Raw genomic sequence first — 144,179 nt, 5'->3', positions numbered from 1 at the left:
ACCGGCGTGTATTCTTCTTTGCTACTGTGTCTGTCCCCTCGAGGAAATGTCACGCGGTGTAATGGAGTCCTTGTAGCTTGCTACGACTCATCTACACACGCTGTTGATCGACACCTGCCTTGCTTGGTTATGTATGCCTGTCCCTGTACGGATGTACCGCTTGGGTTTATAACTAGTCATGTCGACCCGGGTTCTTTGTCGTTTGAACGCTAGCAACATATTCATATACAAGAGCCAAAAGACGCAAACGGTCCCGGCAAAGGTAAGGTGGCAGCCGTGGAGTTTACCGTGCGTGAGGCTGTGATGTCAACTGTTCTTCCCCTTGCAAGGGCACCAAAAGAATGCTGCTAGCATTCTCCGGCAATCGAAACTAGAAGAATGTTGTTGACGGCCCACCAGCGCGTGGGATCGTAGCAGTTTTCGAGGGTAGAGTATTCGACCCAAATTTATTGATCACCAAAACAGGAGGTGAGAGAATACTCTCGAGTATTAGCACCTGAATTTGTCAGATTCAACCACACCTAAAAGATTAGTATCTGCAAGCAAAGTAGTAACAACAAAGTAGTATGATAACAACGGTGTCAGAAACGGTCTGTTGATAGGGCAGATTATTTCTAACGATTGTATCAATGGCGCCAAGTTGCGTCGTTGACAGAAATTGTCAGTTCCCGTCAACGACCAGCGAACCAAAATTGTAGCAGGTAGCAGCAGTGTAATGAGCAATAGCAGTGGCAAGGAAAAGCAGTAGTGACAGCAGTAGCAAATAGCAACAGTAGCAAGCGACAGTGGTAGTAACAGCAGCAGAGCAAGACAAGTAAAAGTAGCAAGCGACAACAGTAGCAACAGTAGTAACAGGAGCAGTAGGACAAACTCGTAGGCAATGGGTCGGTGATTTGTTTGGATGATATTCATCATGCAACAGCTATAACACGGAGAGATATGTGGCTAGCTCCCGTTCGTCAATGTGATGTAGGCATGCATTCCGTGTGTCGTCATACGTGCTTAGGGAAAAGAACTTGCATGACATCTATTGTCCATCCCTCCCGTGGCAGCGGGGTCAAAAAGGAAACTGCAGGATATTAAGGTTCTCCTTTTAATAAAGAACTGGACCAATGCATTAGAACTTGGTGAACACATGAACTCCTCAAACTATGGCTATCACCGGGAGTGGTTCCGGTTATTGTCACTCCGGGGTTGCCGGATCATAACACATAGTAGGTAACTACAACTTGCAAGATCGGATCTAAAACACACATATATTGGTGACAACATAATAATTTCAAATCTGAAATCATGCCACTCGGGCCCTAGTGACAAGCATTAAGCATGGCAAAGTAGTAGCAACATCAATCTCAGAACATAGTGGATACTAGGGATCAATCCCCATCAAAACTAACTCGATTACATGATAGATCTCATCCTACTCATCACCGCCCAGCGAGCCTACGAATAGATTACTCATGAACTGTCGGGACCCCGATCCTGAGTCATAAGAACCCAGCCTGTAACACATCACATCACTTAGCGGCCTCACGCACGGTAAACTCCATGGCTGCCACCTTACCTTGGCCCGGACCGTTTGCGTCTTTTGGCTCACGTATATGAATATGTTGCTAGCGTTCAAACGACAAAGAACCCGGGTTGACATGACTAGTTATAAACCCAAGCGGTACATCCGTACACGGACAGGCATACATAACCCAGCAAAGCAGGTGTCGATCAACAGCATGTGTAGACGAGTCGTAGCAAGCTACAAGGACTCCATTACACCGAGTGACATTTCCCCGAGGGGACAGACACAACACCAAAGAAGGATACACGCCGGTCAATCAATGTGTCTAGAGCAGTAGCAAGCTACCAAGGCTCGATAGAAGCACAAAGAGGCATTTCCCTGTAAAGAGTACTACTAAAGGCTGACAACTAGGTGTCGAATCCCACACATGTAATGCATTTCATAACATACACACAATATGCACGATATGTGTAGATACAACATGGCATCACAACATAACTCTATGACTCAAGCTTTTATTAAGGACTCATAAGAATCATCATAGTGTGTTATTACAAACAGGGGTCCCGTGACCCGACACTCAAGTTATACAAACAACAAGCGGAAGCAAATCATGTCTGGGTACAAACATCTACTAAAAGTGGCTGGAAGAGCCTGAAAAGCTACTACGACCCTACCAAAGGAGCCAGACCTCTGTCTGGGATTCCCAAGCTATTCCGGTCAAGATCGAACACATTGCGTAGAAACCTTTAATGAGACTAAATCTTCTCTGCAAAACATAAATAAAGCAACCGTGAGTACAAAGGTACACAACAAGACTTACATCAGAACTATCTACATATGCATCATGTTTCAATGGAAGATTCGTGTGGTTTGATTGCAGCAAGCCAGCTTTGACTCTTGGCTAACCTGTACTACGACTACAAGTTCTTTCTTTGAGGTGGGATAGCGCACACGATTCCACATATTCACCAATGCAATACACCACTATGGATCCACTCTCGTCTCCCTACGAGAAAGCCTTCCATAGCACTCACACTTATCTTGCATGTTTTAGTGTATCCATTTAAGTTGTCTATGTACCACGTAATGTTTCCAACTAGTCCATATCCGAGGACGCGACTATTCGAATAGATTAAATCACCCTGTAGGGGTATACTTCTTCACACATGCTCCCACCACTTATCACCATGTGCACATCATGCATCTCGACAACTTTCAAGCAGAAGCACTGGCGTGGGTGTCGGCCACGATCGTTAACCACACAAGACCCTAGTCGAGGTTTATCGCCTATTTGAGACTGAACCCGCAAGGAAGTCCGGCCGAGGTTTCCTCTACGGCCCCAAACGATGTGCGTAGGGTTCCCAAGCCCACCATCCGGGTGCCACTTGGTACACCGTGCCACTGTGTATCTACCGTAGAGAAGCCTACCCCGTCGGGCAGATCTAAACACGGCCGCCAACACTTTTCCTACAAACACCAGAAACTAATTGGAACTCCTGGACAGAGATCTAGGCGATTAATAAGACGAGAGGGTCAATTAAGTATCCCAATGTGTGGTAGTATCTTGTCTTGGATAACACACACAGAACTCAGTTCTTAAGGACGGTCCCAATGAGACAACCCGCCATGTACTCCTACATGTCCTCTCATCGCTACCTTTACCAAATCAGATTCACACCTTTACTCTCACACTGTAGGACATGAATACAACCATTCCGATTCATCATCCAAACGGATCAGACCCGACACAACTCTAGGCATAGCAGTCATTGTACTCAAGCATGGATGAGTAAGCACAACAAAGGCTCAAACAGTTGCTACTCATGCTAAGTGGTTTCAACTATTTACTGTGGCAAAATCAGGTCATGCAGAGGAATGGTTCAACTGCCGAGAATAAGTAACAGTTGAATCGATGTTGTCCTAATGCAGCAAAAGAGAGCAGGAACGAGAGAGTGGGTTTATTTCAATATGCTCAAGGGGGTTTGCTTTTCTGACACGTCTGAAGATAGCCATGAGTCTTCATCAATGTCAACGATCACATCGTCGGAAACATCGTCTACCGAGAGGGAACAACACTGGCAAACAAGAAAGAACAAAATTTACTTCACGCAAATGCAACACTATGATGCATGCTCAAGGCTTGAAATGAAAGGTAGCAGGGCTAATGTGGCTATCATTTCTTAAGTTGAAGTTGGTTTGAATTAGGATTCAAACATCACCTCAAGCCGGGTATTTTTCCAAGTATCCAATTCCATCTCCAAACTAAATATGAAATTTATCCTATTCACCATTTTGCCTATTTGGTGATGTTAACTTTTTCAAACATGCATGAAAATGCCATAATCAGATTCTTTGGATTTTTCTGTTCATTTTTCATATATAAATTATTTCCATCTGAGTTACATTTTATTTTCTATGACTTTTTGAAGTTTTGCTATTATTCTGGAATTTTACTGAATTGTTTTAATCTAGAAAATCAAATACTGCATCATGCAGACGTCATCCAGTCAACCGCGACTGGTCCAGGTCAAACTTGACCGTTGGACTCATGTGTCATTGACTCAACCTTTAAACGAAGTTAATTAGTTAACCTGCGGTTATTAAGGGCTCTAGGCCCACCTGTCATGGACCCAGGAGGTGGTTAGGCTTATCAGGAGGGGTGATGGCCGGCGGCTCATCGCCGGCGACCACCTGAGGCGGTGGAGACTCGCCGGAATGGCCATCCGGCATTGGTTGAAGGTGCTGAAAGCACCATGGCAAAGCCCATGCTCAGCCGCATCCATCCCGATCGGTTTGGGGCGCTTGGGTGGCCGGAGCTGGCGGCAGCGACGGCAGAGGCAGCGGCCGGAGCTCGGCCAGGTGGGGCTCGTCTTCACAGGGTGCAAGAGGAGGAGCTGGGGGACGGGGAGGCATCTACGTGCCCCCATGAACACGCGAGCGTGCTCGGCCGGGCGAGGAAGAGCCCCTGGCCTCGGCGGACATTGCCGGAGTAGGGAACTCAGGCTTCGCGATGGAAGGGAAAAGAGGAGGGGAACGGTGTCGGGAAGGAGGAAAATGGAACGTGGGGGTCATGCTGAAGCTCCTGGGGCTGACGGCAGGGTCGGGGAGGACCTGGAGGCGGCAAATCGGCGGCGACGGCTCCGCTAGATCTCAGCCACGGTGAGGAGTAAGGACAGGGAGCGAGGAGGAAGAGATAAGGGAGAGAGAGGGGGAGGGGCTCAGGGAGGAAGAAAAGAGAGGCACGGGGGGGGGGGGGGGGGGTTTGCTGGCGCGGAAGAGGCGAGGAGAAGCTTCCACGGCGAGCAGCAGGTGGCAAGGCCAGCCCCGTGCTCATCTGCTCCTCTGCCTACTGGCAGAAGGAGGAAGATGACAAGGGAGCCCCTGGTGGGCTGGGCCTGCACGGGGCGACAGGTAAATTCTCTCTCTCTCTTTTCCTTTTCTGTTTTTATTTCTTTCTCGCATTTAGATTTAGGTTTTAAAATAAATTGTTTGACCAACAATAAAACCCTAAAATGTTATTATGTGACAGAGATAATAATATCCAATGCCACATAAAAGTTTCAACATTTTTCAAACTTTTAGTTTAAAAGAAAACAAAATAACTCCATTCCAAACAATTATTTGATCAAATCAAAAATCCTTTTCAACAAGTTCCAGTGACTTAAAATTTTGGTTTGACAAATTTATTCCCTGTCACTATTTTCCCAATTATTTGGAACATTTTCCTGGTCCCTTTTAAGGTAATATTTTTATTGCCCTTTTGTCAAATTTCAGTTCATTTGGGCTTGATCACTTCCCTTTTGTAAATCATCCCCATTCGAATGAGTTGATTTGAATGCATGCATGAATGCCTGGCAAATAGAGCTATGCTAGGGTTGTGACATGAACGACGAAGAGCTTCATGGAATTGGAGAGGGAAGAAGGTTGATGATGACGATGGCGACGATTTCCCCTCTCCGGACTCCAGATCTGCCCTCCAGATGAAGAACAGGTGGTGGCGGCAGCTCCGTGTCGCAAACGCGACGAAAACTTCTCTCTCTATTTTTTCTGGGACGAAAGTGAAATTATAGAGCTGGAATTGGGGGAGGCAGGGCTGTGTGGGCCCCACAAGCCTACCCACCGCCACCAGGGGGGTGGTGGCGGAGCCAGGGCTTGTGGCCCACTGGCCCACCCCCTCAGGTGGAACTTGGCGCAGATATTTTTCATATTTTCCATCAATGATCTCCGTAGATTTTCAGGACGTTTGGAGAACTTTGATTTCTGCACAAAAATAACACCAAGGCAATTCTGCTGAAAACAACGCCAGTCCAGGTTAGTTCCATTCAAATCATGCAAATTAGAGTCCAAAACAAGGGCAAAAGAGTTTGGAAAAGTAGATACGATGGAGACGTATCAACTCCCCCGAGCTTAAAACCTTGCTTGTCCTCAAGCAACTCAGTTGACAAACTGAGAGAGAAAGAAAAACTCTGACAAACTCTGTTTGATCTTGTTATTGCAACTATGTCTAACTCATAACCAGAATTTCAGCAAGATCACAAGTTAACCACATAAGCAAATGACACAAAGGTCTCACGGTAAACTAATATCAATGGCATAATCAGCTAGCGAGCAAATAATAATGAGTTTCAAATACCAACACTTCAATCAAAACAAGCATGAAGCAATATGAATAGGTGGTATCTCGCTAGCTCTTTGTGAGATCGCAAAACAAAAACGGAGAGCACTTTCAAAGATCAAGGGCTGACTAAACATTGTAATTCATAGCAACAAAGATCCTGTCATAGTCATACTCAATATCAATCAAAAGCAAAGCATAAAAATGACAGAGGTGCTCTCTAATTGGTGCTTATATAAGAGGAGGATGACTCGACAGGAAAATAAATAGACATGCCCTTCGCAGAGGGATGCATTGATTTGCAGAGGTGCCAGAGCTCAAGCTTTGAAAACAAAGATAATAATTTTGGGCGGCATGCTTTCATTGTCAACACAATGACCAAGAGTTCTCAATATCTTCCATGCTACTAATTCTATAGGCGGTTCCCAAACAGAAAAGTAAAGTTTTAACTCCCCCACCACCAATCAATCACACTCCACAGCGAGCCGAATCCTCGGGTACCGTCCATACTAACATCAATTCACGGGGAGTCTTGTTTTACAGTTATGTTTTCGATTTAAGCGTGGAACTAGGCATTCCAATTACCGGCCCCTTTCTCGTGAATGGCAGTGAATAAACACATGTCGAGGATAACACTCCTAGCATGGAAGATACCAATATCCCCCTGTCACCACATGAGCAGTTCGGGCAGGCAAAACAGATTATTTCTTGAAGGTTTAGAGAGTGGCACATGCAAATTTACTTGGAACGGCAGGTAGATACCGCAAATAGGTAGGTATGGTGGACTCTCATGGAAAAACTTTTGGGTTTATGGAGGTGGATGCACAAGCAGTATTCCGCTTAATACAAGTGAAGGCTAGCAAAAGACTGGAAAGCGACCAACTAGAGAGCGACAACAGTCATCAAGATGCAATGAGTTTGACTAACATTGAATGCAAGCATGAACATGATATAAATCACCATGAACACGAATATCATAGAGGCTATATTTATTTTTTTCAACTACATGCATGAACATGCGCCAAGTCAAGCCACTTGAAACATTCAAAGGAGAATACCATCCTATCATACTACATCATAGTCATCTCAAAATCTCAGCTAAATAAGCATGGCATCAGAAACTATGATCTCTAAGTTGTCAGTGCAAACATGGTTCTGTCACAACAAAGCTAAATTTGGGTCGATAAGCTAGTCATATTTACAAAAACAAAATAGATAGAGTTCATACCAGCTTTTCAGTCTCAGTCACTTCATCATATATCATCATTATTGCCTTTCATTTGCACGATCGAACGATGTGAACGGTAATAAGAGTGCTCGTGCATTGGACTAAGCTAAATCTGCAGGCAAACACAAAGGAGAAGACAAAGTAATATGGCTCTTTGAAACCTAAACAGGAAAGCATGCAAGAACCACTAAACATTGTAACCAATATCTTCTACCTTGACCCAAAGAAAAATAAAACTATTTACACGGGAAAGCTCCCAACAAACAAAAAAAGAAATAAAAATCTTTTTGGGTTTTCTTAAAAGGACACAAAACAAGAAAACAAGAAAACGAAAATAAACTAGCATGGATAATACAGTGGCAAAGTGTGAAGACCGGCTAACAAAGTGAAAGCATAAGCATGAATGTAAAGTCGGTGAGAAAACGTACTCCCCCAAGCTTAGGCTTTTGGCCTATCTTGGTCTACTCCCATGGATGGTCCTGGCGAAACCCAAAATCATAATGGGTGTTATACGGGAGTGCTGCAGCCCCTTCCTGAATAGCTGCCTCACGAAGTCGAGCAGCCGTCGCCTCCCTCTCATACTCCTCTGCCTCTCCTACAACAATAGAACCAATGAAATCCTCCAAGTCCCATGGACGAAGGTCACGGATATCCCCAACAAAAGGTAATTTGCATACATTGCAAAAATCATGTAGTGTTATGCACTGGGAACATCGTATATAATGAATTCAACCATGGGAGGATTCTTCCTCGGATAAAAGTTGAAGCTTTGAACGAAAATATTGGTGAGGAGGAGGTACTGTGAGCACTTATCTGCAACGAATGCAGTAAGACCTGCGTTCTCCACCAAGTAATAAAAGTCTTCATAAAGTACGACGGCGCTAAAAAATTCATCACTTGGCCACTCGCATGCTCGAACTTCTGTGACTCGAGGGACTACGTACGTGGGGTGGTTCTTTTCATCCTCCTTGGGGTTACGGCTTGAGGAGCCTCTCAAGAACCTCCTCATCTTTTCCTCTTTATAACTCTGAAAAATTCTGAAAATTTTAGAGACTTCGAAAGAAAAGTGAATAAATATTAACCCAACTTGTAGCAACTACTCCTACTAGTGCCTAGAGACCGTATCACGCGCTAAAACTACTTGGGACCAGCTAAAATCAACATTTCTAGCTCAAGAACAGGGTCACCAAGGTAGCAAGAATACGGGAAGGATAAAGCACTAGAGCAAAAACTAATTGGACGAATGGAGGAGTCACTTACCAAGGAGTAATTTCCCCAAAACGGTTCGGAGAATGGTGCTTTGAGCAAGGAGATCGAAAATCACAGCCAAATGAGCAAGAACACGGGTTTGAGCTGCGAAACAATTTTTTCTGGAGGTGGAAGAAGAGGCTGGGAGCTGGAATGAGTGGAGGGGGTGCCTGTGGGCCCCACAAGTTTGCACTCCGCCACCAGGGGGGTGGGTGGCGGTGGCAGGGCTTGTGGCCCACTGATCTGGCCCCCAGGCCAGCTCTTAGGCCGAGTAATTTTGAAAAATTCCAGAAAAAATCATACTAAATTTTCAAGACCATCGGAGAACTTTTATTTTCGAGGTATTTTTCTCCGGGATGCTAAAACAGAAAACAGGAAAACTAAACTAATTCTATCATTTTTCTTCTAAGCAAAAGAAAATGAAAACTTAAAACAGAGGTATATGACTCCTTGATTCATCCGTTTCATGATCATCGAAAGAAATCCGCCAATGGGGTTGATCAAGTCCTCATGACAAAACCTTCTCGAATCGCAAGAGAGAACGGAGAATTTTCAAATAGCCACTAAGTCACCTCAATGGGGATATGTATCTCCCCAACAAGAAAATCGTACTTCATCTTGACACGAGGAATAGGGCATTGAAAGCTCCCAATGAGAATCGATGAAGTCTTTTCGATAGCATTGATGCAATGTACTTGATATCGTTTCTTTGGAAAGTGCATTGTGTGCTCATTACCGTTGACATGGAAAGTGACATTGCCTTTGTTGCAATCTATAACAGCCCCTGCAGTGTTTAAAAAGGGTCTTCCGAGGATGACAGCCATGGCATCGTCCTCGAGAATATCCAAGATAACAAAGTCTGTTAAGATAGTGGTGTTAGCAACCACAACAGGCACATCCTCGCAAATGCCAATAGGGAAAGCAGTTGATTTGTCGGTCACTTGCAGAGAAATTTCAGTGGGTGTCAACTTGTCCAATTCAAGTCTACGATAAAGAGAGAGCGGCATAACACTAACACCAGCTCCAAGGTCACATAAGGCAGTTCTTACGTAGTTTCCTTTAATGGAGCAAGGTATAGTGGGCACTCGGGGATCACCAAGTTTCTTAGGAGTTCCACCTTTGAAAGTGTAGTTGGCAAGCATGGTGGAGATCTCAAGATCTGGTATTTTCCGTTTATTAGTCACGATATCTTTCATGTACTTGGCATAAAGAGACATCTTGAGCATATCAGTTAACCGCATCTGCAGAAGGATGGGTCTTATCATCTCAACGAAACGCTCAAAATCCTCATCATCCTTTTTCTTGGATGGCTTAGGAGGAAAGGGCATAGATTTCTGAACCCATGGCTCCCTTTCTTTACCATGCTTCCTACCAGTGAAGTTATTCTTATCGTATCTCTTAGGTTGTGGGTTATCAGGATTAACCGAAGGTTCAATCTCCACATCCTCATCATTGCTAGGTTGAGCATTATTATGAACATCACTGTCCATGTTGTCACGAGGTTCATGTTCATCACCAGATTGTGTTTCTGCATCAGACGCAGAAATATCATTAGGTTCTTCCGGTGTGACAGTATTTGGTGAACAGGCATGTAGGTTTCTATCATCCTTCTTCTTCTCCTTAGGATGACCTTCAAGATAAAAAGGTTCCTGAGTCATTTTTCCTCCTCTAGTAATGACTCTGACAGAGTTTTCATTTAATTCATTGAGCAAGTCATTCTGAGCTTTAAGTACTTGTTCTACCCGAGTAGTAATCATAGAGGCATGTTTACTCAGAAGCTTCAGATCATTGACATTTCTGTCTACGCAAGCACTTCAATGGCTAAGCATACGAGTACTTTGTTCCAAATGTCTGCTAACATAATCATTGAAACTCTGTTGTTTGGCAACAAAGTTGTCAAATTCATCAAAGCATAGGCTAGCAGGTTTATCAAAAGGAATATCACTCTCATTAAACCTACGCAGAGAATTCACTTCTACTACGTGTATCGGGCTATCGAGACCATGGATCTCTTTGATAGGTGGTAGATTTTTGACATCTTCAGATCTAATGCCTTTCTCTTGCATAGATTTCTTGGCTTCTTGCATATCTTCGGGACTGAGCAATAGAATACCTCTTTTCTTTGGAGTTGGCTTAGGAGGTGGTTCGAGAATAGTAAAAGCATTATAGTTGATCAAGATGTTATTCAGTAGGGTCTTAGCTTGTTCTACAGTTCGTTCCCTAAAAACACAACGGGCACAACTATCTAGGTGGTCTCTAGAGGCATCGGTAAGTCCCTTATAGACGATATCAAGTATCTCGTTCTTCTTAAGAGGGTGATCAGGCAAAGCAGTTTGTAGCTGGATGAGCCTCCCCCAAGCTTGTGGAAGACTCTCTTCTTGGAGTTGAGCAAAGTTGTATATTTCCTACAAGGCAGCTTGCTTCTTATGGGCAGGGAAATGTTTCTCACAGAAGTAATAGACCATATCCTGGGGACTACTCACACATCCAGGAGCAAGAGAGGTGAACCAGGCTTTAGCGTCATCCTTTAGAGAGAAAGGAAACAGCTTAAGGATATAGTAGTGGCAGATCTTCTCCTCATTAGTGAAAAGGGTGGCTATATCGTGTAGTTTGGCAAGATGGGCTACGACCGTCTCAGACTCATAACCGTGAAAAGGATCAGATTCGACTAGAGAGATTATCTCAGGATCGACAGAGAATTCATAATCCTTATTCGTGATAAAGATAGGTGAAGTGGCAAACTTCGGGTCGTATTTCATCCTAGATTCCAGAGATTTTTCCTTCCACTTGACAAGTAATTTCTCAGCGTCATAGGCATCCTTATACGCAAGAAAATCCTCAGCTATCTCTCCCTCCATAACGTAACCCTTAGGTATATCATGCAATTCATATCTAGGAGAGCTAGATCTAACAGGAGCAAAAGCAGGTTCTATCTCAATAGTATCGGCAGTTTCAGAAGCATCACGAGCATTGGCAGTAACTCTAGCAATATGAGCATCAAGAAATACCCCTAGTGGAACATCAGTCAAAGTAGTATCTCTAGCAGTATCAAGCATACCATCATCAAGCAAAATAGCATCTCTAGCATCATCAGGCAAAGCGGTATCAGGCATAGCAGTTCTAGCAGTATCAGGCATAGTATCAAGCATAGCATCGTCAGGCATAATATCAAGCATAGCATCTCTAGCAGTAGCATCATCAAGCACAGGCGACATATCAAAATTTCTAGCATGAGGTGATGTCGCAAACTTACTCATAACTGAAGGTGAATCAAGTGTAGAGCTAGATGTCAATTCCTTACCTCCCCTCGTAGTTGAGGTCAAGACTTTGGTCTTAGGATCCTTTAGATTCTTCATAGTGATTAGCAGATATAAATCCCAAGTAACTCAGAGAATATAGCAATACCTCCCTGGCAACGGCGCCAGAAAAATGCTTGATGTCAACTATTCTTCCCCTTGCAACGACACCAGAAGAATGATGCTAGCACTCTCCGGCAAACGAAACTAGAAGAATATTGTTGACGGCCCAACAGCGCGTGGGATCGTAGCAGTTTTCGAGGGTAGAGTATTCGACCCAAATTTGTTGAACGCCAAAACAGGAGGTCAGAGAATACTCTCGAGTATTAGCAGCTAAATTTGTCAGATTCAACCACACCTGAAAGATTAGTATCTGCAAGCAAAGTAGTAACAGCAAAGTAGTATGATAACAACGGTGTCAGAAATGATCTGTTGACAAGTCAGACTATTTCTAACGATTGTATCAATGGTGCCAAGTTGCCTCATTGACGAAAATTGTCAGTTCCCGTCAACGACTAGTGAACCAACATTGTAACAGGTAGCAGCAGTGTAACGAGCAATAGCAGCCGCAAGGAAAAGCAGTAGTGACAGCAGTAGCAAATAGCAACCGTAGCAAGTGACAGTAGTAGTAATAGCAGCAGAGCAAGACAAGTAACAGTAGCAAGCGACAGCAGTAGCAACAATAGTAACAACAGCAGTAGGACAAACTCGTAGGCAATGGGTCGGTGATTTGTTTGGATGATATTCATCATGCAACAGCTATAACACGAAGAGATATGTTGCTAGCTCCCGTTTGTCAATGTGATGTAGGCATGCATTCGGTGTGTCGTCCTACGTGCTTAGGGAAAGAACATGCATGACATCTATTGTCCATCCCTCCCGTGGCAGCGGGGTCCAAAAGGAAACTACGGGATATTAAGGTTCTCTTTTTAATAAAGAACCGGACCAACGCATTAGCACTTGGTGAACACACGAACTCCTCAAACTATGGTCATCACCGGGAGTGGTTCCGGTTATTGTCACTCCGGGATTGCCGGATCATAACACATAGTAGGTAACTACAACTTGCAAGATCGGATCTAAAACACACATATATTGGTGACAACATAATAATTTCAGATCTTAAATCATGGCACTCACGCCCTAGTGACAAGCATTAAGCATGCCAAAGTAGTAGCAACATCAATCTCAAAACATAGTGGATACTAGAGATCAATCCCCATCAAAACTAACTCGATTACATGATAGATGTCATCCTAGTCATCACCGCCCAGCGAGCCTACGAATAGATTACTCAGGAACGACGAAGAGCTTCATGGAATTGGAAAGGGAAGAAGGTTGATGATGATGATGGCAACGATTTCCCCTCTCCGGAGCCCAAGACGGACTCCAGATCTGTCCTCCAGATGAAGAACAGGTGGTGGCGGCAAACTCCGTGTCGCAAACGTGACGATAACTTCTCTCTCTATTTTTTCTGGGACGAAAGTGAACTTATAGAGTTGGAATTGGCGGCGGCAGGGCTGTGTGGGCCCCACAAGCCTGCCCACCGCCACCAGGGGGGTGGTGGCGGAGCCAGGTCTTGTGGCCCACTGGCCCACCCCCTTAGGTGGAACTTGGTGTAGATATTTTTCATATTTTCCATAAATGATCTTCGTAGATTTTCAGGACGTTTGGAGAACTTTGATTTCTGCACAAAAATAACACCGAGGCAATTCTGCTGAAAACATCATCAGTCCAGGTTAGTTCCATTCAAATCATGCAAATTAGAGTCCAAAACAAGGGCAAAAGAGTTTGAAAAAGTAGATACGATGGAGACGTATCAGGCCGCAAAGTGATGTGATGTGTTACAGGCTGGGTTCTTATGACTCGGGATTGGGGTCCCGACAGCTTTGGTATCAGAGCTTGACTGCCTGTAGGATAACCAAGCCAAACTGGTCGATGTTGAGTGTAGCAACTCTTTATTTATATAAGGGAATTGTTTGTGGAAGGGAACGTAAGGCTCTTTTTACTCCTTTCCTTGTGTCATTCTTATTCTGAGTCATCCTCTTCCTTATTCTACGGGGTTTAAAAATTAGGCTTTCTCATATAATCATTAGGATAACGAGTTGCTATGCTGGAGACCTATAGGAAAGTTGTTGTCTTCAAGGATCAGTGTCTCCAGAAGAATTCAATTGTTATGATGTCAGTTTTCTTGCAGGTTGCCTCATATTTCATACCCGTATAGCCATTATCCTGTCCGAGTTTTCCAAAGTTCCCAAATAATGTGATGCAAATGCAAATTCCTTCCTCTTATTTCCAATGTCTTTTTGGCCAGACAAAGCACACTAATCATTGTGATGAGGTACTTTATTACCTCGACCTATTGTTGAAGTATTAGGAAACCATGTTACCTCGAAAACTACCTAATAGCCTAGATGTGCTCTATGTTTCCAGTGTGATAATTCTGGCCGTCATTTTTGAAAACATCTCGTGATGTTATTTAGTTAGGTATTCTATTTCTGGGTCTTTGAATCCAAGGATCATTCTGCTCAATTCTGTTGATAGTGTTGCTAGTTCCTTTAGAGTGATTAGTAACCTTGTTGTAGCTCCCAAGGTTCGTGGTATATCATTCTTCCAACACCATGGATCATCTTTGGCAGAAGTTCTTCATGAACTAAAGATCATAATAAGAATGCTTGTGATGAGTTCTCTACCCCGTATTGTGATTCTGCCAACTTTGCCCTTCTGCATGGGTTATCTGGAAGAATTATGTTGAACTCGTTCAACATCCTAATCTATGCATCCACAACTCAGAAAAATCATGTGCTCTTAAGTTGGCCCTATCTAGTCGTATTCTGACCTTCATCCATGAGAGAATAGTCAAGAGTAGTTGTGCATTCATGTCATCGATGTCTTCTATTCCGTGGTCTGTCAAGTTGTTCTATTTTCGAATGACTGGGAGAAGCAAACTACAGTACCTCATCCATTTCTTGGATTGGGTCAAAGTAGTTGTAATCCCCAGATCAAAATGCCAATCTGGTTTTTGTTATGTTCTATCTTGGAGTATTATCTTCTTTTGTCAAGAATATTTTGAGACTCGCACCATCTCTTATGAACTCTTGTTGTAGTGATACTTCTCAACATCATTATTCATCCCTCGGTTTCCGTGTTGGTTGTAACTGGAATATCGACAAGTGAACCAAGATGTGAGAAATCAATACTCCTAGCAATGTTATTGCTTGGTAGTTAATGGACAATAATTTCACTCTTATGGTGATGGTGACTAAATCGTCATCCTAAGATTGACCGTGCTACCTAGTCCATGTTTCATGGTGCACTTTTCGATCAATGGGTTAAGATTGTGTTAATCCTTCGCTCTTTGATCATGTCATCTTGCCATGAAAAGCAAGATTGTTCCTGAGCTTAATAACATAACGGTGGTTCGTGATTTTCTGAATATCTTCTCGGAAGTATTACCAGGTTGTTTCCTGACTGTTATGATAGAGCTTGTGATCAAGTTGGTTTCCCTATAAGCCACCCTTCTCCAAGAATCCGTGTTGGATACCCCGAGCTAGTTGGTTAAGCTAAACAACAACTTGGAGAGTTGGAAGATAAAAGCTTCGCCTAAACTTAGCTCATTTAAAAAGAATATTTTTCCTGTTGTGTGAGTCTGAAGAAGTTGATATTGTCATCGGGTGATTCGTGTGATCAATTGTTGCATATATTATCTTGTCCAATTTTGATTTGAGTATGGGCTACTGTCAAATCAAACTCAGAGCCAAAGATTTTCGTAACGGTGTCCTACTCATGGATTTCCTTGAGCCTACACCATTGTATTCTTTGATCTGAGCAATGCTATTATCTTGCTCACATAGTTGTGGAAATCCATTTATATGGGTATCTTGATGAATTGTTGTTGAGCCCATCGGCAACATTTTGATTTGTTCCATGATTTATGTTGGACATTAAGCTAGTGCTGGAAACTTTGTATACTTTGTCTTCGTGTCTCGAGCACGAGGTATATGTTAGGTGTAAGAAGTGACTTCCTCTAATTCATGTGCATCTGATACAAGTTTCCGCCGTTAATTTGAGAAAAGTTAATTTGCTTCTTCGGAATCATCCCAAGTCAATCATGCACGTGCGAAGTATTCTATGGTTTGATAGACTGATCATCTTCACTCCATATGTATCTCCTAGCACACCAAGCCACTGATTGATTTGTTTAAGAAAAGGAGTTCCCTCCCAAGAGGTAATCATATGACTTGTGTAAGGACTTTGGTATTCTTAATGATGGTTCCCATCCAGAAATTGGTAGTGTTTTGTTGTAAGACTTTTCATGTGGTCATGATTGTCTTGGGCAGTGTGTTCACGTGGGTCTTGCAATCCAGCTCATGTTTTGGAGCTGTCTTGCGTAGTTCATTTCTTGAGAATCTTGCAACGTTATCTCGTCGATTTGTGTTGCAAACTTTCTTTTCGGACATGCTGAGTCTGAAGCATCGTGTCACCAACCAGAGCTGAATCTCAGGCAGTTATAATGGTTGGAACTTTCCCAAGAATTATAATATTGGTCTCTATGTAACCCGATAAAGTGATGTAATGGCTAACACACCTAGCCAGAAGACTTGATATTATAATATCTTGCATCAGCAACCTTAGCCATCTTCCATGAGGTTTTTGTATGACTTATTTTGGAAGTTGTTCCTCATCGACTCTATTTAAGCCCCGAAGTCCGACCTATATTTGATGTGCTAGATATAAAGCATGACCTATAATTGGGTTGTGCTAGTACATCAAGGAGAACATTAGAAGCAGAGTGCTAAATGTCTCTCGGTCGATCAACCAGATTTCGTTCCCTTGGCAGAGCTAAGGTGAAATCTAAGGAAGTGTTGTCTTCCTTTGCATCTGGATCCTCCATCACTGTTCATCATAGTAGTAAGATGTGTCACCAAGATCTTGGCATGGATGTTGGTAAACCTTGATGAATATGGAATTTCTCAAGTTCTTGAGAGCACGCTTAGGCACTAGGTTATATCCTCGGTAGTAACTGGAATGTGCTTTCCGTTCGCCGAGTTATTCTATAACCCTAGTTTCTCTCCAACCTGAGTATGCCCTTCTTTCAAATTCCTTCAAACAATCATTTGTGAATTGCCTTCCTTGGTATGAAGAGTTTCATTGATCTCTGTATCAAAAGTAATTCTCTTTGCCACTTAAGGGAATAACTCTACGAGTCACCCTCCTAAGGTGCCCCGTTACGGTATGAAGTGTAACTTAATCCTCGCTACTTTGAAACCTCGTCATCATCTATTTTTAGCGTGGAATTGTTTCCTACCAATTGAACTTTTGTAATATGCCTCATTTCCTCATCCCTGTTATGTGTATAGTGTCTCAGCTCAAGGGACGTTTCCACGTCTCATTCTATAAGTTGATCTTGAGTTTCTCGATCTTGGGGAAATCGAATTTGGTAGAGTCCTCCTTTTCTTGTTGTCGTGTTAGATAAAGACCTTGAAGACAAAGATGTCAAGACCAGCATGATGCAATGATTCAATATCTCCGAGAAGGGCAATTGGATCGTGAAGATTGCGATAGCTTAGTGTCCGCTCTTCCTGTTCCCGACTACGCTTGAATCTCGGGACGAGATTCTTGTTTAGTGGGGGTGAGCTGTCACAGCCCAAGTTTGCCTTGCTTGCCATTGCATTACATGCATGCATTCAAATCTCATTGAATCTGAAAATGGGAAGTGATCATGCCCAAATGAGTTGAAATTTGAAAAAAGGGCAGTGAAAATATTACCTTAAAAGGAACCAGGAAAATGTTCCAAATATTTGGAGAAGTAGTGACACGGAATAAATTTGTCAAACCAAAATTTTAAGTCACATGAACATTTTGAAAAGAATTTTTGATTTGATCAAATAATTGTTTGGAATGGAGTTATTTTGTTTTTTTTAAAATAAAAGTTTCAAAAATGTTGAAACTATTATGTGGCATTGATTATCTTTATCTGTGTCACATAACACTAATTTAGGGTTTTATAAAATATTTAAACATTTTGTTTTAAACCTAAATATAAATGCTAGAAAGAAATAAAACAGAGAAAGAAAAAGGGAGAGAGAGACCTACCTGTCGCTCACCTGGTCGGCCCAGCCCACCAGGGCCTCCCCGTGCTCGTTGTCTTCCCCGAGCAGCTGCATGGCAGCAGCGCGTGTGTCGGCCTCCACCTCCTGCTTGCCACCTCCTGCTCGTCCCCGCGCTTATCCCCTCGCCTGGAGATGCCCTAGAGCCCCCTCTGTCTGCTCCACCCCTCTCGGGCTCCCCTCCTTCTCTCTCTCGCTCTTTCCTCGCCATGGCCGAGCTCAGCTTGAGCAGGCCGTCGCCGTCCGCGTAGTCTCCGGCCAACCCTCGCTTCCCTGACGTGCTCTTCACCTCCGCCTCTACGAGCAACTCCTCACCACCAAGAGAATCGAGCCGAAGCCCGTGAATCAAGCTGCCACCGCCGTCTTCCCCATCTCCGGTCACCGAGATCCGCCGCCGTTGATCTGCTGCCACCGGGCCTCTCGACCTCCCCAATGCCAAAAATGGAACCCCCGTGAGCCGCTGACTCTTGCCCCTCTCCTCCCATGCTCTTCTGTGCCCCGTAGCCTCGATCCCCACCATGGCTGAGATCCCCTCGCCGCCGTTACCGTCGTTGCCGTCGCTGTGGTCTGCCACCGACGCATTTGAGCCCTGGAACGAGCTCCTGGAGCTCTGTGGATGATGTCAAGCCCCTCACCTGCCCTTCCCGTGCCCTGCAGCCACCACCCGCACAAGGCCGAGCTCCGACCGCCGCCTCTGCCGTCATTGCCGTCAGCTCCGGCCACCCCAATGCCTCAAACCCGTCGGAATGGATGCGGCGCTCTGCCAGCTTCCCGTAGAACCGAACCGCATGCCAAATAGTGCCCCATAGCGCAATTTCGGCCAATTCCAACGAGCCCTCGCCGTGGTTTTGGTCGCCGCCGGCCACATTCCGGTGAGTGTCGACGTGGCGTGGTGATTAGCGCCTAATTAGCCCCCCATTCAATGCCATAGGGCCCCACGGGTGAGTCAAACCACCATTAGGGTGGGTCAACACGGGATTAAGCCCTGGGTCACTGACCAGTGGACCCCACTGGTCAGGTTTGACCTGGGACGGCTCCTGTTGACTGATGACGCCAGTCTGACGTTGAAGTGACGCAATAAAGCTTTTCTGATTTTAATTAATTCCAGAAAATGCCTAAAACTTCTAAAAATCATAGAAAATAATCTGTAAGTCCAATGAGAATAGTTTATATATGAAAAATGATCAGAAAATCCAAAGAATCTGATTATGGCATTTTCATGCTCGTTTGATAAAGTTAACATCACCAAATAGGCAAAATGATGATTAGGATAAATTTAATAAATACCTTGGAGTTGGAATTTGATACCTATTTGAATTCCACTTCAATTACTATGACCAAACAATAATCTAGGAAACTCAGCACCCCAATATGCCATCTTCATGCATGTTAAAACAAGTTTACTTGAGCATCACGTCGAATCAATTGAAAGGGTATCCGGAAAATACCTTGCTTGAAGTGGTATTTGAATCCTGATTCAAATCAAGCTTCAACCTAAGAAATGGTAGCTATATTGGCCCTGTCACATTTCATCTCCATTTCTTGATCATGCATCATAGTGTTGCATTTCCATGAAGTAATTGTTGTTCCTTTCTTGTTTGCCAGTGATGTTCCCTCTCGGTAGACGATGGTTCCGACGATGTGATCTTTGACATTGATGAAGACTCATTGCTATCTTCAGACGTGTCACGCAAGCAAACCCCCTTGAGCATACTGATATAAAACCAATCTCTCACTCCTGATCACTATTATTGCATTAGGACAAACACGATTCAACTGTTACATGTTCTCGGTAGTTGAACCCATTCCTCTGCATGACCTGATTTTGCCACAGTAAATAGTTGAAACCACTTAGCATGAATATCAACTGCTTGAGCCTTGTTGTGCTTACTCATCCATGCTTGTTTACTATGCCCGCTATGCTTAGAGTTGTGTCGGGTGTGATTCATCAGGGTGATGAATCGTAATGGTGGTGTTCATGTTCTACCATGCGAGAGTAAAGGTGTGAATCTGATTTGGTAAAGGTAGCGATGAGAGGCCATGTAGGAGTACATGGTGGGTTGTCTCATTGGGACCGTCCTTAAGAACTGAGTTCTGTGTATGTTATCCAAGACAAGATACTACCACACATTGGGATACTTAATTGACCCTCTTGGCTTATTAATCGCGTTGGCGGCCGTGTATGTTATCCAACTAGTTTTTGGTGTTTGTAGGTAAAGTGTTGGCGGCCGTGTTTAGCTCTGCCCGACGGGGTAGGCTTCTCTACGGTAGATACACAGTGGCATGGTGTACCAAGTGGCACCGGATGGTGGGCTTGGGAACCATGCACACATCGTTTGGGGCCGTAGAGGAAACCTCGGCCGGACTTCCTTGCGGGTTCAGTCTCAAATAGGCGATAAACCTGGACTAGGGTCTTGTGTGGTTAACGATCGTGGCCGACACCCATGCCAGTGCTTCCGCTTGAAGGTTGCCGAGATGCATGACGTGCATATGGTGCTAAGTGGTGAGAGCATGTGTGAAGAAGTATACCCCTGCAGGGTGAATCAATCTGTTGGAATAGCCGCGTCCTCGGATATGGACTACTTGGAAGCATTATGTGGTACATAGACAACTTAAATGGATACTCTAAAACATGCAAGATAAGTGTGAGTGCTATGGAAGGCCTTCTCGTAGGGAGTCGAGAGTGGATCCATAGTGGTGTATTGATTAGTGAATATGTGAACTCGTGTGTGCTATCCCACCTCAAATAAATAACTTTTAGTCGTAGTACAGGTTAGCCAAGAGTCAAAGCTGGCTTGCTGCAATCAAACCACACAATCCTTTCATTGAAACATGATGCCTATGTAGATAGTTCTGATGTAAGTCTTGCTGAGTACCTTTGTACTCACGGTTGCTTTATTTATGTTTTTGAAGAGAAGATTTAGTCTCTTTAAAAGGTTCTACGCGACGTGTTCGATGTTGACCGGAATAGTTTGGGAATCCCAGACAGAGGTCTGGCTCCTTTCGTAGGGTCGTGGTAGCTTTTCAGTCTCTTCCAGCCACTTTTAGTAGATGTATGTACCCAGACATGTTGTGCTTCCTCTTGTTGTTTGTATGACTTGAGTGACGGGTCACGAGACCCCTGTTTGTAATATCATACTATGTGATTCTTATGAGTCCTTAATAAAAGCTTGAGTCATAGAGTTATGTTGTGATGCCATGTTGTTTCTACACATATCGTGCATAGTGTGTGTATGTTATGGAATGCATTATATGTGTGGGATTCGACACCTAGTTGTGTGCCTTCAGTAGTACTCTTTACAGGGAAATGCCTCTTTGTGCTTCTATGGAGCCTTGGTAGCTTGCTACTGCTCTAGACACATTGATTGACCGGCGTGTATCCTTCTTTGCTGCTATGTATGTCCCCTCGGGGAAATGTCACGCGGTGTAATGGAGTCCTTGTAGCTTGCTAAGACTCATCTACACACGCTGTTGATCGACACCTGCCTTGCTAGGTTATGTATGCCTGTCCCTGTACGGATGTACCGCTTGGGTTTATAACTAGTCATGTCGACCCGGGTTCTTTGTTGTTTGAATTCTAGCAACATATTCATATATGTGAGCCAAAAGACGCAAACGGTCCCGGTCAAGGTAAGGTGGTAGCCGTGGAGTTTACCGTGCGTGAGGCCGCAAAGTGATGTGATGTGTTACACGCTGGGTTCTTATGACTCAGGATCGGGGTCTCGACATCCATTCTTTTTAAGATTGTCATTTCAGCTTTGTGTTATCATCTTGAATTGTTCTCGATCATGAGAAATTCCTTCCATATTTATCCGGTGCATTTTAGTATTGTTTTCTTTTCTTGATCCTCCAAAGGCCATCATGTCAGAATATTTGTTCGTTCTCAACTTTCAGTTTTCATTCTCAAATTCTTCTCATTTGTTGTCTCTTCGTTCGTCTCTCAATTATTCTGGTGCGTTGTTGAAGTTTTCTTCTAGGTGGATCATGGTCTCTTCATTCTCATGTGTCTCCATGCATTCTTGGTATCCCTTTCATTTGAAATTCTTACCGGTGGTTTGTTCAAGACTTTTTTTGACCGAACACTGCAAGGGCAAAGCCCCTCACAACTACAAATGTTTATTAATAGGAGATTACAATATGTACATGGTTACCTTGCTAACCGAAAGTAAAGTAGAAGGGAAAGGAGTCTAACCTAAAAAGCTATCAAAATTTAAGGTGGTAATAAAGAGACCCATTTCAGTAGGTCCTCTTTGAACTTAGGCTTGATCCTATGTTCCATAAGGGACATGTTAGTTATAAATCCTGACTTCGAGGCCGCAAATGTAGGCAGAACATTCTGGAATACCTTGGCATTTCTGACTAGCCAAATATGCCAACATGCAATGAACACCATCTCAGAGAAAAAAGGGTGTTGGAAGGAATTTTTAACATGGGAGACAGTAGCTACCATATCATTTTTATCACCCCAGTCAATTTGCAAAGAATTCCAAATTTTGCTGCTGAAGAGGCAGGTGAAGAATAGATGATCCCTATCTTCTCTGACTTGTGCATGACAAATTCTGCAATTGACCCCATCATCCCTGTGCAATGCCTTCTTTCTACCATGTCCCTGGTATTCAACTTGTCCATGATCAACATCCAGGCAAAGAACTTGATCTTCAGTGTGTAAGAACTAGCCCATATCATATTTAGGAGAGGGTTAAAAGTTTGGTCCCTATGAACATGGGAGTAGAAAGCCTTTGGGGTATAAGGTTTAGATGTTTCCATCAAAGCCCAGACATCATTCTGACTAGAACTGGGTTAAAAATCGTGTAGGGAAGCTTGAAGTGTGGACAGCTCCAAGTAAGCCTGCTCTGAGAGAGGCAAATTGAACTAGGGGACAAATCCTCAGTGTTTAGTCCATATTTGACGATCGTCCAAGGATCCTTGACATATGAAAATAGTCTAGGAAATCTATCTTTGAGAGGATTAATTGAGTTGCCAATGTTCCATTTATCATGCCAAAAGAGGACAATATCTCCCTATTTGACTTGCACCCAAGTGACCTCCCTAAAGTTGTCCAATAACTTAAGAATACTCTTCCACCAGTATGATCCACATGGCCTAGTTCCTTGTGGTACTCGATCATGGTAGTAAGTGTTCCAGATCAGCTGAACCCAAGGCAGGCCCATTCTATTCAGAAATTGTTGGCATGTTTCAAGAGCAGAGCTCCATTTTGTAGACCCAGGTTTAGAATACTCAATCCAACCTTGTTCTTTGGTGTGCAGATCAATTCCCAAGCAGCCAGAGATGGCGAATGCTCCTTTGTATTCCTTCTCCAGAAACATTGTCTGTGAATCCTCTCCAACTGTTTGAGGATTCCAGGAGGGATAGAGAGATTGCAATGGAAAAAAGATTGACAAAGGGGATAGAGAAGAGTTTAGGTGTTGCAGCCGTCCTCCTTGAGCCAGGAAGGAGGAACTAGAGGACATCCTCTGTTCCATGCATGAAACAAGAGGCATCAGGTGCTCCATCTTGGGCCTGTGATGTACCAACCGACAATCCAAAATATGTAAAAGGCATAGAACCAACTTTACAACCAAAACCCTGAGCAAGTCTCGCAGTTTCCTCTAAGGAGACATTTATTGGCACCATTGATGATTTCTCAAAGTTAATGTGCAGGCCTATTGATCTAGTGAAAGTCTGAAGCATCTCTTTCAGAGCCTTTAACTGCCCTTCCTCAGCAGGGAACGCGATCAAAGTGTCATCGGCATATTGGACAATAGGAAAATCCTTGTCATGACATGAGATTGGTAACTGAATGTGACCCTTGGCTAACATATCATTAATAGCCGATTGTAGCAAATCTGCTGCAAGAACAAAGAGTAAAGGGGAGATGGAATCTCCCTGTCTGACACCAACCCTGAAGTGAAAGTGCTTTCTAGGAACACCATTAATAAGAATGGAAGATGACCGAGAGGTGAGGAATAGATGAATCCATCCTCTCCATTTTCTGTTGAACCCTTTATACTTAAGGATATCCAAGATGATCTCATGTTCAATAGAGTCAAAAGCTTTCTCAAATCCAGTTTAAGGATGAGAATTGGTCTTTTGGACTGATGGCACTGATGCAAATATTCTAGTGTCCAACCAATGCAATCCTGAATGGTTCTGGTCTTGATAAGTCCATACTGATTTTTATGAACGCAGTCAAGAATGACAGCGTGCAATCTTTTCGCATCCATCTTGGTTAGAAATTTGATACCCACACTTGTCCAGGATATGGGCCTGTAATCCCCAACAAACTCTTTTGGGGCTTTCTTTGGAATCAGTGTGATAAATGAGTTGTTCAAACTTTCGAGATTTGCTTTTCCTTGAAAGAGGTGGTGTGCAAGTGCATAAATTTCGGGTTTAACAACGTGCCAGCAATTTTTAAGGAACAACCCATTAAACCATCTGGACCTGGCGCCTTGTCCACAGGCATGCATTTGACAACCTGGTCCATTTCCTCATTGGTGAATGATACAGTCAACACATCTAATCCCTGCACCGGCTTGATAAGATTGGGAAAATCAAAGCCCATATTGATACCTTTAGCTATGCCCATTCGTCCTTTATATGAAGACCATAGGATCCCCTCCATTTTGACTATGCTCTAAAATCACTGTGCCATCAGCCAGGGTCAGGTTCACAATAGAGTATGGCATGAAAGAACTTAGTATTCTCTTCCCCTACTTTGATTGATCTGATTGTACACCTCTTTTTCTAGTAGAGAAACTGCAGATGTAATAAATGTTGCAGGTGTGCCTTGACAATCTTTCTGAAATTGAATTCCCGCCTAAAGACGGATCTGAGCTCCTCCAAACTGTCAGTCCATTCACTCACCTTATTACATTTGTCAATGACAATTTTCATCTTTGAGATGCCCAATTTCCAATGCTTAAGAACTTGTCTCAGGGTTTTCATCTCGTGAGTGAGAATAGCTTCAGGATTTCTCTTATAAGAAGGGTTATTCCAGGATTTGGCAACACATTCCAAGAAACCCTCCACCTTGGTACAATAATTCTCAAATCTAAAGATAGTGGTTTTGGGGATTGATGTGGTGATGACCACCACACAGGGCACATGATCACATGCAGTTCTGGCCAATGGCAAAACTTTAGTCAAGGGGTAACATGAGATCTAATTAGTGGAAGTAAAGAACCATTCTAGTTGTTCTAGAAGAGGATTATCCCGCATATTAGACCAAGTGAATGATCTACCTTTAATAGGTAATTCAACTAGACCAATGTGCCCAATGATTTCATTGAAAATGAACATATCATTCATATCCCCACGAGGGAGATTTCTGTTATCATGGGATCGAATAAAATTAAAATCTCCCAACACAAGCCAATTCTCCTCAAAAGCAATCTACAGATTATATGGCCACTCAACAAAAATGTCTCTTAATTCCCCCTGACATGGTCCATAAACATTAACTAATGTCCAAATGCCTGCACTCACTTTGGAGGTGAACTTAATTACCATTCCAAATGGTTGTATCTCCATTAAATCACCATGAAGAATTGCAGAATTCCAAACCACCAAAAGACCCCCCGAAGCACCATTAGAAGGGGCAAACGCAAAATGATCATATTGTCTTGGGAAAAAAGACCTAATCTCCTTAAGTGTGTATGAGCCATACTTAGTTTCGAAGCATGCGACAACACATTGACTTTCCTCCATTTTTGTCGCAGTGCACTCTTCCTAGCCGAAGAGTTTAGCCCTCGGACATTCCAACATAGTACATTCCAGTTTCTATGCTTGTGACTATTCATTAATAGCTCATGTAAGTAGTACCCATCAGCCAGTTACATAGTAACAAGAGACATACAGGTAGGCAAAAAGATACCATGTCACGACACAGTACTGACATAAACTTACAGGAAATCACAATAACACATAGTTTTGGACGACATAGATAGAACATGCATAGACGGGTAGACTTATGGGCGCGCCAGACCCGTTGGAGAGTAGCCTTGTAAATCTTTGCAACCACATCTGGCTTGGTTACAGGGGCAACCATAAGCTGTTCCTCCGAGAGCTTGCCTTCCTCAATTCCAAGATGATGCCCGATCACTTGAAGTGCCTTGATCGCGGTGGGTGGTGGGACATCTGCTTTGTTATGCTCCAACCTTGAAGTGTTGGCCTCCTGGATAGGCCTAATTCAAGGCATCTTATTCTTCAGCTCTGATGTTAACTCAAAGAATACAAGCTTGAAGCCGTCTCGCCGAGTTGACTCTCTTGTGCATCTGTAGACCTGTGTTTCCACTAGAGGAGTTTTAGCCTTTGATTTACCTTTCATAGTTCAGACAACCACGAAGTGCATAGTGCTGTCTTCCAGAGGTACAACAACAACATCCTCCTCCACAGGTCATCAAAAGAGGCATCCAACTGAGGCAGAAAAGACTAGTAGTGGGCCTGCTAGAAGAATCTTCCCTCCATTGTATCCGGGATAGAACCTCGACGTCATCAAAAGCAAGGGCCCAGTTCCTTTTGGAGAAGATGACTGGACATAGGTTTGACACACAAAGGCTTTGGGACTTCAAAAAACATCTCTCCATGTAGCAGAGTCTCAAAAGTTCTCTTCCAAGCCATCTGTGGAGGTAGGGGAGGCCCATAGACCATCCTGATAGCTCCAACAAATATTTTCTGATCATTTACCAAGGGTGGGTGGTATGGAAAAATTTCCCACTATGGATCATTCTACATATGATCAGCATGTTGTTGCTCCTCTTGCACTGGCTCCTCCTGGTCCTGATCATTGTGCATATGATCCTCCTGTAGATGAGACTGCTGATCTTACTGATGTTTTTCATTGATGTTGTTCTGTGACAGAGTAGCAGATGGCCGATCAATTACAATGGATTCTTGATCCTGAAGTGGATAGTCTTCAACCTGATAGTGTGGAGGTTCTTCTACTTCAGCATCACCCCAGTGACCACGACCCCAGTTGTCAGGATCAACCTGATGGTTCATAGGTTGTGGGACTGGGGAAACATCGTTCCATCCCAGAGTAGGATATGGTGGGAGAGCAAAGTTGTGGGGCTCTGGAAACGATGCTCCTGGCAGAGCATGTGGGTTACCATTCACTGGCATTGGGTCTTCATCTTCAGGCATATGATTGGCAAAAGTTCCCCCAATATATAATAGGGGACAATCCAAGAGACCCTGGCTCCTCCTCTGGTGGCATAGTCACTGGAGACCACATCCCTAGGGACCAAAATATCATCAGGGAACGAAGCAAACACAATAGTTCTTGCCATGTAGGGGTCAGCATTAATCCAGTAGTGAAACTTCCCAAAGGTGTTAACTGCCGCACGAAGATGTTCAGTTGTGCGCAGATCCAGAGGAACACCAAGGAACATCAGACAACCATCACAAAAACCCTGAGGCCCTCGATATCCTTCTCCCTCGTCATGCTTCATGAATCTGACGAACCTATCACCCCCCATAGAAATAGGAGGAAGTTGAAGCAGAGCAAAGCGCACTCCCGCATCATGCAAGCGAAACAGAATGACACAAAAAATCCAAGGCTGCACCGACATGATCCGCACCCCCCTCTGTTCGAGCAACTGGACCACCGCTTCCCTTAAGAAACCTATCTCATTGGGTGCAGGAAGCGACATTAGCTCTGCAATGACGAACTCTTCATGGCGACGCTGGACTCCAGTGGGGAGAGTGATGAAGGTTCGAGGAAGTTTGAGATCACCACCGTCAATGATCTCATGACCTGTCGGCAAAAATTGCTATGGGTTCAATCGGAAGTTGTCCATTTGCTGTGGGTTTTTTTCTGGCAATGAAGGAGGGGGAGGGGGTCTTCGGCCGAGGGAAAGATGGTGGTTGCGGCAGGCCAGCGATGGGACTAGACGGGGAAGAGAATGAAGCGTCGTGGAGATGTCTTGTTGGATTAATGGTAGTGGGTCCCGCAAAATCCGGCTCCGGCGGTTTTTCCCTCCAAACCAGACCCATGTCCCTAGCACGCGCCGCGCAAGCCTTCCAGTGATGCCCCACCATCGAGCATGCCATGCAAATCAATACTGAAAGGCAGTTACTCACGAAAGTGTCCTTCCTTGGAGCAGACCCGACACGTTAATATTTTTTTAGCCATATTAGAAATCAGATTATTAAAAGAATCATCTGCATCTTGGGTGGAAGGAATAAAAACATCATCAAGATTAGATATTTGGGCTGATTCAGAAGACTCTGGCTCATTCCGAGGCCCATTACCCAGCCGAGGATTTGAAAATCATGTATTCCCACCGTTGAAGTCGGACGTGACAGGTGCCACTATATCCGGACCTACCAAAAAAGGGGAGATAGATCTGGTCAACAAGTCACTCACCGGAGAAGCTACCCTCGCCGGAGTTTCCATCGGTGATGGAGAAGACCTCGGAGAGCAATAAATAGACACAAACACAATATGTGAGCGAGATATTGTCCAATTGATAGCTGGTGGTGGAGGAGGACGAATAATCACCCGCTCATTTGCAGACAAAGCACAACCCACATCCTTAGAGACTTCGTCAGCTTGTGCTCTAACTATCTCTCTCTTTTCAAGAAGAATAAGTGGTATGCAAAATCCATGATTGTCACCAATTTAACTTGATGAAGGATAAACATAACATATTTCTTATTATTGTTCCCTCAAAGTTATTTCAATTCTTCTCCCGGAGTGGCTCATGACATCAAATTCTTTTTATCAAGTGTTCTTCAAGATTCTTGTTGGAGTACCTCAAGTATTCTTTATCTTGCATTTCAAAATTCAACTCTTCATCCGTTATCCTTGAGGTGGTATTATAGCATTCTTGTTAGTGGAGGAGTCTCGAAGAGAAGTTGTTTCAAGAATGAAATATTTAAATCCACCAATTCCTTCAATCATGGGATATTTTCAACCCATGGTTTCTTCGTTAAGTTATCTTGGATTAGATTTCACCTAAGGTTGTTTCTATGGATTGTTGCTATTACGGTGATTATTGTTGATCCAAGTTTTCAATGTTTCCTCTTGGTGTAAGAAGTTTTCAAATCTTGTTTCTCTCAATCACTCCTCGTTTCTGTTAGTGGCTGGTTGTCACCTCATTATTTTGGGATGGTTTCCATAAGCCCACAACACGCTCGTTCTTTTCGTTGTTGTTTTTCCAACAACTCTGTTCTATTCTTCTTGAAAGGATGCTTGCCAAATTCAATTGTAATGGAAATTGTCATTTTCTTCTTCATTCTATTCTTCTCAAAGATCTAGTTTCTATTCTCTTGTTCCGGAGTTGTGGTGATGTTTCTCTCTTCAATCTATCATCTTGTTCCATCAAGATCATGTTCTCTCCTTGCTTATTGGTACGTCCCAAATGTATCTATAATTTCTACTTGTTCCATGATCTTTTGGTGACATTGTTATATGTTTTGCTACACTTTTATATCTTTTTAAACATATTTGGACTAACCTACTAACTCAGTGCACCCAGTGCCAGTTTGTGTGTGCTGATGTCTATTTTGCAGGGGATTTTACCCAATTTTCCGAAGCCCGAAAAATCTAGAGAAAAATATATAAAAATATCAACATATCGGAAGCTTCCAAATCACCGAAGATGGGCCAAAGGGGGGCTAGGGGCCGCCCAGGCGACCTGTGAGCCCGGCCTACCACCTGGCCGCACCAAGAGGCAGCCTGGGTGGGTCCCACCGCCTCCGGTGCCCTCGTTTGGCCTATATTTACTCCTCCACGAGAAAACCCTTCCATCACATCCAGAATCGCGAATTTCTCCATCATTCCGCTGCCAGAGCGCTTCCGAGATTAGGAGCGTCACGAGACCTCTTCCCGGCACCCTGCCAGAGAGAGGATTGACCTGTGGGAGCTTCTCCACCGCCATGGAGCTTCCCGGACCTGCTGCGAGTAGTCCTCCATGGACCATGGGTCCATGACCAGTAGCTATGTGATGTCTTCTCTCCAATCTTGTGTTTCAATGGTCAATCCTTGTGAGCTGCCCTACATGATCAAGGCATCTATGTAATTCTCTTGCTATTGCTATGCTCGGTTTGTTGGGATCCGATGGATTATGAGATTATGTTCAGATTGTTATGAGTTATATATTTGATTATCCTTTTATATTATGTTCCTTAGTAATTCATGCATGTTCTCCATTGCTAGTTATTGCTTTGGCCGAGTAGTAGATTGTAACTCCAAGAGGGAGCATTATGCATGATTGTGGGTTCATGCCCCTCGATGTCTAGCTTGAGTGACAGAAACATGAGACTAGGGGATGTGTTGTTACCACGAGGGAGAAAACAACGGTGCTTGTGACCACGGTTGCAAGGATTGTTTACCTTACGCATAGTTCGTTAATGCAGTTGTCCGTTACTTTGAGTTTACACTTTGGGTGGGGCTCGCAACTTAATACCCGCGAGATGTTCTGGATAGATATCTCAAGGTGGATGATTAGTAACTAGATGCTGATGAATAAACGGTCTACTTGTCTTGGCGTACCACCCATTACTATTGAACCTCTAACTATCAAGTAGCATAATTAGCATTGCGGTGCGTTCATAATTCTATCAATTTCCCAACTGTAATTTCTTTACCCAAGCATAGTTGTTTATCATCTTTACGAGAGATACATCACCAGCGAACATCATGTGACTCCGGTCCATATCACCATCATTGTTTACACCTCCACTATTTACCATTTTCATTTACTTTTCCATTGCAATCACTATTGCTTTTCCCGCTTGTGTTATAATCCTTTGCAAACTACAAGGCCGAAGAGATTGACAACCTCTCTGTACTCATTGGGAGCAAAGTTATTTGTGTGTGTGTGTGCAGGTCCACGCCTTCTTCTATCGCCATGGTGGAAGACACCTACTTGTTGAGCCTAGGAGTCCTCCTGGTTCGATAAAACTTACAGTCTGTGTGTGAGGGAAACCTTCCACTTGGGGTAACCAACGAGGTGCGAGAAGTATATACATCATCTTGTCATCACTTATTCAATTTAGTTAGTTCGTTGTGAATCTACTCAAGATCTTTCCATTTTATCAAAGTTTTCCCTCTTTCCTACCGAAGTGTCGTCGAATTTTTGTTTGAATTCTTGCTTGTTTCTCATATCATTCTTCATCTCTTTGCAACCTTCAAGTATCGTTGGTTTCACTCGTTTGTCAAGCGACTAAGTTTTACCTCTTGCTCTTTCTACTTCTCTTCCCTTTTCTTTCTTAGATCTCGGGGCGAGAACTCTTGTTAGTGTAGGAGAGTTGTGACAGCCCGAGACCGACGCTCTAAAAGATTTCCCTTTTATTCCTTTGTCATCGTGTGATTTATTTGATTGTCGCATTCATCATCGCATCTTTCGCATCATCCGCATTGCATCGATACTATGTTGCCATCTGTTTTCAAAAGTTGCATCCGTTATTAGTTGCCAGTTCTCTCTCTTTCGTCGTTGACCGTTTCAACACCAACCACACACGCACGCGCCCGCGGCATCGTTAAAATCTTGTTTTCAAAAGTGTAAGTAAAACTTTCTCGGATTGGGTTGAAACTTGGCACGCGGTCTTATTTCAATGTAGGTGGACAGTTTGCCAAATTTTGTCGCAATAAGAGTTTGTTTGATACCCGAACCGTTGAACCTATAGCGACACTATAGCCGGTCAATTGTCGGACGTTTAGGTATTTTAAAGTTTGTCGCCCGGTTGCCCGTTTTACCTCTCTTCCCCACCTAGCCCTGCTGCACAGTGCACCGACCTGCGCGCATCTAGCCCGAAACTTCCCGGGACCCGAACCGGGCGATCATGACCGTTGGATCCGGATCAACCCCGTTTTATCGCAAACCGTCTTTGGTTTATCCATTGGTATTCCTAACCTAGTTATTCTTAGCCATCCGATTAAATCAGAGGATCGAGGTGATCCAAAACCTAGCCCACTAGCTATATTTACTACTTAGTCCTAGTCTAACCCTAATATTTAGGAGCCATGTCACATCCATCCATCCCTAGCGCTGCCACCCTCTCTCTCTCGGGATCGCCCCGATCCAAATCCCCCGAGCCGCCGTTCTCCTTGTTTGCACCGCACCAACCAGAGCAGCCCCGCTGGCCCCAGTGAACTGCTCGAGCTCCTCCTTGCTCCAGCTCACTCGCGGCCCGAGCGCCTCGAGAAACCACACCCGTGCAGCAAGAGCGCTCGCGCCCAAGGCCCGCCAGAACCCCCCTCGCCTGAGCGCAGCTGTGCAGGTGCTCCCTTCCTCCTCCTTCCTTCGGTTTCCTTCCCCTCTTCTCATCTCTCTCTGTTCCTCCCGTTTTTCTGCAGGAAGAGTGAGGACCACCATGTCCATGGCCTCGAGCTCGCCCCGGATCCGCCCGTCCCTGACTCCGATCGCGTGTACTTCCACGACCTCGCCGGAGGATGGCGCAGCCGTAGCACCGGAACTGAGCAGGTCCCGGTCGCGCCTCTCTCCCCTGCTTTGTTCCCCCCGTAGCTCACCCTCTCAGAGCTCTTCCTTTGTTTATCCCTCTCCAGGAGACCCCGCATCATGTGACACTGCCATGGCGTCCAAGCACACGACTTGGGGAGCTTCGCTCGACGCCTCCAGCACCTGGGAATGGGACCGCCTCACTAGATCCGTCGCTGCTCGTCTCATTCCCGCCGTTCCCCTTGGGATCCACGTCGGAGGACCCAACAAGCCGTGCCACCGCGTCTGCAAGCTGCATTCCCCGTCACGGCAACACAGAAAGCCGTATGTGTTTGCACTTTGGTTCAGTCAGCGTTCCGATATGATTCATGTTCATCCATCCCTGTTTGAACCACGACAATATTGTTCATGTATGTCCCGGGCTGGAACCTGAAAAGTGGAAAAGCACGAAGAAAACAACAACTAGCACTGGTCATTGGGTCAATAGGTTAGTGCTCGAAAATAATAGAAATTGGTAGATAAGTTCATGAAAAGTGTTCGAAAATGATAACATGATATCATGGAACAATAAAAAATTAGAGATACGTTGGGGATGTATCATGTATCACGGTTCCTTTTAATATCGTTGAATCATATGGCATCACAACAGGAAGGTCCTAAGACAACACATCAATGAGAGACCCTTCGACCAAACTGTGTGCGATGCATGAATCACGAACGATATAGTTTGAGGTCCATCGCCAATAACACGAACCGTGTGCCATGGCGGATCCATCAAATATGATTCAAAAAATAGTTGCCTGTGCGATATGTGGCAAATAGTTGACCGAGATAAATTCTGTGTGATGGGCCAAAATAAGAAAAAAAAACATAACTAAATACAAGTGTGTGCGATATACGACATATAGTTCACTATGATAAACTGTTTGCGGTGGTCTAACATAATACAAACGATTATCCAGATGATTGTGTGTGTGATAAACGACATACATGTCAGCCAGATGAACTGTTTGGGATGACATAAAATAAAACAAACGATTACCCAGATCAAGATGTGTGAGACAGACGACAAACACATTGTATCGATGAACTGTTTGCGATGAGCCAAAATAACACAAACTGTTGCTTATATCAAGATGTGTGTAATGTACAACAGACATGTCACTAAAATGTGTTGTGGGCAAACGGTTCCCGGTAAAGAATTGTCAGCGATTAATGAAATCATCACCGACAGATTCGGTAGGTTAGCCCATATGCAATGTGATTTGCTCATTCTGCAGAAACATCTATGCTCCATGTAGAAGAACATGATTGCATAACTAAATTAAACATCCAAATACATAAGTGACTACTATAAGTGCATCTAGTGCCCCTTAGTGATTTTGGTGGTTTGAAGACTTATAGGTTAAGTATATAATGTGCTTATGAGTGTACACAAGATCTATAAGTCATTGAGGAGTTTGAGATATTTGAAGAATATCGACCCCTAAAAATATATGTCTTCAGTTGAAGAATTTGGTCTGAAGCTGAAGAAATGAACCGCGAGAAATCTGCGATGAAATTGATATTCCTCATGAAGATACTGATATTGAGGAATCCGGTGTGTCCTGAAGAAAATCACTCAGAAGAATTTGAAGCATGAAGATTTACACTTTCTGTTTTATTTTCTTCGCATTTGAGTAATAGGAACACCGTACTATTAAAGGGGGTCGAAGTTACACTTTGGAATGAATTTCCTCGTGATGCTCAACCCAAGCCTAATCCTACCAAAAGCCTCAAGTGAGGAATACGAGTGACATGAGGACTCTCACAGTTGAGAGTTCCGACCATTTTGATAGCCACGCCAAGTCATTGGTCTTATCCACTCCAACGGTCATATTATTTAAGGGCATTAGTGTCAAATCATGTCGGGAGGCTCCCAGGCTATAAATAGCCACCCCCACAACCACTAGCTGGTTGGTTGCTCCGTTAGAAACTGACACTTATCATAAGAGCAACCCAATTCCTCAGAGCTTTCGAGAGTAATTCATCAGTGAGGAAATACACCATGCACCGAAACCACAAACCAAACCTAGTGATTGAGCATCACTGAAGAAGTTGTTCCTGTGTGGGACTGAAGCCTTTTACCTTTGAGGACTGTGCATCCTCCAGACGGTAAGGCGTCATGGTCTAGAGCTTTCCAGCAGTCAATTGTGGATCGCCGGGTGACCAAGTTTGTGAGGGTTTGGAAGTCTGCCCTGAAGACTTACCACGAGTGTTGGGCGAGGACTGTGTGTCTTTAGCTCAAGGATAATACGGTATGGACTGTGTGTCCTTTGGTTTCAATACCAAGCCGCTCCAAACCAGATGTACGACTATCACAGCAGTTGGAACTGGGTCATCAACGATTGTCTTCACTGAGAAACGGGTTCTAATTCCTCAACTCCTTACTCTTCTCGTATTATGTGTTGATGACTTTCACTGCAACTGTTTGAAGAATTTGCTGAAGACTTTCTCTGAATTTCCTCAACCCCAAATTCTTCACTTCAGTTAATCCACATCTGTATTCTGCGTGCCTGCTCACTGTGCAATCTGTTTTCACATTCTTCACTCTGAAAAACTGCTGTTGTGAAGCTTTGCACTTCTGATCCTTTACTGTTTCCGCTGTAAGTTAGCGATTAGTGAGGAATTTCCTCACAAGGAATTTCCTCAGTGATGAAATTCTAAAAATCTCCTGTTCACCCCCTCTAGTCGATATAACGCACTTTCAACTACACACATAACATTGGCGCACCTCAATAAAAAATTACACACATAACAACATGATTGGATAACCTAATTAAGCATCCAAATACATACGTGATTACACACATAACATTGGCGCACACCTCAATAAACTATTACCTGCATAATAAACTAGTAGGAGAAATGATCATCAAATCATCTACTTCGTGTGACGCTTGCCGCCACTGCTATGCCTGTGGCTCGATCCCTCATCGTCTTCAGGTAGGAGGCACTTCCTCATGTCAATCCGCCTGAACATCTCATAACATGTGTATGATTTCTTGGTTGCGCTCTGGAGGTGATATTCATCCACTCTCTTCACCTAGGTCTTGCGCCAGAGAAGCTTGTTCTTGTCACACTCAGCCTTCATGTCACTGCAGTAGTGGTCGATGATGGCCACGACGAGGTCAACATGGTTCGATGAGGAAAGAAGTTGGTCGATATTTATGTGATCATGAGAGGATCAAAGTGGTATCATGGATACAGAGGTTGGTTCATGTTTTGGATACATGTGGTGGTTACGAGTTGACCTCCAAAGAGAGTAAGTTGGTACATGATACTTTAAACATGGTGCATTCTAGTATCATCTTTGTTCATGCCTCGAGTAACATGTTCATGCCATGTGATGACTGTGATCCGCGTTGGGTTTTCCATGACGAGTAACAGGTAATCGTAGCACAATGCAGGTAAATATTTCCCTCAGTTATGAAACCAAGGTTTATCGAACCAATAGGAATAGCAATCCTCAACCGTCTTCAGCGTCTGCACACAAAGAAACAAACAACTTGCACCCAACACGGGCAAGAGGGTTGTCAATCCCCTTATCTCGTTATTTGCAAGCAAATGAGGAGTGTAGATAATTTTTGATAATTGCAAATTGCAAAATAAAATAAAACACAAATAATGTCAGCAAGGTAATAGTGGCGTTTGTAAATATATAAGTGAATAGACCCCGGGGCCGTAGTGTTCCCTAATGGAATCTCTCATGGCAAAGACATATGGTGGGTAAACAAATTATTGTTGGGCAATTGATAGAACAACGAATAATTGTGCGATTTTCATGGTAACGATCAAGTGTACATAGGCATCACATCCGTAAGCAAATAGGCCGACTCCCGCCTGCATCTATTACTGTTACTCCACTTCCAGAGCGCTTATATGCTTGCCTCTCTATGTATTAAGAAAAAATAGAGTAATGCTTGGAGAACAATGGCATGATGTAGACAAAATAAACTCAATTAATATGAATAAACCCCATCGTTTGATCCTTTGTAGGAGCAACACAAAGATGCATCTTGTCCCCTTCTGTCACTGAATATAGAAATTCGCCACGTTGAACCTACTACAATGCACCACTCCCACTGGAGAAATATTAATCTAGTTGGCCAAACTATCTCAACAGATCGAAGAGCATTACAAAGCTATGATGATCATGCAATTAAGAATGATAATAATCAAAGGTGACTCAAATACTTTTCATGAATAATCTGAACATAAACCCACAATTCATCGGATCCCAATAAACACACCTTACATAGTGATTACATCATATAGATCAAAGCGAAGATGCGATGAACATGGTATTTAAGATCATAAGAGAGAGAGGTTGCCATCTAGGTACTGCCTACGGAGCCGTAAGTCTATGGTGAACTACTGATGACGAGTTGATGTATACTTCTCGCACCACGTTGGTTACCCCAAGTGGAAGGTTGAGATATAGTCAGCAGCAAGTTTTCCCTCACACGGTAACTGTATGGTTTATCGAACCAGGAGGACTCCTAGGATCAACAAGTAGGTGTCTTCCACCCTGGCGCTAGAAGAAGACGTGGACCTTCACATACAACAAATAACTTTGCTCCCAACGAGTACAACGAGTTTGTCAATCTCTCCGGCCTTGTAGTTTGCAAAGGCTCAAAACACAAGCGGTAAAGTAATAGTGATTGCAACGGAAAATTAAATGAAAACAGTAAATGATGGAGGTGTAAACAATGACGGTGATATGGACCAGAGTCACATGATGTTCACTAGTGATGTCTCTCTCCCAAAAGACGATAAACAACTATGCTTGGGTAAACAAATCATAGTGGGGAAATTGACAGAATTATGAACGCAACGAATGCTAATTATGCTACTTGATAGTTAGAGGTTCAATAGTAATGGGCAGTACCCTAAGACAAGTAGACCGTTTCTTCATCAGCATCTACTTACTAATCATCAACCTTGAGATATCTATCCAGAACATCTCTTCGGTATTAAGTTGCGAGCCCCACCCAAAGTGTAAAATCAAAGCAACGGACAACTACATTAACGAACTATGCGTAAGGTAAACAATCCTTGCAACCGTGGTCACAAGCACCGTTGTTTTCTCCTTGGTGGTAACAGCACATCCCCTAGTCTCATGTTTCTGTAACTCAAGCTAGACATCGAGGGGCATGAACCCACAATCATGCATAACGCTCCCTCTTGGAGTTACAATCTACTACTCGGCCAAAGCAATAAATAGCAACGGAGAACATGCATGAATTACTAAGGAACGTAGTATAAAAGGATAATCAAATATATAAATCATAATAATCTGAACATAATCTCATAATCCATCGGATCCGAACAAACCGTGCATAGCAATAGCAAGAGAATTACATAGATGCCTTGATAATGTAGGGCAGCTCACAAGGACTAACCATTGAAGCACAAGATTGGAGAGAAGACATCACATAGCTACTGGTCATGGACCCATGGTCCAAGGAGGACTACTCACGACACGTCCGGGAAGCGTCCATGGCGGTGGAGAAGCTCCCGGAGGTCAATCGTCCCTCCGGCAGGGTGCCTGGAAGAGGTCTCCTAAAACTCCCGATCTCGGAAACGCTGCGGCGGTGGAACGATGGAGAAATTCGCGATTCTGGAAGTTGTGGAAGGGTTTCCTCACGGAGAACTAAATATAGTCCAAAGGAGGGCACTGGAGGAGGTGGGGCCCCCCTCTGGCCCATCTTCGATGATCTAGAAGCTTCGGTTACGCTAATTTTTTATATATTTTTCTTGGAATTTTTCGGGTTTCAGAAAATTGGGTAAAAGCCCCTTCAAATTAGACATCAGCACACATAAACTGGCACTGGGTGCACTGAGTTAGTAGGTTAGTCCAAATATGTGTAAAATGATATAAAAGTGTAGCAAAACATATAACAATGTCACCCAAAAGATCATGGAACAAGCAGAAGTTGTAGATATGTTTGGGACGTATCAACATCCCCAAGCTTAATATCTGCTCGTCCTCGAGTAGATAAATGATAACACAATAATTTCTGTGGTAACATGCTAACACACATATAAGAACTTCAAAGTAAAGCAAGTTAGATATGCAATTAAAGTCAAGACAATAACAAGCAAGAGTTTATGACTAGTATTGAAATTAGCAAAGTAAGAACAAAAAGGTGCAAGAGCTCTCGCTGTTCGTGATTCAAATGTCTCCAAATGGTGTTTGCGTGGAAGAAGTGGGAGATGGGTTGAGATCATAATTTTTTTTTAATTGAGAACTCAATCTACTAAAATGTCACACTTGGTCTCCTTCGAAATCTTATTTTGACTCATCCCAAGACCACTAGTCAGGCACATGTCAAAATGATCCTCTCCCTTTCGTCTTTGAGCACTCATGCAATGGATGAGCATAAGCAAGATATGTTGGAACTTAGAATGGCAAATAGAATAATGATGGGGAAGGAAGACAAAAAGGTGTGAAAGGCTCACATCAATGAGGACAACCATAGGCGAGACAAAGCCAAATGATAGATATGATGTGAGGAGTAGGGATTGCCATGTAACGGATGCACATATGAGCTAAGGTAAGCTCTCTAATGGAACTAGTGGGGGTGCATCCAACTTGTTTGCTCATGAAGACCCATAGCTCATTTGAGGAGGCTCATCATTGGAATATGCAAACCAAGTTCTATAGTGTAAGGGTCCCCACATAGTTATGCATAAATGATAATCTCTATGTAGTACAAATATAGCAATGGAGTACGAGTGCAGATCTTTCAAAGGAGTAGTAGTGTTGCCCCCTTCTCTCTTTTTATTTATTTTTCTTTTTTCTTTTTCTTTTTCTTTTTATTTTTCTTTTTTTGTGGCCTCTTTGGTTCTTTCTGTCTATCTCTCATTTGTGCTCTTTGGGATCTTTTGTTTGTCCTCTTTGGGATCATTTCCTCTCTTAAGGGCAACACTCTATGTTTTACATGAATAAAAAGAATATCATCACACTTTATAGGGAGTACTCAACATAAAGACAAGTGAAAACTATCATGATGTATGAAAATGTATGCCTCTGCCAGTGTAGCATGATATGCAATGATACTAGCGCGTCATGTAGCAATAATTTGGGCAAGGCCCAACTATCATGCGGCTCTACGATCAAGAAAAAGCATGTATGACATGAAGATCAAGTCATGAGATGGTGGATGTTGCATGGTAATGTATATGGGAAAGGCTATGGAAATGCCTTAATAGGTAGGTATGGTGGTTGTTTTTAGGAAAGATATAATGAGGCCTATGTATGACAGAGCCTATCATGTCATAAGTTTGGATGCACCGACGGAGTTTTCACCAACTCTCAAGATAAGAAACGGCAATGCACGGTACCGAAGAGGCTAGCAAAATATGGATGGTGGAAGTGCCAACAATCAAATACTCACATTATTCCGAAGAACTCATATACTTATCATTGGTAACTCTCTATATAGTTAGGAGGTTCACAAAGATACAAGTACCCTGAGGAGGAGCGTTTGGGGGTTTGGTTATCCTTGCACATCCTCGACTCATGGTAACGTGAGGGTACTCTATATATTCCAACCCCTCTAAAGGATAGCGACCAATTTAGTAGTTAGAGTTCTCAACTAATTTTTAGTTTTTGAAAAACACGCGGATTTCTCAAAATATGACACCTATCACTAATAGGCTCAAGCTCTTGGCACCAATAGTAGCTATTGCAAGTTACTACTATACTTAAATCAATACCTCAAAACTATTGCAAGTTACTACTATACTTAAATAGCAACCTTAATTACCTACTCATGCAAGACACACAAATCAGTGCAACGAGCCAACTATCTAAACGAGATAGGCATAATAACTCAAGAGAGTTCCAAAATCAACCTAAATAAAAGCTCTTAAAAATATAAGCATGAAAACTAAGCATGATAGTAGCTATGGAAAGATGAAGAACACACAAAAAGGATAAGCATGAAAACCTATGTTTTGTTCTAGAGTGGAATGGAGTGTGTCTCTCTCCCAAACAAGGTAGGCTAGGTTCCGACTTGTTATGTACAACAAGAAAAACTAAAACAAACTAAAAAGTAAATAGCAAGACGCTCCAAGCATAGCACATAACATATGAAGTGATAAAAATATAGCATGTAGATGGACAAACTGATGATTGTTGATAGAGAAGGGTATGCACGGGGGCATCCCCAAGCTTAGACGCTTGAGTCTCCTTGAATATTTCTTGGGGTGCATGGGGGCATCCCCAAGCTTGAGCGCTTGACACTCCTGTATCTTCTTTCATCATCTCCCATTCCATACTTGAAAACTCCCTTCATACGAAACTCATCATAAGCTGATTAGAGTGGTTAGTAGCCTTAATAAGATAATTCATTACCTGCTGGAAATAAAGATTTTCATGAATAACTACTGCTTCTAGTGATTGCCAAAAGGTTTTTGCAAATAAAAAGTAAGCTTAGGATTTGAAAAACAATGAAAACGTAAAACATGGCAGAATCTGTGAAAAACAGAACAACAGGTAGTAAATAATTTATTCGGGGCACTTGTGCAACTCAAATAAAAAATTCAGAACAAATGACAGAAAGGCAATTATATAGAGCATGCTGTCAATAAATTCAGATAAAAAACATGATCTGGTGATGTTTGGCGAATTTCTCCGTCAAGCAGACAAAATCTGTTTCTGGAGAGCATGTCACAATTCTTGAACTTTCTTGCAATAGAAGGTTATAACTTGGCACAATGCTTAAAAATAAAGATACAATGATGTTGCCACTGTAGTAACAAGCATCAAGACCACTAAAACTAAAAGTAAAAACAAATTGGGTTGCCTCCCAACAAGCACTTTCTTTTATGCTATTCAGCTAGGCATAATGCAAGAATATCAAGTGTTATCAACTCCAAAAGAATAACTTGCCCGAGTAACAGACTCATAAGGTAACTTAATATTCTTTCTCGGGAAGTGTTACATTCCCTTTTTAAGAGGAAATTGGAATTTAATAATTCCCTCTTTCATGTCAATGATAGCACCCACCTTGCGGAGAAAAGTGATACGTCTCCGTCGTATCTACTTTTCCGAACTCTTTTGCCCTTGTTTTGGACTCTAATTTGCATGATTTGAATGGAACTAACCCAGACTAACGCTGTTTTCAGCACAACTGCCATGGTGTTGTTTTTGTGCAGAAATAAAAGTTCTCGGAATGTCCTGAAAATTTGCGGAGATTTTTTCTAGAATAAAAGAAAAATACGTGCGCAAAGATCCACCGAAGGGGGCGTGCCAGTGGGCCACAAGCCGACAAGCCGCGGCAACCCCCCTAGGCCGCGCCGTGAGGGCTTGTGGGGCCCACGTGGCACCACCGCCCCCAAACTCAGCTCTATATCTTCTGTATCACCCAGAAAAAATCAGAGAGAAGGTTTCATCGCGTTTTACGATACGGAGGCACCGCCACCTCCTGTTCTTCATCTGGAGGGCAGATCTGGAGTCCATTCCGGGCTCCGGAGAGGGGAAATCATCGCCATCGTCCTCATCAACCTTACTCCATCAACAATTCCATGATGCTCTTCACCGTTCGTGAGTAATCTCATCGTAGGCTTGCTGGACGGTGATGAGTTGGATGAGATCTATCATGTAATCGAGTTAGTTCTTGACGGGGATTGATCCCTAGTATCCACTATGTTCTAGATTGATGTTGCTACTACTTGGCTATGCTTAATGCTTGTCACTAGGGCCCGAGTGCCATGATTTCAGATCTGAACGTATTATGTTGTCGCCAATATATGTGTGTTTTAGATCCTATCTTGCAAGTTGTAGTCACCTACTATGTGTTATGACCCGACAACCCCGGAGTGACAATAGCCGGAACCACTCCCGGAGATGACCATAGTATGAGGAGTTCATGTATTCACCACATGTTAATGCGTTGGTCTGGTTCTTTATTAAAAGGAGAACCTTAATATCCCGTTGTTTCCATTAGGACCCCGCTTCCACGAGAGGGATGCACAATAGATGTCATGCAAGTTCTTTCCCCTAAGCATGTATGACAACATACGGAATACATGCCTACATTAGATTGACGAACGGGAGCTAGTTACATATCTCTCCGTGTTATAGTTGTCACATGATGAATCACATCCGTCATACTCATCCATCACCGATCCACTACCTACGAGTCTTTTACTACTGGTCCTTGCTACGTTACTTTGTCCAGGCTTGTTGAAAGTGCGTTATATCGACTAGAGGGGGGTGAATAGGAGATTTTTAGAATTTCATCACTGAGGCAATTCTCTTTTGAGGAAATTCCTCACTGATGACTAACTTACAACGGAAACAGTAAAGGATCAGAAGTGCAAAGTTTCACAACAACAGTTTTTTGGAGTGAGGAATGTGAAAACAGATTGCACAGTGAGCAGGCACGCAGAATACAGATGAGGATTAACTGACGTGAAGAATTTGGGGTTGAGGAAATTCAGAGAAAGTCTTCAGCAAATTCTTCAAACAGTTGCAGTGAAAGTCATCAACACATAATACGAGGAAAGTAAGGAGTTGAGGAATTGGAACCCGTTTCTCAGTGAAGACAGTCGTTGATGACCCAGTTCCAACTGCTGTGACAGTCGTACATCTGGTTTGGAGCGGCTTGGTATTGAAACCAAAGGACACACAGTCCCGGGACACATAGTACCTACCGTATTCTCCTTGAGCTAAGGACACACAGTCCTCGCCCACCACTCGTGGTAAGTCTTCAGGGCAGTCTTCCAAACCCTCACAAACTTGGTCACCCGACGATCCACAATTAACTGCTGGAAAGCTCTAGACCATGGCGCCTAACCGTCTGGAGGATCACAGACCTCAAAGGTAAAAGGCTTCAGTCCCACATAGGAACAACTTCTTCAGTGATGCTCAATCACAAGGTTTGGTTTGTGGTTTCGGTGTATGGGGTATTTCCTCACTGATGAATTCCTCTCGAACACTCTGAGGAATTGGGTTGCTCTTATGACAAGTGTCAGTTTCTAATGGAGCAGCCAACCAGCTAATGGTTGTGGGGAGTGGCTATTTATAGCCTGGGAGCATCCCGACATGATTTGACACTAATGCCCTTAAATAATATGACCGTTGGAGTGGATAAGACCAGTGACTTGGCGTGGCTATCAAAACGGTCGGAACCCTCAACTGTGAGAGTCCTCATGTCACTCGTATTCCTCACTTGAGGCTTTTGGTAGGATTAGCCTTGGGTTGAGCATCATGAGGAAATTTATTCCAAAGTGTAACTTCGACCCCCATTAACAGTACAGTGTTCCTATTACTCAAATGCGAAGAAAATAAAACAGAAAGTGTAAATCGTCATGCTTCAAATTCTTCAGAGTGATTTTCTTGAGGACACACCGGATTCCTCGATATCAGTATCTTCATGAGGAATATCAATTTCATCGCAGATTCCTCGCGATTCATTTCTTCAGCTTCAGACCAATTTCTTCAACTGAAGACATATATTTTTAGGGGTCGATATTCTTCAAATATCTCAAACTCCTCCATGACTTATAGATCTTGTGTGCACTCACAAACACATTAGATACTTAACCTATAAGTCTTCAAACCACCAAAAACACTAAGGGGCACTAGATGCATTTACAATCTCCCCCTTTTTGTGGTTGATGACAATTAGGTTAAGTCTTCAACATGGATCAAAAAAATGAAGTGTAAATACTCATTTGAGGAATTTGAAATCAAGATTCAGAGAGACTCCCCCTGAGGATGTGCATTATCTTGAGGATTGTGCTTTTCACAGCAAATGCACATTGATGATTTATATCATGGAGATCCCCCCCTGAGTCTTGTAAATCATGCATACATATAACATATCATATGAAGAAAATGAAAATGCATGATGACAAATGGTATCTGACGAATTCCAGCATGCGTGCATTAAAACTTGAGGAGTAAGCATGTGAAGAAAAACGTTCAAAAGCGTCAGAGTACCATCAGGCTTAAGTTACAACTCATTACATAAAAACTTCACAAGAGCCAAGAGTTTGTAACTTAAATATAGTTCATAAGCCCCAAAAATATCCCGCTTGAAGACTAACTCTCAAGTTTCTCCCCCTTTGTCATCAAGTGACAAAAAGGGACAAACTGAGGACTAACGTCCGTGAAGACTTCACTTCGTGGCAGTTGAGGAAGAGCCGTGATGCTTCTTGGGAGTTGTAACATCCCAAATTTTGGAATGTTAATATAATTATTATATTGTTTGTTTGTTTGATTGAGTGATTGAAACTTGAGTGAAATTTGAAACTTTTCAAAAACTTTTGAATGAGAGGGAATAAAATGACTTTCCACATCTCCGATAAATTCAAATCCATCCAATTAAAAGCAATGAGAGAGGATGACATGACTTCTTAAACTATAAAGAATTTGAACGGAGTTTTGCATTTGAATTCTTTCAAACATTTGCCCTTGCTTCTTTATTTTTCTTCCCCGAGAAATACCCCGAAAATAAATTCTTGCAAGCAAAAAAGAGCGGAGGAAAATGACCCTCCCAAAATCAGGGGTATTTTTGAAAAATATTTGAGCCAAGAAAAACCAAAGTTTTATTTGAAAATTATTTGCAAAAAAAAAAAATAAAGCCTTAGGGGATTTTCTGAAAAACATTTTTTTTAAGTTTTTCATTTTGGTCGTGGAAAATGCCCATCTTTTTCGATTTATTTTTCTGAAAATTTTAATATATATTACCCCTATATTCCGAGGAATATTCCATTTACTTTTAATAGTTTTAATACCTGTTTTAATAAATTTGGAAAGTGATCTTTTATTTAGGAAAGTCCTTGGGCCATATTAGGAACGTCATCTTGCCCATATCCCCACCTTCTTCTTCCTCTCGTCACTTGCCTTCTCTGGCCATGGCAGAAACTTCCGAGGAAGCTTCCCCTCCGGGATTCGCGAGCTTCTTTCCCTCCCGGCGCCTCCCACCACCCCTATAAGAACCCCCTCGGCCTCCTCTTTCCATTCCCCTAAAAAAATCTCCGTTTCCCTGCCCGTAGCCTCGGCGCCACCATCGCCATCTTCTCTGTCGACCGGAGCACGGCAGGAGCTTAACCACCTCGCCCCCCTGCGCCCCCCTTCCCAAAGCGCCCCCCTCTCCCCCACCGCCCCCTCCCAGGAGATCCCTCCCCTCGCCGGAGTGCCTCTCCACCCTCGCCGGAGCAGCCACCGGAGCTCCCAGCCTCCTGTGTCCACGGTGAGATCCACGAAATCCCGTCAAAGTTTTTTTTTCAGAAAAAGAGCAAAATTACAAAATTCATATCTATTAGTGTGTAACACCAAATTAGATGATTCTTTTTGCATTGGATCACAAATTTTATGTAGTTTATGTAGATATATAATTTGTCTATGTTTGGATTTATAAAATGTGAATTAGATCAGATTTTATTTAAAGATTGTTTTGCTTATACCGGGAGTTTAAAATAATTCTTTTTGCTACTGTTTCCTATTGATCATATCTTTCAGTAGTTTAAGTTTCAATTTTTTTCTTCTTCGTCAACATCGCCAGGCAAGTCATTTGATCATGTATCACCTATGTTTTATGCATCGTAGTTCTACCATCCTATGCCCAATTGCATGCTGACTAGGTACTTGGAAATTATGGTTACGTATTGTAGTATCATGTGGTAGGCACCCAACAACCCCGTTACTAGGCCCGGGACGACAAATTTCATATTGCTATGCTTGAGTAGACGGGATTCTGGTTGAGAGTTTATCACGAGTGATGCGAGGATACTTTAATAAACAAGACCGGTTAAGTCAAAACTTTTCAAGACCTCGTGATGCAATGCAACTCTGGGTGAAGGACGGTTGATCGGCTCCCTGGAGAAACCAGTGGATGACCCGGGATGCTGGAGACGGCCATGACATCCTACGGAAAGCTTCACCCAGGCTCAAAGAGATGGACGGATATTTTCAAGACCCAAGGCTTACCTGCACAACCACAAGTTACCATGGGCTCTGGCTTGGTTGGACAACGCGGCGACTCTGGGCAGGCGGTGCTAGCAGATGTAGAAGAACGGTAGGATTGGATGGGCACCGACAGGGATTCAGAGGGACCCATTGAAAGACCATGTTTTGATCATCCGGTCTTCAAACACATTGAAGTGCGAGGACATACTCGGAGGCGATCAAATCTTGTGGGGAACGTGTGCAAAACTCTGCAGAGTACTCAAACCTAATCGATTAGCCGTGTCCACGGTCATGGACAACTTGAGCCAAAGGAACTGAAGTTATCTGAAATTCTCAACACAAATAATAATATTGATCTGGGTATTATTGACAACATGGGTACGAGAATTGGTTGGTGGAACCGTCTCGTTAACAACCAACAATGTAGTAACATTTTGCTTTTAGCCCTCTCTTGATGTAGGAGAAAACTTGCTTTTCGCTAAAAACTTATAGCCCCACCTGCCATATATGCATATAGTATAGATGATTACTTTTCACCCCTCTCTTATGTGACTTGCCGGCATATTCAATATGCTGACCTACAGGGCTGCAACGTATTATGTTGCAGACATTTTTCTTCGGCGAGTAAGAGTAAGATTCAGGGTTACGATCTACACTCAACTTGCCGTTGGTGTTTATTGAGACTCCACTCCCTTGACTGCTTCCGCTGAGATAATTAAGGTATATATCAGTTTTACGCTATTTACATGTGATTGCACTTTGATATATACATTGATGTACTGTGTGTGCCAGCATACTGATCCAGGGATGGCACAGAAACACAGAGGCTTGACTCGTTTTGAGTCGGGTCGCTACAGAAATGGTATCAGAGCACATGTTGACTGTAGGACGTGACCCTAGAAACTGGAAATCCCTTAGGAAAGGATCTCTCAAAAAATTAATTTTCAAGAACATCCTTTACTTCTCATCCCTTCTGATTTTATCGAATGTTCTCTCTCGCCTCAAATAGTTAGACAATACCCTTTCCCCTTTGACCACATGAAGGATCAACCGACTCCACTTCAAAGTAAAGAGGATTTCATCATGCATTTGAAGAATTGAAGCTACACCCATTGAAGACTCTCAAGACCCGAAGAATTCAAAGACCCTGAAGCGTTCGAATATTTACATGACCATTAGAAGTCCAAACCCCTATAATATACCCACGTTAGATACGATGATTTGTGAGCCATCATTGGTGTGTGTTTTCCGACAGCCACAACTAAAACCTATTCTCAAAAATATTGTTTGTATTGTGTGTATCTTCCTCCCTCTCTTACACGTCTCATCCCCAAAACCTCAACCCTACCAGATGGAGTATGAAGCTGGACTTGTAGTCTCTGGACCAATGACCCAGCTAGAGGCTGAAATATGGATTCAGAACATGGAGAACCACTTCGGGAGCAACATGATCTCAAGGAAGTATGAAGTGGAACACGCTCTCCAGTACTTTACCCAAAGTGCTGCTATCTGGTGGAAAATGCACCATGCCATACAAGGATTTAGTGGAGCAGAAACTTGGGACGAATTCAAGGACACTCTATTAAGATCCCGACTTATTCAGAAGTGCTATGATAATCCGAAGGAGAAGACTTGTGCATGCAAGATCTGTGGAGAAATAGGACACACCGAGGAAGAACACAAGGATGGATGCACTCATTGTGAAGAAAATCACCCAGCTGAGGAGTGCCCAAGTAGTCAGGTGACTTGTTTCCTTTGTGAGGGAACCACCCACTACCCAGCTCAGTGTCACATTTACCCCAAGGTGCAACAAGTTGTCAAGCAGCAGAAAGATGCAGTGAAGGGAACACTCAAGAAGAAGATTCTAGAAGAACCGGTGATGAACGAAAATATTGAAGACCCCGATGGACAAGGTCTGACCAGATTTTTCTCCAATGCATGCTACTCATGTGGAGAAGAAGGACATTATTCGCAAGATTGCACGAAGAGAAGCCAAGAGTATCTGGGAAACTTCCCGACGGAAAAAATGGAGTTTGATCCACTTGAAATAGAAGAACTTGGCAAAATAAAGGAGTCCGGAAAGAAGAAAAAGTACCCTCGGAAGAGCCAAATCTCTGTAGATATAGACCTGAGTCATGTCAGATGTTACAAGTGTATGGAATTTGGCCACCACAAATACATGTGCTCAGGAAGGAAGACGGAAACCCAAGGAACAAAAGCAAACACTAAGACGCCTCGAGACTTGTCAGAACTCATTTGCTTTCGTTGGAAGGAAGCAGGACATTTTGCTAGCGATTGTCCACAAAGGAAGAAAGCTAAAAAGGAGTAGTTAAGTTTTGACCGTGTCAATTAGTGTAATCTGAAGAACTCTTGTTTTTCATGAGATCATGGAGTGAAATTTTTTGTAACAGAAGTCCCTGAGATTGTAATAACATCATGAATAAATGGAATTTATTGTCTCATGATTGTCTATGTTGAAACTGTATGCGTTGTTTCTCTTAGAACAAAGATCTCTGAACAATTATGAGGATATGAGAAAATACGGTCTATGCAGGCATGAGTATAATTCATTTAAGTGTGGTAGTAATCAGTAAACCCACAAGATCTACTAAGTAGGAATGTACTATGATTACCAAGGAGACATATACATCCCTCTGAATACCTATTTATTGACACGTGCAGATGACAACTCTCTACGAGTCATTCCTCAAGGGCCCAGAAACGATCATGACCCTGACCAGTGATCATGATTACCCGAAAATCCTGAAGGACATGATGAAGCACATTCATCTTGAAGGAGATGCAGTCTACAAAGGCTACCCATTCATGGAAAGTGGAGTAGAACTTTGTTATGTGGAAGTACACCTCCACCATGTGAAAGGAGTTTGTCCAAAGACTATGGGGCAATACTTTTTCATTTCACGTGTACCACGAGCAACCTTCTTTGATGCTGTTCGTGAAGCTACCATGGAAGCCATACGTCAGATTGGAGAAATACTTGAAGCAAGACTCCGTCACACCCAGCAATACCTGTGTGAAGTGCATGCGAAGATGATGGAGATGAAGCTCATGGGGCATTTTTCCACGACCAAAATGAAAAACTTAAAAAAATGTTTTTCAGAAAATCCCCTAAGTCTTTATTTTCTTTTTGCAAATTATTTTCAAATAAAAATTTGGTTTTTCTTGCCTCAATATTTTTCAAAAATACCCCTGATTTTGGGAGGGTCATTTTCCTCCGCTCTTTCTTGCTTGCAATAATTTATTTTCGGGGTATTTCTCGGGGAAGAAAAATAAAGAATAAAGGGAAAATGTTTGAAAGAATTCAAATGCAAAACTCCGTTCAAATTCTTTATAGTTGAAGAAGTCATGTCATCTTCTCTCATTAATTTTAATTGGATGAATTTGAATTTATCGGAGATGGGGAAAGTCATTTTATTCCCTCTCCTTCAAAAGTTTTTGAAAAGTTTCAAATTTCACTCAAGTTTCAATTACTCAAGCAAACAAAAAAACAATATAATAATTATATTAACATTCCAAAATTTGGGATGATACAAACCTACCACACTTAAAATGAATCTCGTCCTCGAGATTCGAAGAGGCTAGAAAGAAAGGTTAGGGTTTGTGGGTCTTCTAACAAATCCAACTTCTGGCAATGTGAGATGCTACCACACTTAAAATAAAGATACTGGTCCCTCAAAATGTTTTAATGATCCTCTGGGGTATTGGCAACTGACTTCGCACAGTCTTCAAATTAAATCCTTTGGTGATGCTCTCCCGTTATATTCATAACGTTTCCATCAAAATCGAGGGTTCTTCTGTGGATATAAGCATCTTCCGTTACTGGGTCTTCTTTAACTCACAGTCTCGTGATCAATTCTAAATAACCTATCGGTGATTCTCATGGTGGTCTACCATTTGTGGTTATCCTGCAGAGAGAGTGCTCTTGGTTTCATTCTCACCGTAAAATTTCCTACGCATGACAACAAGTGCCATGTACATGGGCTTTCATTATACCATTCTAAGGCTTAAACAAAAGCTTCAAAGAACGTCGTCTCTCACTATGGGTAAGTCTCTCAGACTACCATTCCGAATAGCAAGAGAATGATAATAGTAAGTCGTCATGGTGGTCAAGCCATGTCGCACTGAAATCATTACCTTGTATAAGGCTTAGTGAATCTCGTATTCTAACACTTGGGCATCCTCACAAGCGTTGCAGAATATCTCTTGTCCATGAACAAAGTTCGGATAATCCATTGGTTCTACAAGCTGAACAAAACATCTATCGTATCTTTACAACTCTCTGGCTTTCGTATGCTCCTAAGAAAACGTTTGCTGAAACAAGTTTCCTTCTCCAAAAGATACTACTTGATCCTTGTTAGTCCCGAGGTCTGTGGGTTTCAGGCATACTTGGAATTACTCCGCCTTTAAATTTCCATAGTGTTTGATCCCATCATACTCCTGGGGTAACCATCATAAAAATAGTCCTCAGACTTATTTTTGGTACACACTCAATTCTGCGGGATACTTTCCATTGGTGTGTTTACCATGAATTCATTTCATAATCAATCCTTTATTACATCCTTAATTTCTTCTCAAAGACTCCAATTCAAAAGTACTCTATTACAAATGCTGCCATCCACATTGTTTGGTATGGTCGAGCATTTCTTCCAACTTTATTCCTCTGCCTCTCTTGGAGGTACTTTAGTTCCACTCGAACTTTCCGAGGTGCTCCTTGAAAGATTTGTTTTTCTGAAAATTTTAATATATATTACCCCTATATTCTGAAGAATATTCCATTTACTTTTAATAGTTTTAATACCTGTTTTAATAAATTTGGAAAGTGATCTTTTATTTAGGAAAGTCCTTGGGCCATATTAGGAACGTCATCTCGCCCATATCCCCACCTTCTTCTTCCTCTCGTCACTTGCCTTCTCTGGCCATGGCAGAAACTTCCCAGGAAGCTTCCCCTCCGGGATTCGCGAGTTTCTTTCCCTCCCGGCGCCTCCCACCACCCCTATAAGAACCCCCTCGGCCTCCTCTTTCCATTCCCCTAAAAAAATCTCCGTTTCACTGCCCGTAGCCTCGGCGCCACCATCGCCATCTTCTCTGTCGACCGGAGCTCGGCAGGACTTAACCACCTCGCCCCCCTGCGCCCCCCTTCCCCAAGCGCCCCCCTCTCCTCGACCGCCCCCCTCCCAGGAGATCCCTCCCCTCGCCGGAGTGCCTCTCCAGCCTCGCCGGAGCAGCCACCGGAGCTCCCAGCCTCCTATGTCCACGGTGAGATCCACGAAATCCCGTCACAGTTTTTTTTCAGAAAAAGAGCAAAATTATAAAATTCATATCTATTAGTGTGTAACTCGAAATTAGATGATTCTTTTTGCATTGGATCAAAAAATTTATGTAGTTTCTGTAGATATATAATTTGTCTATGTTTGGATTTATAAAATTTGAATTAGATCAGATTTGATTTAAAGCTTGTTTTGCTTATACCGGGAGTTTAAAATAATTCTTTTTGCTACTGTTTCCTATTGATCATATCTTTCAGTAGTTTAAGTTTCATTTTTTTTTAAATATTTTTACGTAGGGTTTTAAGCAAAACATATTCTGTTTAGCCTTTTTTGTTTTCTTGCTATTTCTTTTGTATTAATTGTTCTTAATTTGTTTTTTTGTAATTGTGACAAGTTATATTTTGTTTTTGATATTTACCAGTAAGTTTTCAACAACAACAAAATTTTATTTTATTTATTCTTATTTGTTTGCATGGAATCAATTCTAGTTCTATACTAACTTGCGAATTGATTGCATTGCTAGTTTGATTTCCTATTTTGAAAATACTTATAAAATAATATCGTTTTGTAAATTTTACTTCTGTTATCTTAGTTATTTTATATTTTGTTTTCTGTTATTTTTTCTATTTTAGTTTTTTTTTCATTTAGACAAAAAAACTATATTAGTGTTTGATTTAGTAGAAGACTCCCTAGTCTTATTTGAAGTTTCCTTCGGATTCCTATTCGCTCTCTCTTTTGTTTTGATTGCAAGAATGATTGCTAGTATGAGTGCTTATGTGAATGATATGTTTGTTATATAGATTTCATCGGAGAGTGATGAGTAGTCTATCAAGTTATTTCTCGAGATATTCTTCTTCGTCGACATCGCCAGGCAAGTCATTTGATCATGTATCACCTATGTTTTATGCATCGTAGTTCTACCATCCTATGCCCCATTGCATGCTGACTAGGTACTTGGAAATTATGGTTACATATTGTAGTATCATGTGGTAGGCACCCAACAACCCCGTTACTAGGCCCGGGACGACAAATTTCATATTGCTATGCTTGAGTAGACGGGATTCTGGTTGAGAGTTTATCACGAGTGATGCGAGGATACTTTAATAAACAAGACCGGTTAAGTCAAGACTTTTCAAGACCTCGTGATGCAATGCAACTCTGGGTGAAGGACGGTTGATCGGCTCCCTTGAGAAACCAGTGGATGACCCGGGATGCTGGAGACGGCCATGACATCCTGCGGAAAGCTTCACCCAGGCTCAAAGAGACGGACGGATATTTTCAAGACCCAAGGCTTACCTGCACAGCCACAAGTCATTATGGGCTCTGGCTTGGTTGGACAACGCGGCGACTCTGGACAGGCGGTACTAGCAGATGTAGAAGAACGGTAAGATTGGATGGGCACCGACAGGGATTCAGAGGGACCCGTTGAAAGACCATGTTTTGATCATCCAGTCTTCAAACACATTGAAGTGCAAGGACATATTCGGAGGCGATCAAATCTTGTGGGGAACGTGTGCAAAACTCTGCAGAGTACTCAAACCTAATCAATTAGCCGTGTCCACGGTCATGGACAACTTGAGCCAAAGGAACTGAAGTTATCTGAAATTCTCAACACAAATAATAATATTGATGTGGGTATTCTTGACAACATGGGTACGAGAATTGGTTGGTGGAACCATCTCGTTAACAACCAACAATGTAGTAACATTTTGCTTTTAGCCCTCTCTTGATGCAGGAGAAAACTTGCTTTTCGCTAAAAACTTATAGCCCCACCTGCCATATATGCATATAGTATAGATGATTACTTTTCACCCCTCTCTTATGTGACTTGCCGGTATATTCAATATGCTGACCTACACGGCTACAACGTTTTATGTTGTAGACATTTTTCTTCGGCGAGTAAGAGTACGATTCAGGGTTACGGTCTACACTCAACTTGCCGTTGGTGTTTATTGGGAATCCACTCCCTTGACTGCTTCCGCTGAGATAATTAAGGTATATATCAGTTTTACGCTATTTACATGTGATTGCACTTTGATATATACATTGATGTACTCTGTGTGCCAGCATACTGATCCAGGGATGGCACAGAAACACAGAGGCTTGACTCGTTTTGAGTCGGGTTGCTACAAGAGTAGTCTTCTTCCTTGGACCGGTAGCAGTGTCGAGCTGTTCTTCATGAGTTTCAGCAGTGCGGAATGAAGAAAAGGAGCTGTCTGCAAGGTCTGGCACTGGAATAGGCCTGAACTTCTTCTTGGGAGGCCACGACTATTCAAAGTCTCACTCAATGTCCATTTCTTCAAGCTCAGTCTGAGTGTTCAGATGTGCAAGTGTAGCCCAGGTGCGATCAAAAACCTCATGCAGATAATGATGGTTGACTTCATAGAGTTTTGTGTGTCAGTGAGGGTTTTCACAATGGCGCCAAACTGGCGTTTAATCCACTTGTGATTGCGATCCACCTTCTGGTGAAGACTGAGGAGGAGCTCTCTTCTATTCATCACGCGAGGAGGAACAGGGCTTGCCAGACGAGTCTCAGTATCATCCCATGAAGAATAAGCTTCTGGCTCTCTAAACTGGCCATCAAGGGGCCTACTGCCTTCTTCAATCACAGATTTGCCTTTTCCTTCAATGGACTCGAAAGTCTTCTTGTTGACCCGGATAGGAGGCATATAACCAACATGGTTTTGGAAATCAGCGTGGAAGTTGATGCCTATCCTTGTCCTGATGAATCTCATGATCCATGGGGCATATATCTTATGATCAAAAGGACACATAGCATTGTCTTCCAAAGTCCTCAAGAAGAAATCATGGATGTTGATAGGAATACCATGGATAATGTTGAAGAGGATATTCTTCATGAGGCCTATGACATCTTCTTCATCATTATGGCCTTTGATCGGCGCGAGTGCACTGCAGAGGATTCTGTAGACAGACCTGGGTGTGTACTTGAGCTCGTGGACGAGGAAGGTTGTTCTCGAAGATTTTCCTTCAGCCAAAGGCTTCATGAGGACTTCCATCATCCCATTTGGCAGCTCACGCTCACCATAAAGCTTCACAGCATCATCTGAAGGAATTGGTATAGGCAATTCTCGGAGGAGTTCAGTAGCAGGAGCCTTGTAGTGAGTGTTTTGTGACATCCAATCAAACACCCAAGTGTTAATGTCTTCAGGGTTGCCAGATATGTGAAGAGTGGCATAGAACTGAAGAATTAGCTCGCTGTTCCAGTCAGAGTTGTCGGAGCACATTGGGAGTAAACCAGCATCATGGACTACACTGAGGACTGGTTCCAGGCACGGTATTTCTTCAAGTTCAACATGAGGAATATGCCTGTGCTGGAATATCTTGTTTCGTCCTCATAGCACAGAGGCATAGTAATTCATCTGAGTCCTAGTCCAAAACTTCAGATGCCTCATTTGAGGCTTGTCATAGGGGTTCTCTCCAATGAAGTACATGCGTTCTTCAAAGAATTTTTCCTTTTTAAACTTAGGATGCTTGGAGAATGGCTGACGCTGAACTGGCTTAAAATTTTGCTGAGGAGCAGGAGGGGAGACAACAATGGCAGTCTCTGGGTTGAGCACGATGAATGCATTGTCTTGGTCAGGTGCATTCTCCTCAGCATTTTCCTCAGGGTGTGGAATTTCAGCGGCTCGTACTTCAGGCTGAGGGGATGGAGCTGGCTGGGCTTCAGGCTGAGGGGCTTGCTCTGGCTGTGCATAAGGTTGAGGAATAGCTTCTTCTTGCTCAGTTGCAGGAGTTGGGTCAGCCTGTTCCTCATCTTGAGGATTTTGCTCAGAGCGTTCAATGTCATTAGTTTGAGGATTTTCAGTTTGTTCTTCCTTAGCTGGCTTGGTGGCAGATGCAATTTCATCAGCTGGTGCAGCTGATTCTTGAGCAGTGTCTTTCTGAGGAATGAAAGGCTGAGGACTGTCGTCTATATGAATTTCCTCGTCAGTGTGTTCCTCAGAGGCGGCATCCTTCATTTCCTCATCTGCTTTTTTCGCTGGATCATGAATGATGACCATTTCATAAGAAGGAGCGACATTCAGGGGCACAAGGTCCAGAGGAGCAGTTTCTTCAAGTGCTTTGAGGCGCTTGGCCTCTGTTTCTTCTTCTGCTGAGGAGGCCTTTCTCTTTTTGGCTTCCTTCTCAGCAGCCCTGGTTTTCTTCACGTCTGATGCAGATGGAGTCATCTTCTTCACCGTTGAAGCTTTTGGTGAAGGGGTTCTCTTGACAAATTCTTCAGCTGGTATTGAGGAACCAGCTGGAACAGAGTCATCAGCTTGCTTTGGTGAAGCAGCTGGGTCAGGGGCAGTCTCATCAGCTGCAGCAAATTCATCAGCTGGAGTTTCCATGATGATTTCTTAAATAGCCGGTTCATCCTCACGGCGTTCTTGGTGTACTTCCTCAGCTTGAGGAGTTTCCTCATCATGAGGAGATTCATTTGCTGGCTCCTCAATCAAGGGCTGAGAAGTTGGTGCTAGGGGTGCAGCCTTCTTGTTGTAGTCATCAACAACGCTAAGGGGCCAGCTTGATGAAATTACTCTTGAGACTCTTACGATCTGACAGCTTTGAATACTTGTTAGTCAATTTCTTCAGCTCTGCCTGTGTTGATACCAGTGCATCAGGAGTCAACTTGAGGAGATTCTGCTTGAGGAATTTCTCCTTTTTAAGCTTTGCAACTTTGGCCTGCTTGGCCTGCTGTTCTTTCCACTTGGCTTCATTGATGAAAGTGGTCACCATGTGGCTGATGCCAGGGGAAGTTTCAAATCATCAAGCCGAGTGTTTGGGTCCTCATACCAGATGTTGATGTAGTCAAGGAGGACCTTGGGGTCCATTGCCAGAGGAATAGTACTGCCTGATGCTTGAGCTACTCTTTCCTGCTTGTTTCTGATGATTGCTTGCAGTGTTTGATCATCAAATTCATCACTGCCCTCTGATGCAGACGGGACGGTGATGATTTTGCTGGGGCTTGGCAGAGCTGCACGTTCAACAGATACCTGAGTCTTCGCAGGAGGTGTTGAAGACTTTGTCTCCGAGCTGGTTGCAGCTGGGAGTGAGGAGCTGGAGCTGGCGGTCATAGGCTTCATGACTTGCTTCTGTACTGGTTTCTCTTGAGGCTTTGGTGGTGGTGCTGATGATTTTGGAGCTGAGGAGATTGGTACTGAGGGCTTTGGTGCTGATGTTTTTGGTGGTGAAGGTTTTGGTGCTGAGGGTTTTGTGACTGAAGCCTTGAAAGTGTGTTATATCGACTAGAGGGGGGTGAATAGGAGATTTTTTGAATTTCATCACTGAGGAAATTCCTTTTGAGGAAATTCCTCACTGATGACTAACTTACATCAGAAACAGTAAAGGATCAGACGTGCAAACGTTCACACCAGCAGTATTTCAGAGTGAAGAATGTGAAAACAGATTGCACAGTAAGGAGGCAAGCGAAATACAGATGATGATTAGCTATTGTGAAGAATTTGGGATTGAGGAAATTCAGAGAAAGTCTTCAGCAAATTCTTCAAACAGTCACAGTGAAAGTCATCAACACATAATACAGAGAAAGTAAAGAGTTGAGGAATTAGAACCCGATTCTCAGAGACGACAGTCGTTGATGACCCAGTTCCAACTGCTCTGACAGTTGTACATCTGCTTGGAGCGGCTTGGTATTGAAACCAAAGGACACCCAGTCCCGGAACACATAGTCCCTACCGTATTCTCCTTGAGCTAAGGACACACAGTCCTCGCCCAACACTCGTGGTAAGTCTTCAGGGCAGACTTCCAAACCCTCACAAACTCGGTCACCCGGCGATCCACAATTGACTGCTGGATTGCTCTAGACCATGACGCCTAACCGTCTAGAGGATGCACAGTCCTCAAAGGTAAAAGGCTTCAGTCCCACACAGGAACAACTTCTTCAGTGATGCTCAATCACTAGGTTTGGTTTGTGGTTTCGGTGGGTGGTGTATTTCCTCATTGATGATTTATTCTCGAAGGCTCTGAGGAATTGGGTTGCTCTTATGACAAGTGTCAGTTTCTAACGGAGCAGCCAACCAGCTAGTGGTTGTGGGGGGCGGCTATTTGTAGCCTGGGAGCATCCCGACATGATTTGACATTAATGCCCTTAAATAATATGACCGTTGGAGTGGATAAGACCAGTGACTTGGCGTGGCTATCGAAACGGTCGGGACCCTCAACTGTGAGAGTCCTCATGTCGCTCATATTCCTCACTTGAGGCTTTTGGTAGGATTTGGCTTGGGTTGAGCATCATGAGGAAATCCATTCCATAGTGTTACTTTGACCCCCTTTAACAGTACGGTGTTCCTCTTCATCAAATGCAAAGAAAGTAAACAGAAAACGTAAATCTTCACGCTTCAATTTTTCAGAACGATTTTCTTCAGGAACCACCGATCTTCTCAATATCAATATCTTCATGAGGAATATCAATTTCATCGCAGATTCTTCGCGATTCATTTCTTTAGCTTTAGTCCGATTTCTTCAACTGAAGACATATATTTTTAGGGGTCGATATTCTTCAAATATCTCAAACTCCTCAATGACTTATAGATCCTGTGTACACTTATAAACACATTAGATAGTTAACCTATAAGTCTTCAAACCACCAAAATCACTAAGGGGCACTACATGCACTTACAATCTCTCCCTTTTTGGTGGTTGATGACAATTAGGTTATGTCTACAACAGGGATCAAAAATATGAAGTGTAAATACTCATTTGAGGAATTTGAAAACAAGATTCACAGAGACTCCCCCTGAAGATGTGCATACCTTGAGGATTCTGCTTTTATAACATATGCACATTGATGATTTATATCATGGAGATCTCCCCCTGAATCTTGTAAATCAAGCATTCATCTAACATATTATATGAAGAAAATGAAGATGCATGATGGCAAATGGTATCTGACGAATTTCAGCATGCGTGCATTAAAACTTGAGGAATAAGCATGCGAAGAAAAACATTCAAAAGCGTCAGAGTACCATCGGGCTTAAGTTACAACTCATTACATAAAAACTTCAGAAGAGCCAAGAGTTTGTAACTTAAATATAGTTCATAAGCCCCAAAAATAAATCCCGTTTGAAGACTAACTCTCAAGTTTCTCCCCCTTTGTCATCAAGTGACAAAAAACGGACAAACTGAGGACTAACGCCCGTGAAGACTTCATTTCTTTGCGGTTGATGAAGATCCTTGGCGCTTCTTGGGTGTAGTATTCTTCCTTGGGCCTGTTGCGGTGTCGAGTTGTTCCTCATCTGACTCGGCGGTGCGGAATGACGAGAAGGAGCTGTCTTCAAGATCTAGCACAGGAATGGGCCTGAACTTCTTCTTGGGAGGCCACGACCAGTCAAAGTCCTGCTCAAAGTTCATTTCTTCAAGCTCAGTCTGGGTCTTCAGGTGTGCAAGTGTAGCCCAGGTGCGATCGAGAACCTCATGCAGATAGTGATGATTAAGTTTCACAGAGTTCTGTGTCTCAGTGAGGGTTTTCACAATGGCACCAAACTGGCGTTTGACCCATTTGTGGTTGTGATCCACCTTCTGATGAAGACTGAGAAGAAGCTCTCTGGTGTTTAGCACGCGAGGAGGAACAGGGCTTGGTGGACGAGTCTCAGTATCGTCCCATGAACAATATGCGTCGGGCTCTTTAAACTGACCATCAAGAGGCCTGCTTCCTTCATCAATCACAGACTTTCCTTTTCCCTCAATGGGCTCGAAAGTCTTCTTGTTGACCCGGATAGGAGGCATATAACCAACATGGTTCTGGAAATCTGCGTGAAAGTTGATGCCTGTCCTTGTCCTGAGGAATCTCATGATCCATGGTGCATAAATTTTGTGATCATATGGGCACATTGCATTGTCAGCCAAGGTCCTCAAGAAGAAATCATGGATATTCATGGGGATACCGTGAATGATGTTGAAGAAGATATTCTTCATGAGGCCGACAACATCTTCTTCATCGTCATGGCCTTTGATTGGCGCGAGCACACTGCAGAGAATGCGGTAGACAGACCGGGGTGTGTACTTGAGCTCATGGACGAGGAATGTGGTTCTTGAGGGTTTTCCTGCAGCCAAAGGCTTCATGAGGACTTCCATCATTCCATTTGGCAGCTCACGCTCACCATAAAGCTTCACTGCCCCGTCTGAAGGAATTGGTACGGGCAGTTCTCTGAGGAGTTCAGACGCTGGAGCCTTGTAGTGAGTGTTTTGGGTCATCCAGTCAAACACCCAAGTGTTGATGTCATCAGCATTGCCCGAGATGTGCAGAGTTGCATAGAACTGAAGAATAAGCTCACTATTCCAATATGATATGTCTGAGCACATAGGGAGCAAACCTGCATCATGGAGTACACTGAGGACTGGTTCCATGCAGGGAATTTCTTCAAGTTCATCATGAGGAATGTGCCTGTGCTGGAATATCTTGTTGCATCCACAGAGCACAGAAGCATAGTAGTTCATCTGAGTCCTTGTCCAAAACTTCAGATGCCTCATTTGAGGCTTGTCATAGGGATTCTCGCTGATGAAATACATGCGTTCCTCAAAGAAATTTTCTTTCTGAAACTTTGGCCGTTTGGAGAATGGCTGGCGCTGAACTGGCTTGATATTATGCTGAGGAATGGGAGGGGAAACATCCATGGCAGTCGCTGGGTTGAGCACAATGAATCATTGTCAGGGGCGGGAACATTTTCTTCAGCAGTTTCCTCAGGTTGAGGAATTTCATCAGCTGGTATTTCTTGCTCTGGCTGAGCTTCAGGCTGAGGAATTTCTTCTTCCTTCTTAGCTTGAGGAGTTTGGTCAGCCTGTTCAGTGGGAGGAGCCTGCTCAGACTCGACATTTTCTTCAGCTTGGTCTTCATCAGCTGACTTTGTGGCAGAAGCAGATTCATCAGCAGCTGCAGCTGAAGCTTGAGTAGTCTCTGTCTGAGGAACATGAGGTTGAGGACTTTCATCAATCTGGATTTCCTCATCAGTATGCTCCTCAGAGGCAGCATCCTCCATTTCCTCATCTGCCCTTGTAGTTTGGTCACCAATGACGACCATTTCATATGAAGGTGCAACATTTAGAGGCACCGGGTCCAGAGGGGCAGATTCTCCAGTTTCCTTGAGGCGTTTTGCCTTAATCTTTTCTTCTGCTGAGGAAGCTTTTCTCTTCTTCGCTTCCTTCTCAGCAGCTCTTGTCTTTTTAGCGTCTGATGCAGACGGGATTAGCTTCTTCACCTTTGAAACTTTTGGCGAAGGTGTTTTCTCTACAGATTCTTCAGCTGGTAGTGAGGAACCAGCTGTAACAGAGTCATCAGCCTGCTTTGGTGAAGCAGCTGGATCAGGAGCAGTTGCATCAGGGGTTGCAATTTCAGTAGTGACGGTCTCGGTGATGATTTCTTCAATGGCCGGCTCATCAGCACGACGCTCTTGGTTTTGTTCCTCTCCTTGAGGAATTTCCTCCTCATCAGGAGAGGCATCTTCTGGCTGTTCAACCAGGGGCTGAGGAGTTGGTGCTGGTGGTGGGTGACGTTTGTTGTAGTCATCAACAGCACTAGTGGCTAGCTTGATTAAATTGCGTTTGATGCTTTTGCGATCTGACAGTTTCTCACACTTGTTTGTCAAGACTTGCAGCTCTGCCTGGGTTGACACCAGTGCTTCAGGCGTCAGCTTGAGGACATTTTGCCTGAGGAATTTCTCCTTCTTGGCCTTTGCAATCTTTGCCTGCTTGGCCTTCTGTTCCTTCCACTTGGCTTCGTTTATGAAGGTGGCCACCATGTGGCTGACGCCAGGAGGAAGTTTCAAATCATCAATGGGTGTGTTTGGGTCTTCATACCATACATTGATGAAGTCGAGGAGGACCTTGGGGTCCCTGGACAGAGGAATAGCACTGCTTGATGCTTGTGCTACCTTTTCTTGCTTGTTCTTGATGATGGCTTCCAGGGTTTCATCATCATACTCATCACTTCCCTCTGATGCAGACGGGACTGTGATGATTTTGCTGGGGCTGGGCAGAGGTGCAGGTTCAGTAGTTGCCAAAGTCTTCACAAGGGGTGTTGAAGACTTTGTCTCCGAGCTAGTTGCAGCTGGGAGTGAGGAGCTGGAGCTGACAGTCGTAGTCTTCACGACTATCTTCTGTACTGGCTTAGGAGGTGGAGCTGAGGACTTTGGTCTAGATGAGATGGGTGCTGAGGGTTTTGGCGCTGATGGTTTTGGAGTTGACGGTTTTGGAACCGAGGGTTTTGGAGCTGATGATTTGATGAAAGAAGCCTTTGCAGACTTCTCTTGGGGCCTTGAAGCTTTTGGCTTTGTTGGCACAGACTGTGGTTGAGGAATCTCGGAGCCTGAGGTTTCTGCTGCTGAGGAATGAGCAACACCGGAGGCAGCAGCTAAGGATTCATTAAATTTCTTCACTGCTGCTTCTGCTTGCTTCTTGAGCTTCGCCAGATGCCTTTCTTTTTCATCTGGGTAGTCATCAAGTGTCATAAGACTTGAGGGATGAGCCACTTGATGATCCTCAAGTGGAGCCCTTCTGCCAGGAGGCTTCAAAGCGAATTTCTTCGCCTATTTTGGAGTCACAAATCTGTACTCCTTCCACTCCTTTGCCCATCTGCGTTCAATTTTCTACAGCCTAATCTTTCTTTTAGCCATTGTCTCAGGTTCTTCATCAGGCGTGCAATAGTCCATGTATATGTCATCAGGAATATCAACAGCTGTGTTCTGCTCCAGTTTCTTTCCTCCCTTCTGTTTCCTTTCTTCCTCTATTTTCTTCAGACGAGGAATTTGCTGATGATTTTGAACTCTTGAAGATTCTGATGAGCCTTGAAGAGTATCTTCCAAAAACGCTGCAAATGAGTTAATGTGATGAGAACCGAGAGATTCGTCAGCTGACATGTGTGTACCTGTGAACAGAGTATAGTTGCGAGGAATTTGGAGAGGTCATATCCGTTCTCAGATTTGTAGAAAATGAAAAAGTTTGACAGTTTGAGGAATATAACCAGTGGTTGAGGAATTTGCATAAGCATACTATTCTTGGGTTCCAAAGTTGTACAGATCCGAAAATTCGCACAATTGAGGAATCTCGTGAAAATATTAGATGCTTAGCTAGTTCATCAATGATTGTGGTGATGGATAGTGTTTGAGGAATCATGTGCGCATCGTATCTTGAGGAAAAACAGATTTCACATGGGAGAGGTAAAATTTCAGATCTGAGCTGTTGTAAAAATGGAGTATATTTACCCTAGAAGGTGCGAGAGAAGAACAAAAAAGGTGGTGTTGGAGAGTTTCTTCGGTCAAGTGTCCAATGCACCCTAACTTGACAGCAGAGGACGTCTACGACAGCAGCGGACGTAGATGTTCCGACTCCGGCGTGATCCTGGCGGCGGAAAGGTTGAGGCAGTGAAGCTCTTCCTTGCCGGCGACAAGATAACCAGCGGTGGTGCTAGGGTTCGATGGAGAGAGTGATGGCAGGAGAGCGATGAGGCGAAGAAGAAGATACTGAAGGGGGTAAGGACATATTTATAGCCCGAAAGTTACTGTTTGGCGTGAAAATTTCGGACCGAATAGCCCTTGCCTCTACGTCTCCGCAGGACACGTGTAGCTCCCGTACGATGCGGTGGAGATAGTGGAGATCGTGGTTATCCGATCGTGGGAAGTGGGGTTCAGTTACTGTTCTTTTTAAAGAAAACAATTTTTGAAGATTTGAGGATTTTCGTTACAAAATCATCAGCTGACAAGGATGCAGTGAGGATTTTGAACAAAGTTTCAAGTAGAACGCATATGAAGTATTGAATAGACTGGATAAGTATAGCATAGAGGGAAAGTAGGGTCCGATCACATTCACTTAGCAGAAACATCAACTTGAAGAATTAGCAATAAGTGAATGATGTAGAGGACTAGTAATCACAGTCTATCTAGACAAATGAAAGTCATCAAGTGTTTTTGAAAATATTGTAATAGATCATCACAATGAAGAACAGCTGTTTTGAAGAAAAATGCATTGTGAGGAAATTAATCATTTGAAGAAAATCAACTTGAGGAATTTCACATTGGGGCGGTGGCGTTACCCTCCATATAAGAATGTTGATTACAGACGCCGCGTACAATTGTCGTAGGGCCCTGAGAATCAATTTCTTCGTTAATTTCTTCACATTTAGAGTGACTTTCTTCATTGGTTGAAGAAAATCGTTTCATCATGTGTTGCACATCTAAGTCATCAACTTTGCATAAGTGTTAGGATGTGTGCATGTTTTTACAAAACATTTGAAGATTCTAAGATATTTAGCTCACACCGCAACTTGCAAAACCTTTTCTCATCCAAGGGCTTAGTGAAGATATCAGCCAGTTGATCATCAGTCTTCACATGGTCGATGAGGATATTGCCCTTGAGGACATGGTCCCGAAGAAAATGATGACGAATCTGGATGTGCTTGGTCTTCGAGTGCTGTACTGGGTTGTATGCAATCTTGATAGCACTCTCATTGTCACAGTAGAGAGGCACATTCTTCATGTTGATGTCGTAGTCCTTGAGGGTTTGCTTCATCCATAGCAATTGAGCACAGCAAGAACCAGTAGCAATGTACTCAGCTTTGGCAGTGGAGAGTGATACGCAGTTCTGCTTCTTTGAGGACCAGCAAACTAGTGATCTTCCGAGGAAATGGCATGTGCCAGAAGTTGACTTGCGATCCACACGGTCACCAGCATAGTTTGAATCAGAATACCCTACCAGATGAAGATTGGAGCCCTTGGGATACCATAATCCTAGTGTTGGTGTGTGAGCTAAGTATCGAAGAATATGTTTCACAGCCTTATGGTGTGATTCCTTCGGTTTTGCTTGAAAACATGCACACATGCAAACACTAAGCATTATGTCTGGCCTAGATGCACATAGATACAATAAAGAGCCAATCGTAGAACGGTATACCTGCTGATCGAAATCTTTACCATTTTCATCAGTGCCGAGGTGACCGTTGGTAGGCATTGGAGTCTTGGCACCTGTGCATTCGTGCATGTCGAATTTCCTCAGAACATCCTTGAGGTATTTCTCCTGTGATATGAAGATTCCATTTCTTTGTTGACGAATTTGAAGACCTAAGAAGAATTTCAGCTCCCCCATCATGGACATCTGATATTCTTCACTCATCATGTAGGCAAATTCATCACTGTATCTTTTGTCAGTACAGCCAAATATGATATCATCAACATATATTTGACATACAAACAACTCATCATCATACGATTTTGTGAAAAGAGTTGGATCGAGTGAACTAGGTTTGAAGCCTTTCTTCATGAGGAATTCCTTCAATGTGTCATACCATGCCCGAGGGGCTTGCTTGAGGCCATACAGAGCCTTTTTGAGTCTGAAGACTTTGTCTGGATTCTTTGGATCCTCAAAACCTGGGGGCTGAGCAACATATACTTCTTCCTCAAGCTTACCATTGAGGAATGCACTTTTCACATCCATTTGATATAACATGATGTTATGATGATTAGCATAAGCAAGTAGAATTCGAATAGCTTCAAGTCTAGCAACAGGTGCAAAAGTTTCATCGAAATCTATTCCTTCAACCTGGGTGTAGCCTTGGGCTACAAGTCGTGCCTTGTTCCTCACCACTTGACCGTCCTCATCTTGCTTGTTTCGGAAGATCCACTTGGTGCCGATGACGAGCTCCCATACGTCATTTAGCTTGAATTGAAGAAGTTCGTCTTGCATGGCTTGGATCCACTCCGGTTCCAGAAAAGCCTCAGCTACTTTTGAGGGTTCTGTGATGGATACAAAGGAAAAATGCCCACAAAAGTTAACTAAGTGTGAAGCTTTTGAGCGAGTGAGAGGACCTGGTGCATGGATGTCGTTGAGGATTTTGTCAAGTTCTACTTCATTTGCAATCCTCGGATGAGCTGGTTGAGGATTTTGTCTGGGCTGAGGAAGTGGTGCTGTTGCAATTTCCTCAGGAGCATCTTCTTGGTTTCTGTCAGCGATGGGGATTATTTCTTCTCCAATTTCCTCAGTGGGAACAATGTCTTTAGTAGGCTTAAGCTTTATCGCTTCCTCAGGAGACAGTTTATCTGGATCAGAAGGCAATTGCTCTCTTTGCGAGCCATTAGTTTCATCGAACCGCACATCTACAGTCTCAACAACTAGTTTGTGATAGTTGTTGAAGACTCTGTAGGTGTGCGAGTCCTTTCCATAACCGAGCATAAAACCTTCATGTGCCTTAGGTGCAAATTTTGAGCTATGGTGAGGATCTCTAATCCAGCATTTTGCACCGAAGACTTTGAAATAACTTACATTGGGTTTCTTGTCAGTTAGGAGTTCATATGAGGTTTTCTTGAGGAATTTGTGAAGATATACCCTCTTGATGATATGACATGCAGTGTTAATTGCTTCAGGCCAGAAGCGACGAGGAGTCTGATATTCTTCGAGCATAGTTCTTGCCATTTCAACCAGAGTCCTGTTCTTCCTTTCGACGACACCATTCTGCTGAGGAGTATAAGGAGCAGACAATTCATGAGTAATACCAAGTTCATCAAGACCAGTGTTTTTGAACTCGGTTCCATTATCACTCCTGATATGTTTGATCTTGATGCCGAAGTTCGTTGAGGCCCTTGAAGAAAATCGTTTGAACATTTCCTGCACCTCAGTTTTATACACTATAATATGCACCCAAGTGTATCTGGAATAATCATCAACTATGACGAAGCCATATAAAGATGCTGCATTGGTTAGTGTGGCATAGTGAGTAGGTCCAAATAAATCCATATGAAGCAATTCGAATGGACGTTTAGTAGTCATGATGGTTTTAGAGGGATGCTTGGATCTGGTCATTTTCCCAGATTCACAAGCACCGCAGAGATGGTCCTTGAGGAATTTGACTGATTCGATGCCGATGACATGCTTCTTCTTTGCAAGCGTGTGCAAATTCCTCATGCCTGCATGACCTAGTCTTCGGTGCCACAGCCATCCTTCTGAGGTTTTTGCTAGTAAGCAAGTGGAAGGTTGAGGACCTGTAGAGAAATCAACAATGTACAAATCCCCTCTTCTTACACCTTCGAAGACTTTGGATCTGTCAGATTCCATGATGACTACACATCTATATCTACCAAAGATAACAATCATATCAAGATCACAAAGCATGGAGACTGACATGAGATTAAAACCAAGGGATTCAACAAGCATCACTTTGTCCATATGCCTATCCTTGGAAATAGCTACTTTGCCAAGTCCTAATACCTTGCTTTTACCTTTATCAGCATATGTGATTTGCTTCAGAGGTGACGGAGATAGTGGCATATTCATCAGTAGGCTTTTATCACCCGTCATGTGATGTGTGCAGCCACTATCGAGAACCCACTCAGTATTTTTGGGTTTGTCATCCTGCAGATGAATTAGTATAGCTTACCATCTCATATGCTTCAGATTTGAGGAATATGATACTAATTTCAACAGTTCAGTGATTTCATCATAACAGAAATATAAGGACATGTGAAATATTTCTATTTCATCAATCATTAGCTTGCGTCCTATCAAGCATTTCCTCGGGTCTCTAGCAAATTCTTCAGATGATGATTTTCATCTGGAGACCTGACCTGCAGAAGTGATTAGTTTGATTTCTTCACCACCCACATATGAAGGGGTGGCAAAGCGTTCATCATCCTGCGAGCACCATATGAGAAAGGTTGCATTGAAGCTAATGCACTTCTCTTAACAGTAGGGGGGGGGGGTTAAAGTACTCATATGAGTATGCAGAGAACTGGTTTGAGGATTTATGAACATAATGATTTGAGGAGTAGCACTCATAATCATATTCCTTGTAGTTTCCCTGCATGTTAGACGCATAGTTTTGACCAGTTGAGGATTTTGATCCTCTTGAAGACTTTGGTCCTCCTGAGGAATTGGATCTGGGGTTCAAATTCTTCAGAGGTGGTGTCATGAGGACATTCACTTGAAGATTTTCAAGACAAGTTTTGGGAACCCAGATTTTCCTCACAGGAGGGCCATTCCTGCAGTTAGTTCCAACATATCTAGCAAATACTTCACTAGATTGATTTTTGAACAGTTTATAGTTGGAATCAAATGACTCATCCGAGGAATAGGATAATTCACATGAGAAGCCAGTTAGATTAGATGGATCAAAAGGAGGCCCAGTAGCAGCAACCCATGAGGTTTTGGGATACTGCTCAGGTTTCCAATAAGTTCCGTCAGCATTTAATTTCCTCTCAAAGGCAATTCCTTCTTTCCTCGGGTTCCTGTTCAAGATCTGCTTTTTAGCACATCAAAAAGGGTTTGGAATCCTTTGAGGCTTTTGTACATGCCTGTCACGTACAATTCCTTCAACCCTGCATTTTCATCAGTAACATTTGCGTTTTCCTCAAGTGAGGAAATAGACACAACAGGTGTAGTTGAAGAATTTGTAGCATTCGATGATTCTGGTGAGGAATTAGCAGTTTCTCGTTCAATGCATTTAAGACATGGAGGAATAAATTCAACTTGACTAGCGCTGATCTGTTGAGCTAGTAATGAATCATTTTCCATGCGAAGATCATCATGAGACATCCTCAGTTTCTCAAGATCAAGCTTCCTTTGAAGAAATTCATAGGAAAGCTTCTCATGATCAGTGAGGAGAGTATCATAACGATCCTGAAGAATATCAAATCTAGACTGATGATTTTTCATGTCATCAGCGAGGATTTGATTAAGATTCATTTCATCATTCAACAGATCATCACTTTTGTCTAGCAGTTTTCGAAGCTTTTCCATAGCAGTTTGTTGTTTAGTGGCAATGATAGCGAGTTTACTGTAACTGGGTTTCTTATAATCATTATGTTCACAGTCACTTGAATCAGAGGAGGAGGCATCATTTGATACCTTTGAACCTTTTGCCATGAAGCAATAGGTTGGAGCAATGTCATCAGCATAATCATTAGTATGGATGGTGCAATCATTTTCTTCAAGATTGAAGATTGACTTGCTGACGAAAGTGGTTGCTAGTGCAAGACTGGCCTGTCTGGATTCTGAGTCTTCTCCAGAGCCTTCTTCTTCATCACATTCCTCTGATTCTGCCTCGGAATCCATTTCCTTGCCAATAAGTGCCCGAGCCTTTCTGAAGCTAGTCTTCTTGTGTGAAGAGGACTTTGAAGATGAGGATTTTGAAGATTTCTTCTTCTTCTTCGAGTCATCAGAACTGTCATCCTTGTATTTCTTCTTCTTTGATTCCTTTCCCCAGCGGGGACAATCAGCAATGTAATGACCTGATTTCTTGCACTTGTGACTGGTCCGTTTCTTGTAGTCCTCAGATGCAGATTCTGATTTCGTCATGTCTCTTCTTGATGATTTACCGAACTGACCTCGGCGAGTAAATCTCTGGAATTTCCTCACAAGCATTGCGAGTTCCTGTCCAAATTCTTCAGGGTCACAACTGCTGTCATATGTTTCTTCTTCAGATGAGGAAATTTCTCTAGCCTTCAGTGCTCGTGATCTGGAATAGCTTGGTCCATATAGATCTCTCTTTTCTTCTTGCTGGAATTCATGAGTATTTAGCCTTTCAAGAATATCAGCTGGATCTAGCATCTTGTAGTCTGGTCATTCTTGAATCATCAGAACTAGAGTGTCAAATGAAGGATCCAAGGATCTCAGCAGTTTCTTCACAACTTCGTGATCAGTGATGTCTCGAGCTCCCAGTGCTTGCAGTTCATTTGATATATCAGTGAGGCGATCAAAGGTGTCTTGGCAGCATTCATTGTCATGTCTCTTGAAGCGATTGAAGAGATTGCGAAGAATATCAACACGAGAGTCACGCTGGGTTGATACTCCTTCATTTACCTTGCACAGTCTCCCCCAGATCAGTGTTGCAGAGCCCAAAGCACTTACTCTTCCAAACTGGCCCGGGCTTAGATAGCCAAAGATGATGTTCTTCGCTTGAGAATCGAGTTGCTTGAATTTCTTCACATCAGCTGCAGTGACACTGGCAGAAACGATGGGGACGCCATTTTCCATAATATACCGGAGATCATTGTCAATAGCTTGTAGATGCAGTTGCATTTTGTTCTTCCAGAAAGGAAAGTTCTTCCCTTCGTAGGTGGGACATGGTGCAGTCACCTTGAACATGCCTGCAGTCGACATAACTAAAACTCCAGGTGGTTAAACCAAAATCACACAGAACAAGGGAGTACCTTGCTCTGATACCAATTGAAAGTGCGTTATATCGACTAGAGGGGGGTGAATAGGAGATTTTTAGAATTTCATCACTGAGGAAATTCCATTTGAGGAAATTCCTCACTGATGACTAACTTACAGCGGAAACAGTAAAGGATCAGACGTGCAAACGTTCACACCAGCAGTATTTCAGAGTGAAGAATGTGAAAACAGATTGCAGAGTAAGCAGGCAAGCGAAATACAGATGATGATTAGCTATTGTGAAGAATTTGGGATGGAGGAAATTCAAAGAAAGTCTTCAGCAAATTCATCAAACAGTCACAGTGAAAGTCATCAACACATAATACAGAGAAAGTAAAGAGTTGAGGAATTAGAACCCGATTCTCAGAGACGACAGTCGTTGATGACCCAGTTCCAACTGCTGTGACAGTTGTACATCTGGTTTGGAGCGGCTTGGTATTGAAACCAAAGGACACCCAGTCCCTGAACACACAGTCCCTACCGTATTCTCCTTGAGCTAAGGACACACAGTCCTCGCCCAACACTCGTGGTAAGTCTTCGTGGCAGACTTCCAAACCCTCACAAACTCGGTCACCCGGCGATCCACAATTGACTGCTGGATTGCTCGAGACCATGACGCCTAACCGTCTGGAGGATGCACAGTCCTCAAAGGTAAAAGGCTTCAGTCCCACACAGGAACAACTTCTTCAGTGATGCTCAATCACTGGGTTTGGTTTGTGGTTTCGGTGGGTGGTGTATTTCCTCACTGATGATTTATTCTCGAAGGCTCTGAGGAATTGGGTTGCTCTTATGACAAGTGTCAGTTTCTAACGGAGCAGCCAACCAGCTAGTGGTTGTGGGGGGCGGCTATTTGTAGCCTGGGAGCATCCCGACACGATTTGACATTAATGCCCTTAAATAATATGACCGTTGGAGTGGATAAGACCAGTGACTTGGCGTGGCTATCGAAACGGTCGGGACCCTCAACTGTGAGAGTCCTCATGTCGCTCATATTCCTCACTTGAGGCTTTTGGTAGGATTTGGCTTGGGTTGAGCATCATGAGGAAATCCATTCCATAGTGTTGCTTTGACCCCCTTTAATAGTGCGGTGTTCCTATTCATCAAATGCAAAGAAAGTAAACAGAAAAGTAAATCTTCACGCTTCAATTTCTTCAGAACGATTTTCTTCAGGAACCACCGATCTTCTCAATATCAATATCTTCATGAGGAATATCAATTTCATCGCAGATTCTTGGCGATTCATTTCTTCAGCTTCAGTCCAATTTCTTCAACTAAAGACATATATTTTTAGGGGTCGATATTCTTCAAATATCTCAAACTCCTCAGTGACTTATAGATCCTGTGTACACTTATAAACACATTAGATACTTAACCTATAAGTCTTCAAACCACCAAAATCACTAAGGGGCACTAGATGCACTTACAAGCCTGAGCAGACTTCTCTTGAGGCTTTGGAGCCCTTGGTTTTGACGGTACAGACTGCATTTGAGGAATTTTTGAGCCAGAGGTCTCAGCGGCAGAGGAAGTAGCAGCAGCTGGGTCAACAGCTGAGGATTCATTGAATTTCCTCACTGCAGTTTCTGCCTGCTTCTTGAGCTTAGCCAGATGATTTTCCTTCTCATCTTGATAGTCATTAATGGTCATGAGGCTTGAGGGATGTGCTACTTGATGATCCTCATGTGGGGCCCGTCTGCCAGGGGGCTTCAGAGCGAATTTCTTCGCATACTTGGGAGTCACAAACCTGTATTCCTTCCATTCCTTCGCCCATCGGCGTTCTATCTTCTGCAGCCGTATCTTTCTCTTGGCCATTGTCTCATTTTCATCAGGCGTGCAATAGTCCAAGTAAATATCCTCAGGGATATCCACAGCTGTATTCTGCTCAAGTTTCATTCCTCCCTTCTGTTTTCTGTCATCCTCCATTTTCTTCAGCTGAGTATTTTGCTAATGAGATTGAACTCTTGAGGATTCTGATGAGACTTGAAGATTTTCTTCCAGAAATGCTACAAATGAGTTAATGTGATGAGAACCGAGAGATTCATCAGCTGACATGTGTGTAGCTGTGAACAGAGTATAGTTGTGGGGAATTTGGAGAGGTCATGTGCGTTCTCAGATTTGAAGAAAATGAAAAAGTTTGACAGTTGAGGAATATAACCAGTGGTTGAGGAATTTGCCTAAGCATACTGTTCTTGGGTTCCAGAGTTGTACAGATCCGAAAATTCGCACAATTGAGGAATCTCGTGAAAATCTTAGATGCTTAGCATAGTTCATCAATGATGTGGTGATAGGCAGTGTTTGAGGAATCAAGTCCTTATCGATTCTTGAGGAAAAACAGATTTCACATAGAAGATGTAAAATTTTAGATCTAAGTTGCTGTAAAAATGGGATTTATTTACCCTGGAAGGTGCGCACGAAGAACACAGAAAGGTGTGTGGAGAAGCTCTTAGGTCGCGTGTCCAATGCACCCTAACCCGGCCACAGAGGACGTCTACGGCGGCGGCGGACGAAGATGGTCCGACTCCGGCGTGGTTCCGGCGACGGAGAAGTCGAGGCAGTGAAGCTCTTCCTCACGAGCGACGAGACTACTAGCGATGGCGCTAGGGTTCGGTGGTGTTTGCTGTGGCAGAAGAGCGATGGAGCAAAGAAGAGTATGCCGAGGGGGATAAGGACATATTTATAGCCAAAAGTTACTGTTGGCGCGAAAATTTCGGACCAAACAGCCCCTGCCTCTACGTCTCCGCAGGACACGTGTAGCTCCCGAACAGTGCGGTGGAGATAGTGGAGATCGTGGTTATCCGATCGTGGGAAGTGGGATTCAGTTACTGTTTATTAAAGAAGCAATTTTTGAAGATTTGAGGATTTTTGTTACAACATCATCAGCTGACAAGAACGCAGTGAGGATTTTGAACAAAGTTTCAAGTAGAACGCATATGAAGAATTGAATAGACTGGATGAGTATAGCATAGAGGGAAAGTAGGGTCCGATCACATTCACTTAGCAGAAATATCAATTTGAAGAAATAGCAATAAGTGAATGTTGTTGAGGACTTGAAATCACAGTCTATCTAGTCAAATGAAGTCATGAAGTGTTTTTGAAAATTTGTGATAAATCGTCACACTGAAGAACAACTGTTTTGAAGAAAAACACATTTTGAGGAAATAGAACATTTGAAGAAAATCAACTTGAGAAATTTCACATTGGGCGGTGGCGTGAACCACCATATAAGAATGTTGATTACAGACGCCGCGTACAATTGTCGTAGGGCCCTGAGAATCAATTTCTACGTTGATTTCTTCACATTCAGAGTGACAATCTTCATTAGTTGAAGAAAATTGATTCATCATGTGTTGCACATCTAAGTCATCAATTTTGCATAAGTGTTAGGATGTGTGCATGTTTTACAAAACATTTGAAGATTCTAAGATATTTAGCTCACACCGCAACTTGCAAAACCTTTTCTCATCCAAGGGCTTAGTGAAGATATATGCCAGTTGATCATCAGTCCTCACATGGTCGATGAGGATATTGCCCTTGAGGACATGGTCCCGAAGAAAATGATGACGAATCTGGATGTGCTTGGTCTTCGAGTGTTGTACTGGGTTGTATGCAATCTTGATAGCACTCTCATTGTCACAGTAGAGAGGCACATTCTTCATGTTGATGTCGTAGTCCTTGAGGGTTTGCTTCATCCATAGCAATTGAGCACAGCAAGAACCAGTAGCAATGTACTCAGCTTTGGCAGTGGAGAGTGATACGCAGTTCTGCTTCTTTGAGGACCAGCAAACTAGTGATATTCCAAGGAAATGGCATGTGCCAGAAGTTGACTTGCAATCCACACGGTCACGAGCATAGTCAGAATCAGAATACCCTACCAGATGAAGATTTGATCCCTTGGGATACCATAATCCTAGTGTTGGTGTGTGAGCTAAGTATCGAAGAATATGTTTCACAGCCTTATGGTGTGATTCCTTCGGTTTTGCTTGAAACTGCACACATGCAAACAATAAGCATTATGTCTGGCCTAGATGCACATAGATACAATAAAGAACTAATCATAGAACGATATACCTGCAGATCGAAATCTTTACCATTTTCATCAGTGCCGACGTGTCCGTTGGTAGGCATTGGAGTCTTGGCACCTTTGCATTCATGCATGTCGAATTTCCTCAGAACATCTTTGAGGTATTTCTCCTGTGATATGAAGATTCCATTGCTTTGTTGATGAATTTGAAGACCTAAGAAGAATTTCAGCTCCCCCATCATGGACATCTGATATTCTTCACTCATCATGTAAGCAAATTCATCACTGTATCGTTTGTCAGTACAGTCAAATATGATATCATCGACATATATTTGACACACAAATAGCTCATTATCATAGGATTTAGTGAAAAGAGTTGGATCGAGTGAACCAGGTTTGAAGCCTTTCTTCATGAGGAATTCCTTCAATGTATCATACCATGCCCGAGGGGCTTGCTTGAGACCATAAAGAGCCTTTTTCTGTCCTGAGACTTTGTCTGGATTCTTTGGATCCTCAAAACCTGTGGGCTGAGCAACATATACTTCTTCCTCAAGCTTACCATTGAGGAATGCACTTTTCACATCCATTTGATATAAGATGATGTTATGATGATTAGCATAGGCAAGTAGTATTCGAATAGCTTCAAGTCTAGCAACAGGTGCAAAAGTTTCATCGAAATCTATTCCTTCAACCTGGGTGTAGCCTTGGGCTACAAGTCGTGCCTTGTTCCTCACCACTTGACCGTCCTCATCTTGCTTGTTTTGGAAAATCCACTTGGTGCCGATGATGTTGTGCTTGCGAGGATCTGGTCGTTTGACGAGCTCCCATACGTCATTCAGCTTGAATTGAAGAAGTTCCTCTTGCATAGCTTGGATCCACTCCGGTTCCAGAAAAGCTTCAGAAACTTTTGAGGGTTCTGTAATGGATACAAAGGAAAAATGCCCACAAAAGTTAACTAAGTGTGAAGCTTTTGAGCTAGTGAGAGGACCTGGCGCGTTGATGTCATTGAGGATTTTGTCAAGTTCTACTTCATTTGCAATCCTCGGATGAGCTGGTTGAGGATTTCGTCTGGGCTGAGGAAGTGGTTATGGTGCAATTTCCTCAGGAGCATCTTCTTGATTTTCATCAGTGATGGGGATCGTTTCTTCACCAATTTCCTCAGTGGGGACAATGTCTTCAGTAGGTTTGAGCTTTATTGCTTCCTCAGGAGGCAACTTATCTGAATCAGAAGGCAATTGCTCTCTTTGCGAGCCATTAGTTTCATCGAACCACACGTCGACAGTCTCAACAACTTTGTTGTGATAGTTGTTGAAGACTCTGTAAGTGTGCGAGTCCTTTCCATAACCTAGCATAAAACCTTCATGTGCCTTAGGTGCAAATTTTGAGCTATGGTGAGGATCTCTAATCCAGCATTTTGCACCGAAGACTTTGAAATAACTTACATTGGGTTTCTTGCCAGTGAGGAGTTCATATGAGGTTTTCTTGAGGAATTTGTGAAGATATACCCTGTAGATGATATGGCATGCAGTGTTGATTGCTTTAGGCCAAAAGCGACGAGGAGTCTGATATTCTTCAAGCATAGTTCTTGCCATTTCAACCAGAGTCCTGTTCTTCCTTTCGACGACACCATTCTGCTGAGGAGTATAAGGAGCAGATAATTCATGAGTAATACCAAGTTCATCAAGATAATCATCAAGAAAAGTGTTTTTGAACTCGGTTCCATTATCACTCCTGATATGTTTGATCTTGATGCCAAAGTTCGTCGAGGCCCTTGAAGAAAATCGTTTGAAGATTTCCTGCACTTCAGTTTTATACACTATGATATGCACCCAAGTATATCTGAAATAATCATCAACTATGACGAAGCCATATAACGATGCTGCATTGGTTAATGTGGCATAGTGAGTAGGTCCAAATAGATCCATATGAAGCAATTCAAATGGACGTGTAGTGGTCATGATAGTCTTCGAGGGATGCTTGGATCTGGTCATTTTCCCAGATTCACAAGCACCGCAGAGATGATCCTTGAGGAATTTGACTGATTCGATGCCGATGACATGCTTCTTCTTCGCGAGGGTGTGCAAATTCCTCATGCCTGCATGACCTAGTCTTCGGTGCCACAACCATCCTTCTGAGGTTTTTCTAGTAAGCAAGTGGATGGTTGAGGACCTGTAGAGCAATCAACAATGTACAAATCCCCTCTTCTTACACCTTCGAAGACTTTGGATCTGTCAGGTTCCATGATGACTACACATCTATATCTACCAAAGATAACAATCATATCAAGATCACAAAGCATCGAGACAGACATTAGGTTAAAACCAAGGGATTCAACAAGCATCACTTTGTCCATATGCCTATCCTTGGAAATAGCCACTTTGCCAAGTCCCAATACCTTGCTTTTACCTTTGTCAGCATATGTGATTTGCTTCAGAGGTGATGGAGTTAATGGCATATTCATCAGTAAGCTTTTACCACCAGTCATGTGATGTGTGCAGCCACTATCAAGAACCCACTCAGTATTCTTGGGTTTGTCATCCTGCGGATGAATTAGTACATCTTACCATCTCATATGCTTCAGATTTGAAGAATATGATATTGATTTCGTCAGATATGAATTTCATCATAGAAAAAATATAAGGACGTGTGAAATATTTCTATTTCATCAATCATTAGCTTGCGTCCTATCAAGCATTTCCTCAGGTCTCCAGCAAGTTCTTCAGATGATGATTTTCATCTGGAGACCTGACCTGCAGTAGTGATTTGTTCGATTTCTTCACCACACACATCTGAAGGGGTGGCAAAGCATTCATCATCCTGCGAGCACCATATGAGAAAGCTGGCATTGAAGCCAATGCACTTCTCTTAATAGTAGGGGGGTTAAAGTACTCATATGAATATGCAGAGAACTGGTTTGAGGATTTATGAACATAATGATTTGAGGAGTAACACTCATATTCATATTCCTTGTAGTTTCCTTGCCTGTTAGACGCATTAGCACGGGTACGAGCATAGTTTTGACCAGTTGAGGACTTTGATCCCTTTGAAGACTTTGGTCCTCCTGAGGAATTTGATCTCAGGTTCAGATTCTTCAGTGGTGGTGTCATGAGGACATTCACCTGAAGATTTTCAAGACAGCTTTTGGGAACCCAGATTTTCCTTAGGGGAGGGCCATTCCTGCAGTTAGTTCCAACATATCGAGCAAATACTTCACCAGATTGATTTTTGAACAGTTTATAGTTGGAGTCAAATGACCCATCTGAGGAATAGGATAATTCACATGGAAAGCCAGTTAGATTAGATGGATCAAAAGGAGGCCCAGTAGCAGCAACCCATGAGGTTTTGGGATACTGCTCAGGTTTCCAATAAGATCCATCAACATTTAATTTCCTCTCAAAGGCAATTCCTTCTTTCCTCGGGTTCCTGTTCAAGATCTGCTTTTTGAGCACATCACAAAGGGTTTGATGTCCTTTGAGGCTTTTGTATATGCCTGTCACGTACAATTCCTTCAACCCTGCATTTTCATCAGTAACATTTTTGTTTTCCTCAAGTGAGGAAATAGACACAACAGGTGCAGTTGAAGAATTTGTAGCAATAGTAGCATTTGATGATTCTGGTGAGGAATTAGCAGTTTCGCGTTCAATGCATTTAAGACATGGAGGAATGAATTCAACTTGACCAGCGCTGATCTGTTGAGCTAGTAATGAATCATTTTCCATATGAATATCATCATGAGACATCCTCAGCTTCTCAAGATCAGGCTTCCTTTGAAGAAATTCATAGGAAAGCTTCTCATGATCAGTGAGGAGTGTACCCTAACGATCTTGAAGATTATCAAATCTAGACTGAAGACTTTTCACATCTTTAGCGAGGATTTGGGTTAGGTTCATTTCATCATTCAATAGATCATCACTTTTATCTAGAAGTTTCTGAAGCTTTTCCAGAGCACTTTGTTGTTTAGTGGCAATGATAGCAAGTTTATTGTAACTGGTTTTCTTATAATCATCAGGTTCACAGTCACTTGAATCAGAGGAGGGGACATTATTTGGTACCTTTGAACCTTTTTCCATGAAGCAATAGGTTGGAGCGAAGTCATCAGCATAGTCATCAGTATGCATGGTGCAATCATTTTCTTCAAGATTGAAGATTGACTTGCTGACGAAAGTGGTTGCCAGTGCAAGACTAGCCTGTCCGGATTCTGATTCTTCATCAGAACCCTCTTCTTCATCACATTCCTCTGATTCTGCCTCGGAGTCCATTTCCTTGCCAATAAGTGTCCGACCCTTTCTGAAACTAGTCTTCTTGCGTGATGAGGGCTTTGAAGATGAGGATTTTGAAGATTTCTTCGTCTTCTTCGAGTCATCAGAACTGTCATCCTTGTATTTCTTCTTCTTTGATTCCTTTCCCCCATGGGGACAATCAGCAATGTAATGACCTGATTTCTTGCACTTGCGGCAGGTTCGTTTCTCGTAATCCTCAGATGAAGATTCTGATTTCCTCATGTTTCTTCATAACTTCGTGATCAGGGATATCTCGAGCTCCCAGTGCTTGCAGTTCATTTGATATGTCAGTGAGGCGATCAAAGGTGTCTTGGCAGCTTTCATTGTCATGTCTCTTGAAGCGATTGAAGAGATTGCGAAGAATATCAACATGAGAGTCACGCTGGGTTGATACTCCTTCACTTACCTTGCACAGTCTCTCCCAGATCAGTGTTGCAGAGCCCAAAGCATTTACTCTTCCAAACTGGCCTGGATTTAGATGGCCACAGATGATATTCTTCGCTTGAGAATCGAGTTGCTTGAATTTCTTCACATCAGCAGCAGAGACACTAGCAGAGATGATGGGGACGCCATGTTCCACAATATACCAGAGATCATTATCAATAGCTTGTAGATGCATTTGCATTTTGTTCTTCCAGAAGGGAAAGTTCTTTCCTTCGAAGGTAGGACATGTTGCAGTCACCTTAAACATGCCTGCAATCGATATAACTAAAACTCCAGGTGGTTAAACCAAAATCACACAGAACAAGGGAGTACCTTGCTCTAATACCAATTGAAAGTGTGTTATATCGACTAGAGGGGGGTGAATAGGATTTTTAGAATTTCATCACTGAGGCAATTCCTTTTGAGGAAATTTCTCACTCATGACTAACTTACAGCGGAAACAGTAAAGGATCACAAGTGCGAAGTTTCACAACAGCAGTTTTTTGGAGTGAGGAATGTGAAAACAGATTGCACAGTGAGCAGGCACGCAGAATACAGATGAGGATTAACTGACGTGAAGAATTTGGGGTTGAGGAAATTCAGAGAAAGTCTTCAGCAAATTCTTCAAACAGCAGCAGTGAAATTCATCAACACATAATACGAGGAAAGTAAGGAGTTGAGGAATTAGAACCCGTTTCTCAGTGAAGACAGTCGTTCATGACCCAGTTCCAACTGTTGTGACAGTCGTACATCTGGTTTGGAGCGGCTTGGTATTGAAACCAAAGGACACACAGTCCTGGGACACACAGTCCCTACCGTATTCTCCTTGAGCTAAGGACACACAGTCCTCGCCCAACACTCGTGGTAAGTCTTCAGGGCAGACTTCCAAACCCTCACAAACTTGGTTACCCGGCGATCCACAATTGACTGCTGGAAAGCTCTAGACCATGACGCCTAACCGTCTCGAGGATGCACTGTCCTCAAAGTTAAAAGGCTTCAGTCCCACACAGGAACAACTTCTTCAGTGATGCTCAATCACTAGGTTTGGTTTGTGGTTTCGGTGTATGGGGGTATTTCCTCACTGATAAATTACTCTCGAAGACTCTGAAGAATTGGGTTGCTCTTATGACAAGTGTCAGTTTCTAACGGAGCAGCCAACCAGCTAATGGTTGCGGGGGTGGCTATTTATAGCCTGGGAGCATCCCGACATGATTTGACACTAATGCCCTTAAATAATATGACCGTTGGAGTGGATAAGACCAGTGACTTGGCGTGGCTATCGAAACGGTCGGAACCTTGAACTGTGAGAGTCCTCATGTCACTCGTATTCCTCACTTGAGGCTTTTGGTAGGATTAGGCTTGGCTTGAGCATCATGAGGAAATTTATTCCAAAGTGTAACTTCGACCCCCTTTAACAGTACGGTGTTCCTATTACTCAAATGCGAAGAAAATAAAACAGAAAGTGTAAATCTTCATGCTTCAAATTCTTCAGAGTGATTTTCTTCAGGACACACCGGATTCCTCGATATCAGTATCTTCATGAGGAATATCAATTTCATCGCACATTCCTTGCGATTCATTTGTTCAGCTTGAGACCAATTTCTTCAACTGAAGACATATATTTTTAGGGGACGATATTCTTCAAATATCTCAAACTCCACAATGACTTATAGATCCTGTGTGCACTCACAAACACATTAGATACTTAACCTATAAGTCTTCAAACCACCAAAATCACTAAAGGGCACTAGATGCACTTACACTTGTCCCTTGCTACAAAAAGGATTGGGCCACTTTGCTACTACTGTTGCTACTGCTGTTACTCTGCTCCTACTCCTGTTCCTTGCTACTTTGCTGTTACTTGTTGCAAGACTTTTTTGACACCGTTGTCGGGGAAGAATAGTTCCCCGTCCACGTGCAACTTACTGGCAACATTGATACAACAGTTAAGAATAGTCTGCCGTCCACAGATCTATTTCTGACACCGTTGCTATCATACTACTTTGCTACTCATACTTTGCTTGCAGACAATGAAATTTCAGGTGTGGTTGAATCTGACAAACTCAGATGCTAATACTTGAGAATTCTTTCGCCTCCCCATTGGCGAATCAACAAATTTGGGTCGAATACTCTACCCTCGAAAACTGTTGCGATCCCCTATACTTGAGGGTCATCAAGACATTTTTCTGGTGCCGTTGCCGGGGATGCACAACTATATTCTCTGAGTCACTTGGGATTTACGTCTGCTTGTCACTATGAGGAATTCGAAAGATCCAAGAACTAAAATCTTGCCTTCCACTACGAGGAGAGGTAAGGAACTGCCATCTAGCTCTGCACTTGAGTCACCTTCAGTTTTGAGTAAGTTTGCGACTTCGCCTCCTGCTATAAATCTTGATATGTCGCCTGTGCTTCATACTACTGTGCTTGATGATGCTACTTCTGCTGCCCATGATGCTTATAATGATGCTATGCTTGATACTATGCCTGATGATGCTATGCTTGATACTATGCCTGATAATACTATGCTTGATACTATGCATGATGATGGTATGCTTGATACTATGCAGGATGATGCTATGCCTGATACTGCTTTACCAATAGGTTAATTCCTTGATGCACAATTTGCTAGAGTTGCTGCTAGATGTGATGATACTTCTGAAACTGCTGATACTATTGAAGTACAACCTGCTACTATGCCTGAATTGCGTGTTATGCCTGAGCTCTATGTTATGGAGGGAGAGATAGCCGAGGATTTTCTTGCGTGTAAGGATATCTATGATGTTGAGAAACTACTGCGCAAGTGGAAAGAAAAATCTCTGAACGCTAGGATGAAATACGACCCGAAGTTTGCTACTTCGCCTGTCTTTGTGACCGATAAGGATTATGAATTCTTCGTCGACCCTGAGTTAATCACTTTGGTCGAATATGATCCCTTTCATGGTTATGAGTGTGAAACGTTTGTAGCCCATCTTATGAAACTGCACGATATAGCCACCCTATTCACTAGTGAGGAAAAGATCCGACACTACTATATCCTCCAGTTGTTTCGTTTCTCGCTAAAGGATGATGCTAAGACCTGGTTCACTTCTCTTGCTCCTATTTGTGTGCGTAGCCCCCAGGATATGGTCTACTACTTCTCTGAAAAATATTTCCATGCCCATAAGAAGCAAGCTGCCTTGCAGGAAATATACAACTTTGCTCAAGCTGAAGAAGAGAGTCTCCCACAAGCTTGGGGGAGGCTCATCCACCTACTGAATGCTTTGCCTGATCATCCTCTTGAGAAGAATGAGATACTTGATATCTTCTATAATGGACTTGCCGATGTTTCCAAAGACCACCTAGATAGTTGTGTTGGTTGTGTTTTTAGGGAATGAACTGTAGAACAAGCTGAAATTCTACTGAATAACATCTTGTGCAATGAGAATGCTTGGACTATTCCCGAACCACCTCCTAAGCCAACTTCGAAGAAAAGAGGTATTCTATCCCTCAGTCCTGAAGATATGCAAGAAGCCAAAAAATCTATGCGAGAGAAAGGCATTAAATCTGAAGATGTCAAAAATCTACCACCTATCGAAGAGATCCATGGTCTCGATAACCCGATACAGGTAGTAGAAGTAAATTCTCTGCATAGGTTTGATGAGAGTGATATTCCTTTTCATAAACCTGCTAGCTTATGCCCGGATGAATTTGATAACTTTGTTGCCAAACAACAGAGTTTCAATGATTATGTTAGCAGACAATTGGAACATAATGCTCGTATGCTTAGTCATTTAAGTGCTTGTGTGGACAGAAATGTCAATGATCTTAAGCTCCTGAGTAAACATGCCTCTATGGTTACTACCCAGGTAGAACAAGTACTTAAGGCTCAGAATGACTTGCTCAATGAGTTGAATGACAATTCTTTCAGGGTCGTCACTAGAGGCGGTAGAATGACCCAGGAACCTTTGTATCCTGAGGGTCATCCAAAGAGAATTGAACAAGATTCTCAGGGAATTAGCACTAATGCACCTAGTCATCCTAGGAATAAGAAGAAAGATGATAGGGATGTGCACGCTAGCAACCCTGTTGCTGATACACCTGAGAGTCCAAACGATGCCTCTGTCTCTGATGCTGAAACACCATCTGGTGACGAACATGAGCCTAATGATAATATCAATAGTGATGTTACTGATGATGCTCAACCTAGAAATGATAAGGATGTGGAGATTGAACCTGTTGATCTTGATAACACACAACCTAAGAACAGAAGATACGATAAGAATGACTTCACTTCTAGGGAGCCATGGGGTCAGAAACCTATGTCCTTTCCTCCCAAACCATCCAAGAAAAAGATGATGAGGATTTTGAGCGATTCGTTGAAATGATCAGACCTGTCTTTCTACAAATGCGTTTGACAGATATGCTCAAAATCTCTCCATATGCTAAGTACATGAAGGATATTGTGACTAATAAGAGGAGGATACCTGAGGTTGAGATTTCCACTATGCTTGCTAATTATACATTCAAGGGTGGAACTCCCAAGAAACTAGGTGATCCTGGTGTGCCCACTATACCTTGCTCCATTAAAGGAAACTACGTTAGAACTGCTTTATGCGACCTTGGAGCCGATGTTAGTGTTATGCCTCTCTTTGTTTATCGTAGATTTGAACTGGATAAGTTGACACCCACTGAAATCTCTCTGCAAATGGTCGACAAATCAACTTCTTTACCTATCAGCATTTGCAAGGATGTGCCTGTTGTGGTTGCTAATGTTACTATCTTAACAGACTTTGTTATCTTGGATATTCCCGAAGACGATGCCATGGCGGTCATCCTCGGAAGACCCTTTTTAAACACTACAGGGGCTGTTATAGATTGCAACAAAGGCAATGTCACTTTCCATGTCAACGGGAATGAGCATACGGTGTACTTTCCGAAGAAACAATATCGAGTACATTGCATCAATGCTATCAAAAAAACTTCATTGATTCTTATTGGGAGCTTTGAATGCCCTATTCCTCATGTCAAGATGAAGTATGATTTGCTTGTTGGGGAGATACACATCCCCATTGAGGTGACCTGGTGACTATTCGAAAATTCTCCGTTCTCTTTTGTGATTCGAAAAGGCTTGTCGAGGAGGCTTGATCAACCTCACTGACGGATTTCTTTTGATGACCACGAGATGGATGAATTGAGGAGTCACAAACCTCTATTCCAAGCTTTCACTTTAGGTTGCTTAGAAGAAAAATGATAGGTTTAGTTTAGTTTTCCCTGTTTTCTGTTTTAGCGTCCGGTGGAAAAGTACCCCGAAATAAAAGTTCTCTGAACGTCGTGAAAATCAAGTATGATTTTTTCTGGAATTTTTGAAAAATTATGAGACAAGGAGCTTGTCTGGGGGCTGCACCAGTGGGCCACAAGCCCTTGGGGCGTGGGCACCCCCTGGCCGCACCACCCAGGCTTGTGGGCCCACAGGCACCCCCTCCACTCATTCTTGCTCTTATCTCCTTCTCCTGCCTCCAGAAAAAATCGTTTCGCAGCTCAAACCCGTGTTCTTGCTCCTCTTGCTGGAATTTTCGATCTCTTTGCTCAAATCACCGTTCTCCGAACTGTTTTGGGGAAATTACTCCTTGGTAAGTGACTCCTCCGTTGGTCCACTTAGTTTTTTCTCTAGTGCCTTATACTCCGTGTATTTTTGCTGCCTTGGTGACCATGTTCTTGAGCTTTGCATGCTAATTTTAGCTGGTCCCAAGTAGTTTTGATGCGTAATATGGCCTCTAGGCACTTGTTGGAGTAGTTGCTACGAGTTTCGTTGAGCCTTATTCACTTTTCCTTAGAGTCACTAAAACTTTCAGAAATTTTCAGAGATAGAAAAGGGAAAAGATGAGGAGGTTCTTAAGAGGCTCTTCAAGCCGTGACCCCAAGGATGATGGAAGTGAGAATAAGCCCAAGTATCTGGTCCCTCGAGTCGCAAAAGTTCGAGCGTGCGTGTGGCCAAGCGACGTGTTCTTACGCGCCGCTGGAATTTATGAGGACTTTTATCACTTGGTGGAAAACGCAGGCCTTACCGCCTTCATTGAAGATAAGTGTCTGCAATACCTCCTCCTCACTAATATCTTTGTACAAAGCTTTAACTTCTATCCGAGGAAGAATCCTCCTATGGTTGAGTTCAAACTTTATGATATCCCCCAGCGCATGTCACTCCAAGACTTTTGCAATGTTTGCAAATTACCTTATGTTGGGGATATTCATGAACCTCGTCCACGGGACTTGGAAGCTTTCATCGGTACAATTGTTGTAGGAGAGGAGAGAGGAGTGTCTTGCGCTAGAGCTGCTATCATTCATTTTCCCGTGCTTTGGTACTTCTCACTTTTTGTGGGAAAATGTTTGATTGGTCGTGGGAAAGCTGGGTCACTTAGTTCCCCAGATCTTGCGGTCTTGCGCGAAGCCCTTTACAATGATAAAACTTATAGCTTGGGCGCTATAGAAGCTCAACGGTTGAACCTGAACCATTCTAAAGGTGTTGTCTATGGAGGTATCTATGCTACCCGTCTTGCCACACACTTTGAGATACCCATTAGACTGGAGGAAGAAGAAGAGGTTCTTCTTCCCGAGAGATATCTAGATTACGACAGCATGGTTCGCCATGACTTTCTTGATAGAGATATAAGTAGAAGGATGACTTATAACCTGATATTTAGTCAGGGTACTCGTGAGACTATTACTTTGCCTGCTCCTTCTTTGTTCAATCTTCATGCAGGCAGGTACATTATTATGCCCTCGGACATCTACGCATATTGGGGCTTAGCCTAACCATAGGTGCCCGTGCCCGAGCCACCGGTCGAGTACTAGACGCGGTTTATCAGTGGGAGCCAGAGGAGCTCACACAGCAGTGGCATCCTCAGTCCACTCTGGAGTATCCCGGAGCTGGTTATTTCCCTCCTTGGGAGTAGACCAACTTAGGCCAAAAGCCTAAGCTTGGGGGAGTACGTGTTCTCACCGACTTTACATTCTTTCTTATGCTTTCACTTTGTTAGCCGGTGTTCACACTTTGCCACTTTATCATCCATGTTAGTTTATTTTATTTGTCTCATTTTCTTTTCATGTGTTTTTCTAGTTTGAGAAAACCCAAAAAGATTTTCTTTTTCTTCTTTTTCTTGTTGGGAGCTTTCCCGTGTAAATAGTTTTGTTTTTCTTTGGGTCAAGGTAGAAGATATGGGTTACAATGTTTAGTGGCTCTTGCATGCATACCTGTTTAGCTTTCAAAGAGCCATATTACTTTGTCTTCTCCTTTGTGTTTTCCTGCAGATTCCAGCTTTAGTCCCATGCACGAGCACACTTATTATTGTTCACAACGTTCGATCATGCAAGTGAAAGGCAATAATGATGATATATGATGAAGTGACTGAGCCTGGAAAAAGCTGGTATGAACTCAATCTATTTTGTTTTTGTAAATATAACTAGCTCATCATGCCTGATTCATCTTTTCGTGAGAGAAACATGTTTGTAATTACAACTTAGAGATTATAGTTTCTTATGCCATGCTTACTTAGCTAGGAGCTTATAATGGTTTGTCTTGGTTGCGAACATGAATGTTGAGATGACTATGATGTAGTATGATAGGATGGTATCCTCCTTTGAATGATTCAAGTGGCTTGACTTGGCGCATGTTCACGCATGTAGTTGAAACAAAATCAACATAGCCTCTATGATGTTCATGTTCATGGTGATTTATGTCTTACTCATGCTTGCACTCAATGTCAGTTAATCACAATGCATTTTGATGACTGGTGTCGCTCTCTAGTTGGTCGCTTCCCAATCTTTTGCTAGCCTTCACTTGTACTAAGCGGGATTACTGCTTGTGCATCCATCTCCATAAACCCAAAGTTGTTCCATGTGAGTCCACCATACCTACCTATATGCGGTATCTACCTGCCGTTCCAAGTAAATTTGCATGTGTCACTCTCTAAATCTTCAAGCAATAATCTGTTTTGCATGTCTGAACCGCTCATGTGGTGACAGGGGGCTATTGGTATCTTCCATGCTAGGGGTGTTATCCTCGATATGTGTTTATTCACTATCATTCATGAGAAAGGGGACGGTAATTGGAATTCCCAGTTCCATGCTCAAATCAAAAAGATAATTGCAAACAAAACTCCCCCAGGATACATGTTGGTATGGACGGTACCCGAGGATTCGGCTAGCCGTGGAGTGTGATTGATTTGTGGTGGGGGAGTCAAAACTTTACTTTTCTGTTTGGGAACCGCCTATAGCATGTGTAGCGTGGAAGATGTTTAGAACTCTTAGTCATTGCGTTGACAATGAAAGCATGCCACCCAAAATTACTATCTCTGTTTTCAAAGCTTGAGCTGTGGCACCTCTGCAAATCAATGCTTCCCTCTGCGAAGGGCCTGTCTATTATGTTCGTGTTGAGTCATCCTCCTCTTATAAAAGCACAAATTAGAGAGCACCTCTGTCATTTTTATGGTTTTCTTTTAGCTGTGTTGAGTATGACTGTGACTGGATCTTCTTTGCCATGAGTTAGAATGTTTAGTCAGTCCTTGGTCTTTGAAGGTGCTCTGCATTTATGTTTTGCGGTCTCAGAAAGAGCTAGCGAGATACAATCTATTCGTACTGCTTCATGTTGTTTTGATTGAAGTGTTGACATTTGAGGCTTATTATTATTTGCTCGCTAGTTGATTATGCCATTGATATGAGTTTACCGTGAGACCTAGATGTCATTTGCTTATGTGGTTTGCTTGTGATCTTGCTGAAATTCTGGTTATGAGTTAGACATAGTTGCAACCACAAGATCAAACAGAGTTCGTCAAAGTTTTTCTTTTGTCTCTCTTAGTTTGTCAACTGAGTTGCTTGAGGACAAGCAAGGCTTTAGGATTGGGGGAGTTGATATGTCTCCGTCGTATCTACTTTTCCGAACTCTTTTTCCCTTGTTTTGGACTCTAACTTGCATGATTTGAATGGAACTAACCCGGACTAACGCTGTTTTCAGAAGAATTGCCATGGTGTTGTTTTTGTGCAGAAATAGAAGTTCTCGGAATGTCCTGAAAATTTACGTAGATTTTTCTGGAATAAAAGAAAAATACCTGTGCAAAGATCCACCGGAAGGGGCGTGTCAGTGGGCCACAAGCCCACACGCCGCGGCAACCCCCCGAGGTCGCGTCGTGAGGGCATGTGGGGCCCACATGGCACCAATGCCCCCAAACTCAGCTCTATATCTTCCGTCTCGCCCGAAAAAAAATCAAAGAGAAGGTTACATTGATGTTGGTATGGACGGTACACGAGGATTCGGCTAGCCGTGGAGTGTGATTGATTTGTGGTGGGGGAGTCAAAACTTTACTTTTCTGTTTGGGAACCGCCTATAGCATGTGTAGCGTGGAAGATGTTTAGAACTCTTAGTCATTGCGTTGACAATGAAAGCATGCCACCCAAAATTACTCTCTCTGTTTTCAAAGCTTGAGCTCTGGCACCTCTGCAAATCATTGCTTCCCTCTGCGAAGGGCCTGTCTATGATGTTTGTGTTGAGTCATCCTCCTCTTATAAAAGCACCAATTAGAGAGCACCTCTGTCATTTTTATGCTTTGCTTTTAACTGTGTTGAGTATGACTGTGACTGGATCTTCTTTGCCAAGAGTTAGAATGTTTAGTCAGCCCTTGGTCTTTGAAGGTGCTCTACATTTATGTTTTGCGGTCTCAGAAAGAGCTAGCGAGATACAATCTATTCATACTGCTTCATGTTGTTTTGATTGAAGTGTTGACATTTGAGGCTTATTATTATTTGCTCGCTAGTTGATTATGCCATTGATATGAGTTTACCGTGAGACCTAGATGTCATTTGCTTATGTGGTTTGCTTGTGATCTTGTTGAAATACTGGTTATGAGTTAGACATAGTTGCAACCACAAGATCAAACAGAGTTCGTCAAAGTTTTTCTTTTGTCTCTCTTAGTTTGTCAACTGAGTTGCTTGAGGACAAGCAAGGCTTTAAGCTTGGGGGAGTTGATATGTCTCCGTCATATCTACTTTTCCGAACTCTTTTCCCTTGTTTTGGACTCTAACTTGCATGATTTGAATGGAACTAACTCGGACTAACGTTGTTTTCAGCAGAATTGCCATGGTGTTATTTTTGTGCAGAAATAGAAGTTCTTGGAATGTCCTGAAAATTTACGGAGATTTTTCTGGGATAAAAGAAAAATACCTACGCAAAGATCACCGCAGAATTGCCAAGTGGGCCACAAGACCACAGGCCGCAGCCACCCCCCGAGGTCGCGCCGTGAGGGCTTGTGGGGCCCACGTGGCACCACCGCCCCCAAACTCAGCTCTATATGTTCCGTCTCGCCCGAAAAAAAATCAAAGAGAAGGTTACATCGCGTTTTACAATACGGAGGCGCCGCCACCTCCTGTTCTTCATCTGGAGGGCAGATCTGGAGTCCGTTCCGGGGCCCGGAGAGGGGAAATCGTCGCCATCGTCATCATCGACCTTACTCCTTCGACAATTCCATGATGCTCTTCACCGTTCGTGAGTAATCTCATTGTAGGCTTGCTGGACGGTGATGAGTTGGATGAGATCTATCATGTAGTTGAGTTAGTTCTTGACGGGGATTGATCCCTAGTATCCACTATGTTCTAGATTGATGTTGCTACTACTTGGCTATGATTAATGCTTGTCACTAGGGCCCGAGTGCCATGATTTCAGATCTGAACCTATTATGTTGTCGCCAATATATGTGTGTTTTGGATCCTATCTTGCAAGTTGTAGTCACCTACTACGTGTTATGACCCGGCAACCCCGGAGTGACAATAGCCGGAACCACTCCCGGAGATGACCATAGTATGAGGAGTTCATGTATTCATCACGTGTTAATGCATTGGTCCGGTTCTTTATAAAAAGTAGAACCTTAATATCCCGTAGTTTCCATTAAGATCCCGCTGCCTCGGGACAGATGGACAATAGATGTCATGCAAGTTCTTTTCCCTAAGCACGTATGACAACATACGGAATACATGCCTACATTAGATTGACGAACGGGAGCTAGTTACATATCTCTCCGTGTTATAGCTGTTACATGATGAATCACGTCAGTCATACTCATCCATCACTGATCCACTGCCTATGACTCTTTTACTACTGGTCCTTGCTACGTTACTTTGTCGAGGCTTGTCCCTTTGTACAAAAGGGATTGGGCCACTTTGCTACTACTGTTGCTACTGCTGTTACTCTCCTGCTACTGATGTTCCTTGCTACTTTGCTGTTACTTGTTGCAAGACTTTTTCGACACCGTTGCCTGGGAAGACTAGTTTCCTGTCCACGTGCAACTTACTGGCGCCATTGATACAACAGTTAGGAATAGTCTGCCATCAACAGATCTGTTTCTGACACTGTTGCTATCATACTACGTTACTACTAATACTTTGCTTGCAGACACTAATCTTTCAGGTGTGGTTGAATCTGACAAACTCAACTGCTAATACTTGCGAATATTCTTTCGCTTCCCCTTTGGCGAATCAACAAATTTGGGTCGAATACTCTACCCTCAAAAACAGTTGCGATCCCCTATACTTGAGGGTCATCAAAAAGGACGTCCCAAAATAATTGGACATGAAGGATCACATTCAATGTCCATAATAAGAAAATCAACACGCACATAATTATCATTGACAATAATAAGAACATAATAAATTATCCCTAAATGTTTCTTTATGGAAGAACCAACAAGACTAACACCAAAAGAACATGGACATTAAGGTTCCCAATCAAGCATATCATACATTCTTTTGGGCATAACGGAAGCACTAGGTCCAACATCACACAAAGCAAAGCAAGAGATGTTATTCAATTTAATTTTGGCCGTAGGATCCCAACAATCTTCTAGTTTAATAGGAATAGAAGTGTCTAGCTTGAGATTCTCCTACATAGCTTTGATAAGAGCATTGGTAATATGCTCGGTGAAGGCAATATTGAGTGTACTAGTGTGGGGTCTTTAGCCATTCTTTGCAAAAAAGGTGATAACTTCAGAAATAATACAATTGTCAAAATCAAGATTACTACCATTAATTAAAGTGGTAGTAATGTCATCTAAGCTCATTCTTTTGGTAGTCTCTAAATTCAAAGGACCTTCTTGTCCTATAGTTGAGGTATTAGCAGCACCATTAATAGGTCTATTGGGACTAGGAGTGTGATGGGTGCTAAAAGTTTTGAGATCCTGAACAACTTGTATAATAGCAATGGTAGTGTGTGTAGGAAGGCTCTTAATTCTCTCTTCCTCTTCCTTTTCTCTAGCCCATCTATCCTTAAGTTTGGCTAGCATCCTTATGTGCTCATTAATTTGGACTTGGATAGCATTCATGGGTGTAGTGTTCCTTTCCTCAAGTGGGGAAATTCTAATTTTATGCATCTCTACATCATGAGCTATGTTGTCCACCTTCAAAGAGAGACTATCTAATTTTTCTAGTTTCTCTTCTACATTCTTGTTGAAGGCTTTTTGAGAAGTGATAAAATCTTTAAGCATGATCTCTAATTCAGAAGTGGTGTTATTGGTGCTAGGATAATTGTTGTTCCCATAATTGTTGGATGGAAAAGGTCTAGGATTGCTACCAAAATTACTCCCATAGGCATTATTATAGAAGTTGTTCCTCGAGATGAAATTAACATCAACTTGCTCTCTTTCTTGAGCAACCAGAGAATTTAAAGGAATATCATGAGGATCGATAGGAGCTTCCTTAGTAAGTAGAGTCATGATCATGTCAACCTTATCATTAAGGGAGGAGATCTCCTCAACAGAGTTTACCTTCCTACCTGTTGGATCTCTCTTGGTGTGCCATTGAGAATAATTTGTCATCATCTCATTCAATAGCTTTGTGGCAGCACCAAGTGTAGTTGACATAAAGGTTCCTCCCGCGACCGAGTCTAACAGATTCCACGAGGTAAAGTTCAATCCTGCATAGAAAGTTTGGATAACCATCCAATTAGTCAAACCATTTGTAGGGCAATTCTTAACAAGAGATTTCATACGTTCCCAAGCTTGAGCAACATGTTCATTATCCAGTTGCCTAAAATTCAGAATGTTACTCCTCAACTGGATAATCTTAGCAGGCGGGTAATACTTCCAAATAAAAGCATATTTGCACTTATCCAAAGAATCTATGCTATTTCTAGGCAAATATTGAAGCCACACTTTAGCTCCTCCTCTCAAGGAGAAAGGAAAAAAGCTTAAGTTTAACAATATCACCATCTACTTCTTTATATTTTTGCATATCACAGAGCTCAACAAAATTGTTCAAGTGCAAGGCAGCATCATCTCCAGCACCAGAGAATTGATAGTTCATAACTAGGTTCGGTAAAGCAGGTTTAATCTCATAGGACGTGGCTCCAGTGGCGGGAGCAGCAATAGGAGTGCAGATAAATTCATTGTTGTTGTGGCTAGTAAAGTCAGAAAACTTGGTGTTTTTAGTGGAACCCATGGTAGTGGCAACAAGCAAGAACAAAGCAACTAATTGTTTTTGTGGTTTTTGGTATAAGACTCTAAAGCAAAAACTAAAAATCTACCTAACAAGACTAAAAAGCAAAGTTAAAGGATAGCGTGCAACTCCTCTATCTTGAAGACCGGAGTCCCCGGCAACGGTGCCAGAAAACTTTTCTTGATGACGAGATGATGTATACTTCTCGCACCTCGTTGATTACCCCAAGTGGAAGGTTGAGATGTAGTCAGCAGCAAGTTTTCCCTCACACGGGAACTGTAAGGTTTATCAAACGAGGAGGATTCCTAGGATCAACAAGCAGGTGTCTTCCACCCTGGCGCTAGGAGAAGACATGGACCTGCAGACACAAGAAATAACTTTGCTCCCAACGAGTACAAAGAGGTTGTCAATCTCTCCGGCTTTGTAGTTTACAAAGGCTCAAAACAGAAGCGCGGAAGTAATAGTGATTGCAACGGAAGAGGAAATGAAAACGGTAAATGATGGAGGTGTAAACAATGATGGTGATAGGGACCGGAGTCACATGATGTTCACTAGTGATGTCTCTCTTCCAAAAGACGATAAACAACTATGCTTGGGTAAACAAATCACAGTTGGGCAATTGACAGAATTATGAATGCATCGCAATGCTAATTATGCTACTTGATAGTTAGAGGTTCAATAGTAATTGGAAGTACGCCAAGACAAGCAGACCGTTTATTCATCAACATCTACTTACTAATCATCCACCTTGAGATATCTATCCCGAACATCTCTCCGATATTAAGTTGCGAGCGCCACCCAAAGTGTAAACTCAAAGCAACGGATAATTGCATTAATGAACTATGTGTAAGGTAAACAATCCTTGCAACCGTGGTCACAAGCACCATTGTTTTCTCCCTGGTGGCAACAACACATCCCCTAGTCTCATGTTTCTGTCACTCAAGCTAGACATCAAGGGGCATGAACCCACAATCATGCATAACGCTCCCTCTTGGCCAAAGCAATAAATAGCAACGAAGAACGTGCATGAATTACTAAGGAACATAATATAAAAGGATAATCAAATATATAACTCATAACAATCTGAACATAATCTCATAATCCATCGGATCCCAACAAACCGAGCATAACAATAGCAAGAGAATTACAAATATGCCTTGATAATGTAGGGCAGCTCATAAGGACTAACCATTGAAGCACAAGATTGGAGAGAAGACATCACATAGCTACTGGTCATGGACCCATGGTCCAAGGAGGACTACTCACGACACGTTCAGGAAGCGTCCATGGTGGTGGAGAAGCTCCCGGAGGTCAATCCTCCCTTCGGCAGGGTGCCTGGAAGAGGTCTCATTACACTCCCGATCTCGGAAGCACTGCGGCGGCAGAACGATGGAGAAATTCGCGATTCTGGAAGTTGTGGAAGGGTTTCCTCACGCAGGACTAAATATAGTCCAAAGGAGGGCACTGGAGGAGGTGGGGCCCGCCCAGGCGGCCTGCTGGCGCGACTGGGGGTTGGCCGCGCGAGGAGGTCGCCTAGACGGCCCCTGGCCCCCCTCTGACCCATCTTCGGTGATCTAGAAGCTTCTGTTACGCTGGTTTTTATATATTTTTCCTGGAATTTTTCGGGCTTCAAAAAATTGGGTAAAAGCCCCTGCAAAATAGACATCAACAGACATAAACTGGCATTGGGTGCACTAAGATAGTAGGTTAGTCCAAATATGTGTAAAATGATATAAAAGTGTAGCAAAACATATAACAATGTCACCCAAAAGATCATGGAACAAGAAGAAATTGTAGATATGTTTGGGACGTATCAACTACTCACACATCATGGTGAGGGCAGCAAGGTTGATGTAGAGGCCCTCCGTGATTGATCTCCCCTCTGGCAGATCGCCAGAACGGAGGTTTAGATAGCCTCCCGTCGGAACAGAGACTTGTGGCGGCGGAAAAAGTGTTTCGGGAGGGTTCTTAGGGTTTTCAGAATATTTGTGAATTTATGGGCCAAAGAGGGACGTCGGGAGGCATCCAGGGGGGCACAAGCCATCAGGGCGCGACCAAGCCCTAGGTCGCGCCTGTTGGTTTGTGCGTTCCTCGTGCGGCCCCTCATCAACTTGTGATGTTTTCAGGTCTTCATATAGTCGAGAAAAAAATCATATTAAACTTTCGTGGCATTCGGACTTCGTTTGGTAGTGTAAACCTACAAAGAAAAAATCACGTAGAAAACATGAACTATGAGTGGGCACTGGGTCAATAGGTTAGTGCTAAAAAATTGCTAAAATATTATAAATTGGTATATAAATGCACCAAAAGTATCCTAGAATGATAACATATCAGCATGGAACAATAAAAAATTATAGATACGTTGGAGACGTATCAGCATCCCCAAGCTTAATTCTTACTCATCCTCGAGTAGGTAAATGATAAAAATAGAATTTTTGATGTGAAATGCTATCCCTAATGTAATATCTTGTATGTATGATAATTGGGAAATGATGAATTAAAAGATTAAAATAATGATATTTATTAAGTGTAAGCAACACAATTATTGATTTTCGAAGTATACAATCCTAAAAGAATGTTTACCCCCTATTCATCTGTATTGTATTAGCAAGGCATGACCCCGTCTTCACCGCATAAATACAAATATTAAGCACCACTGTGTTCAAGTCCGGCAATTGGATCGTACTTTTTCAATATGCATCAACTTTTTATTGTTCACGCAATACATGAGCGTGAACCATTGGACATAGCATATAGGTGGAATACAATATGGTGGTACATATCAAAGGGGTAAAAAGTGGAGAAGATAATCTCACATCAACTAGGCATACCAACGAGCTATGGAGATGCCCATCAATAGATGTCAATGCAAGCAGTAGGGATTGCCATGCAAATGATGCACTAGAGCTACAAGTGTATGAAATCTCAACTGAAGCTAAGTTGGGTGTGCAACGAACTTGCTTGCTCATGAAGACCTAGGGCGTTTTAGGAAGCCCGTCATTGGAATATACAAGCCAAGTTTATTACGATAAGATAATTACCACTAGCATATGGAGGTGAGAGCATAGGAGACTCTCGCTATGAAGATCATGGTGCCACTTTGAGGCACAAGTGTGGTAAAGGATAGTAGCATTGTCCCTTGTCTCTTTTTCTCTCATTTTTTATATGGTGGCCTTTTCTCTTTTTTTCTTTCTTTGTGCCTCCCCCATTATATTTTTTTATATATGGTGGGCTCATTTGGCCTCCCCCATTTTGTTTATTTTTCGTCTGGAGTCTGATGTCCCACAAGCGTATGGGATTGCAGCAGTTTTCAAGGGTAGAGTATTCAACCCAAATTTATTGATTCGACTCAAGGGGAAGCGAAAGAATATTCTGAAGTATTAGCAGTTGAGTTGTCAATTCAACCACACCTGAAAGATTAGTGTCTGCAAGCAAAGTATCAGTAGCATGGTATTATGATAGCAACGGTGCAAGAAAAAAGCCTTGGTTGACGGGATGTTTGTACCACTTACCTAGCCTCGGCAATGGCGCTAAAAAAGTCTTGCAACAAGTAACAGCGGGGTAGCAAGGAACAGTAGTAGCAGCACCAGCAAACTAACAAGTAACAGTTGTAGCAAGTGTAGCAGCAAAGTGGTCCAATCCCTCTTGTAGCAAGGGACAAGCCTAGGCAAAGTAACGTAGCGAGGACCGGTAGTAAAAGACTCGTAGGCAGTGGATCAGTGACGGATGAGTGTGACGGATGTGATTCATCATGTAACAGCTATAACACAGAGAGATATGTTGCTAGCTCCCATTCATCAATCTAATGTAGGCATGTATTCCATATGTCATCATACGTGCTTAGGGAAAAGAACTTGCATGACATCTATTGTCCATCCCTCCCATGGTAGCGGGGTCCTAATGGAAACTACGGGATATTAAGGTTCTCCTTTTAATAAAGAACCAGACCAACCCATTAACACGGGGTGAATACATGAAGTCCTCATACTATGGTCATCTTCGGGAGTGGTTCCGGCTATTGTCACTCCGGGGTTGCCGGGTCATAACACATAGTAGGTGACTACAACTTGCAAGATAGGATCTAAAACACACATATATTGGCGACAAGATAATAGGTTCAGATCTGAAATCATGGCACTCGGGCCCTAGTGACAAGCATTAAGCATAGCCAAGTAGTAGCAACATCAATCTAGAACATAGTGGATACTAGGGATCAATCCCCATCAAGAACTAACTCGATTACATGAAAGATCTCATCCAACTCATCATCGTCCAGCAAGCCTACGATAAGATTACTCACGAAGGATGAAGAGCGCCATGGAATTGTCGATGGACAAAGGTTGATGATGACGATGGCGACGATTTCCCCTCTACGGAGCCCGAAACGGACTCCAGATCTGCCCTCCAGATGAAGAACAGGATGTGGCGGCGCCTCCGTATCGCAAAACGCAATGAAACCTTCTCTCTGATTTTTTTCAGGCGAAACAGAAGATATAGAGCTGAGATAGGGGGCGGTGGTGCTACCTGGGCCCCACAAGCCCTCACGGCGCGGCCATAGGGGGTGGCCGCGGGCTGTGGGCTTGTGGCCCAGTGGCACGCCCCCTCCGGTGGATCTTTGCGCAGGTATTTTTCTTTTATTCCAGAAAAAATCTCCGTAAATGTAACCCCTACGTATCACAGTTGGAGCTTTAGAATAATCCTTTATCCTAGCAGGGTATGGTGGTTTCTCAGTGTAAGCACATGGAACAACAAGATCACTAAAAGCTATTATTTTCTCCTCAACTAGATTGGTTTTGGCTATGTTGCTTTCTACAGGAGGATGATATTTAAATCACTTCTCTTTGGGAAGATCAACATGAGCAGCAAAATATTCACATAGAGAAGCTACTATCTCAGAGTCAAGTCCATACTTAGCGCTAAAATCTCTAGAAGTGTTTGTCTCAACAAAAGATTTAACGCAATCAAACTGGCAATTCGTACCTGACTCCTTGCCTTCCTCCAGCTCCCAATCTTCAGAGTTGCGTTTGATTCTGTCCAATAAATTCCACTTGTGATTAATATCCTTCTTCATAAAATAACCGGCACAAGAAGTGTCAAGCATGGTACGATCTTCATGAGAAATCCGAGCACAAAAATTTTGAGTGATGATTTCTCTCGAGAGCTCATGATTGGAGCATGAATATAGCATTGATTTAAGCCTCCCCCAAGCTTGATCTATGCTTTCCCTGTCACGAGGGCAAAAGTTATAAATAAAGTTCCGATCACGATGTACTAAATGCATAGGATAGAACTTTTGATGAAATTCCAATTTCAACCGATTGTAGCCCCATGATCGAGCATCATCACATAGCCTATACCATGTCAACGCCTTATCCTTCAAAGATAAAGGAAAGACTTTCATCTTTACCTCGTCCTCGGGCAAACCTGCAAGCTTAAATAAACCACAAACTTCATCTACATAGATCAGATGTAAGTCTAGATGTGAAGATCCATCTCCTGTGAAAGGATTAGCCAGCAGTTTCTCAAGCATACCCGAAGGAATTTCATAAAAGATATTTTCAGTAGATACCTCATGTTGAGGAGCAACTCCTCGTGCTTCCGTTCATGGTTAATATACCCCGAACAAACTCCTCAAAGGAAGAGTTTCCATAGTGACAAATGACAATAAATTTCAGCACAGTATATAAATGTTTCCTTACCAATTTCCACTTACCAAAGGCGCTTCACTCCCCGGCAACGGTGCCAGAAAAGATTCTTGATGACCCACAAGTATAGGGGATCAATCGTAGTCCTTTCGATAACTAAGAGTGTCGAACCCAACGAGGAGCAGAAGGCTCTGGTAAACGGATTTCAGCAAAGTAATAACTGCAAGCACTGAAAGTAGCGGTAACAAGTGATTGTGTAGCGAGGTGAAATGTAACGAGCAAAAAGTAACAAGTAACAAGTAGTAGCAACGGTGCATCAAGTGGCCCAATCCATTTTGTAGCAAGGGACAAGCCTGAACAAAGTCTTATTGGAGGAAAAATGCTCCCGAGGACACACGGGAATTTCTATCATGCTAGTTTCATCATGTTCATATGATTCGCGTTCGTTACTTTGATAGTTTGATATGTGGGTGGACCGGCGCTTGGGTACTGCCCTTAATTGGCCAAGCATCCCACTTATGATTAACCCCTCTCGCAAGCATCCGCAACTATGAAAAATAATTAAGACAAAGTCTAACCATAGCATTAAACTAGTGGATCCAAATCAGCCCCTCACGAAGCAACGCATAGACTGGGGTTTAAGCTTCTGTCACTCCACCAACCCATCATCTACTTACTACTTCCCAATGCCTTCCTCTAGGCCCAAATATGGTGAAGTGTTATGTAGTCGACATTCACATAACACCACTAGAGGAAAAACAACATACATCATATCAAAATACTGAACGAATATCAAATTCACATGACTATTATTAACATGACTTATCCCATGTCCTCGGGAACAAAAGTAACTACTCACAAAACATAATCATAATCATGACCAGAGGTGTAATGAATAGCATCAAGGATCTGAACATAAACTATTCCACCAAATAATCCAACTAGCATCAACTACAAAGAGTAATCAACACTACTAGCAACCTTACAAGTACAAATCGGAGTTGCGAGACGACGATTGGTTACAAGAGATGAACTAGGGATTGGAGAGGAGATGGTGCTGACGAAGATGTTGATGAAGATGCCTCTCCTCCGACGAGAGGAGTGTTGGTGATGACGATGGCGACGATTCCACCTCCGGGAGGGCAGTTTCCCCGGCAGGATCGTCCTGCTGGAGCTCTAGATTGGATCTGCTCAAGTTCCGCCTCGTGGCGGCGGCAAAACCACGAAAAAGCTCCCTCTTGATTTTTTCCGGACCAGGACGCTTCATATAGCAAAAGAGGGGGGCTAGTGGGCCTTCAGGCAGCCCACAAGCTTGCCCACCGCCACCAGGGGGGTGGTGGCGGAGTGGGGGCTTGTGGGGCCCTGGTGGCCCCCCTCCGGTAGTTCTTTCACCCAGTATTTTTAATATATTCCAGAAAAAATGCACGTAAATTTTTAGGGCATTTGGAGATGTGCAGAATAGTGGACTAGGATTTCCTCCTCTTCGAGTCCAGAATTCCACCTGCCTGAATTCTTCCTCTTCAAATAATCCTTGCAAAATAAGAGAGAAAAGGCATAAATATGGGACCACAAGTAATATAATAGCCCAAAAAGCAATAAATATCAACATGAAAGCATGATGCAAAATGTACGTATCAACTCCCCGAAGCTTAGACCTCGCTTGTCCTCAAGCGAAAACCAAGTTCCATAAACATGTCCACATGTTGAGGGACGAAGGTGTCGATAAAACATAATACGGACATGAGGGCATCATGATCACACATAGAACAGAAATATATCACAAAGATTCTTATGGGAAAGTAACAATTCCTTCACAAAGCAAAGCATGAAGCAAATACCTTACCGAGAAGTAACCAACAATAGTCGATAGTCATTGAAGCAATTGCAATTTATCACAACATCAGAAAGAGTCAAATAAGAGCTTGTAAGGCAAACCCACATACTCAATCATCTCTTTGTTTTCCACAATTGTTACAACTCACGTGGTACTGATCATGGTGTCAAAGTTTCAGCTGGACACAGAGGAAGATAGGGGCCTATAGTTTTGCCTCCCAACCATTTACCTCAAGGTAAAGTCAACAACAATAAAGCATAAGTACTCAACTCCAAGTTGATATATGAATATAGATCTTTCCCAAACATGTGACGGTAGCCAAGACAAAGGCAAAAAGGGAATTGGTGAAGATCACCATGACTCTTACAAGGGTAAAAAGGAAACGTACAAGATAGACCCTTCGCAGAGGGAAGCAGAGGTTTTCATGCCCTTTTTAGGTTTGCATGTGTGTCCTCTTCGTGCGGAGGAACGTCACTTTATATTGCCTCGTGTGATAAAGAACTTTATTATGCAGTCTGTCGCTTTTATGTCTTCCTCATCACAGGTTCGTACAAAGCTTATTTTCCACACACTAATAGATCATACATATTAGAGAGCAATTTTTATTGCTTGTACCGATGACAACTTACTTGAAGGATCTTATTCAATCCATAGGTAGGTATGGTGGACTCTCATGGCAAAACAGGTTTGGAGGTTTATGGATGCACAAGTAGTATCTCTACTTGGTGCGGGAGTTTTGGCTAATATGAGGTGGAAGCAATCGTCACATGCTAAGGGATCTCTAATCATATAACATTGTTTCGAACCAAGCAAAAACAATTCATTATGTTGTCTTCCTTGTCCAACATCTACTCCTAGGCATGTAATAGTTTGGTGAGTGCTCACAATTGTAAAAAGTGTCTAAGCTGATATATTTATATGTGAACCTCTCTTTCCTTATTACTTCTTATTAATTGCAACAATGACTAAGGTCTATGTTGATTTATTCTCATCAAGTTTCAATCATCATACGTGTCTTAAATGAAGTTATCACCTTCCGTAAGATCGTCTCATGATCTTTCATGCTATTGTTCTTTTCATACTTTTGATCATGGCACAAAGCAAAGCCCTTTGACTAAGAAACTCTTTATTATATAGCTCATAAGCTCGAATACAATTGGGGAGAGACAAAAGCAAAAGACTCAAACTAAAAACTAAAAGTCTTATTCCTCTAAGAGAAGAAAAAAAAACCAAAAAGGAAAGAACTAAAACAAAGGTAAAAGCAAAAGATATAAAGGTGACACGATACCGGGGCAACTCCCCCAAGCTTGGCAGAAGCCAAGGGAATTGTCCATACCAATGCTTAGTTGTCTTGCTTTGGTGGTGATGGTGGTGTTGTTGAAGTAGTCTGATCCTCCGTCTTCCAAGGCTTAGGTGCTCCATCATGGCAGGATGAACGAGTCGCCGGAATCCTCAAATCTGCAGCCAACCTTATTGATTTAAATCTGTAATCATACTCACAGTTTTGATTCTGCAGGTCATAGATGTGGCCCTGAAGTTGGTCAACCCTATCGTAAAGCCTGGAGAGGTGTTTCCCAATATCAATGGCATCCATCTTGTGATTGCTAGTGAACTCTGTGATCATCATGTGGTTGGTGTTGAGTCCATGCTCAACCAACCCTTGACACTTCAAGACTTGTTGCTCCATTGCTTCGAGCCTTGTATCCACGCTTGCGGTCTTCTTAGGCCCCTCAACATCACGGATGTGCAACATTCCCTCGCTCATCTTGATAGATTGAGGGTGTTTCAGCACTTCCGTGAGGTAGGGATTGATGACCTTCTCGAAGATCTTGTCCTTAGGAGCGTTTGGGGAAGTCATGATGATCTAGATTTACGGCAGAAACAAGCTCGAAACGAAAACAGAGGAAAACTACGCGATACGGAGATCAAAACCTTCGGGCGACTATATATTGATTTTTTTTTCTGGGCCAGAAGGAGTCCTCCGCAAGAAAACGGAGTCCGGGAGGCACACGAGGTGCCCACAAGCTTGCCCACCGCCACCAGGGGGTGTAGTCGGGGTGGTCCCTTGTGGCTGCCTCGTTCGCTCTCCGGACTACTTTTTATTTTTCTAATTTTCCAAAAATTCCACAAAGGAAGAAATTTCCTATTGGAAAAGTATCGGAGTCCAATTTCTTGCCGAAACAGATACATCTTCGTTTTCAAGGTCTGAAACAGGCTGATAAACATCCCTTATGTACTCCTCTGGAGTTATGACATTGATGATATTGGTCTCAACATTTATGGGAGTACCAGAGATGTAATGCTTGATTCTTTACCCATTTACTACTCTAGGAAAATTTCCTTCCGTGTTATTGATTTTGATGGCACCGGAACGATATACTTCCTCGAAAACATAGGGACCTTCCCATTTAGAGAGAAGTTTGCCTGCAAAGAATCTCAAACGAGAATTGTATAGCAAGACATAATCACCTACATTGAACTCTCGTTTCTGTATTCGTTTGTCGTGCCATCTCTTAACCTTTTCCTTGAACAACCTGGCATTCTCATATGCCCGGGCTCTCCATTCATCTAACAAGCTGATATCAAACAACCGCTTCTCACTGGCAAGTTTGAAATCAAAGTTGAGCTCTTTGATTGCCCAATAAGCTTTGTGTTCTAGCTCAAGAGGTAAATGACAGGCCTTACCGTAAACCATTTTATACGGTAACATGCCCATGGGATTCTTATAAGCAGTCCTATAAGCCCATAGTGCATCGTCAAGTTTGCTAGACCAGTTCTTTCGAGATCTATTGACGGTATTTTGTTGGATCAACTTGATCTCCCTATTACTCAACTCAACTTGACCACTAGACTGAGGATGATAAGGAGATGCAACTCTATGGTTGACATCATACTTAGCTAGCACCTTGCGGAAAACACCATGAATGAAGTGTGAAGCGCCATCAGTCATCAAGTATCTTGGGACTCCAAATCTTGGGAATATGACTTCTTTAAGCATATTAATAGAGGTGTGGTGATCAACATTTTTAGTGGGGATAGCTTCTACCCACTTAGTAACGTAATCCACAGCAACTAAGATGTGAGTGTGCCCATTGGAACTCGGGAAGGGTCCCATATAATCAAATCCCGAGACATCAAATGGTTCAATGACAAGTGAATAGTTCATAGGCATTTCCTGACGCTTACTGATGTTCTCTATCCTTTGGTCTTCGTCACAAGACAAGACAAACTTACGAGCATCCTTGAAGAGAGTGGTCCAATACAAACCTGATTGCAATACCTTATGGGCAGTTCTATCTCCAGCATGGTGTCCTCCGTAGGCTTCGGAATGAAACTTCTGCAGGATCTGTCCCTGTTCATGTTCAGGCACACAATGTCTAATAACACCATCTACTCCTTCCTTATAAAGGTGAGGATCAACCCAAAAGTAGTGTCTCAAATCAAAGAAGAATTTCTTCTTTTGTTGATAGGTGAAACTGGGTGGTATGTATTTGGCTACGATATAGTTTGCATAATCAGCATGCCACGGTGCACTATCTGAAGTGCGAATGACATTTAATTGCTCATCATGAAAGATGTCATCAATAGGTAGTGGGTCATCAAGGACATTCTCTAGACGAGACAAGTTATCTGCTACAGGGTTATGAGCACCCTTTCTGTGAATGACGTGCAAATCAAATTCCTGTAGCAGGAGAACCCATCTGATCAGCCTAGGCTTAGCGTCCTTCTTCTACATGAGGTACTTAATAGCAGCATGATCAGAGTGAATAGTGACTTTGGAGTCAACTATGTAAGATCTGAACTTTTCACATGCAAACATGACTGCTAGAAATTCCTTCTCCGTAGTAGCATAGTTTCTTTGGGCACTGTCTAGAGTTTTACTAGCGTAGTGAATTACATTCAACTTCTTGTCAACTCTTTGTCCTAGAACAACACCAACAGCATAATCACTAGCGTCACACATGATTTCAAAGGGCAAGTTCCAGTCAGGTGGTTGAACAATAGGTGCGGTTATCAAAGCCTTCTTAAGTATTTCGAAGGCTTCCTCACAATCCTCATCAAAAACAAAAGGAACATCCTTCTGCAAGAGGTTGCTAAGAGGCCTAGAAATCTTAGAGAAGTCTTTAGTGAACCTTCTATAGAAACCAGCAGGACCTAGGAAACTTCGTATACCTCTGATATCTATGGGGCAAGGCATTTTCTCAATTGCATCAACCTTATCCTTATCAACTTCAATGCCTCTTTCAGAGATTTTGTATCCTAAGACGATACCTTCATTAACCATAAAGTGGCACTTCTCCCAATTCAAGACGAGGTTGGTTTCTTCGCATCTCTGTAAGACTCGATCAAGGTTGCTGAGGAAATCATCAAAGGAAGACCCGTAAACGGAGAAGTCATCCATGAAAACCTCGACAATCTTTTCACAAAAGTCAGAGAATGTAGCCATCATACATCTTTGGAAGATGGCAGGTGCATTACATAAGCCAAAAGGCATATGTCTATATGCAAAGGTACCGAAAGGGCAGGTGAAAGTGGTTTTCTCTTGATCAGATTGTGCAACAGGTATCTGCGAGAAACCTGAATAACCGTCTAGAAAGCAGAAGTGAGTGTGCTTTGATAGCCTTTCTAGCATTTGGTCGATGAACGACAAAGGATAATGATCTTTCCTGGTTGCCTTGTTAAGTTTCCGGAAGTTTATCACCATTCTATAGCCGGTAATAATCCTTTTTGGGATTAGTTCATCCTCATCATTTGGAATGACGGTGATACCTCCCTTCTTGGGTACGCAATGTACTAGACTTACCCAATCACTATGAGAAACAGGATAAATGATTCCTGCTTCGAGAAGCTTTAATATTTCTTTTATAATGACCTCTTTCATCTTAGGATTTAATCTCCTTTGATGATCAACAACTGGTTTAAAGTCAAGATCGGTTTTAATCTTGTGCTGACATAGAGTAGGACTAATACCCTTAAGATCATCAAGAGTACAGCCAATAGCAGCGCGGTGCTTCCTCAGAGTTTTTAGTAACTTCTTCTCTTCGCGCTCTGAGAGGAGAGCACTAATAATGATAGGATATATCTCCTTCTCATCAAGATAGGCATACTTGAGAGTATCCAGCAACTGTTTAAGCTCGAACACAGGATCACCCTTTGGTGGGTGAGGATCCCCAAGCAGTTCAACAGGCAGATTATTCTTGAGAATAGGATGTTGTTCTAAGACAATTCTATCTATCTCATCTCTCTCCTCCATATGCATATCATTTTCATGCTCAAGCAGATATTGCTCTAAAGGATCCGTAGGAGGTACGACAATAGAGGCAAGAGCAACGATTTCATCTCTACCAGACGACTCTCTTTCATGGGTTTGTCTTCCAAACCTGGAGAAGTTAAATTCATGAGACACACCCTCGAAACTTACTGTGACAGTCTGCTTAATGCAATCAATGTGAGCATTGACAGTGTTGAGAAAGGGTCTACCGAATATGATGGGACAAAAGATATCTTGTGCAGTACCAAGGACAAGGAAATCAGTAGGATATTTCGTCTTACCACACAGCACTTCTACGTCTCTCACAATTCCCAGAGGGCAGATAGTGTCTCTATTAGCTAGCGTAATAGTGACATCAATGGGTTCTAACTCAACAAGTGCAATCTCATCTTTGATTTCATCATATAGAGAACGGGGTATTGCACTAACACTAGCTCCCATATCACATAAACCATGGTAACAGTGATCTCCTATCTTAACAGAAACAACGGGCAATCCAACTACATGTCCGTGCTTGTCTTTCGCGTGAGGTTTAGTAATTCTAGCGGAGTCCTCACAGAATTTAATAACATGCCCGTCTATGTCGTCGGCTAAGAGATCTTTGATAATAGAAACACTAGGTTCAACTCTAATCTCCTCAGGGGGTGCAAGTGGTCTAATGTAACCCCTATGTATCACAGTTGGAGCTTTAGAATAACCCTTTATCCTAGCAGGGTATGGTGGTTTCTCAGTGTAAGCACAAGGAACAAGAGGATCACTAAAAGCTATGATTTTCTCCTCAACTAGAATGGTTTTGGCTATGTTGCTTTCTACAGGAGGATGATATTTAAACCACTTCTCTTTGGGAAGATCAACATGATCAGCAAAAGATTCACATAGAGAAGCTACTATCTCAGAGTCAAGTCCATACTTAGCGCTAAAATCTCTAGAAGTGTTTGTCTCAACAAAAGACTTAACACAATCAAACTGGAAATTCATACCTGACTCCTTACCTTCCTCCAGCTCCCAATTTTCAGGGTTGCGTTTGATTCTCTCCAATAAATTCCACTTGTTTATCCTTCTTGATAAAAGAACCGGCACAAGAAGTGTCAAGCATGGTACGCTCTTCATGAGAAAGCCGAGCATAAAACTTTTGAGTGATGATTTCTCTCAAGAGCTCATGATTGGGGCATGAATATAGCATTGATTTAAGCCTCCGCCAAGCTTGAGCTATGCTTTCCCTATCACGAGGCCAAAAGTTATAAGTAAAGTTCCGATCATGATGTACTAAATGCATAGGATAGAACTTTTGATGAAATTCCAATTTCAACCGATTGTAGCCCCATGATCCAGCATCATCACATAGCCTATACCATGTTAACGCCTTATCCTTCAAAGATAAAGGAAAGACTTTCTTCTTTACCTCGTCCTCGGGCAAACCTGCAAACTTAAATAAACCACAAACTTCATCTACATAAATCAGATGCAAGTCTGGATGTGAAGATCCATCTCCTGTGAAAGGATTAGCCAGCAGTTTCTCAAGCATACCCAAAGGAATTTCATAAAACATATTTTCAGTAGGTACCTCAGGTTGAGGAGCAACTCCTCGTGCTTCCGTTCATGGTTAATATACCCCGAACAAACTCCTCAAAGGAAGAGTTTCCATAGTGACAAATGACAATAAATTTCAGCACAGTATATAAATGTTTCCTTACCAATTTCCACTTACCAAAGGCGCTTCACTCCCCGGCAACGGTGCCAGAAAAGAGTCTTGATGACCCACAAGTATAGGATATCAATCGTAGTCCTTTCAATAAGTAAGAGTGTCGAACCCAACGAGGAGCAGAAGGCTCTGATAAACGGATTTCAGCAAAGTAATAAACGGATTTCAGCAAAGTAGTAGCAACGGTGCAGCAAGTGGCCCAATCCCTTTTGTAGCAAGGGACAAGCCTGAACAAAGTCTTATAGGAGGAAAAACGCTCCCAAGGACACACGGGAATTTCTGGCATGCTAGTTTCATCATGGTCATATGATTCGCGTTCGTTACTTTGATAGTTTGATATGTGGGTGGACCGTTACTTGGGTACTGCCCTTACTTGGACAAGCATCCCACTTATGATTAACCTCTCTCGCAAGCATCTGCAACTACAAAAGCAGAATTAAGACAAAGTCTAACCATAGCATTAAACTAGTGGATCCAAATCAGCCCCTCACGAAGCAACGCATAGACTGGGGTTTAAGCTTCTATCGCTCCAGCAACCCATCATCTACTTACTACTTCCCAATGCCTTCCTCTAGGCCCAAATATGGTGAAGTGTTATGTAGTCGACGTTCACATAACACCACTAGAGGAAAAGCAACATACATCATATCAAAAAACCGAACGAATATCAAATTCACATGACTATTATTAACATGACTTATCCCATGTCCTCAGGAACAAAAGTTACTAATCACAAGACATAATCATAATCATGACTAGAGGTGTAATGAATAGCGTCAAGGATCTGAACATAAACTCTTCCACCAAATAATCCAACTAGCATCAACTACAAAGAGTAATCAACACTACTAGCAACCTTACAAGTACCAATCGGAGTTGCGAGACGAAGAATGGTTACTAGAGATGAACTAGGGATTGGAGAGGAGATGGTGCTGATGAAGATGCCTCCCCTCCGACGAGAGGAGTGTTGGTGATGACGATGGCGATGATTCCCCCCTCCGGGAGGGAAGTTTCCCCGACAGGATCGTCCTGCTGGAGCTCTAGATTGGATCTGCTCAAGTTCCACCTTGTGGCGGCGGCGAAACCATGAAAAAGCTCCCTCTTGATTTTTTCCAGACCAGGACGCTTCATATAGCAAAAGAGGGGGGCTAGTGGGCCTTTAGGCAGCCCACAAGCTTGCCCACGGACACCAGGGGGATGGTGGCGGAGTGGGTGCTTGTGGGGCCCTGGTGGCCCCCCTCCGGTAGTTCTTTCACCCAGTATTTTTAATTTTCCAGAAAAAATCCACGTAAATTTTCAGGGCATTTGGAGATGTGCAGAATAGTGGACTGGGATTTGCTCCTCTTCTAGTCCAGAATTCCAGCTGCCTGAATTCTCCCTCTTCAAATAATCCTTGCAAAATAAGAGAGAAAAGGCATAAATATGGTACCACAAGTAATATAATAGCCCAAAAAGCAATAAATATCAACATGAAATCATGATGCAAAATGGACGTATCAGGAGGGCTCTTAGGGTTTTCGGAATATTTGTGAATTTATAGGCCAAATAGGGGCGTCGGGAGGCATCCAGGGGGGCCACAAGCCATCACGGCGTGGCCAAGCCCTAGGCCGCGCCCTGTTGGCTTGTGCCGCCCTTTGCGGCCCATTGTCCACTTCCAATGCTTGCAGGTCTTCATATAGTCCAGAAAAAATCATATTAAAGTTTCATGGCATTTCGACTTTGTTTGGTAGGGTAAATGTGCAAAGCAAAAAACACGCAGAAAACAAGAACTGACACTTGGCACTGGGTCAATAAGTTAGTGCTCAAAAATATTATAAATTGGTATATAAATGTCGGAAAAGTATCCTAGAATGATAATATATCAGCATGGAACAATCAAAAATTATAGATACGTTGGAGACGCATCACCATTCTCATATGATGTTGTTCTAGCGGTAGTTTGTTCACCATGTACATGCCATGTTGCTCCAGTGGTATCATGTTCGTTATTGATCTTTAACCTGTAAATGCCATGTTATTTTTTGTCTTCATTGCTTTGGTTGGTGCGAGCTAGGTCATGCCATGATTGATTGATGGTCAAGTTTGCGAGGTACGATAATCGTTCCAGCCATAGTCCTTTCGGAGTGGAGTTCACTACCATTGTTGTGCCGCTGCTAGAAGTTATTTTGTTGCTTTGACTTGTTCTACTCCTAGCATAGAGCTACCTGAGCAAGCGTAGTGCCTCTGTGCCGATGTAATTCGTTGTGATGTCGGAACCATTGTATCTGTATCATTTGTAATAAAGAGGTGATTTGTTCTATGCAAAGCAGTGACGTATTCCAGAAGACTTATCTCTGGGCTGGAATACAGGGTGCTCTGGTCTCTCTGAGATGGGGTGCCACAAGGCTTGGTATCAGAGCTAGTCTGGCTCGACGCCCTAGCCCGCGCGAACATTAGAAACTAGTAGTATAGAGTCTATTAGGTTTGCTTCACTTGATTGCTGAATAACATGCATATAGATTTTTTATGTGATCACTAGCGGTTGATCTGGTGAGTGTAGGTGGCATCGGTTTCGATCCACTACCTGCACCCTCCAGCTTTGCATACCTGCTCTTCAGTGTTTTCATCATCTCTGTCCGAGCGGAGTGATTCCGTGTTACCTAATGTTCCAAACACCATTTGGAGGATTGATGCTCACGTATCACATAAATATATTTTATCGTCAACCCCACCTATCCTTTCAGTGATAGACATATTTCTATCCCGAATCATGTCATCCAACCTACCGCGTTGGCAATCATTACCGATCTTTGCTAACAGAAAAAGGGCAATGCCAACCAACTGTTATTGCATATGACAACACCCCTGGTCATATGATGGCCATGGAGTCATGAACAAGGCCAAGGTATGATGGCCAAAAATATTGCATATGATGGCACCCCTGGTCACACAAAAAGTTGAAGATATATATATATATATATACATATATATATATACATGTATATATATATAAGTTCATTCAGCAAAGCATCCAGACAAGGAAAACAGTAATGAAGGAGCAAGACCAACAATATAGGTATGCTAATTGTTGCATTAATCCATAGTACAGACACCCAGGACACTCGGGTTCAGTATCAATCACCAAGAATATACACCTAAGGGGGTCTATTCTGCTTTGATGAGGACCTCATATCAAGGCAACCCGCTCCACCAACTGTTATGCTCAGAATTTCCAGTATCGATTATCCAAGTCTATCACGTCACACCAAAGGCCAGCTCAACAGATTGACTACACCAACCATGTTAAAGCATCACACACCCTACTGTCCACCTAGATATACCGACAGAATGAGAATGCAGGATGTTGAGAAACAGTCTCGAAGCATGTGCTCTCGGATATGGGAATGAGTTAAAGGAGAGCCCGCCGTAAACACGAAGCTCCTGTCAGAAACACCGTCCGTCAAGTCTCTAGATGCTCCCGTTATAAGGCCATACTCCTTTATACTAGCCACCACACACAACAGTCAAACTTTTGGCGTAGACCTGATACTCAAGACAGTGGAGCAATCCAAGATGATGCAGGAATCCCTGCGAGAAGTTAGACTCTGCCAGGAGAATGGTTATGATTCACACCACAGTTTTGAGCTCGGAGCACATGCATCTATTTGAGCGACCCAATGCATGAGATAAAAGATTTGGTGTCCACCAAGAAAATTTGTTCACAACTCCATTGAATGTTGTGAGTTCTGGATGCCAGGGAACGTTGCATGGGAAACAAAAAAATTCCTACACATACGCAAGACCTATCCACGGTGATGATAATCTACAAAAGGGGAGATCGGATCCACATACCCTTGTAGATCACTAAGCAGGAAGCGTTAAGAAACGTTGTGATGTAGTCGAATGTCTTTGCGATCCAAATCGCAAGCTGTCCCACAAACTTCATCCCGATCTAGCGTCGAACGGACGGCACCTTCGCCTTCAGCACATGTGCAGATCGATGACGATCTCCGACTTCTTGATCCAGCAAGAGAGACAAGGAGGTAGGTGAATTCTCCGGCAGCACAACGGCGTGGCGGTGATGGTGCTGGAGCTACTCCGGCAAGGCTTCACCGTACCGTACCGAACTAGCTATGGGGTGTCATGAAGTGGTGGTGGGATAGAGAGTTGTGCCTTGGCTTGATGTGCAAAAAGCCTCTCTCACCTCCACTATATATAGGAGGGAGGGGAGGGGTGGCGCCCTAGGGACAAGCCCTAGGGTTCGGCCGGCGCAATGAGAGGAAGAGGAGTCCTCCTCCAATGCCCGAGATTCGATTATCGGTATCTCTATACCTATTTCAATCTCATTACCGACAAGTCTCTTTACTCGTTCCATAATACAAAATCCCGCGGCTAACTCTTTAGTCACATTGCTTGCAAGGCTTGTTTGTGATGTTGTATTATCGAGTGGGCCCCGAGATACCTCTTCGTCATACGAAGTGAAAAATCCCAGTCTTTATCCATGCTAACTCAACGGACACCTTCGGAGATACCTGTAGAGCACCTTTATAGTGACCCAATTGCGTTGTGACGTTTGATACACACAAGGCATTCCTCCGGTGTCAGTGAGTTACATGATCTCATGGTCATAGGAATGTATACTTGACATGCAGAAAACAATAGCAATAAAATAACATGATCACATGCTACGTTCATAGTTTGGGTCTTCTCCATCACATCATTCTCCTAATGATGTGATCCTCTTATCATGTGACAACACCTGTCTATGGCTAGGAAACCTTAACCATCTTTGATCAACGAGCTAGTCAACTAGAGGCTTACTAGGGATAGTGTTTTGTCTATGTATCCACACATGTATTTGTCTTTCCATTCAATACAATTGTAGCATGGATAATAAACGATTCTCTTGAAACAGGAAATATAATAATAATTTTTATTATTATTGCCTCTCGGGCATCTTTACAACACTAAAAACACCAGTAGGAGTCCCGAAACACTTTTTATACCACCACAAGTCTCTGTTCCGACAAGAGGCCATTTGGAGCCGAGTTCCGGCATCTTGCCAGAGGGGGTCGATCACGGAGGGCCTCTTCATCAACCTTGCTGCCCTCACGATGATGAGTGAGTAGTTTACCATAGACCTACGGGGCCATATTCAGTACCTAGATGGCAATGTCTCTCTTTGATCTTCAATACAATGATCATCACATCTTCGCTTTGATCCATATGATGTAATTCCTTTTGTGCGGTGCATTTGTTGGGATCCGATGAATTGTGGATTTATGTTCAGATTATTCATGTTAAATATTTGATTCACCTCTGAATACTTATATGTTTCTTATGTGCATGATTATGATATCTTCGTAATTCTCTCCAATCCATTGAAATAGTTTTTCCAACTAGATCGGTATTTCTTTGGTGAGAGAGGTGCGTTTGTGGTTGGTTCAACCAGGGGAATTTCTATATTCCAGTGATAGAAGGGGACAAGATGCATCTTTGTGTTGCTCCTACTAAGGATAAAACGATGGGATTTATTCAGATTGCTTGAGTTTACTTTGTCTACATCATGTCATCTTACTCCATGCACTACTTCATTCATCATGAACTTAATACGTAGAGAGGCAAGCATAGAAGTGCTCTTGAAGTGAAGTAATAGTAATAGGTGCAGGTAGGAGTCAGCCTATTTCTTTATGGATGTGATGCCTCTATACACATGATCATTGTCGTGAATATTGCATAACTATCTGCTTTTCTCTCAATTGCCCAACAGTAATTTGTTTACCCACCGTATGTTATTTTTACACGAGAGATGTCATTAGGGAAAGCTATGGCCCCCGGGTGTATTCACACCATATTGATAAAACCTTCATTACCTTGATGTTATTTACTTGTTTTTATTTTTACCTTGCTATCTACAATTATCTACACACTTCACTTGCTTGCAAACAAGAAGACAAGAGGATTGAAAACCCTCTTGCCCGCGTTGGGTGCAAGTTGTTTGTTCTTTTGGGTGTAGCCGCTGAAGACGGTTTTCGTTGATATTCCTATTGGTCGATAAACCTTGGTTTCATAACTGGTGGAAATACTTACCCACTTTATCTTGCGATAACCCGTTTCTCTTCAGAGAAAACCCTATGCAAATCACGAGTATCACGAGTCTCTGTTCCGCCGTATGCCCATCTGCGGCTGTGTTCCAGTGACGTGACATAGGTGGGCGATCATGGAGGGCCTTTAAATCAACCTTGTGTCCCCCATGGTGATGTGGGTGTAGTTCACCTTAGATCTACAGGTCCTTAGTTAGTACCTAGATGGCAATCTCTCTCTTCTTGATCTTCAATACAAAGTTCACCACATCTTAACGGTGATTTATTCGATGTAATCACCTTGTGCGGTGCGTTTGTTAGGACCCGACGAATTGTGGCTTTATTTTTAGATTATTTATGATAAAAGATTTGAGTATTCTCTGAATTATATGATTCTTATTGCATGATTATTATAACTTCATAAATCCGTCCAATCTATTGATTTGGTTTGGCCGACTAGATTGATCTATCTTCAGTGAAAGGGGTCCCTTGTAGTGGGTTCAATCTGGCGATGCTCTACATCCTATTGAGAGAAGGGGACAAGACACGTCTTTGCATTGTTTCCACTAAGGATAAAATGATGGTGATGACTCACATTTTTTTAGTTATCTTTGTCTACATCATGTCATTCTTCTCCAAGTATTACTCTGTTTTACTTAATATTACAGATGCATGATGGATAGCGGTCGATGGTTGGAGTAATAGTAATAGGTGAAGGTAGAAGTCAGACTATTTGCTTATGGACGTGATGCCTATATACACATGATAATTGTCGTGAATAAATATTACATAACTATGTACTTCTCTATCAATTGCTTGACAGTAATTTGTTTACCCACCATATGCCTACTTCAAGAGAGATGCCACTAGAGAACATGTCCCCCGCGTATATTTAGGAAACCGGTACCAAATGGAGTCCAAATGCTACGATTTTTTGATCATTTTTTCTGGACCAAAAGAGGGCCTGGAACCTTCGGAGGGAGATGAGATGACACACGAGGAGACAACAAGGCAACAGTGCGTGCCCAGGGGGGTAGGTGCGCCCTGATGCCTTGTGGTCCCCTCGTGGATCCGTTTTACCTCATTCCACCATCATAAATTCTCTAAAATCTTGAAACTAACACACACACACAAGAAATACTTTTTCCACCACCTCAAGCCTTTGTTCCGACAGGAGGCCATGTGGAGACCTTTTTCGATGCCCTGTCCGAGGGGGAATCGATCACGTAGTCCATCTACATCAACCTTGTTGCCTCCATGATGATGTGTGAGTAGTCCACCACAGACCTACTAGTCCATAGCTAGTTCCTAGATGGCTTGTTCTCTCTCTTTGATCTTCAATAGAAAGTTCACTGTGATTCCCACGGACATATATGTGATGTAATCCTCTTTTCAGTTGTATTTGTTGGGATCCGATGAATTGTGGGTTTATGATCAGATTATTCAGGAATATTAATTGAGTCTTCTTTGAATTAATTTATGGATGATTGTTATAGATTCGTATTTCTCTCTGATCTATCGATTTGGTTTGGTAAACTAGATCGATTTGTCTTTAGTGGGAGTGGTGCATTGTGATGGGGTCAATCTTGTGTTGCTCAATCCTAGTGACAGAAAGTGATATGAGACTTATTGTATTGTTGCCATTAAGGACAAAACAATGGGGCCTAAACATATTGCTTTTCTTATTTTATCTACATCATGTCATCTTGTGTCGGGGTACGCAAATAGGGGTCTATGTCCGCCTGACTTGTGCATGGACGATAAGCCTCCGACCCGATGACCTAAGGTTGCCGGGGAATGATACCACTCCATCAAGACCTGGCCCATGCCAAAGAAGCCACTCTACGAGAGATCAAGGAGCGCATCAAGGAGACCAAGACCCCGAGAGACGCAACCCCCCCCTCCTCCCCCTGACGGTCTACGATGCCGGCAAGACCTACACAAGAAGCCCAGGACAGGCCTAGGACTCGCCAAGAACCCCCGGCACCTGCCGGGAACAAAGGCACACACGCCCTCAACAATACCCGACAGGTCACCTCCCCGGCAAGTGCGAGCCAATCTGCCACCGCTCCACCTCATCACTACACCAGTCACTTATCAATGAGGTGTCGGGCTCCTAGATGGCTAAGTGGTTGTCGCTAGATACATGGTGACGCGCTGAAATACAGATTACGACCAGTTGACATCCGTCCAAAGGCATCTCAAGACACCAATAAACAACTAGCTAAGAGGCGGCATGAGCTTGCCGGGAACCCACCCCCGCTCGCCACCTAAGGACGCATTTATGGCATTTTGTCTGAAGTGCAAGAGTTAGGTATGATAGCACTATTTGCTATCTAATCATGTGTGTTTGCCACTGAGGACGCCCCTTGAGCTATAAACGGAGGCCCAAGGCAACCTAGCACAGGATATGGACGCCACACAATTTAGGACTCTAGAGTATTGGCACGCACAGTAACTCTCCGCAGCAACCCTTGCCGGGGCAGGACGCCATGTAAACTCTGCCTTCCCCAAATCAATCCACCAAAGCAGTAGTAGGGTTTTATGCTTCTCAGCAGGCGAACCTGGTCAAAAACCTCGAGCCTCATCATCGTGATGCATCGTAGTTTCTGCTCTTTGTGCCTCGCGATCACCCCACCAAACCACAAAGTGTCCAATGGTCCCATAGGTGATTGAGTGCACACACCTGCCCAAACATCTTTGGCGTGCCAGGTAGAGGGCATGTTTGCGTGCACAAACCTGAGATTGCGAGCGCTTCATCGATATTCATCAGCATCCCCTCTGCCTGGAGCATCGAGGAAGAAGGACATTGTCACTTTATGTGCCTTGTTATCTCTGAGCCCTGCCACGCGCCACCGTCGTGGCTGCGTTGACGGCAATGAAGATCATCAGCGCCGCGGATGCTCTATCCGACGAAGACAATGCGTCCATGGTGACGACCTTGGCAGGGGAAGAGGCGGACTAGGCGATGACGCCATCCCTATCACAATCGCCGATCTAGCCCACCTAACCCCTGGGGAGGTGCGGCTATGATTGAATAGACAAGGAAGAAGGAAAGGTACACGCCGATACCATTCCTCTCTTCTCCTACCCCACTTGTGGTAAGTTCTATGTCACGTCAGAGCCGCAGACACCGATGAGCTCACGTGCGGCCTAGTCTTGCATTGGTCGGCGACCCTGGTGAACGAGCCACATCGAGGTCACGTTTCTCAGTGTTTCCAACGTCCTGGCCGTTACGGGACCGCTGGGCAAGAAGGAGAAGAAGGAATGTTCGACCGAGCATATTCACTGTTCCTTCCCTTTCGGCTAAGTTGTGAACACCTACATTTTCCCGGCAAGATCTTGCCGCGGAACACGCTCATGACTAATATTTCCCCAAGTACCTCTTTTCCTCTCTATTCATTCTTCTCTTCCTCCCATAACATCGATGGTTTACACTGTGCCCGCGATGGGGAATGCAAAGGGGAGAAAACACTGATGGAGAAAGGAGGGCACGGTGAATGTGGGCAGACGTACACCAAGACAGAGAAGAAGCCTTAATGAAAGATAAGTCGACGTGACCGTCGGTTTTTCATTAAAACTTACATTTTGCATATTTCCCTTTGCGACCAAAGCTTTGTATGGTGAATCTGGTGCGTAATGGAACCTCGTTGAATTCCTGATCACGCCCCTGTATTGTTTCGAGCCTTCTCAACAAAACCCACGACAGCATCAAAGACCAATGAGGAATAACTCATCGGCAACTAAGGACCCGTTCCTCAAGGCAATCACGGTAGCATGTTGTTGGCGCGTAACCAGAGTGCACAAAGAAAGTAGGCATACAAAAACTGAAAGGAAAGCAAAGGAGGGTGGTATACAATTACATAAAGACACTTATTCAGCAAAAGACATAACTAAGCTAATTATGTCATTTTGGCGGATAATTAGCTAAGTATGTCTTTGTTGGGGGAAAATAAGCTAAATTGAAGAAGAAAGAGAAGAAGCAAGAAGAGAAGAAGGAGAAGAAAAAGAAGAAGGAGAAGGAGGAGGAGAAGAAGAAGGATAAGAAGGAGGAGAGAAGAAGGAGAAGAAGAAGGATAAGAAGGAGGGAGAAGGAGGAGAGAAGAAGGAGAAGAAGGAGGGCTCCTTCTCCTCCTCCTTCTTCTCCTTCTTCGTCTCTTCTTCTTCTCTTCTTCTTCTTCCTTCTTTTCATTTTTCCTATTTCTTCTCCTCTTCTCCTCTTCTTCTTCTTCTTATTCTCCTCCTCCTCCTCCTCCTCCTCTTCTCCTCTTCTTCCTCCTCTTCTTCTTATTATTCTTCTTCCTCTTATTTCTATTGCTATTTTTCTTTATCCTCTTCTTCTACTTATTCTTCTTCTTTTTTCTCTTCTTCTCCTTTTTTTTCATCTTCTCTTATTCTCTTAGTCCTTATTATGTCATTTAGGAGGGAACTTAGCTAAGTATAGGTCATTTTTTTATTAAATAGGCCATTTTGGAGCTAACTAAGCTAATTATGTCATTTTGGAGGATAATTAGCTAAGTTGTGAGCTAACCAAGGTTCTTATGATGTTTTTACGCTAACTAAGCTAATTATGTCATTTTGGAGGATAATTAGCTAAGTATGTCTTTGTTGGGGAAAATAAGCTAAATTAAAGAAGAAAGAGAAGAAGCAAGAAGAGAAGAAGGAGAAGAAAAAGAAGAAGGAGAAGGAGGAGGAGAAGAAGAAGGAGAAGAACAAGGAGAGAAGAAGGAGAAGAAGAAGGAGAAGAAGGAGGGAGAAGAAGAAGGAGGAGAGAAGAAGGAGAAGAAGGAGGGCTCCTTCTCCTTCTTCTTCTCTTCTTCTTCTATTCTTATTCTCTTCTTATTCTTCTTCTTCCTTCTTTTCATTTTGCCTCTTTATTCTCCTCTTCTCCTCTTCTTCTTATTCTTCTTCTCCTCCTCCTCTTCTCCTCTTCTTCCTCCTCCTCTTCTTCTTCTTCCTCTTATTTCTATTTCTATTTTTCTTTATCCTCTTCTTCTACTTATTCTTATTTTCTTCTTTTTTCTCTTCTTCTCCTTCTTATCTTTTTCTTCTTCTCTTCTTCTCTTAGGTCTTATTATGTCATTTAGGAAAGAACTTAGCTATGTATAGGTCATTTTTTATTAAATAGGCCATTTTGGAGCTAACTAAGCTAATTATGTCATTTTGGAGGATAATTAGCTAAGTTGTGAGCTAACCAAGGTTCTTATGATGTTTTTACCCTAACTAAGCTAATTATGTCATTTTGGAGGATAATTAGCTAAGTATGTCTTTGTTGGGGAAAATAAGCTAAATTGAAGAAGAAAGAGAAGAAGCAAGAAGAGAAGAAGGAGAAGGAGGAGGATAAGAAGAAGGAGAAGAAGGAGGAGAGAAGAAGGAGGGAGAAGAAGGAGGAGGAGAGAAGAAGGACAAGAAGGAGGGCTCCTTCTCCTCCTCCTTCTCCTTCTTCTTCTCTTCTTCTTATTCTTCCTTCTTTTCATTTTTCCTCTTTCTTCTCCTCTTCTTCCTCTTATTCTCCTCCTCCTCCTCCTCTTCTCCTCCTCCTCATCTTCTTCTTCTTCTTCCTCTTATTTCTATTTCTATTTTTCTTTATCCTCTTCTTCTAGTTATTCTTCTTTTCTTATTTTTTCTCTTCTTCTCCTTCTTAATTTTTCTTCTTCTCTTCTTCTCTTAATCCTTATTATGTCATTTAGGAGAGAACTTAGCTAAGTATAGGTCATTTATATTAAATAGTCCATTTTGGAGGTAACTAAGCTAATTATGTCATTTAGGTGGAAGCCAAGCTAACTATATGTCGTTTTGGAGCTAACTTGGTTAAATATGTCATTTTAGAGGAGGAGGAGCTAAATTATCTAGTTATTTCAAAATGAAATTGACAAAACTTACCGTCGTGGTCATCAAGGAGGAGAAACACCAGGGTTGCTCGCGGCGGTTTCGTTTGGAGACGGTTGCCCTGGATAAGTGTCGTGTGATGCCACTCGGGAGTTATTATGCAGAAAAGATATTTTGCAATGTCTCAGTTAGCATGATGACACTCAATTGTTAATACTAGTTTATAATGACCATTCAAATGAAACTCACCGTGCCAATCGCAGAGAAGACGGGCATCGGCGGAGGGACTTGACCGCTCTTCTCGCACAGGCTCTGAAGAGTCGGTCGTATTAGTTAGTAATGAAACAGACATTACAGACATGATTTGGCTAATGTGGAAAAAAACTTACCACAAAAAGATCATACAGGGTCCGTTGACCCGCGTCATTCCGGGCCCTCTCCTCCTCAATCAGTCGTGCCGTGGTCCGGTCCCTCTCCTCAAGAGCAGCGTGGCTTGTCAATCTCTCTTTCTCAAGAGCAGCCTGGTTTGCTGCTCTCTTTTTCTGAAGAGCAGCATGCAGCACCATTCCTCGTTACCACAGTAATGATCGACGGTCACACACATAATGAAACGGATGAAAGTTTTCTGAGTCCGTACAACTAACCTCGATACAAAGATCGACTGGCCGTGAACGAGGCGTTATCTCAGGACAGGAGCTTGACTGGCGCGCCTTGATCTCCGGGAGAGTGAGTGGACAACGTATTATCCCATCTCCAATGGCTATCGAGCCATGGGGCCTCCCGCCACCATATATCATCACCAGCTATGGATCCAAAGGTTCCTGCCTCGGGTTAAAGTCCTCCCCTTTCCTAGCCTTCCCCGTGTCCCTGTATGTCACAAGCTTGTGGTGGGATGATATGTTGGTGAAGTTATTTGGATCATCCAGGTCAGACTCATAGAATGCCTTCGCCTTCTTGTAGGAGGCACTATGGGCCTTGCCATAAAGGTCGTACAAGTGTGGCATCTCCATCTTATTGTGATGCGCCTAAAAGAGAGGAACAAAGTATTAGTAAGGCGCTCAAGCTAGCATGAAGAATGAATTGCATGAATCATGAAGCAAACCACATACCCAGTTTCGTCCGAACTGAAGTAAGTTGGCGCTGCTTTGATGGTGTGGCACACCAACCATTTGGCTCCGCCGATCCTTAGCATTGTCGTGGACGGCTTGCCAGTTCCGTGTGCACCACTCATCCACCAACGCATCCCAACAATCCATCTTATCCGCACACCATCTCGGGGGCACCTATAAGTTATTAGAAAGAATTTTGATACTTCTCCTCCTCATCTCGGGGGCACATCAAATCAACAGAACTATGTAGAAGGCCTTAAGTATAGGTAATTACCTTCATGTACCGCTCCTTCTTTAGATACTTTCCGCGGCACTCCTTCTTATGCTTCTTAATACCACGTGTGGCGTAGTAGTCTCGAATAGCCTGCAGCCAAGCCTCGTGGCGTAAGTTCTGTAATAACCGCCTGCACTCGGCCTTGAGAACCTTGGCCGCCTCCTCCTCATATCCCTCCTCACACCTATAGAGGGTCTGCAATTAAACGAGACAACACCGATTAGTACAATAGTTAGCTATATTGTTAATTTGAAATTCTGTAAAAGGATAATTTACTCAAAAGCTCTTGATCACCATCTCGGCCCTCGTGTGGCACAAGACACCATCTATAATTTCCTCCGGCGGGGCCTCCGCAACCTGGTAGTGCTCCTAGGAAAATCCTAGTGTAGGAACCTGAACCTCACCAGGCAACGTGACAGACCCCGGAAAATTAAGTCCGACAAAGCACACCAAGGACGCTGTTCGGCTTGCGGACTCCACAAGGGTGAGCCCATCCCCTGCAGTATGATAAGGTAAATGCATTATATATTTGAAGAAACTTGAAGGCAAAAGCTAAAAAAGAGTAAATGTACTTACATATCCCCTTCAGGCTTAATCACCGGCCTCTGCTCGCGGGTAGCCGGCACGACCGGGAGACGTGTACTACCACGCTTGTACACGGTGGCCCCGTCCACCTGCACATCACCCTCACTATCCGTAAACTCATCCCCGCCATCAAGAGAACAGCCACCCGGACCCTCGGTCGAATCCAGCACCTTGGTCCAATCCAGCACCTCAGACCGATCCGGCCAGGCACCCCATCCGGACCTCTCCACGTTGGCCGAAGCATGTGTGGCAGGAGTCTCCTGGGACGTAGCCTCAGGAACCGGAGTCTCGTGGGCCGAAAGCACCTAGACCCGAGGCTGATCCTGGACCGGAGTCTCATGGGCCGAATGCCCGTCCACCCGAGGCTCCTGGACCGGAGTCCCCGTAGCCTCCTCCTCAAACGGGTCCACCATAGTAGTCCTGCGCCCACCATCTTTCAACACCTGCTGACCTGCCATGATAAAGATTAAGAGAAATTAGTACAACATAAAAAAATTGAAAATCTAAGAACTAAATAACAACTACAATAACATCAACCACTACTACAACAACTACAATAACATCTACAACAACTACTACAACAATCCCTAGCACTGCCCATGTCGGTTAGCTTCTTTAGCCTGGTTGTGTAAACCAAGTTGGATGGGAGCAATATATATGCACACACACTAGATTATAGGTAGGTACAAGTAAATGTGATAAAAACACAGCGACAAGGTGGATGGTGTGTAGGCATAGCAATAAGATGAATTATTTATTTAACTTGCTATATGTTCTGTTAAATGAACCATAGTAGCGTTGGACAAATTGCACATCCACTCCTCTTACAAAGTGAGGTTGTTGTACTCGACTAGATATTAAGATCAAATATAAAATATACAAGGAAGTGATTTCATTTAGCTACTATTGTTTGTGTCAAAATCTTTTTGAAGCCAATATACCACATCTTGTTATGTATTGGATACATATAATCGAGAAAATCAATAGATGAGTGATGTTGTGATACAAAATGAACATGTAAAGAGTATCATCTTTTATAATTAGAGCCCATGGTACCGGTGGTCTAAAGATGTTTAGTACAATGATGACGATATGGTGGACGTGCTCCATTGACTAAAAGGGAGCACACTGAATTTACTTTATGGATTTTTAGCTACCTTGAATAGAAGAGAGTCCTCCAAAATTAATTCATTGGCTAGAATGAATGTTCATGCTATTCCTAAAAAATGTTCCTTACAAGAAACGATTTTTTTGTTATAATTAAACTATACATGGTTAAAATATGTACTAATAATATCAATAAATCACAACATATTTCGGATAACCAAATCTCAACAAAATATATATACTGCAAGCAATTCCAAAATATATATACTACATTCATTGAAAGAAAATCTCAACAAAATGTTGGAATTAAAATTTCTTTATAGATTCATATATAGGGTTGGGGGTGTGGGGACTCACCGGCAGAGGAGGCTGTGCCATCACGGGCGGCGGGGCGGCGCCGGGGTTGTTGGGGCTGTGGGGCGGCACCGGGGGCGATGGGTCGGCGGCGCTGGGGGGCTGTGGGGCACCGGGGCGGCGCCGGGGGCGGTGCGGCGGCGGCGGCCGGGTTGTGGGGCACCGGGGCGGCGGCGTGATGGTGGTGGCGGTGGTGGGCGTCGGGGGAGGAGTGGAAGAGAAGAAGAGAATAAGAGAGTGAGAGAGAGAGAGAGAGAGAGAGAGAGGGCCGGGTGGGGGCAGGACGGCCGTTACAAAATACTACGACTTTGACATACGCTGGCTAACGACAAAGGGTCTAGACTCTTTTCCGTCTGCCTCCGGATTCTTTGCCCCCTTCCAGCATACGACAAAGAAGGTACTGTAGTTTGACCTAGCGTTCCCTCGGTCAGGTGGGCCCAGTCCAAAGCTTTAACGTCTGATGTCCTAATCTTTACTGTCAGCCGCTGACGGCAAAGAAGTGACTGATGGCAAAGACATTATATGCCATCAGCCTGTTCTTTGCCGTCAGCTTTTTGGCAGCGGAAGGCAAAGACACTCTTTGCCATCAGCTAGCAGACGACAAAGATTTAGGAGACGACAAAAAACTGAATTCCAGTAGTGGGTGTCTATTTGAGTGGGAGTTTATTAGTAATATGATTAGCTAAACTCAATTTTATTGAACATAGTCTAAGTAATCCTTGCAAAATTTTATGTTGTAGATCAATGGCTCGCGCAGTAGCAACCCTGAATTTTAATACGTTCCTAGAGAAAGCTAAGCTGAAAGATGATGGAAGCAACTTTGCTGACTGGGCTCGTAATCCGAGGCTTATCGTCACAGCTGGCCAAAAGCAATATGTCCTTGATGCTGTGCTAGGTGATGCACCACCCGCTTCGGCGACCCAAGATGTTTTGAACGCTTGGCAGTCCCATAAGGATGACTACTCATTGGTTCAATGTACAATTTTGTATGGCTTAGAACTGGGACTTCAAAGACGTTTTGAACGTCATGGAGCATATGAGATGTTCCAAGAGTTGAAGTTTATCTTTGAGAAGACAGCCTAAATCGAGAGGTATGATACCTCCGAGAAGTTCTATGCTTGCAAAATGGAGGAGAATTCGTCTGTGAGTGAACACGTGCTCAGAATGTCTGGGTACTCTAACCGTCTAGTTGAGCTAGGAATTGAACTCCCGCAAGAAGCTATCACTGACAGAATTGTTCAGTCACTGCCACCTAGCTATAAGAACTTCGTGTTGAACTATATCATTCAAGAGATGAATAAGTCACCCGGCGAATTGTTTGCGGTGCTGAAAGTCGCTGAGTCAGAAATCCAGAAAGAACATCAAGTGTTGATGGTCAATAATACCACTAGTTTGAAGAAAAACAGCAAAGGCAAGAAGGGTAACTCCAAGAAGAGTGGCAAAGTTCTTGCCCCTCCGACGAAGAAATCCAAGGCTGGACGTAAGCCGGAAACTGAGTGCTTTTATTGCAAGGGGACTGGTCACTAGAAGCGCAACTGCCCCAAGTATCTGGCCGATAAGAAGGCGGCCAACGCCACACAAGGTATATTTGATATACATGTTATTTATGTGTACATCATTAGCTCCCGTAGTAGTTCCTGGGTATTTGATATCGGTTCTGTTGCTCACATTTGCAACTCGAAAACAAGAATTGTAGAATGAACAGAGACTAGCAAAGGATGAAGTGATGATGCGCGTGGGAAATGGTTCCAAGGTTGATGCGATCGTCGTCGGCACGCTCTCACTTCAGTTACGATCAGGATTATTGATGAACTTAAATAATTGTTATTTAGTGCCTACGTTAAGCATGAGCAGTATATCTGGATCTTGTTTATTGCGAGGCGGTTACTCATTTAAGTCAGAGAATAATGGTTGTTCTATTTATATGAGTAATATCTTTATGGTCACGCACCAAATGTGTGGGGTTTGTTCATATTGAATCTTGATTGTGATGACGCTCATGTCCATAACATTGAGACCAAAATATGTAGAGTTGATAATGATAGCGCCACTTTCTTGTGGCACTGCCGCTTAGGTCATATTGGTGTAAAGCTCATGAAGAAACTCCATGATGATGGTCCTTTGGAGTCACTTGATTTTGAATCACTTGACACATGCGAACCATGTCTCATGGGGTAGATGACTAAGACTCTGTTCTCTCGAACAATTAATGGAGCGTGCAACTAACTTTTTGCAGATCATACATACTGATGTGTGCGGACCAATGAGCATAGCGGCGCGCGGCAGATATCGTTATTTTCTCACCTTCACTGACAATTTGAGTAGGTATGGCTATATCTACTTGATGAAGCACATGTATGAAACATTTGAAAAGTTCAAGAAATTTCAAAGTGAAGTTGAAAATCATCGTAGCAAGAAGATCAAGTTCCTACGAGTTTGGTGCTCACTTAAGACAACATGGATTTGTTTCACAACTCACACCACCTGGAACACCACAGCGTAATGGTGTGTCCGAACGTCGTAATCATACTTTATTAGATATGGTATGTTCTATGATGTCTCTTACCGATTTGCCATTATCATTTTGGGGCTATGTATTGGAGACAACTGCATTCACTTTAAATAGGACACCATCAAAATCCGTTTGGATGACACCATATGAGTTGTGATATGGCAAGAAGCCAAAGTTGTCATTTCTTAAAGTTTGGGGATGTGATGCTTATGTCAAAAAGCTTCAGTCTGAAAAGCTGGAACCCAAAGCGGAAAAGTGCATCTTCATAGGTTACCCAAAAAAGAAAGTTAGGTATACCTTCTATCTCCGATCTGAGGGCAAAGTGTTTGTCGCTAAGAATGGAGCTTTTCTTGAGAAAGAGTTTCTCTCGAAAGAATTGAGTGGGAGGAAGATAGAACTTGATGAGGTTCGAAACCTCTACTTCAACAAGATGGTGGCACAGGGTAGAAACAAATTTTGGTCGAGGAAACACCAGTTGAAGAGGAAGCTGATCATGGTGATCATGAAGCTTCAGATCAAGTTAGTGTCGGACCTCGTAGGTCGACAAAAGCACGTACTGTTGTTGAGTGGTACGGGAATCCTGTCTTGTCAATCATGTTGTTGGATAACAATGAACCTGCAAATTATGGAGAAGCAATGGTGGGCCGAGATTCCAACAGATGGCTAGAAGCCACAAAATCCGAGATAGGATCTATGTATCAAAACAAAGTATGGACTTTGGAAGTATTACCTGAAGGTCGAAAGGCTATTCAGAACAAATGGATCTTTAAGAAGAAGACGGACGCAGACGGTAATGTGACCGTTTATAAAGCTCGACTTGTGGCAAAGGGTTTTTAAAAAGTTCAAGGAGTTGACTACGATGATACATTCTCACCCGTAGCGATGCTTAAGTCTGTCCGAAACATGTTAGCAATAGTTGCATTTTTCTATTATGAAATCTGGCAGACGGATGTCAAAATGGCGTTCCTTAACAGGTTTCTTAAGGAAGAGTTGTATATGATGCAACCCGAAGGTTTTGTCGATCCAGAGAATGGTGACAAATTGTGCAAGCTCCAGTGATCTATTTATGGACTGGTGCAAGCATCACAAAGTTGGAATCAACGCTTTGATGATGTGATCAAGGCGTTTGGGTTTATACAAGTTTTTGGAGAACCTTGTATTAACAAGAAAGTGAGTGGGAGCTCTATAGCGTTTGTGATATTATATGTGGATGACATATTGCTGATTGGAAACAATGTAGAGTTTTTGGAAAGCGTAAAGGATTACTTGAATAAAAGTTTTTCAATGAATGACCTAGGAGAAGTTGCTTACATATTGGGCATAAAGATCTATAGAGATAGGTCAAGGCGCCTGATAGTTCTTTCACAAAGCACATACCTTGATAAAGTTTTGAAGAAGTTCAAAATGGAACAATCCAAGAAGGGGTTCTTGCCTGTGTTACAAGGTATAAAGTTGAGTAAGCCTCAATGTGCAGTAATTGTAGAAGATAGAGAAAAGGTGAGTTTCATCCCCTATGCTTCACCCATAGGGTCTATGATGTATGCAATGTTGTGCACAAGACCAGATGTCAGTCTGGCCATAAGTATGGCAGGCAGGTTTCAGACTGATCCAGGAGTGGAGCACTGGGCGGCGGTCAAGAATATTCTGAAGTACCAGAAGAGTACTAAGGAAATGTTTCTCATTTATGGAGGTGACAAAGAGCTCGTCGCAAAGGGTTACGTCGATGCAAGCTTTGACACTGATCCAGATGACTCTAAGTCTCAAACCGGATATGTATTTATTCTTAACCGGGGTGCGGTAAGCTGATGTAGTTCCAAGCAAAGTGTCGTAGCTGATTCTACATGCGAAGAGGACTACATAGCTGCCTTAGAGGCGGCTAAGGAGGGTGTTTGGATGAAGAAGTTCATGTCAGATCTGGGAGTAGTGCCAAGTGCATAGAACCCAATCAATCTGCTTTGTGACAACATTCCTGCCATTGCTCTAGCCAAGGAACGAAGGTTTCACAACAGAACCAGACACATAAAGCGATGCTTCAATGCCATCCATGATTACATCAAGGAGGATGACATAAATATTTGCAAAGTGCACACGGATCTGAATCTTGCATATCTGCTGACTAAGCCTCTTCCACAAGCAAAGCATGATCAACACTAGAACTGTATGGGCGTTAGATTCATTAGATTGTAAATCACATAGAGATGTGAAACTAGATTATTGACTCTAGTGCAAGTGGGAGACTATTGGAAATATGCCCTAGAGACAATAATAAAATAGTTATTATTATATTTCCTCTTTCAAGATAATCGTTTATTATCCATAGTATAATTGTATCGAATGGAAACATAAATGCATGTGTGGATATATAGACAAAACAATGTCCCTAGTGAGCCTCTAGTTGACTAGCTTGTTGATCAAGGGTGGTTAAGGTTTCCTAGCCATAGACAAGTGTTGTCACTTGATTACGAGATCACATCATTAGGAGAATGATGTGATGGACAAGACCCAAACTATAAAAGTAGCATATGATCATGTCATTTTGTTGCTATTGTTTTCTGCATGTCAAGTATACATTCCTATGACCATGAGATCATGTGACTCACTGACACCGGAGGAATGCCTTGTGTGTATCAAACTTAAAAACGTTACTGGGTGACTATAAAGGTGCTCTTCAAGTATCTCCGAAGGTGTCCGTTGAGTTAGCATGGATCAAGACTGGGATTTGTCACTCCTTGTGACGGAGAGGTATCTCGGGGCCCACTCGGTAATACAACATCACAAACAAGCCTTGCAAGCAATGTGAATAAATATTTAGCCATGGGATCTTTTAGTACGGAACGAGTAAAGAGACTTGCCGGTAATGAGATTGAAATAGGTATGTCAATACCGACGATCGAATCTCGGGCAACAGGATTATGTGAATCCTAGACATAGAGGTTCAACCGATAAGATCTTCATAGAATATGTAGGATCCAATATGGACGTCCAGGTCCCGCTATTGGATATTGACCGGAGAGTGTCTCGGTCATGTCTACATAGTTCTTAAACCCGCAGGGTCTACACACTTAAGGTTCGGTGACGTTTTCGGTATAGTTGAATTATTGACGTTGGTAACCGAATGTTGTTTGGAGTTCCGGATGACATCCCAGACGTCACGAGTGTATCCAGAATGGTACAGAAATGAAGATTGATATATAGGATGTTGCATTTGGCTTCCGGAAAGATTTCGGGCATTATCGGTAAAGTACCGGGAGTAACGAATGGGTTCTGGGGTTTTACTGGGAGGGGCACCCACCTGGGAGAGGACCTAATAGGACCATGGGTGGCATACCAGTCCTTTGTGCAGCCCTCTTGTTCCTCCTATATATAGTGGAGATTTGAGAGCGTTTTTGCACCCCAAGCCTTTTTGCAGCCCTCTCTCCCTCCACTACTTCGTGACACCCCGTATCTAATTCGGTACGGCACGGCGAAGCCCTCCTGGAGTAGCTCCACCATCATCACCGCCACACCGCCGTGCTGATGGAGAATTTAGCTACCTCTTCATCTCTCTTGCTAGATCAAAAAGGCAGAGATCATCATCGAGCTGTACGTGTGCTGAACGCGGATGTGTCGTCCGTTCGGCACTAGATCGGGACGGATTATGGGACGACGGTGACTTGGCTCGCGAAGACGTTTCACTACATCAACCACGTTTCTTAACGCTTCCCGCTTAGCGATCTGCAAGGGTATGTGGATCCGATCTCCCTCTCGTAGATGATCATTGCCATGATAGGTCTTCGTGTGCGTAGGAATTTTTTTGTTTCCCATGCAACGTTCCCCAACAAGTTCGTGGTATATGAATGCCTTTACGTGTCGTTACCGTTCGGTCAAATGGGTTTGACCATCTACGGGGCGTTTATGGGACATTTTGCCCCTACCTTCATGTGTCACGTACGTGTGGGACCCACTCAGAAAAAGAAAAAAAAATATTTCTCTCACCCCCTCTCTCCCTCTAACTTACATGTGGGCCCTCACGTCCTCTCTATCACCTCCCACCTATCCCCCTCTACCTCACAACCTCTCTCTCCTAACTCCGGTGAGAGCCGACTGCCCAGGGACCATGCGCTGCCTCTATCAACTCTACTCCGGCGAGCGTCGGCTACCAAGGGACCATGCACTACCGCATCCTCTCTCCATCCCTCCCTCCCTCACGGTCTCCCTCTCACATGTCTAGAGTTCCACCTTGCTACTTCAATAAAATACCTTCCAACGGCGCCAGAAACACGTGCTGAAGGGAGATTGTTCTTGTCTTGATTCTCCTCAGCAACGGCACCAGGAATCCTTCTGCTACGGCTACGCCTTTAGGGACATCCTAGGCAAATATGCAAAGGATTTTCTCGCAGCCTTGGAGCCTTGCGTTGGTGTTCCCTCGAAGCGGAAAGGGTGATGTAGCACAGCGGTGGTAAGTATCTCCCTCAGTTTGAGAACCAAGGTATCGATCCAGTGAAGGAGTATCACAAGTGCCTGCACAAACACAAAGAACCTTCTCCCAACGCTATGAAGGGGTTGTCAATCCCTTATAGATTGTTCGCAAAGTGAGAATTGAAAGCAACAAAGTAACAAAGCAAAGTAAAAGCGGAGGTGTAAACGATAGATGTGAATAGACCCGGGGCCGTAGTATTTACTAGTGGCTTCTCTCATGAAAGCAAGTAGACGGTGGGTGAAAAAATTACTGTCGAGCAATTGATAGAACCGCCCAAAGTCATGACGATATCTATGGCAATGATTATATCTATAGGCATCATGTCCAAAACAAGTACACCGATACTTTCCGCATCTACTACTATTACTCCACAGGTCGACCGTTATCCAGCATGCATCTAGTGTATTAAGTCCAAAAGAACAGAGTAACGCCTTCAGCAAGATGACATGATGTAGATGGACAATCTCATATCAACGACAGAGCCCACCTTGTTACCCTTGATGGTAACTAGTCAATGTGTGCCTTGCTGCCCCTACTGTCACTGGGAAAGGTCACCACATGGTAAGAACCCAAAACCAAGCACTTCTCCCATTGCAAGAATCATTGATCTAGTTGGCCAAACAAAACCCAAGACTCGGAGAGACTTACACGGATATCAAATCATGCATATAAGAAATCAGAAAAGACTCAAATATATATCATAGATAATCTGATCACAAATCCACAATTCATCGGATCTCGACAAACACACCGCCAAAGAAGATTACATCGGATAGATCTCCATGAAGATCATGGAGAACTTTGTATTGAAGATCCAAGAGAGAGAAGAAGCCAACTAGTTACTAACTACGGACCCGTAGGTCTGAAGTAAACTACTCACGAATCATTGGAGGGGCGATGATGATGATGAATAAGCCCTCCAACTCCAAAGTCCCCTCTGGCAGGGCGCCGGGAAGGGTCTCCAGATGAGATCTCGCGGAAACGGAAGTTTGCGGCGGCGGAAAAGTATTTTCGAGGCCCCCTTGATTTTTTTTCTGATTTTTCGGGAATATATAGGCGCAAGATCTAGGTCAGGGGGGCGCCAGGGAGGCCACAAGCCTGCCCACCGCCGCCTCCCCCTGGTGGCAGAGTGGGGGCTTGTGGGCTCCCTGTAGCCCTCCTGGCTTGGCCCACAGGCCCCCTGATCTTCTTCCGTTCGGGAAAAAATCATTTCGGGGATTTTATTCCGTTTGGACTCCGTTCCAAAATCAGATCTGAAAAGAGCCAAAAACACAGAAAAACAGGAACTGGTACTTGGCACTGAATTAATAAGTTAGTCCCAAAAAAGATATAAAAGGTACATAAAACATCCAAAGAAGACAAGATAACAACATGAAACCATAAAAAATTATAGATACGTTTGAGACGTATCAAGCATCCCTAAGCTTAACTCCTGCTCGTCCTCGAGTAGGGAAGTGATAAAGAATGAATTTTTGATGCTTTCATGCTACCTAGCATAGATGTCCTTTGTAACTCCTCTTATGTGACGTGAATGTTCAGATCCATTAGATTCAAAACAATAGTTTTCTATTGACGTGGAAACAATAATAATTCAAGCAAACTAGCAAGGTAATCATGAACTTTCAAAATAACAAGGCCAAAAGAAAGTTATCCCTACAAAAGCATATAGTCTGGCTATGCTCTATCATCATTGCACAACGAATTTAAGTCATGCACAACCCCGATATTGGCCAAGTAATTGTTTCACACCTTTACTTTCTCAAACCTTTTCAACTCTCACGCAATACATGAGCGTGAGCCATGGTTACAACACTATAGATGGTGTGGAGTGTGGTGGAGGTTGCAAGACAAAACAAGGAGAAGATAGTAACATTAACTAGGCATATCAATGAGCTGTGGAGATGCTCATCAATAGATATCAATGTGAATGAGTAGGGATTGCCATACAAATGATGCACTAGAGCTAAGAGTATGTGAAAGCTCTTAAAGAAAACTAGTGGGTGTGCATCCAACTTGCTTGCTCACGAAGACCTAAGGCAATTTTGAGGAAGCCTATCATTGGAATATATAAGCCAAGCTATATAATGAAAAATTCCCACTAGATATATGGTGGTGACAAAACGAGAGACTCTCAATCATGAAGATCAAGGTGCTTAATATGCACAAGTGTGGAAAAGTGGTAACATTGTCCCTTCTCTCTTTTTCTCTCATTTTTTTGGTGGGCTCTTTGGCCTCTTTTTATTTTATTTTGGTGGGCATCTTTGGCCTCTTTTATTTCCTCACATGGAACAATGCTCCATTAATGATTATCATGACACTTTCAACTCAAAACTTAGAGCAACGATGACTCTATAAGGAATGCCTTCGGTAGTGTACCGTGACAATGATCTAGCATGGCATAGACATTAATGGAAACATCATGCTAGCTATCTTACAATCATGTAATGGCAATGTAGACGTGGTGTCACATGTCATGGTGGTAGTTGCATGGCAATATATCTCGGAATGACTTTGAAAAAGACATAGTAGGTAGGTATGGTGGCTGTTTTGAGGGAGGCTAATGGTGGGTTTTGTGCACCGACGAAAGTTGCACGGCACTAAGAAGATAGTGATGGTGAAAGGTGAAAGTGCATCTAAACCCATGGACTCAACATTAGTCATGAAGAACTCATATACTTGTTGCAAAAATTTTATTAGTAATCAAAACAAAGCATTCAATGAATACTCCTAGGGGAAGGGTTGGTAGGTATAAACCATCGCGCGATCCCGACCGCCACGCAAAGGATGACAATCAATAGACTAATCATGCTCAGATTTCATCACATAGAGGTTTACCATACGTGCATGCTACGGGAATCACTAACTTCAATACAAGTATTTCTAGATCCACAACACCTTACTAGCATAACTTCAATATTTACCATAACCACAACTCAAAACTAATCGAGATGAATCAAACTTCTCTAACTATTCAATGCACATGAAGGTGGAAGTTTTCGTATCCCTTTGGATAACTACCCTTTTGAGACTACTTTCAAAGCATAGATAAACTACCAAGCCACGCACCGCTGTTCTCTAAAATATATAAGTGAAGCACACAGAGCAAAAGTATCTAGCTCAAACGGTATAAGTGAAGCACATGTGAGCTGAATTGTCTACCAAAAGATATATGTGAAGCTCGAAAAAATCACGGTGAGTGCATGTCTCTCTCTCTAGGTGTGCAGCAAGGATGATTTTGACACACAAAAAAAGACTCCTACGATACAAGACGCTCCAAGCAAAAACACATAACATGTGGTGAATAAAAATATAGCCCCAAGTAACGTTACCAATGGATTGAAGACGAGAGAGGGGATGCCTTCCCGGGGCATCCCCAAGCTTAGGCTTTTAAGACATCCCTTGATCTCTTGGGGTGCCTTGGGAATCCCCAAGCTTGAGATCTTGCCAATCTTTATCTCTTTGTCCATAAGAACTTCACCCAAAACTTGAAAACTTCACAACACGAAACTTAAACAGAAACTCGTGATAACATTAGTATGAGAAAGCAAACCACCACTTCCTTAGGTACTGTAGAAAACTTAAATTCTACTTATTCTTATGTTGGGTTACTGTATTTTCAATCTTCCATGGCTAACACCCCCCGATACTATCCATAGTTTCATCAAAATAAGCAACCAACACAACAAAAACAGAATCTGTTAACAACAGACCAGTCTGTAGAAATCTGTATATTTCGTAAACTTCTGGTGCTTCACAAATTCTGAACAATTTCGGAAGTCTGAAGAATTTGCATAGAAATCAGAAGCAAAAAGAATCAACTCAAAATCTTTTACAGAAAAAAAAAGAAAATTCTTTTCGTGAGCAGAAAGTTTCTGTCTTTTCCAGCATGACCAAACGATCATCCCCAAGACTAATCATAACGGTTTTGCTTGGCACAAACGCAAAAAAGAAACACAAAAAACACAATCATAACAGAATTATGAAAGTGTGGAAAACGCAAAACAGGAAGAAAAAGGATAGATTCGTTGGGTTGCCTCCCAACAAGCGCTTTTGTTTAACGCCCTTAACTAGGCAAAAGGTGATGGAATCTAAGTCTAACATACTTCCTATGCATAGGCATTTTATAGGAAAACAAATTGGCAAGACAACCAATAGTTACCAAATGCAAGGAAGAAGAAAGAGACAATAGAAATCTCAACATAACAAGAGGTAATTTTGTAACATGAGAGTTTCTACCAAAATATTTTCCTCTCTCATTGCAATTACATGTGGGATCATATTCAAATTCAACAATATAGCTATCCCATAGGATATTCTTTTCATGATCCACATGCATGTAAAGTTGATGCTCTTCAAAAATAGTGGGATTATCATCAACTTTAAATGTTATTGCAAATATCATATTCATCATGAGGTTTGAACAAATGTTCAAGATCGTAAGAAAGATCATCACCCCAATCATGATTATTGCAACAAGTAGTGGACCTAACAAAACTAGCATCCCCAAGCTTAGGGGTTTGCATATTCTTAGCATGATTGTCACAGATAGAATTTATAGTGAAACCATTGCAATCATGCTTTTCATTCAAGGAGCCTTCGTGAATCACTTCATAAGTTTCTTCATCATGATTTTTAGATTCACGCATCTCAATCAAAACTCCATAAAGATAATCTAGTAAGCAAAACTCACTAGCAACTGGTTCAACATGATTGGATCTCTTAAAGAGATTAGCAAGTGGATGAGGATCCATATCACTAGATTTTCAGCAAGCGAAGATGCAAGCACATTGAAGGCACATGGCACACAAGCGACCAGAAAGCAAGCGAGAGAAAAGGGCGAACGAAAAAGGCAAACGAAAAAGGCAAATTGTGAAGTGGGGGAGAGGAAAACGAGAGGCAACTGGCAAAAAAGTAAATGCAAGAGATGAGTTTGTGAGACCTACTTGGATAGATCTCTCCTTCCCCGGCAACGGCGCCAGAAATACTTCTGCTACTGCAACAAAAGACCTTCCAACGGCGCCAGAAACACGTGCTGATGGGAGACTGTTCTTGTCTTGATTCTCCTCAGCAACGGCACCAGGAATCCTTCTGCTATGGCTACGCCTTTAGAGACTTCCTAGGAAAATATGCAAAGGATTTCCCCGCGGCCTTGGAGCCTTGCGTTGGTGTTCCCTCGAAGCGGACAGAGTGATGTAGCACAGCGGTGGTAAGTATTTCCCTCAGTTTGAGAACCAAGGTACCGATCCAGTGAAGGAGTATCACAAGTGCCTGCACAAACACAAAGAACCTGCTCCCAACGCTATGAAGGGGTTGCCAATCCCTTATAGATTGTTCGCAAAGTGAGAACTGAAAGCAACAAAGTAACAAAGCAAAGTAAAAGCGGAGGTGTAAACGATAGATGTGAATAGACCCGGGGGCCATAGTGTTTACTAGTGGCTTCTCTCGTGAAAGCAAGTAGATGGTGGGTGAACAAATTACTGTCGAGCAATTGATAGAACCGCGCAAAGTCGTGATGATATATATGGCAATGATTATATCTATAAGCATCATGTCCAAAACAAGTAGACCGATACTTTCTGCATCTACTACTATTACTCCACACGTCGACCGCTATCCAGTATGCATCTAGTGTATTAAGTCCAAAAGAACAGAGTAACGCCTTAAGCAAGATGACATGATGTAGATGGACAATCTCATATCAACGACAGAGCCCACCTTGTTACCCTTGATGGCAACTACTCAATGTGTGCCTTGCTGCCCCTACTGTCACTGGGAAAGGTCACCACATCGTAAGAACCCAAAACCAAGCACTTCTCCCATTGCAAGAATCATAGATCTAGTTGGCCAAACAAAACCGAAGACTTGGAGAGACTTACAAGGATATCAAATCATGCATATAAGAAATCAGCAAAGACTCAAATATATATCATAGATAATCTGATCACAAATCCACAATTCATCGGATCTCGACAAACACACCGCCAAAGAAGATTACATCGGATAGATCTCCATGAAGATCATGGAGAACTTTGTATTGAAGATCCAAGAGAGAGAACAAGCCATCTAGTTACTAACTACGGACCCGTAGGTCTGAAGTGAACTATTCACGAGTCATTGGAGGGGCGATGATGATGATGAAGAAGCCCTCCAACTCCAAAGTCCCCTCCGGCAGGGCGCCGGGAAGGGTCTCCAGATGAGATCTCGCGGAAACGGAAGCTTGCGGCAGCGGAAAAGTATTTTCGAGGGTCCCCTGATTTTTTCTGATTTTTAGGGAATATATAGGCGCAAGATCTAGGTCAGGGGGCGCCAGGGAGGCCACAAGCCTGCCCACCGCCGCCTCCCCCTGGTGGCGGAGTGGGGGCTTGTGGGCTCCCTGTAGCCCTCGTGGCTTGGCCCACAGGCCCCCTAATCTTCTTTCGTTCGGGAAAAAATCATTTCGGGGATTTTATTCCGTTTGGGCTCCGTTCCAAAATCAGATCAGAAAAGAGCCAAAAACACAGAAAAAACAGGAACTAGGACTTGGCACTGAATTAATAAGTTAGTCCCAAAAAAGATATAAAAGGTACATAAAACATCCAAAGAAGACAAGATAACAACATGAAACCATCAAAAATTATAGATACGTTTGAGACGTATCACACCTCCCATGTTGGCTTCGTCTCCGTGCGGCCACCGACAACTACAAGCACCTCCACCTCATCAGGAATCTCTTATGAGATGCCCAAGTCTTAAAAGCCCACTAATTTGATGAGAGATGGCCAGTACCGAGCACCATAATGCATCTTCCTCGCCTCCGACCTCAGACCATTGCGGTTGATTCGATTTCGTTGAAGCACATCAGATGATTCATTCCGCTCCCCTAGGACCCTGATGTATTATAGAAGATGCGAGTGTCCTCCATAGCAAGCCACGTGAGCTCTAGCCATCTTCCCTGCGAGCTCTGAGCATGCCATGGTTGCAGTTGTCAGATTCCTCACTCTGGTCTTCCTCGAGCACCAGTAGTGTTGACAGCATGCTCCTAGTGATCTCGTCGATGTCACGTCCCTGGTTACCTTTTCACTCCCTTTCACATGGCAACTCCCCCACTTGCGCCACCCAAATCCATCATGGAATGGTAGTTGTCGCCCGCTCCGGTAACCATATGATTCTAGGACACCATCCCTCAGTCGACATCCCCGCGGTTCCCTCAGTCGACATCCCCGCGGCCTCCCGGCATGCCTCCGCCAGATGATTTGGTCGTCGCAGGAATTTGTCACTGGGAGAGTCTTGGGGAACGTTGCATGGGAAACCAAAAATTTCCTATGCACACGAAGACCTATCATGGTGATGATCGTCTATAAGAGGGCGATCGGATCCAGATACCCTTGTATATCACTAAGCGAGAAGCGTTAAGAAACGTAGTTGATGTAGTGGAACGTCTTCACGATCCAAATCGAAGCCGTCCCACGATCCGTCCCAATCTAGCGCCGAACGGATGACACCTCTGCGTTCAGCACACATATAGCTCGACGATCATCTCCGCCTTCTTGATCCAGCAAGAGGGGCGGAGAGTTAAATGAGTTCTCTCGCAGCGCGACGGCGATGGTGGTGGATTGCTTCCGTTACAATAGACCTTCCCCTGCAACGGTCACCAGAAGAATGCTGCTAGCACTCCCCGGCAACGAAACTAGAAGAATGTTGTTGATGGCCCACCAGCGCGTGGGTTCGCGACAGTTTTCGAGGGTAGAGTATTCGACCCAAATTTGTTGGTACGCCAGTCAGGAGGTGAGAGAATACTCTCGAGTATTAGCAGCTGAATTTGTCGGATTCAACCACACCTGAAAGATTAGTATCTGCAAGAAAAGTAGTAGCAGCAAAGTAGTATGATAACAACGGTGTCAGAAACGATCTGTTGACGACAGACTATTCCTAATTGTCGTATCAATAGCGCTAGAAGTTGCCCGTTGACGGAAATTGTCTTTTCCCGTCAACGACGAGCGAACCAGAATTGTAGCAGATTGCAGCAGTGTAACGAGTAAGAGTAGTGGCAAGGAACAGCAAAGGTGACATTAGTAGCAAGTAGCAACAGTAACAAGTAGCAGCAATAGTAGAAACAGAAGTAGCAACAGTAGTAACAGCAGTAGCAGCAGAGCAAGACAAGTAACAGCAGCAGTGGAACAACCTCGTAGGCAATGGGGGTCGGTGATTCGTTTAGATGATATTCATCATGCAACAGTTATAACACGGAGAGATATGTGGCTAGCTCCCGTTCGTCAATGTGATGTAGGCATGCATTCCGTGTGTAGTCAACGTGCTTAGGGAAAAGAACTTGCATGACATCTATTGTACATCCCTCCCGTGGAAGCGGGGTACAAAAGGATACTACAGGATATTAAGGTTCTCCTTTTAATAAAGAACCGAAACAACGCATTAACACTTGGTGAACACATGAACTCCTCAAACTATGGTCATCACCGGGAGTGGTTCCGGTTATTGTCACTCCGGGGTTGCCGGATCATAACACATAGTAGGTAACTACAACTTGCAAGATCGGATCTAAAACACACATATATTGGTGACAACATAATAATTTCATATCTCAAATCATGGCACTCGGGCCCTAGTGACAAGCATTAAGCATGGGAAAGTAGTAGCAACATCAATCTCAGAACATAGTGGATACTAGGGATCAATCCCCGTAAAAACTAACTCGGTTACATGATAGATCTCATCCTACTCATCACCGCCCAGTGAGCCTACGAATAGATTACTCACGAACGATGAAGAGCTTCATGGAATTGGAGAGGGAAGAAGGTTGATGATGACGAAGGCGACGATTTCCCCTATATGGAGCCCAAAACGGACTCCAGGTCTGTCCTCCAGATGAAGAACAAGATGTGGCGGCGCCTCCGTATCGCAAACGGGACGAAATCTTCTCTTCTGATTTTTTTCTGGGCGAAAGTGAATTTATAGAGCTGAGATTGGGGCCAGCAGAGCCACGTGGGCCCCATAAGCTTGGTTGCCGCGGCCAGGGGGGAGGCCGCGACAACAGGGCTTGTGGCCCATTGGACCATGCCCTCCGGTGGATCTTTGCGCAGGTATTTTTCATATTTTCTAGAAAAATTCTCCGTAAATTTTCAGGACGTTTTGAGAACTTTCATTTCTTCACAAAAATAACACCATGGCAATTCTGCTGAAAACAACGTCAATCCGGGTTAGTTCCATCCAAATCATGCAAATTAGAGTCCAAAACAAGGGCAAAAGAGTTTGGAAAACTAGATACGATGGAGACGTATCAAACTCCCCCAAGCATAAAACCTTGCTTGTCCTCAAGCAACTCAGTTGACAAACTGAAAGAGAAAGAAAAAACTTTGACAAACTCTGTTTGATCTTGTTGTTGCAACTATGTCTAACTCGTAACCAGAATTTCAGCAAGATCACAAGTTAACCACATAAGCAAGTGACACAAAGGTCTCACGGTAAACTAATATCAATGTCATAATCAGCTAGCAAGCAAATAATAATGAGTTTCAGATACCAACAATTCAAACAAAACAAGCATGAAGCAATATGAATAGGTGGTATCTCGCTAGCTCTTTCTGAGACCGCAAAACATAAATGCAGAGCACTTTCAAAGATCAAGGGCTGACTAAACATTGTAATTCATAGCAACGAAGATCCAGTCATAGTCATACTCAATATCAATCAAAAGCAAAGCATAAAAATGACAGAGATGCTCTCTAATTGGTGCTTATACAAGAGGAGGATGACTCAACAGGAAAATAAATAGGCAGGCCCTTCGCAGAGGGAAACATTGATTTGCACAGGTGCTAGAGCTCAAGCTTTGAAAATAGAGATAATAATTTTGGGTGGCATGCTTTCATTGTCAACGCAATGACCAAGAGTTCTCAATATCTTCCATGCTACTCATGCTATAGGCGGTTCCCAAACAGAAAAGTAAAGTTTTAACTCGCCACCACCAATCCATACTAACATCAATCCAGGGGGAGTCTTGTTTTACAGTTATGTTTTCGATTTAAGCGTGGAACTGGGCATTCCAATTACCGGCCCCTTTCTCATGAATGACAGTGAATAAGCACATGTCGAGGATAACACGCCTAACATGGAAGATATCAATAGCCCCTTGTCACCACATGAGCGGTTCGGGCATGCAAAACATAATATTTCTTGAAGGTTTAGAGAATGGCACATGGAAATTTACTTGGAACGGTAGGTAAATACTGTAGATAGGTAGGTATGGTGGACTCTCATGGAAAAACTTTTGGGTTTATGGAAGTGGATGCACAACCAGTATTTCGCTTAGTACAAGTGAAGGCTAGCAAAAGACTCGGAAGCGACCAACTAGAGAGCGACAACGGTTATCAAGATGCAATGAGTTGGCTAACATGGAGTGCAAGCATGAACATGATATAAATCACCATGAACACGAACATCATAGAGGCTATGTTGATTTTGTTTCAACTACATGCATGAACATGCGCCAAGTCAAGCCACTTGAATCATTCAAAGGAGAATACCATCCTATCATACTACATCATAGTCATCTCAAAATCTATGTTGGCATTCAAGACAAACCATTATAAGCTCGTAGCTAAATAAGCATGGCATTAGAAACTATGATCTCTAAGTTGTCATTGCAAACATGGTTCTCTCACAACAAAGCTGAATCTGGGACGACAAACTAGTCATGTTTACAAAAACAAAATAGATAGAGTTCATACCAGCTTTTCCAGTCTCAGTCACTTAATCATATATCATCATTATTGCCTTTCACTTGCACGATCGAACGATGTGAACAATAATAAGCGTACTTGTGCAATGGACTAAGCTGAATCTGCAGGCAAATACAAAGGAGAAGACAAAGTAATATGGCTCTTTGAAAGCTCAATAGGTATGCATGCAAGAGGTACTAAACATTGTGACCAATATCTTCTACCTTGACCCAAAGAAAAAGAAAACTATTTACACGGGAAAGCTCCCAACAAGTAAAAGAAGAAAGGAAAATATTTTTGGGTTTTCTCAAAAGGACACAAAACAACAAAACAAGAAAACAAAAATAAACTCGCATGGATAATACAGTGGCAAAGTGTAAACACCGGCGAACAAAGCGAAAGCATAAGCATGAATGTAAAGTCGGTGAGAACACGTACTCCCCCAAGCTTAGGATTTTGGCCTAGCTTGGTCTACTCCCAAGGCGGGAAATAACCAGCTCCGGGATACTCCAGAGCAGACTGTGGATGCCACTGCTGTGTGAGATCCTCTGGCTCCCACTCATAAACTGGCATCTGGTACTCGACTGGCGGCTCGGGCACGGGAACCTGTGGTTGGGCTAAGCCCCAATAGGCGTAGATGTCCGAGGGCATAATAGTGTACCTGCCTGCATGAAGGTCGAACAAAGAAGGAGCAGGCAAAGTACTAGTCTCTTGAGTACCCAGACTAAATACCAGGTTATAAATCATCCGTCTACTAGCATCTCTATCCAGAAAATCATGGCGAACCATGCTGTCATAATCCAGATATTTCTCAGGAAGAAGCATCTCTTATTCCTCGCGAAGTCTAATGGGTATCTCAAAGTGTCTAGCAAGATGAGTAGCGTTGATACCTCCATAGATGACACCTTTGGAACGGTCTGTGTTCAACCGCTGAGCCACTATAGCATCTAGGCTATAAGTCTTAGTGCTATAAAGGCCTTCGCGCAAAACCGCAAGGTCTGGAGAGCTAAGTGATCCAGCCTCCCCACGGCCAATCAAACATTTTCCCACAAATAATGAGAAGTACCGAAGCACAGGAAAATGTATGCTAGCAATTCTAGCGCGAGACACTCCTCTCTCCTCTCCAACAGCAATAGTACCTATGAAATCCTCCAAGTCTCGTGGATGAGGATCATGAATATCCCCAACATAAGGTAATTTGCATGCATTGCAAAAATCCTGTAGTGTCATGCACTCGGGGATATCGTACAACATGAACTCAACCATGGGAGGATTCTTCCTCGGATAAAAGTTGAAGCTTTGAACGAAAATATTGGTGAGGAGGAGGTATTGTGAGCACTTATCTTGAATGAACGTGGTAAGACCTGCGTTCTCCACCAAGTAATAAAAGTCTTCATAAAGCCCGGCGGCGCGCAAAAATTCATCACTTGGCCACTCGCACGCTCGAACTTCTGTGACTCGAGGAACCATGTACTTGGGGAGGTTCTTCTCATCCTCCTTGGGGTTACGGCTTGAAGAGCCTCTCAAGAACCTCCTCATCTTTTTCCTTTTCTAGCTCTGAAAAATTCTGAAATTTTTAGAGACTTCGAAAGAAAAGTGAGTAAGGATTAACCCAACTCATAGCAACTCCTCCTACTAGTGCCTAGAAACTGTATCACGCGCTAAAACTACTTGGGACGAGCTAAAATCAACATTTCAAGCTCAAGAACAGGGTCACCAAGGTAGCAAGAATACGCGAAGGATAAAGCACTTGAGCAAAAATTAATTGGACCAATGGAGGAGTCACTTACCAAGGAGCAATTTCCCCAAAACGGTTCGGAGAATGATGCTTTGAGCAAGGAGATCGAAAATCACAGCCAAATGAGCAAGAACACGGGTTTGAGCTGTGAAACAATTTTTTCTGGAGGAAGAAGAAGAGGATGGAAGATGGAGTGAGTGGAGGCGGTTCCCTTTGGGCCCCACAAGCTTGCTCCCCGCGGCCAGGGGGGTACCCCGCGGTGACAGGGCTTGTGGCCCACTGGGGTGGCCCCCAGGCCAGCTCTCTATCCCAGTATTTTTCAAATATTCTAGAAAAAATCATACTAGATTTTCAGGACCATCGGAGAACTTTTATTTTCGGGGTATTTTTCTCCGGGACGCTAAAACAGAAAACAGGAAAACCTAAACTAAACCTATCATTTTTCTTCTAAGCAACAGAAAGTAAAAGCTTAAAAGAGAGATATGTGACTCTTTGATTCATCCATTTCATGGTCATCGAAAGAAATCCGTCAATGGGGTTGATCAAATCCTTATGACAAAACTTTCTCGAATCGCAAGAGAAAACGGAGATTTTTTTTTGAATAGACACTAAGTCACCTCAATGGGGATATGAATCTCCCCAACAAGAAATTCATACTTCATCCTGACACGAGGAATAGGGCATTCAAAGCTCCCAATAAGAACCGATGAAGTTTTTTTGATAGCATTGATGCAATGTACTTGATATCGTTTCTTCGGAAAGTGCACGGTATGCTCATTACCGTTGACATGGAAAGTGACATTGCCTTTGTTGCAATCTATAACATCCCCTGAAGTGTTTAAAAAGGATCTTCCGAGGATGACCTGTAGCATCCCAATTTTTGGAATGTTAATATAATTATTATATTGTTTGTTTGTTTGCTTGAGTGATTGAAACTTGAGTGAAATTTAAAAAATTTCAAAACTTTTGAATGAGAGGGAATAAAATGACTTTCCCCTTCTCCGGTAAATTCAAATTCAATCTTTTAAAAGCAAAGAGAGAAGATGACCTGACTTCTTCAACTATAAAGAATTTGAACGGAGTTTGAATTTGAATCCTTTCAGAATAGTTGCCCTTGCTTTCTATTTTTTCTTCCCCGAGAAAATGCCCCGACAAAATTCTTGCACGCAAGAAAGAGCGGAGGAAAATGACCCTCCAAAATGTGAGGCATTTCTGAAATATTTTGAGCCAAGAAGACCCAAGTTTTTATGGAGAAATTAATTTCCAAAAAGAAAATAAAGCCTTAGGGATTTTTCTGAAAAAACATTTTTTAAAAGTTTTTATTCTGGTGTTGGAAAAATCATAAACGAGTAGGAAATATTTTTCTGAAAATTTTGGTATATAAATATTTTTATTTTGTTTCCTTTTATTGTTTTTCTCTTGTTGTAAAAAAAACAACAAAAACAAATCGGGGCCAGACTCCTGGATCGCTGGGATCCAAATCCCCTGCCCAACCGAGACCTTCCTCGAGCGCACCCCCTTCCTTTATTATTATTATTTTTTATTTCTTTTCTGTCCTTTTTTTTCTTTCCTTCTTTCTTCTTCCTTTCCTTTTCTTCCCCACGTGATTTCTTCCTTCCCAGCGACCAGCCCTCCCATGGCGTGCGTTCCTGAATCGACGGGATCCTCCTCCCCACGCCCCCCTTCCTTCCCTCGGCCCCCTCTCCCCCTATATAAGCCGAGCCCCCTCCACACCCCGTTTTTCCCCGCCGTCGCCTCCCGTCACCCCCCCCGCCGCTGCCTTGCTGGAGCCGAAGCTCCGAAGCTTCTGCAGCTCGCTGTCGCGCTGCCTTGCGCCACCCACCACCACCAGAGACACCCCTACCCTCTCCGCGTTCCATTCCCCTCCCCAAAACCCAGAGCCCTCCACCCAGCCGCCCCCTGCATCCACCTCGCCGGAGCCGAGCTCCCAGGACCTCCCGCGCCCCTATTGCTCCTCCCGTCGCCCCCTGCACCCCTCTCCATCTCCCCCTCGCCTTCCCCAGGAGCCCCCCTCCTCCACCGACCCCTCCCCACGCCGGAGCCGCCCTCCCCACCTTGCCGGCGTAGTCCCCCTCGCCGGAGTGCCTCCTCCTCGCCACTGCTCCTCCCTGCCATTGTGCACGAGGTAACTCCCTCTCCTTTCTTTTTTTCTTTTGTTTTACTTCCTACCGTTAGATCTTTAAGCAACGTGCTAGATTAGATCTAGAATACCCCTTCGGTTCTTTTAAAAGAACCGGCGGTTGTTTTTATTAGTAACTTTAGCCGAAGTGGTTTTATATAGTTTTCGGCCGTTTGTTAGATTCCCTCGCAGCAAACACCCATCAGCCAATCAGAGGCGGCCACGTGGATTCCCTGTTTGTTTTATTTTTCAGTTTTAGTTCAAAAACAGAGATAGTTTCAATTTTATTTTGATCATGACTTTTGATCCACAACCCCAATAGAGTTGATTCCTTTTCCAGTAGATCACAAATTTTCTGTAGGTTTTAAAAACATATAATTTGTCTATGTTTGAAATTTTCAAATTCGAATTAGATCAGATTTAGTTTAAACCTTGTTTTGCCTATTCCAGGAGTTTAAAATAGATTTTAATTTGATTCTTTTTGCTACTGATCACTAGTGATCTTATTTATCAGTGGTAAAACTTTCAGATTTGTTTAAGTATTTGAGCTTATGGTTTCTTGTGAAACAATTTCTGTTTCACCTCTTTTAGGATTATGACTAATTCCTTTTCTATAATTGCTTTTAAAATATTTTCTTTATTATTTCAGAAATATTATGTTTTGTTTCTGTTAGTTAAATAGTAGGTTTGCAACAAGTTTTGATTTTATTTTTATTTGTTATCATGAAATCAATTCTAGTTCCTTAGTAACTTGCAATTGTTTTCTCCACTGTTTCAAATCCCGTTTGGAAATACTTTCAAATAGTTTTGTGAAAAATACTTTATTTTATCTTAGTTAAATTTATATCTT

The sequence above is a fragment of the Hordeum vulgare genome, chromosome 7H (assembly GCF_904849725.1).
Source record: "Hordeum vulgare subsp. vulgare chromosome 7H, MorexV3_pseudomolecules_assembly, whole genome shotgun sequence".
Lineage (NCBI taxonomy): Eukaryota > Viridiplantae > Streptophyta > Magnoliopsida > Poales > Poaceae > Hordeum > Hordeum vulgare.
Note: the sequence above shows the minus strand (reverse complement) of the source record.